The following is a 114,696-nucleotide window of genomic DNA, read 5'->3' on the forward strand; positions in this document are numbered from 1 at the left end:
AAAGCTTCATTTTGGAACTCTCTCTGCCTCAGCCCCCATTATTGTTGTACCTGAGCACCTCACAATCTTCAGTTTATCTATCCTCACAACACCCCCTGTGAGGCAGGGCAATTATCCCCATTGTAGAGAGGGGAAACTGAGGCATACAGCAACGAAGTGATTTGTCCAAGGTCACAGAAGAAGTTGTGGCAGAACCCAGAACTGAAGCTGGGACTCCTGGATCCCGCACTCTAATCGCTGTACAATGCTTCCTGCCTTTCACACCTCCAGAAGGGGCATCAGGTGGCAGAGTCAGACCGCAGTGGAGGGATCAGGAGTGGAAACCTGTACCTGGTACAGAGAGTAGGGGCCTGTTTCTCCTCTCACGGACACCTGTGTAAATCAGGAGTAATTACTGCAGTCAGTCAATTTGTATGGGTGTAGAACTGGTGTAAATGAGAGATGAGTCAGGGCCTGATGAAACACAGCTTTCCCTAAAGGTTGGGAGGGTCACTCCTTCCTCTGCAACTCCAAATCACTGTCTTGGGCTGAGCAGGGGTGCTTGCGAGTTCTCCTGGGCAGGCCAGCTCTATTGCCAGCTGGCATTTCTTCCCAGGCACTGGAAAAACAGGCCAGTGCTGGGCCACGACAATAAAAGAAAACTCTATCATCATTTCCCACCAATGCCTGTAGCCTGATCATCTCTTCACATTCCCTGTTCTTTCATTGATTTCCATCACTGGCGCTTCGGAAGCTATTTCTGCTCTCTTTGACGCTCAGCAGAGAATCCCCTGTGCTCCCTTCCCTCACGGCTCCTGCTCACTCACTTCCCCTCAGCATTGTCAGACTGGGGGCAAGCCAGTGAGGAGGCAAGATTTTGGTTCCAGCACCTCTGCAACTTGTCTGCTGGTAATGAGCCCTCTGCGTCCAGTGAGCAAGGAAGGAGAAGGAGCAGGGGGCCAGAGAAACCCCAGCTAACCCTCTTATTTAACTGTATGCTTCTTCCTGGCAGATGCAACCTCTGCTTGAGGCATAAACTCTGGTCAGGGTATTCAAAAAGCCCCTGTCATATTCCTGCAAGGAGGGGGTCTATTAATTCAAAGGAAGGGCTCATTCGCTAAAGAGCTGCTGATAAACCAAGGCCGATAAGACAAAGGTAATTTAAAGGTCAAATGAAACCCGGTGCGTCTCCATCTTCTTTTACAATGTAACATCTCCAAGATGCTTCATCTGCAAAGGGGAGTTTATATATATTATATTTTGAAGAGAAATTTCTTATCGGCAGAGGAGATACCGAATGTCTGATATGAAACTTCCTGCATTCATCTAGCGAGCAGTTGGCATCTTGCTATCTGCCAGTGTGTCCCATTTGAGAAACGAAATCTCCTGTCATCTTTTTAATCACACTTGGGAGGGAGAAAGAAATTTGAATTAAATTCAGTGCTCATGAGATGAAGCGAATCAGGGGACAAAACAGAGCGCTGGCTTGATCCAGGCATTGTACAGACAGGCTTCCCTTTCTCTAATGCAATGGTAACGCACCTCACGTCTACACCTATACCGCCCCATCGGTATTCCAGTCCTGAGCCAGGCCTCCATGCATCAGTTCCCATTCTCACCTACAGCACCCCCTACCGTTTGAGTCTTAGCCTTCATGCCAGATTTAGGACTTCTCTGCACTGGGGATTTTTGCACGGATGCAGCTGGATCAGTGCAAAGCCCTAGTGTGGACGCAGTGCATCCATGTAAAAAAGGTGGCTTGCATTGGTCTGACACTGTGATCAGCCACACCACTGCAAGGCACTTTTTACATCAGTGCAGCAAATCCACACCAGGGATTTGCACTGGTGCATAAATCCATCGCGTAGACTAGCCCTGTGTGGTGATTTGGTGGATGCACACGGAAATCGCAACTTCCAGCTCTGATGTTTGTGAGCTAAGAAGGGATTTGAACTCTGCCACCCAACTAGGAAATGCAAGAGCATCGTGTCTATTCTGTCACTGAGAGTTTGCCTCCCCTGGTCCAGACCTATCTGAAAGAGAGTCTGCTTCGTTTCCCACTTTAAGGCAGCTGCCTTTGGGGGAGAATGCTGACACTAGGCAACAGCTCATCGCCTGCACTTTGGGACAAGAAGTGCTGAAGAAGAATGTATCGTTCACTTGGAAGCACACAGAAATGTAAGCCATTTGACCCAGACCTTCAAATACCCTGTGGCATTTAGTCTCCTAACTTCCACTGAAAACAATGGGAGATGGGTTCCTACACACCTTGGAGGATCTGGGTCTTTATGCTTTAAGCCTTGAAGCCAGTGCTTCTCCTGCCTTCCTTCAGAAAGCCATCCTCATTTGAAACCCAGTCAGGCTCCCTTACCCTCACCCCCGCCCCAGTGCGTGGTAATTGAATGTCACCTGTTGTGCATAATCTGAGTAAAGCTTCAGATATCATGCTAAGGCCTGCATGGCTGATGATAATTAAATCCACTCTGTTTGCGTGGGCGGGAATGTCGCCCAAATGTAATTAGGATCTTTTCATGCTTGCAGCCAGCCACGTGAGCGGTAGAGAATAGCCATGGCCAAGAAGACAAGGAGCATCAGCACTGTAAGGCCTCCAAGTTCACTACGCTTGGGCGCAAAGGAAAAGCAGAGTTCAATGGCTGGACGTCTCCCAGGGAAGTCACAGCAGGTCATGTATCTCCAAGCAGGGCGATATCTGGCCTACACGATCAGGGATGTCACTTTTTTTTTTAGACGAATACACTGGGTGTTGCGGCTAGACTACGTTTTAACAGAACTTAAGGTTTGTAGGTGGGGAATAATTGTAAACCCTTATCAAATAGCAGTTTGGAAGCTGAGTGGTACCCTGGGCTGGCCCACAACATCTTGGCACCTGAGGCAGGGAGCTGAAATGATGCCCTCATGCCCCCTCGCTTGGGCCAAAACTTTGAAACTCTGGGTCCTAGTGGAGCCCCTCCACAGTCTGGCACCTGAGGCAGCCGACTCAGTTTGCCTCATGGTAAGGCTAGCCCTGGTGGTACCCGGAGTAGTTTCCATGATCTCTTATTGCCCTAAGAAACCATTGATTTAAGGCAACCTTTTCATAATATCCCCCTAAAACTAGATTTGTAGTTGGAGTAAGCTCACATAGCCCAGCTCACTTGAATGGAGCTACTCCAATTAATCCCAGCTCTGGATCTGGCCCACTGACTTCAATGGAGCTGCTCCAGTTTACACCAGCCTAGGATCTGACCCCGTCAATATTTTTTGTCTAAATCTTGTCTCTCATCATCAATCTCCAAACAGGAACATGTACGTCCCTGATTATAAACTGATACCCAGCACAGCTCTACTCCCCATGTGCTGGCCAAGACACAGGACTGATGTTCAACCCTCTGATGGGAGGCTCTAGACTGGGACTGAAGAGATATTGGGATGTGCTGGGACAAGCCAACCATGGGCATTTTCAAATGTCTGCCATTTTCACAAAGCTGAACTCCAAACTCTCAGCTCAATCAATGGAGGTATGGATCAGCGTTTATGTTGCATTCCCCATCAGTACCCAGCCTGGGATGGGGAAGCTCATGATCCAACCAGTGGACCGAATTCGGTGATCAATCCCGGTCACGTGCCAACTGAGGCATGTTGCGCCTATGCTAAGAAGAAGCTCAACCAAATTCCAAGTTCTCTTTAAACCAGCCATTGAAAAATAAATAACTTGTAAACAACAAAGCATTAACGGAGGTTTTTTAACTGAAATGACAAATACTAACAAAACGTTTTTTCTTCCTGTCAGATTCCTACATTTATACTCTGTGTAGCCAAACCAAGTATGGCTCACTATAATGTCATTAGAAACATTACAGTGTAACCACTTGGTGGGTATCATGGATGCTTGGGACCCAGGGTAATACTGGATAGATTGATCTCGCAGGAGAAGGTGTCGCCCGGTGGTCAGTGTCTGTTACAGCTCTTAAGCTTTAGACACTCCAGCTTTCTGCTCTGAAGGGCCCCGGGTGAATCCTTCTCATCTGACAAAATGGCGACCACCACATAAGCGTGAGAAGGAAGCTGTCGCTGTCGTTGCTGTGGCTAGCATCAATGACACGTTCACCAGGGGCTGCTTACCCCGATTTGTTCCAAATACGACAAACAGAACTAGATGTCCTGACAGGTTTCCTCTGGGAAGACCATACCCCTTCAAATACCCTCTGGTGACCTGCAGGGACCCACAGCTATCGACGCTGTTGTAGGTCACTTCCAGAAAGTCTGCACCTCAGTTTCCTCATGTTTGGAAAATAGAGATGGTTGATAGTCCTGGTCTCTCCAGGATGCACTTGAGTCTGTCAGTGTTAGGGGATCACTTTGAGCCTCTCTGCTGAAAGGGGCTTAAAAATCCGCTTGTGTGATTACTGCTGGAGATGATGGCATTCGTGCCTGTGACTTCCAGTCCTTTGGCCAATGACTCAGCCTTCCCAGATGGCCTCCAGTTAGGATGGTACTGAGCTTTGCCAAACTAGGTCCCAGTACTGCAAAGGGGATCCACATGGGCAGCCTTTACATTCTATAGAAGCCCAATGATACTCACTGGTTTCAGAGTAACAGCCGTGTTAGTCTGTATTCGCAAAAAGAAAAGGAGTACTTGTGGCACCTTAGAGACTATCCGATGAAGTGAGCTGTAGCTCACGAAAGCTTATGCTCCAATAATACTCACTGGGCATCATACAGGTTCAAGGCTCTGACAGCAGGATCAGGGCTATCACCTATGCAGCTTTAGTTCATTATAACCACCCACCTCTCTCTGAAACATACCCCTGAAACATACTCAGGCACTTACATGGCTTAGATTCTACCACGGTGTGCCTGTAATTTTCTCCCTTCCATGCCCCGCTCCCCTCCCTCAGTATTGTCTTGCTACCAAAACTTGGCAATTCTTGACACCCCCATCAGGAATAGAGCCAAGATGATCCAGAGTTATCCACAGCAACCTCAGCTTCCCTACTCACAGCGTTCAGCTGCAAATTCCAACCAGGCAAAGCTGCCCTCCTCTGACTCAAAAGCCAGAGCTCATCTGGGCTGCTTTATTTCCTACTGCAATAAAAGAGAGTGTTGCAATCAAATCCCTGGCTCCTTCTATCCTCTTCTTTTTGCCTCTACCCTTTCCCCGCCCCCTCCCTCAATCCCTACAATTAGCATTAAATACTGTAGTTTTGTCCTATTAACACAAATTGCTCTTTCCAGAGGCAGATTAAAGGGTTCCCACTGGGGACTCCTCCTTTCCTTTACAATTTTGCTCCTGTGATCAGTGTTGCGTGTGTCTCTCCCTAGTTCCTTGGGGAAAGGTGTGGGAGGAAAAGAAAAGACAAACACTTATTAGCGACTCCTTTGAAGACCAGGAGATTGTGAATTTAACTGGCGAGTCCCCTTTTTCCTCCCCCTCTCCTTTCCTTGGGGAATGGTAAATGGGAATCACTTAACCAAGTCATGTGCATGAGGTTCCACCCAAGTAATTTATGGAGCATCTTTAACCAACAGACTCCCTTTCTCTTAATTTGTTCTTTATTTATTTATCCTAAATGAGAAATAAATGCATGTAAAGTGGCAATTGCACTGAAGTGTGTGAGCCCGCACGCCTGCACGCTTCTGCCCATTCCACATCAGAACTGCTCCCGAGCTGCCGAGGAAGCGAGGGAGAACAGAGAGACCTATTCGTCCTGAGGCTGCTATGACTCACTTTCAGACTCTCCCTGGGTCTTCACTCTCCAGTGATGCTGTGGCCCCACCCCTATATCTACCCAGCACCCCTCCTGGCAAGGCCTCTTACCGTGGGCTAGGGAGGAGAGGAGATCCACTCTTTTATGGCCCCTTTGTGATGCCGGGGCCCTCGAGCTGCTAAGAAATGGGCCCAGGGGGTATAATGAGTTAGCACCTGCTGTCCAGAGGAGGAAAGTTAGCGGTTTTGTCGCTGAATCATGCACAGCTTCTTACATGGTCACCCACAGCAAGTTGTCCAGCTGTCCACACGTTACCACATTCACATATCTTCTATCTCTCTCTATTCCCTGCCTTAAGCCCCAGCCACGAGGAAGCAGGAGTTTTGTGGAGTGCAGTGGTGCCTCAAAATGGGACTTAGATGCTTAAATATCTTAGTAGATCCCAACCTAAGTCTCTCTGTGCCTCAGCTTCCCCCTTGTTCAGTGGGCATAACAGCACTTGCATACATTACAAGGGTGTTGTCAGGATAAATACAGTAAAGATTGTGAGGTCCTCACCCATGGTCAGAATGGGGCCATATTAAGTACCTCAAAAGATAGGGGAGTGTGGCAGCCACGCAGGCCCACTGGAAGTCCGCCCTTAACACAGTGTTTCTCCTTTGGCATCCACCTGCCCAGAAGCTGTGCTCATTGGCACTTTAGAGGGAGCCAAGTGCTTCGAAGTGAGTCAGTGACCCTCAAGAATAGGGCCCAGGACTCCACAGCATACCACAAATGCCATTGAATTATTCGGCCAGCCAGGAACATCATGGTTGTCAACCATACCGCATACCAAGGCCACTTAGACCTTCACAGAGACAATTGGGATGGAACTCGGATCCTCCTCTCCAAAAGCATCGACGCACGCCAGTTCCCTTCAGTTAAAGGAGAATCTCATTAGCTACTAGCAATATAGGGCTTAAGAGACAAAGTTAAGCAGCTCTGATTCTGTCCAGCAGAGGGATACCTACATTAGCCAGTTCATTACAATACTCTCTCTCTAAGGTATGAGACTATGATGAAATAATACTTATGTTTTTAGTGGATATAGACACTGGCATGACATCAAGAAGACCCAGACAGCCAATCAAAATTTACTATGACAGCTCATCATGCTAATTAAATACCAATTGATTTTGTTGAGGTTTATCATCTATGAACGAAGAAGTGTGCTTACTCTACAATGAATAGGCTCTTTATAATCAAGATGTATTTAGTGTACAATACACACCCTATTAAATGCGGAGTCCTCTGAAGTAGCATCACTTAACATCTTAGCAATGATTATAAATAGTTTGGGATACCCAGCGCTTGATGCAGTGGCATCCCTCAGCAAAGTGAAACAATTCAGTCCCGGTGGCTTTATTTTCCTCTGCAAGTACAAAAAAATGAGGCTGCATTGATTTCTGATATACAGCTGGGCCATGTGATCATTTTTACTGGCCCACCAGAGGGTTTAGCAGACAAAATCTAGCAGAGCTCAAATTTTACAGGAAACGTAGCAATACCCTGCACAGAAAGCCGTTGTGCTGTTAACTGGAATTTAAAAACCAATATATCATATTAGTTGGCACAGCTAACAACACCTATAATTAAGGGTGCATGATGCTTCCCATTATAAGACCCTGTTTTCAACTGCTTGTAATTTTGCCAGCCATTTGGCCTGAAATTTTCCATGTTGATGTCTGCCTCAGGCTGGGGTCTTGGTTGGTTGGTTTGGTGTGTGTGTGTGTGTGGTGGGTTGTTTGGTTTGGTTTGGTTTTAATTTCAACCAAAGCAGTTCAGATATTTAAGGGAAAAAAAATCTGTTCTTTTGCCCAGGTTAATAAACAAATTACCTCAATCATTTCACTGAGAAGTTTGAGCCTCTCTGTGCTTTGGGACAAGGGCTTGAAATTTGGCAGGGGGAACACCCTGGTATCAGAGAGGTGCCTTTTGCTGTCCTTAGGAAAAAATGCCCAAATTTAGACATCTTAGAAGACTCTGAAACATCTGAGTTTGCACAGGCTCAGTAGAGACCTGTTAGAGTTTGGCAGCTAAATTATCCAAAGATTCTGTCCACACTGAGTGAGCACTCTCCATCCCCTCACAGCTCCCACATGCAGCTGGACTGAGCATGCACCATCTCCACAAGAATGTGCTCCATCCTTTGGCTGCAGGGGCTGAGAGGGACTTTCTCTGCAATTGCTCCTCCCAGGGGGCTGCTGTGACACAGGGCACTGGAGATGAGAGCAGGAACCCTGTCTCTTCTGAGTTCCCAGTGCCACCCCGCTCCCCCCAGTGCCCAGACAGTGAGGAAGGGAAGAGGAAGCTGCCTGACTCAAATGCAGGGAGATGAGGGACAGGGGGGCAGGAAGGTAAAGAAATACAGGACAGGAGGAAGGGTTGGATAGGAGTCAGGAAGGAGGGAGCTCATGAGCAGCAGGAGCAGGAGGTAGAAGGGGGACAGTTGCAGGGGATGGAGCTGGAGGGAATGGGATAGGAAGAGAAAGGGACAGGGAGAGGCTGGGAGGAGGAGAGGGAAATAGCGAGAGGCTGTAACCACTAGGGAACACATCCCTGCAGAACCTGGAAATGAACTTGGGGATCCTGAGTGCCAACATTCCTCTGCTATCTAGCAAATAGCTGTGAAACCCATCAGCAAAGTGTCCCTCCATCCCCCTCTACTGGTAGGTCCACATAGAAGATAAAAGCTTTCAACCGCTACCAATTTTTCCATTAGCTCAAGTGGTAGAGGTCTGCAATGTGCATCTAAAGATCCCAACCCCACTGATGACCCACAAATGGAAGAATGTCAATGTGAGTCTACGTGATGAAACTGGCCTTGGACAAATCTTTTAGGGGCCCGATCCTGCACAACCTTACTCTTGTGAACCGACCCAGGCCACACACCAAGTCTCATGGGATTGTTTGTGTGAAAGAAGACTGCTGGCCTGAGTCAATCTTTGCAGGGTGAGACCCTTTAAATATGCCGGCCCTACCTCTATTACACAGCAGCCCCTTTATACCCTTCCAGCATAAAGGGGCCATAAAGGGGAAGGAACTGTGAGTGGTGTAAAGGGATGCCCTGGTGGCCAAGAGCCAATGTAAGAACTGCCCATTCAGTGGGTATGCAAGAGAAGGGGTAATAGCCAAAGCATTGCTGTATACTATCCATTCTCAGCTGTCAAAATGTCTCTCGGGGGCTGTTCCAGCTGAGCCTAGGTTAGAACAGCTCTATGGCTGCTCTAAATTACGCGAGAGGCCATTCAGAGAATAGGGAAATGCAATAGTGGCTTAAAACACCTTCTTCCCTCCCCTGTGCCTGCAGCTTGCATAGCTGAGCCAGAAAAAGGAACCCAGCCTTGCACGCCTCAGTTTCCCCACCTGCAAAATGGGGATAATGGTATTTATTTATCAGCCTGCCAGGGGATTGGTGAAGACTAGTCGGTTAGTGTTTGGAAGATGGAAATACAGGCACAAGCATTGAGCCTTTCTATTCCCAAATTTGCCACTTCTAAAATAAACTAAACAAATTCCTGCCAGCGCTCTAGCTCCAAACACATCTTCTCACCAGCAATGGAGTTTTCTCTCACTGCTGCCTTGGAACCAGAGGAATAATTAACAAAGAAGAGTCAGCCAGTCAGAATTAACACACACCCTCCCCCTTTGAAAGTGCCTATTTGAAGAAAGCCATTGCTAACAAAGGTAAAAGGCATTTCTCGTAATTAGCGGAGAGAAGGATTTTCTACAGAGAGTTTCGTGGGAGGTGAGGTAATTAATCAAGTGGGAAGGGCTGGGGCGGGAAATGACATTTCAGATTTTTTTGTGTGTGTGTGCAGATGTTGTTTTCTTAAATCTAATCTCGGTTTGGGCTTTTCCAGCCCTGAAGCCCAGGCAGCCATAAGAACCACAGCGACCAGAAGCAGAATGGGGTCCCCCCATCACAGCCCCTCGTGGGTACCTCCTGGGCAAAGCAGGAGTCTTTCTGCCACACTGGCAAAGGGGGCGAGACGTGGGTAGCTTCAGGCTCTTGGAGGGAGCCACTGAACATCCATGACTCCCAGAGAAGTCTATGGGCCAGATCCTGAGCTGATGTAAATGGGGGAAGCACCACTGAATTCAATGGGTGTTAAGGTCCCTCTCAGGATCAGGCCCTTTGAACCAGACTCATAGCTACCCTATGGCCCTTTGTGCCAGCTAGGCTGAGTCAACAGAGTCATAGGACAGGCCTAAGCTGCCCTGTCTCCTCAAGAACATCCCCAGGCCCAGGAGGCCACAGTGCCCTTTCTCCAATAGCCCCAGAAAAGGGTGTCTGTTGGGAGCATTCAAGGACAAGGCAGGTCAGAAGAGGGAAGTGGTGGACTGGGGCAGAAGGAAGTAGGGGAATTCTGCTCCCGGGCAATTCCCCATTGGATCTATGGCCATGGGGAACGCACCCCTGGAATCAGGGGCCAACTGTCCACCTCAGTCCCTGCACTGGTTCTAATCTGCCACTCTGAGCCCAGCTCTAGAGCTGGCCAGGGCAGGATCCAGAACAGCTGCCACCTGTGTACTTGGATTCAGAGCTGTTGCCGTGAATTGTGTCCCTGCTAGAGCCCACAGACCTGGAGAATGGCATTTCCCTCTACTACAGGTCCTGCCAAGCCCAAAAAGGAAGGAAGGGTTGAAAAGAAATTGGCTCTCTCTGATCTGTCATTGGTTAATCAAGAATAGGACTTTGATTGTTGAGTGATGTGCAATCTCTTTTAGAGGTTAGGATGAGACCTTCTTGGGGGACAGATTACATCTGCCCACAATGGGGTTTCTTGCATCTTCTGCTGTAGCATCTGGTACCAGCCATTGGCAAAGACAGGAGACCAGCCTAGATGGGCCCCAGGTCTGATCCAGCCTGGCAGCTCCTATGATTGGCTGGGCGTCGGGATCAGTAAATTAGGTTAGAACAGTTTAAAGCAGTAAATTAGGTTAGAACAGTTTAAATGAATTTAAAGACTTGTTCTACTGGATCCTTTCGGAGAGACCTATGATGCTCTGCAACTGTCATTATTCCAGTAAGGGAATTATCCCTGACACTTCTGGGCCTGGTCATCTGAATTATCTGGGATGCTGCTTGCCTCCAAGATCTGGAAACTCCCTTCATGGGAGAAAAGAGAAGTACTTTGAAATGGCCAGTGCCCAACCAGTTCAAATCAACAAGCAGTTCAGTCATTAGCTAGCAGTGACCACGGCCTTTAGAACGAAGGCTGTTTCGAGCCAGAAAGGACCACGAACTCCCCTCTGGAAGTGAACTTTCCTGAAAGTTGATGGGGGGGGGGAGAGCTGGGTTTTGCTTTGGGACCAGTTCTATTTTTAGCTCATTGAAAGTGCTCACCATTTAGTACCCAGAAGCCTTTGCCAGAGAGGGGCAGGGACTCCTGGGAGAGTTGTATCCTGACGCAATCCTTTGCCAGTTCTTCTCCCCAGCACCGTTGGCAAGTGAGAACAGGACAGGAGGCTTCCATATCTAGAACCAAACCTGCCTTGGCCAGAACAGCCAGATGGGGAGCGGGTATCCTGACTGAGCTGGCCTCTGCCTCAGGAGTCTTGCCATCCAGGGCAGAACCCCCCCACAGCAGGCTGGGGATGGGGTGCCATGCTGGGGAGCTCACTTTGGGAGAACCTATCCTGAGCCCACAGGCCCAGCAGCCTTAACCCAATATTTAGGGACTGCTCTGCTGCCCAGACCCCTCCAGCCAAGGGCCCCAGCACACCCCTACACTATCAGTTACAATGAGGGCCCATATGCTGGCCTTATGCTGCCCCTGTGCTGAGGCAATCCTCCCCAGAAGCTGCTCCCACCCACTTTAGGGCTCCTGAATGCCCCTGGAGCAGCATACAGCTGTCTTACATCCTTGAAGTGGGACACTTAGCCCAGAGTTGAAAGCAGTTCCCCAGTCAGAGGCTCCAGCCCAGACGAATAGACAAGTGACATACCCACCACCTCCTATAGCAATAAGCACCAGCAGGCAGGTCCAAAATACAGACAGTCCTTGTTTGTGAAAGGAAAGTGCTGTCCACATGGTTTTGGTGGATAAAAGGAGAAACCAGGGGAACTTGCTCTGTCTTGGGAGAAATGCACCAGTTTAGGCATTCTTTTAAGGGCAATTTATCACACACACCTGAAAGTTTGAGAGCTTCGAGAGCAGCTCTTGGAACAACGAGTGAACTCTGGGTTTTGCCTGATGCTGCCGATCCACGAAGCCTAGGCTGGTTTTGATACTTCTTCTGAATGTTATCTCAGTGCTACAATCCAGATCATCTCCATGCATTCCTGGATGTTCATTAATCTTTCCCCTGTGGAGTTCATCTGCAATCCCTCTTCAGTAAACTGCCCGTTCAATACCCTACTTTCACCCTAACATTATGAAATTGATTATTCCCAATGGGGAAGGGGGGATTTTTAGAGTCTGACTCTGTTCTCACTTATACCCCTGTATATCAGAAGTAATTTTGCTGAAGTCAGAGGAGTTAGATGGGGTACAACCATTATGAATGTCAGGTACCTGGTAAATTCACCCATAGCAAAGTAAAGGCTTTTCTCCTACAGAATACTTTAGTTTAATTTCTAGGCAGTCATACAATGCCCAGACTCCTTTGGAGGTAAACAGTACTTACGCCCACACATACAGTGATATCCACCCGGGGAACCTGCTTCCCGCTTGCGTAGCACCTTGTGTCATCATTCGTGCCATGTGGGTATAAAATGCTGCCCGCAGTGTACAACAGCAGTGAATCCTGATTTGGGAGCATTTTCTACTCACTCTGCACAGGTGCACATGACAACTCACGATGCAGGACAGCAGGGAATCAAGACATCACTTGGACAGTTTTGTAACTTGTAGGAGAAAAATAATAATAAATTATGACTTTAGCACTAAATACTAATGAAACTAAAGGATATTTGCACAGCTGTGCAGGGGAGTGTACTGGGATTCAATACCTTTGTCTACATGGAGAAGTTATATCAGTATAAGCTAAGGGGTGTATTTAAACTGCTGTAATTTTACCAGTATAACTCCCCATGTGGACCCTCTTATTCTGGAACAAGAAAGCCTTTCTCCATTTTAGTTTGTCTCATTTTGGATGAGGTTTAAGCTAAACAAACAAACAAATAACCTAGCCACTCTTATTCTGGAATAATAGTCCTCACCTGGGGAGTTGTCTAATTATACTGCATAACAGGTAAAACTTTCCCATGTAGACAAGCTCCGACTCCCTTAGACTTCAGACAAAGGCTTTGGTGCTCGATGAAGTACTGTCCAGCCAGAACTCCCCCCGGCTTGGTTTTGGTTTTTCTTGTGGATTTGTTTTCAAAGAGAGGGGGTGGGGGGCTATTTTGTTGGTTTGTTTATTTTATGTTTCTCTAAGTGAAAATAAGCCTCAACCCATTTCATGTTGCATTAAAAGTTAAGAGGCTTAGGGCTGTATTCTCACTTCAGTGTGCAGGCAGTAATGTCTATGGACAATCTCTAGGCATCAAGATAAGAGCTTTAGCATCTATTACATACAGGCAAATATCCAAAGGCCAAGGGGAGCTTTATGTCACAGCTTCCTTTCGATCCCATTCTAAACAGACCCCACTGTCTTTTATTTCCTCCCAACAGCATCACGGCTTAAGTAACCAAGCAGCAAATGCAAAGAGGGGCCACGCTTGGTCATATGCGTGGAGATTTAATGAGAGGATTGAATGTGGTTTCTCCATATCTTAGCAAGCTGTTTTTCAGTCACCAGGATCCCAGATCTTCCCTGTAACCTAACAAAAGCCTTTGGCCCACACACAGCCTAAATAAATCCCTTTGCCTAATTCAATCTGCTCAGTAATTAATTGTTTCCTTCGTTGGGGAAAACGATGTAAAAGAAAAATGTTGGCTCCAAGCAGACAAGCATAGGCTGCATTTTTGTTCTTCTGAAGGGAAATGCCCTGCAATGCTCCACTTTTTACCCACAGAAGTTATATTTGCGCTTGGAAAATCATAGCTTGTCTATTTCCACCAGCTCCTTGCATTGTGAATACCACCGCACAAACAATCTATTTTCATCCCATTTTCTACCCTTCCTTTCCACTAAATGTGGGCCACTGATGCTGAATAGGAATTCTCATGGGTTTTGCAACCTCAGCACTTCATGAGGAGCAGAGCAGGAATAGGCCGTTACAAAACAATCCTGCGAACCTGTAGCCAATGACCCTTATGTGGCCTTGGCCTTAGAGCAACTGTAGATGTGGAAGCCTGCCTGTGTGTGGATTCATTAGAACCAGCCATTCTTTGAGTAAGGAGGTATTATTGCTTCTGGGAGGAAGAGTGACCTTGTGGCTAAGACACAGGACAGAGCCTGAGACTCGGAAGATCTGGCTTCTGTTTCCTTTGTGCACATTTCCCCATCTAACAGGGAGGGTTAAGAGGGTTCATCATTGGGGTGGCATGAGATTCCACTCATGAGTACAAGCGAGGCACTCAGTACCATGATGATGAGCCTTTCCAAGTACCTTTGTCCACACAGAAGTGGGTACGCGTTTGGTTTAAGAGGTACATTCTGTCATTTCAGGCTGTAACAGGAGCAAGTGGGCAAAGACACCCCCACAGAGGAACTGCCCATGCTGAATCAGAAACTCACACCCCTGAGCAATGCAGTTATGCTGGCCTACCACCACTCTAGATGCTGGTAGGTCAAAGGAAGAATTCTTCCGTTGACCTAGCTACCCCCACTCAGCGAAGCCGCTTACTTACATGAATGGGAAGAACCCTTCCAGTGGTGTAGGGAACTTCTACACTATGGCACTACATTGGTGTAGTGTGCACAGAGCCTGACATCCTGTGTCCAAAGGAAGTGTCAGTTAGTCACAGAAAGGTGTGAAAAAAATATAATGAACAATTTTACAACATCCTCAAGGGACAAAGTTTGTCCCAGCCCCAGGCAGACAACAGTTGGTTTATAGCACAAAAGAAGAGGGCTTATCTCTTTTATAGATTTTAACCCAGCAAAGTGTAGCTGTAATTGAGAAGAGGGATGCTGCAGTGGCTAGCATGCTAGTCTGGGATTTGGAAGACCCAGGTGCAGTCCGTACTGAGACACCAGCTTCCTGTATGTCTTTGAACAAGACACCTAGAGCCAGATTTTTTGAAGAATTTAAACTATTGTATCTATAATATCTCCAATAGAATTAGTCTCCTGGATGCTTCAGAAAATATTTCCATTGCCAAAAGCCACCACACGCTGCACTTTGCTCCTTTCACGCCTGATGATAAATTGATGCTAGTTTGTCCTGTGAGTGAACTGGGGCCTGTGAGATTGGCTATTGCACCATAAGAAAACGTTCAATGCAAAGGAGGTCACTGCAATGCTGAGGTCTCCCCACTCACTTTAATAGTCTGCTCTTTGCAGTCACACTTCTTCTACAAAGAGTTTCCCTTTAGGTGATCTGCATGCAAATTAGCCTTCAGCCTGAAGTGCCCGGTGGACAGTGTGCGCTTGCTTCTCTCGTTTAGTAACCTCCGCGCTATATTTTTACAATGTAGGCTGTTGCGGAGGAACCATGGAAACGTACATGGGGAATGTCATAAACATAAAGGAAAGGGTAAACACCTTTAAATCCCTCCTGGCCAGAGGAAAAATCCTTTCACCTGTAAAGGGTTAAGAAGCTAAGGTAACCTCACTGGCACCTGACCAAAATGACCAATGAGGAGACAAGATACTTTCAAATCAAGAGCAGGGGGGAAACATGTCAAGGTTCCTTCCCCACTCTGAACTCTAGGGTACAGATGTGTGGACCTACATGAAAGACCCCCTAAGCTTATTCTTACCAGCTTAGGTTAAACGTTGCCACCATCAAAGTGTTACACAAAGAACAGGGGAAGTGCCCACTTGGAAATGTCTCCCACCCCCCGCCCCCAAAATATCCCCCCAAGCACTACACCCCCTTTCCTGGGAAAGGCTTGATAAAAATCCTCACCAATTTGCATAGATGAACACAGACCCAAACCCTTGGATCTTAAGAACAATGAAAAAGCAATCAGGTTCTTCAAAGAGAATTTTAATTAAAGAAAAAGTAAAAGAATCACCTCTGTAAAATCAGGATGGTAAATACCTTACAGGATAATCAGATTCAAAACATAGCGAATCCCTCTCGGCAAAACCTTAAGTTACAAAAAGACACACAGACAGGAATATCCATTCTATTCAGCACAGCTTAATTTCTCAGCCATTTAAAGAAATCATAATCTAACACATATCTAACTAGATTGCTTACTAACTCTTTACAGGAGTTCTGACCTGCATTCCTGCTCTGGTCCCGGCAAAAGCATCACACAGACAGAGAGGTCCCTTTGTTCCCCCCCTCCCCTCCAGCTTTTAAAGTATCTTGTCTCCTCATTGGTCATTTTGGTCAGGTGCCAGCGAGGTTATCTTAGCTTCTTAACGCTTTACAGGTGAAAGGGTTTTTCCTCTGGCCAGGAGGGATTTAAAGGTGTTTACCCTTCCCTTTATATTTATGACAGGGAAGAAGCTCTGAATGGTCCTTATTTGGATAACATGTGGGCTCCAGCCATTCCTTTCCCTCTGCCCCTGCATAAGAGCCAGTCACCCAAGTAATGTTTAAATAAATGGGCAAGGTCTTTCCTTCACCAGTCACAGACATCACAAAAGAGCTAGATTTTCTATAACCTCTCAGAGAGCCATGCAAATAACTGATATTTTGGATCACTAGCTGTGATGGCAGGCCAAATTCTGATCTCATTTATACCAGAAAAAATCTGGATTAAGCCCACTGGATACTATCTGTCTAGGGGTTAAATTGTGGGAGAGAGAAAAAGCGGACGTTAGTCCTCCAAGCTCCACCCACAAAATAATTTCTGTCCATGTGAGTCTCCAAAATGAGAGGCCACTCACTATGAATTGTGTAGATTTTCAAGATGATGCAGCTCCACTGGGCTCTTTGAGCTTTTCACCCTCTCAGCGGGGCTTGGATATACCCTTGGGCTCTGCCAGGCTCACTGGGCTCAGGTCCTCGTTGATTAGGGGGAATAACTGGTAGTACCTCCAAAATGTCATCTATTTGTGGCACCAAAGTGAGACCTCACTCACTATAACTTGTGCAGATCTGTGGGCCTCCGTCTCCTTGCTTGCATAAAGAATTAAGTATCTAACAATGTGGACACATAAATCATCATGCGTATTAACCGCTTGCCGAGATGGGGCTGTTCACTGCTCTCTGAGCTAACATTTCAGGCTATCTGCAGACTTAAACATCTCTGCATCAGTCACATTTTCCAGGGATTTTTCATAATCTTAACAGCTAAAGACTTAATATCTAGATATCTCAACAAAAGCTGAAATTCTGGAGAACAAGACAGCAATTCGAGGGAGGTGTCAATTCACCATACTGCTGCATACTGGCTGAATTCAAGCCTTGGACAATTTTCGGCCATTCTAAAGCACTTACCAGTCCGCTATCTAAGGATCTTGTCTATTCTGAAGTCTACTTGTCTACTACTGGTGCTGCATGACTGCAAATCCCTAGTGTAGAGGCACTGGACTAGTGCAGCTTGCCTTCGTTTGAAATTAGTGTGCAAAGTATCTCAGTGTAGCCATAAGTGCCAACACCCTGAAAAAAACAAGTGAATTGGGCTTGGCATTTCTACCCATGTAGCATTCTCTTCCCCCTTGCTGGGATTATCGTTATTGATGCAGGATATTACCATGACACTAATTTAACCATAACATCACTTATTAAATCAAAGGCCAAATGGTACTTACACACTTGCTCTAACAATGCCTAAAAAGCCAAAATAATAAGCAATTTATTACAGCCAAAAAGTAACAAAACATTTATAAGCATTTGATCAAGATAATTACAAATGGGCTATACCCAGCTGTGCTTAAACCCATATTGGTTGGCGCCAACGTGGTCAGGCAACTGTTAGCAATAACCCTTTAAGGGTTTACTTTTTTATACCCTTTTACCAATCAAGTGACGTCATTGCCAGTTATCAGCCCTAAGCTAAGGCCAGAAAAAGCAGTTTTTGATCTAGCCAATTATTACCTGCAACTGTTATCCAAGTAACCATGTTTTGTTTCTATTACTTTTGCTCACACCTTAAATAAGATACCACTGGAATTTCAAAGGTTTACTACAAGTTTAACACAACTCTTCTTTCTTATGATCTCATGATTGGTCACATGTCTTGGGCTATTGCTTATGCTAATGTCCCAACTCAATTTAAAACCATAATTCTCCCAAATCTAATGTGGGCCTATATTCCTACACCCCTCTAGTGTTGTGTTAGCAGCATTTGATAGAGCTAGTCAGACTTTTTTTGTTTTTGTCTTAAATGACTTTTTGGTGAAAAATGCCATTTTTGTCAAAATCAACATGTTTAAAAATGTGTTAATTTTGACAAATTTTAGTTCAAAAGAAAATGAAATGAAGCATTTTGATAATGTCAAAACATCTCACTTTGACATTCTCGGAATGGAATATTTTGATTTTTCTTTTCAAAACAATTTTTTAAAATATATAAATAACATTTTTGAAAAGCTTAAAAGGTCAAAATCTAAAGGAAATGTTTTCTCAAAATGGAAAGTTTTGATTGTCCCAAAGTGGCATTTTTTTCAGAATTTTGTTTCACAGGCTCTCTGTTTCACAGCCAAAATGTTTTGCTTTTGTTCCATTTCAAAGCAGAAAAATGTTTGAAATCACAGAATTTCCCATGAAACAAAAAATCCAGTTCCTGCCAAGCTCTAGTATTTTGTGCAAGTCATAGACTCATGCTTGAACCCCCCACCACCTTGGCCCAGATGCAAGAGTGCTACAAACTAACTGGGTAGGAGATAGCTAGATAGCTAGATAGATATTTTTACTACACATGTGGTATTGGAAGTAAAGAGGTTTTATTTGGCCAAGACCCTGGAAATAAACAGTAATTCTAGATTCCTGCAGATTGCTGAGTAATTACTCTTGCAGGTTTGAAAGTAATTAACTTGTGACCTGCACCTCTGTTTTCTAACAGAAATAATGTTGTACTTTCTCTATAGTTACATGGTCTGTGCTGTGGGTTTTTTGCTAGTTACCCTTCCATCACTACATAAATTATAACAGTGACAAGTACATAATGCAATGGGACTATTCACAGCATAAGCCAAGAGTCATTACATGAAATATGATTTATGGAAAAAATATTAATAAATCAACACTACAGGGGAAAAATTAGCATCCATTCCATTGTTTCTTCAGGGATTAGTGCACTGACCTGATTCTATGTATCCAGTGTAGCAAGAACCCAAACAGAGATCAGCATTGAACCATTCACCTTGCCTTCAGCAAACAGATATTCAGTCCTAAACTTTGCCAGTGCACCAGGTTTCACATCGTGTGTGAAAGGGTTAACTACTAAGGGATTATTGCCACTGTAGTCAATGGCGTTGTGTACCTGTCGACAGAAATATATATAGCCCCTATTCTATTTGTCAAGAAATATAATGCCAAAGTATGGGATGTACATGGGACCTATAAAACTGCCCCATTATCATACAGAAATATAGGAGAGAAAAGTAAAGTCCAAAGGATATTTAGACATTAATACGTTCGGATATAAAGGATATGAAATATATATAGTTTCATACAAAACTTGGAAAGATATATATATGCTTTGCAGATGAAACCTTTTATAATTAATAAAGCTACAATCAGTAAATGAGAAAAAACCTATGAGAAATGTACTTTAAAAAAAAAAAAAACAGGCAATACCTTTTAATGGCTAGAGCTGTGAGAAGAAAGTCTAATTTTGTTTTGCTTTGGGGGTGAGGATAGTCTTCTTAATTTCCATCTCCTCTCTGGAGCATGCAGTATTCCCCACTTCACACCTGGGTCCTCCAGTCCCCACTTTGAAGCCACCATCTTTCTCGCTGGTGTTAGGGACAGTGTCTAGGAACCAGAGCCCATCTACACTAACCCTTAATCACACTGAAGACCAGACTGTAATACCTAGATTCACACTGACTGGCGCCTTTCTCCACAAAAGTGATCCCAACAGCCTCAGTGGGACTTTCTGTGGCATGAGGTACTGATCGGTGTGAGTGAAGGGATCACAGCCTGGCCATAAAAGAAATTTTTGGTGAGAGGCTGCGTGTGACTGGGCCAGAGAACAGAAGGACTGTAAGGTGAACTTATGGCCTTACACAGAGGTGTCATTTACTACGGAGCAATGGGGACAGTTGCCCCCCAGACCTTGGTACCCCCCCTCAACCTTTCATAGGCCTATATGCTCCACTTCCCCTCCCCCCAATTTTGCAGGATATAATCACATATAAAGTTCTTTATGTTGATCAGGTAAGGTGAGCTATGTTCCTCAGACCTTCTTGTCAACTGCTGGAAATGGCCCTCCTTGATTAACAAGACAAAAGGTTCCCCCCCTCCCCCCCACTCTCCTGCTGATAATAGCTCACCTTACCTGATCACTCTCGTTACAGTGTGTATGGTAAAACCCATTGTTTCATGTTCTCTGTGTATATAAATCTCCCCACTGTATTTTCCACTGAATGCATGCGATGCAGTGAGCTGTAGCTCACGAAAGCTTATGCTCAAATAAATTTGTTAGTCTCTAAGGTGCTACAAGTCCTCCTTTTCTTTTCACTTGTCCTTTGAAAATCCTATCATTCATTTTGGGGGGGTTTCTCTCTGTATGTGGGTTTTACTTTAAACTTAGAGGATTGTTTCCTTTTTTACATTAATTTAATTTCAGGATTTTAATTTGGGGGGGAAAACTTGGAAGTGGCCCTATCGGGTATAAAATCTAGATGAAAATATATTAAAAATGAAATCATGCTACAGCTGTGATTGAAGGCTTTAGAAAATTACACAGGGTGATCTTGCATTTAGCCACTGAGTGTCTTGAGGCTTCCCATATCATGAGGAGAATTTGGGGACCAACTATCAAAATAAAATGAATTTATGGATTCCAGGAACTTGGAAAACTAATTTTACTCACAGAGACTAGAGGAGATATGTCAGTGTTCTTTAGAATAACAGAATGAGAAGGAAATTCATGGAGGTAAAGAAAATGTGGAAGGGAATTAAGGTGTTCCGAGACACTCTGTGTGAGTATAAAAATGAAGAAGAATAAAGGATGTGACTATGTGGGAAAAGGACAGGACATTGAAAGGAATTCAACTGGAATTTCATGATGCAGATTCACACACATAGAATTTATGCTGGCTCTCCGTGCAGTGGTGAATTTCACCCAGGGGGGACATGATATTCATGAAATAACCTACTAGTCCTGCATCCAGGAGCAAATAGTGAAAGAGCTGACAAAATATTTAAGAGGGTAAAACATCTGGTAAAGCACAACTGCCAGCTCATTAAGAGAGGACTGACTCTGACACTGCAACTGAAAGCACAAGGGTGGACTGTTGGGCCAATAGAAAATGGAAATTTGAGAGGAGACCAGGATAATTTTAAAAGAAATTTTTTCACAAGATTTTCCCCATTTGTGGACCAATTTGTAAGCTGGCCAGAATCTTTTGGATTTTAACATTTCTAAATTTAGGGGGAGGGGAAGTTGGGGGATGGGGGGAGAACATCATTGCAATTTTCATGGGTTTTTTTTAACCCTCTGGATGAAAGTTTAAGTATTTACAGCCTGGAGATCTGTATTTGTCTAGTATTTGCAGCATGTGACACTGGTAAAAGGTTATACCCACAAAAGCAAGAAAAGCTGCAATTACACCAGGCTTGAGAGAACAGCAGTCAGAAAACAGGCAAAGAGCACAAACAGTTCAGTAGACACCAGGCTACAAAACTAAGATTAGGTTGGAATTATAAATAAACCCTGGACTGACTTTCCTCTCACTCATACCAGCACAAATCTGGAGTAATCCCGGAAGTCAATGGAGTTTCACTGGTATAAGCAGAGTCACGATCAGGCCCCATGTCCCTCTCTAAAATCATAACATTGGTTTCTTTTACTGCCAACTCTGACTCAATAATTTGAGATGCTATTTCACAACGTCCTGAGCAGTCTAACCCCACCGTCAGAAGAACTACTGGGATGAAATTCAATAGTTCAAAGTGCAAGATCATGCACTTAGTATAGAATCATAAGAATTTCTGGTACCAGCTGGGGGCTCATCAGCTGGAAGTGACAGAGGAGAAAGACCTGGGTGCGTTATTTGATCACAGGATGACTGTGAGCCACCAATGGGATGCGGTGGCAAAAAAGGCAAATGCAATCCTAGGATCAGACTGACCAAATCTCTTAGCATGTCAAGGGGGACTCTCACTGGCAAACAAAAAACTCCCAACTCCCGATTTAATAAGGTCATCTCCTGCATAGAAACTATATTACCCAGAATATGTGCCAGCCACACATGGACATCAACCGCTCTCTGAGTCAGTAAGTAAGACTGATTCCCATGCGTGGCTGATGCACAAGATTCTGGGTAATGTAGCTGACCTTTGCTTTGCTTCTGCTTCCACCAGTGGGAATGCAGGAGGGGTGGGATCAGTGACAGGGCATGTGGGAGAGAGATTTGAAGTGTGAGGTTGCAGTCGGGGCACAGGTCCTTGGTAAATTCTGCAGGAGGGGCAGGGGGCTGGTCGTTGGTCAGTATGTCAGGGAAGGGGTCATGCTCCATTCTCCCCCAGGCCAGGGCAGCAACAGGGAGGGGTCAGATGGGGGGGTTAGCAGCTGCTCTTTTCTTGGAAACATCAGGATCCATCGCTCCTTACGCTTGTTTGGAAGGATTAAAAAAAAACCACACACACACAAGCATGGCAGGGTTATTGGTTAAGAAGACGATCAAAGCCAAAAGCTTAATGTGACTCATTCTGATCCTCCTTTAATTACTCCAAATGGGAGCTGTTCTGGACCAGACTGCTAAGCCGGTGGCTGACTATTACTCAACAATAAGTTTGAAGTTTTGTTTTCCTTAAAAAAAAAAAGTTGCAAACCAGTTTCTTCATAAAAAGCCAGGGCATGTGATTTTCAGAAGCAGTAGTTTTATGCATAACCTGCTCTCTGATTGCCTGCTACACGGGGCGGTAAAGGGAGGGGGATTTCAACAATGGAGTAAGTGGGCACCACTCTGACTGGAGTCAGTAGGAGCTTTCTTCATTTACAAGAGGCATGAATTTAACCCAGTTAGCCCATTCTCTTAGCTATTTACAATGCTACACAGCAAGCAACTGACACTGCTGCTCCATCCATCCATCCATCCGGTGCAATGATTATGTCTTCACCAGCCCTTGGGTGCGACACCAATAAAGTCATTGCAATGGGATACTAGTCACAAGATCAATAATATTTACATTAAATGTGAATGCCTCAGCCTTCCTGCAGTGCCAGGAGACCCTTATCCTGTGACTATGATCTCTTCCCTTGATGTTATTTCAAACAGGATTCATTTCTGCTCACTCAGCTGGAGAATCAACAGGTCTCCCGGGCCAGGAGAGGCTTTGCAAGAGGATCCAGCCTCGCTGGACACACCAAACTACTGAGCCTTTTGAAACATAAAGCTTAGGGCCTCAATGTAGGTGGGAACAGGGAGGAGAGACTAAATAAAATTATTTTAAAACACTTCATGGCCCTACAAATTCATGTGACAAGCATCCCCTTAATCACTTCCTCATATGCTTGTTTCCCCACTTCCCATCAGCGACTGTTATTTAAGCGCTGTTCTGAGCAGAGAGCAGGAACGGAATCCACAGTCTCTATTGCATCACAATGCAGGTGCAAAGCTGGTACATTCTCTCCATCACAGGAGCTCTTGAGATTAAGTTACTAACCTAAGACACAGAAGATCAGTATTCAAGTCCTGTCTGTGCCACAGACTCCTTGTGTGAGGCTGGGAAAATCGCTGAATTGACCTGTGTCTCATTTCCCCATGTGAATAATAATCCTTCCTTTGCCACTCTGCTCTAGTTAGAGCACAAGCTCTTTGAGACAGGGACTGAGTCTTGCTATGAGCTTGCACACCATCTAGCACAATACAGCCCCACTCTCGTTTGGGATTTTTAAGTGCTACTGTGGGATTATAGACACGGCTGGCAGCATTATTGCCCATTATTAAGGATACCTGACATCTCACATTATAAGAACCTGTTTTCAGTTGCTCATAACTTTGCCAAACTTTAACCACTTGGGCTGAAATTTTCCATGCCAGCTGTTTGCCTCTGGCTGAATTTTTTTTTTTTTTTTTAAGGAAGCCAAAATTATTCAGCCATTTCCAAGAATGAAGCTGGAAAAATACTGGAAGCTGGAAAAAAATGGAAAAATACATTGTTTTGCCCATATCAGTCTATTCTGGTGACCTTTTCTTTGAACCTTATGGTGAATCTTCTCTACATACCATCCAACTACTGCAACAAATGAAGCAGGGATCCTACAGATAACAGTCTACTTCACCAGGCAACCCTGAATTGTCCCTGTCATAAATATAAAGGGAAGGGTAAACACCTTTAAAATCCCTCCTGGACAGAGGAGAAATCCTTTCACCTGTAAAGGGTTAAGAAGTGACCAATGAGGAGACAAGATACTTTCAAAAGCTGGGAGGAGGGAGAAAAACAAAGGGTCTGGGTCTGTCTGTGTGATGCTTTTGCCGGGGACAGAACAGGAATGGAGTCTTAGAACTTAGTAAACAATCTAGCTAGGTATGTGTTAGATTATGATTTCTTTAAATGGCTGAGATATTAAGCTGTGCTGAATAGCATGGATATTCCTGTCTGTGTGTCTTTTTGTAACTTAAGGTTTTGCCTAGAGGGATTCTCTATGTTTTGAATCTAATTACCCTGTAAGGTATTTACCATCCTGATTTTACAGAGGTGATTCTTTTTTTACTTTTTACTTCTATTAAAATCCTACTTTTCAGAAACTGAATGCTTTTTCATTGTTCTTAAGATCCAAGGCTTTGGGTCTGTGGTCACCTATGCAAATTGGTGAGGATTTTTACCAAACCTTCCCCAGGAAGTGGGGTGCAAGGGTTGGGAGGATTTTGCGGGGAAAGATGTTTCCAAGCAACGCTTTCCTAATAAATAAACCCAGATAAACATTTGGTGGTGGCAGTGGAAGTCCAAGGGCAAAGGGTAAAATAGTTTGTACCTTGGGGAAGTTTTAACCTAAGCTGGTAAAAGTAAGCTTAGGAAGTTTTCATGCAGGTCCCCACATCTGTACCCGAGAGTTCAGAGTGGGGAAGGAATCTTGATAGTCCCCATAGCAAGTCTAGCCTATGCACTGAATGAGGGACCTGTGGAAAAAATAGTATGTGATCATGTAATTAAAGACCATGATACTGCACACACATATGGGGGCTGAATTAAGGTTGCACGGGCAACCTTAATTCCGGCATTTCCTAATACGAATGCTTGATTTTACTTGACTTCTAACATAGTGTTTTTTGTTGTTGTAATAAGTAATAATGCTCATAATAAAGCATCAGCCTTCCCAATGCTCCTGCTGCAACGATGCAGATCCACACTATCCCATACTCATTTGTTCATTCATTCATTAAATTGTTTAGGGTACGATTAAGCCCCAAACCAGTACTTCTAGCTTTTATAGAAATACTGCAGTAATGAGGCCTGTATTCTGGTTTGTGGATAAATTCCTTTTTAAAGTTACATGGCGTAATTAAAATATCTATGCTGAGAGCGACCCTTTGGAATGCCTGCAGGCTTCTGGATTTGCTGAATGAGAAGAGATATGAATAAAATGTCCTCTTCCTATGTTCTTGACTTTGCCATAGGGAAAGCATATTGTCTGGTAGAGGAAACGAGGCATTGCTAAAATGCAACAGCATATTTAGTGGGAACTTCAACCCAAGTCCCTAGTCAGTGGTTCTAAAATGTGGTCTGTGGATCTCCCATACAACCCAGCCCTTTGTGTTGCCCCTTTTAGTGGCACTGTGAAAAGCACATCGTTGGGGATTGGGAGAGAAGGTGAGCAGGTGAGATGATCTCTCTTACACCATTGTCTGCAGAAAGGAAAGGTAGGAGCAGCCCCAGGAATTAGGTAATAGCCACCAAATTATTTAAGTCACAAACCTCTGCTTATTACAGCAATCATTAGCAGAGCAGTTAAGTGTGATGTCATAGAGTATTATGACATCAGGTGGGGAATAAGCAGTGGTCATGACAAATACGGCCATTTTCTGCAATATCTTTGACAAATCTGATTGAATTGAGTTCAAGTAGCTTTGGAGTCCATTGTATTAAAAATGCAGAGATTATGCATTACTTCAGACTTGTCGTAACTTGGGAGACATGACCAGTTTGAAACAATGTGCCAGACAAGAAGGAACTTATGGGACAAACATAAGTTTGGGACAAAGTTGGACGGGTTTCCAAGGAAATCTCTAGGGGGAGGTGTATGCAAATATACCCCTGATGCTTATGCAAGAACTCGGCCTTTTGAAGCTTCACCCCGAGTAGGAGTCCTTTGTCCGCTGATCACCTGTTACATGAGGGTAAGATCGGAGGCCCAAATTATATAAAGAAGCCACTCACAGATCCCTGGGTGTTCTTGTTCTGAGTCAAGGTGATTAGGAACATGCAACCACAGAAAAACCAGTTGGTGGGGTTTGAAGTATTGGAACCAGCTCCCCTTTAGATCTGGGGTGATCTCTGGTAAGCTTATTAGCATAAGTTTAGGTTCTTAGAATTGTTTTTAATACGTTTTCGCTATAATGTTTTCACCTTAAGAATAAATGTGCTTGCTTAGGAAAAGCTGTGTGGTACCTTATAACTGGAGGTAATTACACTGCTCATAGCCTCTGCAGCCTACTTAAGCAGTCAGACTTGCTGGGGGACTCACAATGCAGGCCGGGAATTGCACAGCCTGGAAAACCCCTGTCAGCAGGGAAAGAGACAGGTGTCTCCACCCAAGAGAGGTGACAGTCGGGGAGCCGGAAGCCTGACAGCGGGTCCCCTGGCTGGCCCATGGAGAGGGAATAGGGGGGAAGTTGCCTTGAACTCTGACACCGGTGCCCACTTAAAAAACAAAAGGTTAGTTGCCCAAATTGAATACTAAAGGGAAAGTGAAGAGAAATGCCACTAAATGTCAGATACGCTGACCATCATGATTAAGTAGTGAACAATCACTGGTGTCAGGAAAGTTGGCATTGTCATCATTAGTAATGGAACAGGAGAAGAAACAAATTCAGAGGTGCTGGCAAAGAGGGGAAAGCCACAAGATTGCTGAAGTATCTGAGGTTAACTTGACACATGGCCCTGTCTCACAGAACACAATTCACAGGCTCCGTCCTTGCCAACCCAATGACCTCAAGACCATTGACACAATCAATGGCACTGCAGAGAATTTGGCTCGGTGTGCCAATGACTAGTTGTTCATGTGCCAGTCACGTCTTGCTGTGGGTTATGAAGTTTAAAACATATACGGGCTCCTCAATGTTAGGCTCTAGATATTGCCTGGTGGCTGATAAGTTGAAAGCAGTAGTCTGATTCTATTCTACTGTGGACCTTATACCATGCCCATCATTGCGATATCTGAGCCCCATCCACAGACAGACACTACGTTTGGTCCATTCCTCCCAAGGAATGAAGTAAATGACACAGAGACCCAGGATCTTCCTCCTAGTATACGTCACTCACAATACGTACACAAGTCCCATTCACCTTGAATGGGAGTTAGCAAAAACAACAGAAAAGCTGCACACAGGTAATTCCACTTGCAAGAATTTCAAGTTGGCATTCTAGTGGGTCCAGCACCTGTTGCCAGAAATCTCTCTCCAGTCTACTGGCTTGAAAATCCCCCAGACCAATCCCATATCACCCTGCCCCACACCACATGGTCCCTTCTGTTCTCAATACTGAGCACAGTTTAGTCCAGTGCTTGTCTGATGCTCCACCCAACCAAGAGGGTCTGCTTGCTCTTGCAGGCCCCGTTAATGATTATGCTGGGTCTGAGTTCGATAGGTTCTTCTGGAAGGTTCTTTTGTCATGACTTTCTGAATTTAATCCTTTCCAAGGATATTCTCCTCCCAAGTACTCATATCTCAATGATTCAATAACATGCATTTCAGTACCACCATAGCCATGACAGAAGCACAGAAGGAAGTGGTTGGAAAATGGGCTTCCCCCACCCCCTGTGGCAAAGTTAAATACAATTGAATTTGCTGTTGGTTGGGTGGGTGGATGGTTTCATCAAAAACAAAACAGAATATGATTTTTCTGACCAAAAAAACTCCATTTTTCTAGGAAAACAGGCACTTTCTGCAAAACACTCTTGTCAACAACTCAATTTTTTATCAAAAATTACTTTGATGGAAAATTTCTGACCAGTCCCATTTATACCCCCATTTCATGGTCCAAATCAACAAGCAGCAGAAGGCTATACTATGTACATGTTCTGGCTTTATTATTGCATGTTCTGTTACTTCGTCTCTTTGGGAAAGATATAGGGACTGACCCAAAGCTCATTAAAATCAAAGGAAAGACTCACACTGATCTAGGTACTACCTGGCCTTCATCATTGTCGAATGAGAGCATCTCATAACCCTTCGTGAGACAGAGCTTTCTTAGGGGCTGACCCAAGACTGTGGAAGGAGCTCCCCAAGCACTAAGGACCATCACAAACCTCGCAGCCTTCTACTCCAAGGGCAACAAATCAGGGACACCTTCTCTAACAGAAACAGAGTAGCAACATGTGTATTTATTTTTCTCATTAGTTATTGAGACAAGGTGGGTGAGGCTCAAAAGCTTGTCCCCTTCCACCACTAGAAGTTGGTCGAATAGAAGATATTACCTTTCCTATCGTGTCTCTCTCATACCTGGGGACCAACACATTGACAACAACACTGCAATTCATTAATGGTTGTAAGGTGCTCACGTATGACAATGATGAGGGATATAGATATAGATATTAGGGCTGTCAAGCAATCAAAAAAATTAATCTCCATTAATCGCGTGATTAAAAAAATTACTCGCAATTAATCTTGCTGTTAAACAATAATAGAATACCATTTAAATATTTTTGAATGTTTTCTACATTTTCAAATATGTTTAATTAAATTATAACACAGAATACAAAGTGTACTGTGCTCACTATTTTTATTTTTGATTAAAAATATTTGCACTGTAAAAAACAAAAGAAAAGTATTAGATTAATTGAAAAATACTAAGTACTGTAGTGCAATCTTTTTATCATGAAAGTTGAACTTACAAATATAAAATTATATACAAAAAATAACTATATTCAAAAATAAAAGAATGTAAAACTCTAGCGCCTACAAGTCCACTCAGTCCTACTTCTTGTTCAGCCAATCGCTCAGACAAACAAGTTTGTTTTCATTTTCAGGAGATAATGCTGCCCGCTTCTTGTTTACAATCTCACCTGAAAGTGAGAACAGGTGTTCGTATGTAGCTGGCGTCACAAGATATTTACATGCCAGATGTGCTAAAGATTCATATGTCCCTTCATGCTTCAACCACCATTCCAGAGAACATACGTCCATGCTGACGATGGGTTCTGCTCAATAACAATCCAAAGCAGTGCAGTCCAACGCAGGTTCATTTTCATCATCTGAGTCAGATGCCACCAGCCAAAGGTTGATTTTCTTTTTTGGGATTCGGATTCTGTGGTTTTCACATCAGAGTGCTGCTCTTTTAAAACTTCTGAAAGCATGTTCCACACCTCGTCCCTCTCAGATTTTGGAAGTCACTTGAGATTCTTAAACCTTGGGTCAAGTGCTGTAGCTATTTTTAGAAATCTCACAGTGGTACCTTCTTTGCGTTTTGTCAAATCTGCAGTGAAAGTGTTCTTAAAATGAACATGTGCTGGGTCATCATCCGAGACTGCTATAACATGAAATATATGGCAAAATGCGGGTAAAACAGAGCAGGAGACATATAATTCTCCTCCAAGGAGTTCAGTCACAAATTTAATTAACATATTATTTTTTTAACGAGCGTCACCAGCATAGACGCATGTCCTCTGCAATGGTGGCCAAAGCATGAAGGGGCATATGAATGTTTAGCATATATGGCACGTAAATACCTTGAAACAACAGCTATAAGAGTGCCATATGAACACACTTTCTGGTGACATAAATAAGAAGCGGGCAACATTATGTCCCGTAAATGTAAACAAACTTGTTTGTCTGAGCGATTGGCTGAACAAGAAGTAGGACTGAGTGGACTTGTAGGCTCTAAAGTTTTACATTGTTTTGTTTTTGAGAGCAGTTATGTAGCAAAGAAATTCTACATTTTTACATTGCACTTTCACAATAAAGAGGTTGCACTGCAGTACTTGTTTGAGGTGAATTGAAAAATACTATTTCTTTTATCTTTTTGCAGCTCAAATATTTGTCATCAAAAATAATATAAAGTGAGCACTGTACACTTTGCAGTTTCTGTTGTAATAGAAATCAATATATTTGAAAATGTAGAAAAACATCCAAAAATATTTAATAAATTTCAATTGGTATTCTATAGTTTAACAGTGCTATTTATCACAATTTTTTTTAATCGCGATTAATTTTTTTGAGTTAATCGCATGGGTTAACTGCGATTAATTGACAGCCCTAATATAAATATATATATGATTTCAAAGATCCAAAACAAATCCATTCCAAATATTTCTCCCCATGGAGAGAGGAAGAGAGAACAAACATGTGACAGATGTTACTCATTGTTTAATGCACTACTGGAAGGTACTACACCAGCGATAGCAATATAAGAATATCTACAGAAGAGATTTTGTCCTTACAATATCCCAGTGAGGTACAGAAGTATTATCCCCATTTTACAGATGCAGAATGGAAGCAGAAGATCGATTAGGTGACATTCCCAAGGTCACATCAGACTGAGTCAGTATTTGAACCCAGCTCTCTTGAGTCACAATCCAGTGCCCTATCAGCAGACTTTCTTTCCTAGAACTATCCCAATGGGCTTTGCCTCAGGCCCTTACTTCTGCATGATTGCGATAGTTAATGTGGAAACGAGCCTGGGTGTTTTTGGGAGGGAGGGGACACTCAAGAAAAGTATTAGCTATTATAACTGTAAAAAGAAAAAAAGGAAAATCAAATACAGCCTCAGCTGTAAAAGGAAACTGAAGAAGGAAATGTAGTCCTACCAGCCTACACTACATGGTACAGTAGCTCTTCCAACCGTGTTCATATTTTCTCCTCTTCTGTTCATCCTTAAACTACCAAATCTGCAAATCCTGCCCAAACTCCATACATTTTTGCCCCTGCCAGGCCACCAAATACCTCCTCCTCCATGAGCTAGTAAGTGGCTTACCACAGTAACAAATACCTTTTGCAAACCAAGGAAGCCATCCTAATATTGTGAGAAAGCCAGGAGTGATCTCAGACACAGAGGTGCCCTCAGGCTAGCCTTCATATACCCTCATACTAATCAGAATGCTTCATAACAACCAGGCTGGCCACACCAACCCTTAACTGACACTCCCACTATCCATCTCTCTTTACAAAGAATCACTGAAGCCTGAAACCTAGACCATCCTTGACAGGTGTTTGTCCAACCTGTTCTAAAAAACCTCCAGTGAGGGGGATTCCAATACCTACTTGGAAGCCTAATTCAGTGCCAGTTAGCTTTTCCTAATATCTAACCTACGTCTTCCTTGCTGGAGATTAAGCTCATTCCTTCTTGTCCTGCCTGTAGTGAGCATGGAGAACAACTGATCACCATCCTCTTTATAACAGCCATTAACATAGAATCATAAAATATCAGGGTTGGAAGGGACCTCAGGAGGTCATCTAGTCCAACCCCCTGCTCAAAGCAGGATCAATCCCCAACAAAATCATCCCAGCCAGGGCTTTGTCAAGCCTGACCTTAAAAACCTCTAAGGAAGGAGATTCCACCATCTCCCTACGTAACCCATTCCGGTGCTTCACCACCCTCCTAGTGAAAAAGTTTTTTCCTAATATCCAACCTAAACGTCCTCCACTGCAACTTGAGACCATTACTCCTCGTTCTGTCATCTGCTACCACTGAGAACAGCCGAGCTCCATCCTCTTTGGAACCCTCTTTCAGGTAGTTGAAAGCAGCTATCAAATCCCCCTTCATTCTTCTCTTCTGCAGACTAAACAATCCCAGTTCCCTCAGCCTCTCCTCATAAGTCATGTGTTCCAGCCCCCTAATCATTTTTGTTGCCCTCCACTGGACTCTTTCCAATTTCTCCACGTCCTTTTTATAGTGTTTGAAGACTATTACCAGGTCCCCCTTCAGTCTTCTTTTCTCAAGACTAACCATGCCCATTTTAACCTGTCCTCAGATGTCAGGTTTCCTAAGGCTTTTGTTGCACTCCTCTTCTCAGCTCTGTCTTTTTCTCCAATGCACTATTTACCTCGCTGTTATTCTGTAGGAAGGGAGGGTTCCTGGCTGAGCAGGGGACTGAGAACCAGCTCAAGCAGGGGCTTCCAGGTTTTATTCCTGGCTCTTTCTCTGATGCATTCTGTGATCTTGGACAAATCACTTTGGCTTCCATTTTTCTCATCAGTAATATGGCGATAATAGTACTTAGCTCAGAGGAGTTGGTAAAGCTCTTTGAAATTCTTCCATGAAAGGTCCTAGATAAGTGTAAAGTGTTATTAAATAGCAATCCCTTCATCCAAAATCATTTTTAGTTTTATTCCCAAAGAGTAAAAAAATCATCCCTACAAATAGCCAAAGCACAAAGCGTAGGCACCACTTATGTCTCTTATGGGCCAAAGTGGTGCTAGAGGTCTTGTATTTCCCCCATGCGTGGGGGTGAATTTTACCCAGCATCAGTTTTCCATACCTCCGCAAAGTTAAGAAATCTGCCCTATATATGTTGTTTCCCTTGCCTTTGATGTGAATTCCTCAGTTTTAGCATATTTAAAACAAACATATGGAAGTACTTCTTCACACAATGCACAGTCAACCTGTGGAACTCATTGCCAGGGGATGTTGTGAAGGCCAAAAGTATAACTGAGTTCACAAAAAGAATCAGATACGTTCATGGAGAATAGATCCATCAAGTGCTACTAGCCAAGATGGTTAGGGAGGTAACCGCATGCTCTGGGTGTCCCTAAACCTTCAGCTACCAGAAGCTGGGACTGGAAGTCAGGGATGAATCACTTGAAATTGCCCTGTTCTGTTCGTTCTCTCTGAAGCGTCTGGCACTGGCCACTGTCAGAAGACAGAATACTGAGCTAGATGGACCATTGTGACTTTTTTTAATGTTCTTGTGTATATTTCTTGCCCCCTGAAACTTCCCTGGGTTTTCATGCATGTGTCATCAATGACAGATTTTTTAAAAATATCGTTCAAAAGCATTTTGAGCAACTGAATCTACTAGAAAACTAGGACAACTGACCCTCTCCAAATGGATCACACAGAAATGGGATACAATTCTAAACACATTTTGAAGAGTAACAAAGGACAAACCTGGGGAAAGGAATCCTGACAGCAAAGGTTACTTACTCTAATGTTCGAAGAACTGGCTTGGAGTCAGGATTAGATTTTCTCCCAACCATGTTTCCTTACATAAAACTGAAGAAGGTTTCCAGTCTCACTGCCCTCGCCTTCAGGGAGAGCAAAACAAAAACAAAACACAGTGTCCAAAAAACATTTGGATAATTGCATTATGGCCACTTCCCTTTTCCCCTGGCGCTATTTTCAGAATTGCTGGGGATGCATCTGGGTTAAAGCAAAGGACTGGAAGTCATGAAACCTGGGGCCAAATTCACCCACAGTTACTACTAGCTTATACTGGAGAAAAGTCTGGCAGAGGGCCCTGAAATGGAGAGCCTTCAAGTGGAGAGTGGAGGATGGAGAAGGTTTCACTGATATAAAGAGGCAGAAATCTCCCAAGGGCACTGCGGGAAGATAAAACAGTTCAAAAAGTGGGTGGCTCTGGCTAGTTAAGGGGCAAGCAAGAAAAACACTGATCCAGGGCAACCCCTCAACAACCTTCACCAGCAGGGCTCCTAAGGAGTCTAAACGAAAGCCATGCTCCCTACTCACCCACCCGACGCAGAACACCTGAAGCAGGACAGTGGAGGTACCTGCCACCAGCACTCTGATGGGGGTGAATGCCCTCCCTTTCTGGGTTGCCAAGGACCTTGTTAATGAACAGGGGTGTAATTTACACCACTCACACAGCACTGCTGAATTTGTCCCCCTGATTCAACTCCCAGCTCTAGCACTGATTTGCTACTTGAACTTGATCTTAAATTTCAAATCACGATTGGATTTTTTTTTCTTAAAGTTCAAAGGGGAATTAATTCAGTGAAGTGCCAGGGCCTGCATTATGCAGGAGGTCAGACTAGATGAGCATAGATTATGAGGCTAGAAGGGACCTCTGTGAATCTATGGATATTGAGAGAAATCCCAAGAGATACTCAGTCCTACTGGGGAATCAGATCCAATGGGGTTTGCTGGTCCTTGGATCTGGCCCACAAATCAAAAGCCACCCTGTCCCTCTCTGCTATTGTTCCTTTGCAGTCACCAAAAGCCAGCATAAATATGATTTAACTGTTAACTGGCGATCTATTTAACATTCCCTGCCTGGAGCTCCACCCTAGTGCTTTCAGATTACTCGGGGACAAAAGAGGAAAGTTTGCTCCATGACACTGGCTAACCCATCCCAGAAGGATAATAAGGGTAAATGTATATTCATGAGTCAGCAAGCAGCATGCATGATGCCCTTGCACACAGTTACACCCCCAGGAGTCACTGACAGTTCAGATCAGAGCAGGTTATTAATCAAGGCCAGCTACAGAAACCCAATAGCTAGAGTAAATCTGACTAACCTACTTCCCCCCTGGAATCCCTACCAGATTTCATTATTTTTTGAATGGCAGGAGCAAGGGGATATTTTGCCCCTGGGCTTGTCTAAAGAAGGACCTTACTTTTCCGAGCACGAGGACTGAAAGCTTGCAGTGGAGGTTGCTTTAGAAATGATGCCCCCTAAGAGGCAGCCCTACAAAGGGATCTTCCCCACGGAGAAAGAGAGGCTTGATTATTTCCGAGACTGGAAAGAAGGCGCGACGGCCAGATCAACAGAATCTCTCCTCCTCATTCCTGCGGGCACCAGCGGGGCAAAGCCGCTCCGAAGGCTCCGCTCTGAGAAACCTGGCCGAGGGGTCAGAAATTGGCTCTGTCTCTGCCGCGGTCCGCAGCAGAGGAGAGGGGAAACAAGGCAGAGCCTGCGGCCAAATCTGGTTACACTTAGCCAGCCGCTAACCGGTTTCATTTTTGGCGAGGGGGGGGTTCTATTCACTCCATCGAGTTGTAAATTTCGCTCAGAGCACCAAGCAGACCCAAGCCTCCGGCTCTGCTGATCTCCGCGCTGGCTGCGGGGCGAAGAAAACGCTCCTGGAGAACCCCGCGGCACTGCCCGGCGGCGACGCGGGTTCGAGCCGTCGCGCTGCGGTTTGAATCGGCCCCGGGCTCCTTACCTGTCTGCCTGGGGGTCGCGGGCTCTGCGGCTTGCCAACCCTCTGGTCAAACCGCGGGGAGGGGAAAGGCGGCTCCCTCTCAAAGAGCCGCCACGCCCAGGCGTGTGACACGGGAGGAGGGTTTCAGAGGCTTCTTCAAAAGCCAGCGCTTTGGGGGTAAAACACACAATACATTTAAAACAAAACCAAGGAAAGAAAACCCGGGCCAGCGCTTTAAAGGTTAACATCCTCTGCCGACCAACTCGCGTTTCACCCAACCACATCCCGGAGTGGCTTTTCCAGCACACTGACCAATGAGTGCAGCCCGTGGGAAGGGCTTAGGATGCTGCCCCCCCTCCTCCTTCCCCCATTTTTGGGTTTGTTTTGTTTAGTAAATTAATGCAGCAAGAAAGTCCCAAGATCTGGCGAGCTCCATCCGGGCAAGGAGGGCAATGCAATGGATTAAGAGGCCACTGAGGTACTTTTCTTTCTTTCTGATCCCCAGGGGAGTCCCAGACCCATGAAACTTGCCCTCGGCTTCCTCTCCCCTTGAGCCCCAAGCAATGGGACACCTTCCCCGCAGCACTAACAACTTCCTCCGGGGGGGAATAGCCCAGAAAGCAGGAATCAACAGCAGCCAAACGCTGGAGGAGGAGAGCAAGATTTCCGGGACAATCCAGCAAATGCCCAGCACTGACCAATTCCCTTGGATTTAACTGGAGAAGACACCCCGGCTCGCAGAGGAGAGTCAAAGCGCTGGGCTGGTGGGGGGGGGTTGGGGTTTTTTAGGTTTTTTTCCCCCCCTATCCCCCTTCCCCCATGGCAAATATACTCTGGTTGCACCTTGCCTGTTCCAGCAACTCGATGCCAGGACTGGGATCCCACTGAAGGGAAAGGAGATTTCTGTGCAGGAATCTGCTCGTCCAACCAAACCCCACTGCAGTGTGGGGGGGTGGAAAACAGATCCGCGGCGGAGTTTAAACACCAAGTCTCTCTCCAAGGTGCTGCCACCGAGGAGGGGGGGGGTCTCTGTCCAGGGTCCTGAACTCACAGCCTCCGATTCAGCGTTTTCCTCCTGATCCCCGCCGCAACTCTCTCAGAGGAGGGTTGTCTGAAAATGACCAAGTAGGAAGTTCCAGCACTTTATTCCGCCTGGTTTGGGGTTTGCTTTTTACTACCGCCGTCGCTGTTATTTTTTTTTTAAGCGGAAATTTATCCATTGGCTGATTTTATTTTGTTTTATTTTTAAACTCGTGGACTACAAATCACCAGATCGGAAACAATGTTTAACGTCAATGCGCTTGGAGTCTACGTTTGGGAAACTCTAGTATTCTTCAGGTAGGCTGTTTTCTGCTGCCCACTGGGCTAGGCTGCGTGCGTCGGAGTTTGCATGGATGGCTGTGCTGATGTTTCCTTGGGGTTAATACCTGGGCTTGAGATTCTCCAGCCATCACTTGCCCGCCCCCCTCCCTTTTCCTTTCTGATTGTTCCCTGGGTCTGACTATTTAACATTCCAAGGCTAGAGACTTTAGGTAGCTTTAGGAGTTACTCCGTTTAATTAGCACTGCATTTCCCTCTCTGTCTCTCTCTCTAACCGCAGTGCTGAAAACCCCAGGTCCTCAGACTGGTGGGAGAGTGACAACTAGTGGTGGCTGAGAATGGTGCATCTGAACTTGCACGACGAAATAGTTCATTTTCTTCTTAAAATTGCGGGCTTGAGTGGGATCTGTTTCCGTGTTCAGTTATCACGGTATCTTTGGAAACAATCCTCTTGCTGCTCGTGGAATAATCAGCCTCCTGGTTTTCAGCCTGTAATTGATACGCCGCCTGGACACACAGGAGTAAAATCCTTTCTTTTCCTAAACTTTCTACAGACCACTTTTTTAAAAAAAATCCTAAAATTAGGGGGGGGGGGGACACACAAGCGATTAATGAGATCATTTTGCCATACCATGCCCTTTAAATCTTGATTTTGATCCGCTCTATTTTGAAGCTATATCTTGTTTAAAGAATAAGATAGGAGAAAATGGGCACTCTAACTCTCTGAAGGGACTCTGTTTCACCTCTCCTATGAATGCTTTTATTAAACACATCAAGAGCAATATTGGCAAAGAACAGCACTGCTGTATCTGAATGAATAATGCAATCGGCTGTGATGGTAATGATAGATGTCACCTACATGCATTTGGAAAATCATTCTTCTTTTATGACCTGCAGGGCTCATCAATCTTACACGTCATTGAAATTGCATGGCTCTGGTGTGGTAACCTCTGTGTGTTTTAAACATACTAATGCCCAGTCTTGTATTTTAATAAGGGACAGCGAATAGTATTCTCTACAGGTATAATGTATATTGCCAGGGTCATTGTTAATTATGTTTTTTTCACAATAGTAGTGGAACAATTATTATCTACCAGATTTTGCTAACTGGCTTTTCCCTACGAATTCCAAGGTCTTCCCAAACATAAAACTTGAAACCTTTTCCAATTCCTCCACAATCAGAATTAAAGATAAGGAACCCCTGATAAGAAACCACGGTTCACCTGCTAATACTATGCAGAAAATGGACAGCAATTTTCCAGCATAAGCGCAGAGTGCTTCATAATGGGGTATTTAGAACGTAGATCAAGGAAGAAGGACTTTGGAAACAACTTCTCAGGGACTCAAAAACAACCCAAGCTTCAGTACTTTAAAATGTCTCTCTTCAACTCCCATGTGGAGGCACTGCAAAGCATGGTGGAGGTGGGCAAATAGGTAACATTTGTATGCAAATTAAATCCTTCATTTTGCCAGCAGTAGACAACATTGAACAGAAAGATGAAAGACAAGATTACTTAAATATAAACAGCTCTTCCCACTTTGCCCTAAACTTTCTGGAATGCTAGCTACCCTTTTCTGGAAGAAGAAGAAGAAGAAGAAAGAGAAGGAGGAGAAGAAGAAGAACCCTAGATGGCAAGAACAGAAGAAAACACCTAAACCAAAGTTTGATGTGGTCCTAATATCACAGACAATGACAGTTTCTCCTAATCTGACTGAGGTTCAGAAGAGACATATTTGTGTATACCCATTTTACTTCTCACCTATCTTGTTCTAAAACAAATTCTGCACACTCTATGTTTGATATGTATCACACAGAGTGTGTGTTTGGGCCGGGGGGGGGGGGGGGGGGGGTTATATTCAGAGGCACTGAACATCTGCAGATCCTGTTGACTACAACTGGACTTCTGGGTATGCAGTACCTCTGAAAACCAGGCTCCTATGTTAATATATATTAATATATAATGCTGGGTATTACATACATAATTGTACCTGTGTCACTCATACAAAAAGGGTACTTTAGTTTTAGGTGTAATATAAAATATTTTAAAATATGCCTGACAATTATCCTTAACAACAGAAGTTATTTGAATTGAAACTAAACTGTCGCCTGCAATTATTTTCCAAATAAGAAGCAAATCAACAATTCCTGTACAGAGTAGGTTCTGCATATCTTTCCCACACACACACACTTTATTTATTACAGGCTAAAATCCCCCAGCCCTTCAAGGCAGGAATAGTGTTGCTGTTTCATCTGTAATAAGATAATTTAAAATTAATAGATGTAATAAGATAACTTCCATTAACCACCGTTTACAAAGTTAATATGCCAACTACCCATGCAGAAGTCATGCATAGTGTAAGCCAACAAAAACCAGTCGGGTAATCCAAAAATCCAGACCAAAAGAATGCATGACGTTGAATTATATGGTGTGCCCACCTTTATTGTCAGTCTGTCAAAAATATTGTGGAAAGAGGATCTGTAATGTGTCAGCACGTCAACTGCAAAATAATAATAAAGAAAAAACCAATAAAGACAGATGGGGGGGGGGGAATGAACACAGCAGATACGGAAAATAAAATTAGATCTGCTGTTTAGCCATAAGGCCTCTGCCAGCCTTACCAAAAAAATCCTGTGGGGGAAAAGAACATCTGGTGTCTGATTGCAAACATTAAGCTATTGCCAATATAATATTTGTTTCCGTTACAGTTGGGGTGTTTTAGTAAGATTCGCCATAAGCATCTTGATCCGGAGGTTTTTTTTAATGGAAGAAGGTGTTTTATGTTTCTACCTGCCTTCGCAGACTGCAGTCACGTTACAGTGACTCAGACAATTCCAGAGTCTCGAGGGAAGACGGAACGGAGTGGTGTTTGTATCAGACAAATTGTTGGGTTTGTTTTCTAACATTTCTCTAAACTGGCCTCCATAAGGGGCAATAATATTTCTTGAGTTGATAATGGATAGGGCCACGTTTTCAGATACACCCTCTAATCTGTGCCTACCTTTATGCAGACATATTAAAATCATGTGTCTAGGAGTCAAACTGTCTAAATTGCATGCGCACATCCTGCAAATTACATCGTGCAAAACCCAAATTTAGAGGCTATATTTTCACATTTGACCCGTAATGGTCTTGCCTGTATTTCCTGCCTATTGTACCACTGCACTAAACCTAGTGATGCAGAAAGATCACTCTAGATGTCAACAGAGAGTGTTCATGCACCTAGTCTACATTGGGATGGGGTAGAAAATAAGGGTAACCTGGAATATATTTTTACTGAGATGGACATTGCTTTGAAATGATCCACTAAAATAACATGGGCCCAAGTCTTATCCCACTTATACTGCTGTAAATCAGGAGTAATTCCAGTGAAGTGAACAGAATTATACCAGTGTATACAAAATCAGATTCAGGCCCTGCCTGAACAGAGTGTGCTTTGCGCTAACAGAAATGATATTAGATTAGGGTTCTGAGTAATCTGCATGCTAAAAATTGCTGCCCGTGTGAAAACCTTGTTGGACTGCTTTATCCAATATTTTCCTACCTGCACCTCCTACTCATCTCAAAGTATCCAAAATGTCTTTAAATAATGTATTTGTACACAATGAGAAGTTGCCATATTGAATATGAAATCCCCTTTAACCTCGCAGAGACCAAGGCACCCAAATTTGTCTTCCAGCTCTGGCTCTATGGACTTTAACAAGCAATATGCACTTTGAGACACTCACTTCTGTTTCATGAAAATACAGCGGAGGGGGGTATACATCCAAACTTCCACCACACCTCTGCAGTGCTGGATAGCATTGCAGTGAAATCTGTGAGCAGGACACGAAACAAGGCTTCTCGAGTCATAGCCTGAACAGACGAGCTGCTGTTTCTTTAAGTTAAGGAGCAATTTCCACACACTAAAGAAAACAACGTACTGAAAATTTTGCATCAAGACCTGTTGTGCCTGTGTTCTGAGATTATTTGTTTTATCACCGAAGAAGAATATTTAGCAAAGCCTTAAAATAACTGGTTGTAAAGAGGCTCTTTAACTTACTCAGTCTAGGACCTACAATAGCTACATTAAAGACCATTAAAAGGGTTACATCTTCAGAGCTTAAAAGTGTGATGAGGTGGACAGCTCCTCCAAAGAAACCTTTACAAATCATTCCACTAGAACAGACCGATTTGGAATCACCCCTGCTAGAAGCGTGAGGCAATTTTGCTTGTTGTCTGATAGAGATTTTTTGAATTAGATTTGTAATATTCATTTTGATGGGGGGAAAGAAAAGGTCATTTTAAAAATACACAGAATGCTTTATAATATGTAACAGGCTGCATCCTGATGCCTCTCTGCTAATCACCGGCATCACTTCCTAGGATGGCAACTGTGTGGGTTACTGGTTATCTCCTTGATTAGCTGTGAAATCCAAAGGAAACCCCATTATAAAGCAGACAAAATCCAAAGGATCGATAGGTGTCCAAACAGAAACCATGTTTTCTTAAGAGTCTAAATGGGGGAGAGGGAAAAGGTAACTGTGCCACTCGAAAAGAATGCTGCAGAAAAGCCACCCCCCCCCCGCCCCCACCAAAAAAAAGCCGTGTTTCTAAAGTATGGTCACAGTCCACTGTTTAGTTACTAACAGCCGGTTTTTGCCACCCTTATTCTCCTCATTTTGCAAGCCGTTCAACTGTGTCAGTGAATCACTAAGTTCAGATGCTTCAACGGGGCTACCTGCAGAATAAGGCAACACTCACTGAGAGTCCAGATGGCAGAATCTGACCCTTACATATGATGAGCAGGTAAAATCTTTTGTGGTCCCAGGGATTAGCTGAAAACAAGACCTTCTTCAAGGTCAACATCTGAGTCAGTGTCCAGGATGTTCCCAATTCCACGCCCCGGGGGGAAAGGGGTCTGTATCGGAGAAGGCCTTGCATTTGAGTTAACGTTGCAACTGAGAGGTAAGAGGAGAACAGCCCTCCAATTCATTTTTAAAAGCATATGGGATTTGAACAACCATCCTGGAGACTAAGGGGTTTGTTACTTTAGCCACAAAGCTATTCAACTCCAGAACGGAAGCACTTGTAAGAAGCAGCATGCTGCCGTTCCCATACTCCTGGGTTGCCTCATGAAATTCATATTGCCAGACTCTCACAGGGTGAATTTGGTCGAATAAAATGAATGTTCTCAGCATCTGAACTCGATGTTAGTCAATGACTGGACTGAAATTACTTTATCATCCTAACGCTGACTGATGGTCATTAATCTGAGATGTAAAACCAGCTGAGAAGTCTGATCTCATTTCTACCCGGAGTGTAGGTTAACAGGGCTCTGCAAACTCCATTGTTAATAATCACTTGAGAGCATAATACCAAACCTTCTAATTAATATAACTGTTATTTAAATACTTACAAAAATCACCCTGTAGCCATATCAGACCATGTCAGAGCAAGTTCATACACCAGATCTCAGTTATTCATTCATGGAAATTTTTCAACTTACTTTAAAAATCCCATGTGACTGATATTAAAAGGATAGCTAGGTCACTAAGGAGCTTTGATTTTTCTCTGTTTTGTTTGCATCAGCTCTCATAGACTGCAGGAAGGCACATTAAATCACTTTTTTTCATTCTTTGCAGTAGTAACCCTTTTAATTTGCTATTGTTACCTTAAAGAGAACAGGAGGACTTGTGGCACCTTAGAGACTAACAAATTTATTTGAGCCTAAGCTTTCATGAGCTACAGCTCACTTCATCAGATACATTCGACGAAGTGAGCTGTAGCTCACGAAAGGTTATGCTCAAATAAATGTGTTAGTCTCTAAGGTGCCACAAGTCCTCCTTTTCTTTTTGCGAATACAGACTAACACGGCTGCTACTCTGAAACCTATTGTTACCTTAGACAGTTTGACTTACATCCTCTCCACTGACTGAGAGCCTTTGGCTGTGGGTGTAGGCATAATCATTTCTATTCTTCCCCTTAGATATTAAGGTTACATGTGTTCTCCCCATAGCTAATCATGCATGGCTTTTCTTTATATATATATATATATTATTATTATTATTTTTCTAAGCCACTCTCCCCTCCCCACAATGACTTCACTCACCAGCTGTGACTGTAATGACCCACCTCAAGTGATCTGGGGAAATTAGTTTTATAAAAAGCTGCTAATACCATCATTCCATGGTGGTTTAGCAAAAAGCTAGGGGCATCGGAAGAGGCGATTCTACTAGAGAGAAATGGCCAGCTGCGTCCTGCTATATGCGACAGAAATCGCTATCTATCATGTTTGCAGAGATCCCGTCACCATATTGTCTATGAGCTAGCCTCCCGTGCCTGCTATACCTGTCTTCAAAGAGAGAGAAAGAAAAGCATCCATTTAATCAAACCTTGCATAGTAAAATGTTGCATTGCTGAGCTCAGGGGTGCATTTCCCCTAACAACTGACACCTTAAAAAATACACTGGTGTCTATATACCGCCGGGGGAGAAAGGTCATTTTCATGACAGAGATTTACACCGGTATTAAATTCTTAGAGCTCATGGACCAGCTCCTCGGCTGGTGCAAATTGGCCTAGCTCTGTTGACTTCAGTGGAGCTATGCTGATTTACACAAGCTGATGTTCTGCTCCCGCGTGCTACAGATTACACATACACACATTCTGAAATGCTCCTGATGCTTCAATGGACTGACACACCGATTTGAGAAGCAGCCTGTTTTACAAAGCACACACAGAAATATCCTGCAGAGAATAGAGGCAGATCTAAATAGACGCACTCTTCAGCTATATGTATGGAGCACAGCCCATGATGCAGACAATTATTCATTCCATATATTGCGCCACGGTAAGCTGCCGATTTCAGTACTGCACCACATCTGGCTGGTCCGTAGGCATAGCCGGCGTCGTATAAATACATCTCGATCACAGCCAATTCCAACTGCGAAAAGCCTGAGAAACCTTAATTTACCAACATGGAATTTTGATTTAAAAGCAAAAGCAACAAAACAAGAAACCCTCCCATATTCTTGCACCTTTTTTCCTCCTCCCCCCTCCAATTCCTCTCTGGCTCGTTGCCCGCTAGAAAAAGGAAAGCCCATAAATAAAATGCCTCATCGGACAGCCTACAGTGGGCTCTGCTGTATTTATCAGTGCCTCATTGCGGGCAGGGGGGAAAAATAACCTAGGGGTTGCCAAGACGAAGCATGACATGTGTGGAACAGCGATGCTTGCAGTGCAATCAATCACTGCACACGTTGCCTTCAGACTCAAGCTGGCAGCAGCAACCCGAGATACACCAAAATCAAAGACATTTTTTCTCCATAGACAATGGCCCACGGTCCTTGTCCTCATTAACAATGCAGATCCGAAAATACCGAGCAGGACTGGAGCAAAAATCAATGGCAGTCTGGACACCTAAAACATTGGCCCATTTCAACAGCGAAGCACAGCATAGCTAGAAAATTCCCTCCATCACCTCCCAGCCACCCTTGCTCTTTTGTTTTTCTGGCTGTGGTCTTGAGTGAGACGGTACGGAGCAAACCCCTGAAAAGTGCCGAGCACCCACAACTCTTCAGACACCATCGCGGTGGGGAAAGTAGAACCACCTTGGGGACAATAAAGAGAGAAAGGCAGCTGACTGCATCCCGCAGCTCTGACAGGGTGCTCGGTTCCTCACAAGATCAGGCCTAACACGTAGAAAAAAAAGTGTGCGAGATGTATAAAAGACAAAGAGGTACCCACGGGAGACACTTATGACTGCGGCAGAAGCAGGAGGAGTGGGGAACACACGTCAAATTCCCGCTATGAGGTTCCTTTCCTGCCATATAAAGTCTACTTTGAAGCACTTGAAAGGACTGTAAATGACATCTTCTGGCGGCTATACACACGGCTCAATTCTCCAGTCAATGCCACCACTTCTATACTAGGGCATCTCTGCCAAGCTCACTGCAATTCCTTTTGATTTACTCCACTAAAGCAAACCTGTAGTCTCCCTTTCAGTGACTCCTAGATCAGATCGATTCAGTTTAGGAATCGACACAAGGCCTTCCCCCACCCCGAGCCACAGCCATCATCCTCACAAGCTCTGCTTGCCATCCAAAAATCAAAGCCATTCCCATGCTTTTTGCTCGATCCATTGCCCCCTGCCATTAAGATTCTGGGATTAGAAATTAGCCGGCAATTGCACTGTCAAAGTGTGCAGCTGAGTCAAACACAGCTTGTTCTTCCACAGCAGCATTGGCCCTGCAGTGCTGGCAGGAATGAAAACATGATTTTGTCAGGAAACTGCACAGATCTAAGTTGGAGGGTGCATAGGGAAGCAGGGTGGAGAGCTCTCACAGCTGTGTCACAAAGCCTCACCATTCATTTACAAAGTTACATTTTGTTAGAGATCATGAATAAACTGGTTAATTACACCAGGAGTCAGAAACGGCAGAGGAAACATTTACCTTCAGTTCCCCTTTTCAGAGCAAGGTATTCTCTCTCATCTAGCTTTCCAACCCTGCTTTAATTCACCTGGGCTCTCCATGAGCCCAAAGGGCCCTAAAGGGCTAGGATTATTTTTTGATAGAATTCAATTTATTTCTCAGTAAATTCATTTTACCTCAATACAATATAATTTTCAAGTGGAGTTCCAATGTTCCAGTAGTGACTGCGTAATTTCACAGATAAGCAACGGACTGTGTCTGGTATCAGGGTGCCTTTCACAATATTTGTGGTGTAATTTCACAGAATAAAAGGCTCTTTGTGGTGGATGTTAGATTTCTATTAATGAAAAGGAACTCTATTTAATCTATGATTCATCACAAACAGAAACTGTAGGCGTGTTACCCAGTCTTAAGAAATGTTAACTATTCCTAAACTGAAAGTGGTTTTATTTTTAAAAAGCATCTGTAGTGAACTCTCTACATATGCTGTTCTGTTGTAAATGCAAGTGATTCTAGAAGTGTAGGAACACAGGCAGGATAGCAACAAAATGGCAGAGGAAATTTAATGTTGATAAATGCAAAGTAATGCACCTTGGAAAGCATAATCCCAACCATACATATATAATGTTGAGGTCTTGGAGTCATTGTGGGTAGTTCTCTGAAAATATTCACTCAATGTGCAGCGGCAGTCAAAAAAGCAAACAGAATACTGGGAATAATTAAGAAAGGGATAGATAATAGGACAGAAAATATCATGTTGCCTCTCTATAAATCCATGGAATGCTCACATCTTGAATACTGTGTGCAGATGTGGTTGCCCCATCTCAAAAAAGATATATTGGAATTGGAAAAGGTTCAGAAAAGGGCAACAAAAATGATTAGGGGTATGAAACGGCTTCCGTATGAGGAGAGATTAATAAAACTGGGACTTTTCAGCTTGGAAAAGAGACAACTAAGGGGGGATATGATAGAGGTCTATAAAATCATGACTGGTGTAGAGAAAGTAGATAAGGAAGTGTTGTTTACTCCTTCTCATAACATAAGAACTAGGGGTCACCAAATGAACTTAAAGGCAGCAGGTTTAAAACAAATAAAAGGAAGTATTTCTTCACACAAGGCACAGTCAACCTGTGGAACTCCTTGCCAGAGGATGTTGTGAAGGCCAAGACTATAACAGGGTTCAAAAAATAACTAGGTAAATTCATGGAGGATAGGTCCATCGATGGCTATTAGCCAGGATGGGCAGGAATGGTGTCCCTAGCCTCTGTTTGCCAGAAGCTGGGAATAAGCGACACGGGATGGATCACTTGATTCCCTGTTCTGTTAATTCCCTCTGGGGCACTTGGCACTGGCCACTGTCGGAAGACAGGATACTGGACTAGATGGACCTTTGGTCTGACCCAGGATGGCCATTCTTATGTTCTTATGTTCAGATGAGTATTCGAGAGCTGTTAGAAATGAAGGGCTGGATCCAAAGCCAAAGGAAAGGCCCCAAATTTCCTAGTTGTGAGATAAATAGGTTCACAGATTCCAAGCCCAGAAAGCACATATAAACGATGAGACTATACTTACCTAGAGTCTGAGGCCCTGGCCTTGCAAAGGTTTATGTACATGCTGAAATGTATTCACCGTAGCCCTGTCTGAGCAAGATGTTTAAGCACATACCTAACTTTAAGCATGTGAATAGTCCCATTGATTTTAAAGGCTTTGCTATATGAAGAAGTGATCATAAACATTTTTAAAATCTCTGTGTGTGTATATACACACACATGGATTTATTGGATTTGTTTCCTAATTCACGGCCAATTAAAAACAATATTGTATGAAGTTCTGAATTATTATTCTTCATTATTTTTTTAAGAGAGGGATTTTTAAGAAACGCAAATTAGGATTGCAAATCCTATTGAAAGTCAGCAAGAGTGTTTCCGGTGCTGCACAAGACACAAAGACCTTTATCCCTGTCCTGACAAACTTACCATCGAGAAGTCTGAATGTCATCAGACTGGCTGTAATGAGAGTTTGTAGCTTCACAACCGTAATTTAAGTGAGTCTCAAATCGGGAGAATAAACCCAAATTAAAGTGAAAATAATACCAATATCAAATCAAGGGCAACAGTTAAAAAGATATATCTCTGTAATACACATCATTAGGAACAGAGAGGTAGCTCCTGGTTTATTGTGGTGCATCTGGGACCCCTTTCTCCCCCAGAAGGTTGCATTGTTTCTGCACTGTGACAATGCGTGTTCATTAGTGAGAGAAAAACTATAACAGGCAACACTGAATTAAAATGGTAAATATAAAGCAGCTTGGACAATGTCATTAATCACGAGAGTGAAGATTGTGATAGCAACAGAGGACCTGTCCCATACAATCTGTCATCCCCTTTCCTTGTGCCTTTTGTTTTGAAGTTGTATATAGCCCAGGGATTTCTTTTTTGCCCCGGGGTTGCTTTTTCTGCTGCTCTGGCCACCTGGACCTGCTCTCAAGTTGCTCTGTAGAGATTGTTCCAGCCACTGGTGGCTCTGCTTGGTTTTCAGTTAGTTTTATTGGGATACTTTACAGGTCTGGATGAGGCCCTTTGCAGGAAGAAGTAAGAGATGTGGCTGCAGGGATATGCTATTGAAGGACGTAGACACCTGCATGCTGCAGCCTGAAAATGATTTTCTCTACCTTTTCTAGAGGGTCTTTGGTTTCCCAGTGGATATTAACATTCCCTAGAGAGTTAATTTCCTGGTGCCAAGTGGAAAACTTTCTCCATCCTTGTTATACACCCATGCAAGTATGTAGTAATAATTTACATTTATATATCCCCTTGCATCTTAAAGAATCCTAACGTGATTTTAAAACTCTGCCCCTAGTGCAATGCAGCCACTTCTGGGGTGAAACATAGAAACTGCTTATACAGCTCATAGCAATACTGCACAGCATCTTAGGACAAAGATGAGATTATTTCACAGGTGAAATTTTTTTGCATGACTAAGAGATGCATGCAGAACCCCTGGCAGCATCTAATGTGTCCTCTTTTGCAGTCCTCATGCCAGCAACATCCTCCTTGCCTTTCTGTACCTGATTGTCTTCCCATCCTATCTCAAGACCAATGCCTGTGATTCTTACCCAGCTCTTTAATGAAAATACTAAATTCAGATGCTCCTTGAAACTTGGCTTTGCAAGTCCATTCCCTTACCCCATCACCTCCACAGCTGCTACTGGCAGGATATATTATAACCACCACCCGTTAACTGCATTGCATGGGCTACAATCACCGGTGAAGCATTATATGACACAGTGCATGAAGCGAGAGAGAGATAGTCAGAGCTCTGTGTACTCTGAGGCACACCTGCCCAAGAATTCAGCATCAGAGTCCCCAATTCCTGCAATGCAATTTGCAGAGACAAACATTCAGAAAACGAGTGTGGCTCTTTTTCATTGAATTACATATAAATACTGAGTGTGCTCTTCATTTCAGTATTTAATCTAATAAAAACCTCCACTTGTGGAGGGTTTTTCCAGGCGTTCCAGGCCACTGTCTGTCTGACGGTTTGCCACAGGACCCAGTGCTGACGTGCTGCAAAAATCAGGGATGACCTGACGCAGCAATTAGGATCCCTCTCCCTCTTTCAGACTCTAGGCCTCCCTCTTTCTGGCTCCTGAGGAGGAGGAGTGCAGTCACAGCAGACATGAGGGAAGAAGATGAGAAATTAACTGGGGAGAGAGGGTTGAGACGGTAGGGGTGGGAGGAAATGTGACCAGACTGCCGGAGGGCAGGGGGAGGGGGATAAGGGATGGGGAGCAGCTGAGAAGGAAGAAGTGGGAGAGGAGACCACATATTTCAAGGAGGCGTCAGGTCTGAGATTGGCAGCAGGAAAGGATGGGACCAGCGAGAAAGACAAGGGGGAAGCAGGCGGAAGGCAAGCAGTGGTGAAAGGGAAGGGAACTGGCCGTGCAAACCCGCTCAGAAGGGCTCCAGGGAGGTTGTTAGCAACTCTTGGCTGACTGTTCTTTATCTTGAGGCGAAGGGGGTGCCAGCCTGCTGGATTCAACTTCCTAATCAGAAGCCGAGGTCCCTGAAAAGTGCCATGCCAGGGCCGAGGTGGCAAACTCGCCTGGTCTAGAAATAATCTAATGCCCTCTTTGCGTGGAAGGGGCAGGCAGGCAGGGAGCACAAAATGGTGGCTGACGGAAGGGACCGCGGCGAGGCTGAATCCAGCCTCTTTTATGCAGCCCATTCCTGTTGTTCGAGTCCAGGTGCCACTTTAGTGGCAGTTGGCCACTCGTAGTCCTAATCTCTATAGCTAATATCAGGCCCCTAGGGTGTATTTCTGTCACTAATGGATGCCAGTGCTCTGTTTATATTTACACCTCCTGTAAGGGTCCAGTTTAATAAGGGTGTGACACCCAGGAGTGCTGGTAAGAGCCTGTGTTTATTTCCTGACCCAGCTCCAGGCTATAAAGGTTAATAGCCCTGTCACTTAACAGGGGTCAGTGTTTCTTATCTTACAGTGGTCCAAGAATGAGCCTAGCAACCCTTGAAGGGCCCTCACACATCTGAGTAAATAAAAAACCAGCCTGCACACTCAGGAAGCCACCCTGCCATTTCCTGTGCTTCTCTTCCCCATCAAGACAGCAGCGTGCAAACAGAAGCCTCCTCCTTCAGAAACTGCCGGCTCCCCTGCCTTGAATCCCTCCGAGGGGCTCTCATGACATCAGCGCTCGCTGTGTTTGCCCCGGCCAGCAGTATGTTCGGGACACCGTGCGCTGCCATGTGGAAGTCGGAGTTTGGTCCCCCGGGACTTTGGAGACAAACTCAAGCCAATCTTGAGTAACTATCCACTGGCTGATGCTCCTAAAAGCATTGGTGGCTTCCTTGCCCAGCCTTCCTAGGGTCCCAGAGAGGGTCACTGTGACATGGGGCATTTAAGAGTGCTGGAGGGGGAATAACATGGAGGAAATGGGGAAATCCAAGTGGACTTCTCCCCACTCCGCCCCAGAACAGAGCAGTACATAGAGTGTAAAGTCTTAGATACACCGCTCTGTTGTTGTGACATTTGTAAATAAATCTGGTCGGCAGAACAGGCTGATTAGACAGGAGGAAGCTTTTAAGCCACAAGTATGATGATAATCAGCAATGATGGAAAGAAAGAAAATAGCTGACAGTTAAAGGAGACTGTGTGAAGATGGGATGGGGAGGTCTGCCTAAACTGTTTCACTGATGCTTCGTGTGTATGTGTTTGGACTACGAAGGCAAACTCAGGCTGATCTTGAGGAACCATCCCCGGGCTGACACTCCGAAAGGCACTGGTGGCTTCCTTGTCCAGCCCAGAGATGCTAGCCAAGAAAAATATACCTGATTAATCTGCCACGATAGAACATCTCACTTGCCTGAGTGATTTGAAACCCTATTTGGCCAGCAGGGAAATAAATTCAACCTGCCACATTTAAACGACTGCTCTCCAGGTTCTGGATGTGGTAGGGGCTTCGGGCAAACATGTATGGCACAGTATGTGACAGGAGTCTGGCACACTAAACTTCCAGTGACAGTGTATCATTTAGCTCAGACCTACAGTGTAATTCCTGTTCGGTTCCACATTAACTACAGGACAGTGCAACGGCCCAGCGTAGCTGTCGTGGCTCGTGAGCCAATCAAAGGGGACCCAGCCTGGCACTGCCGTCAGCGGCAAAAGCGCAGACTGGGTGCACAGTGAAATCCCCTGAAATGGACTTGTTGCTTCTGTTGTGAAAGCTACATGAGAGAAACCTAAAGCTAGAGGCTTAGCTCGGCACTCACTCGTTCAGCTCGGGACTGGCACACTGGGGAGAGCTGCTGTCTATGGATCAGGCTCCTGTACTGTAACGTGAAGGACACACACGCATGGCAGATCTAGTCATGGGACCGGGAGCGAGTAGCTCAGATAATTGGGTATGTCTGCTCCAGGGTTCAGACACCCACTGGGAAACACAGCCTAGGTCCTCCTGGCTAATGGGCTCATACGTTATTTATCACACATAACACAACAGCAAATACAGATTTGTTTTTTAACTGTTTATAACTCGCTACACAGGGAATATTGCAAGAGGTGCTAGCAGATGACTCAAGGGCTTAATAGTGGGCTAAAAATCTTGCATCTCTGCGTCATGGGTTGAAATCCAACTGAGGTCCGTGGTGCCCGAAAGTTCTTTCCATAATTATTCACCGGCCTGCATGAAATGAGTTTAGCATCTCGGTCTGTTTCCCAGTCTCCCAGTCAAAAGCAGAATCAGGAAGTACAAAGATTCCCTCCTCCCCACCACACATCTCTGAAATAGGCTACAATGCAGGAAGGCGGAGAGGGTAACAAACAAACTCAGTCTTAGTTCTCTGGGGCTTCAGAAAATTAGCAGCCGGACAACTCTGGATTGCAGCAACCAGAAAAATAAATTGCCCATGGGACTAAACATCCCACCATTGTACGTTCAATTAGTTAATTTAAAAAAAATTACACATTAATTAAGGCCGAGTTCCAGGGAAATCCATCAATAAGCTATGCTTTCACACCAGGAGAGTGTGTGGTGTCTTCTGAGTAGTGCCATGAGAGCAGTATTATCATCCTGATTTCTCTAAGGACTTCCCCATCATTTGAACCCTCCTGTCTTCCTCACTTTAAAATGGGTGACAGCCTTAGTTGGGTGTTTTATATAGGAATTCTGTTCCTCTTCTCACAGATAATTGGCCAAATTCTGCTCTCAGTTAATACTCAGGCACTGCAGCACTGAGGTTGACCATGTGTGACTGAAAGCAGGAATTTGCCCTAGGAGGAATATACATAGCACAGAATATTCATATTAAATAGAAATAAAGACTCTGAGGATAACTTGCCTTTCACTGTTCGTCATAGCTAAGCTTGGCAGAATTTGATTTTTATGTTTGTGTAATTTTGACGGATAATGTTGATGCTTTTTTTTAAAGTCTTATTTTTTTTCTATTTGTCTCCATTTTAAATGTTCACAATTCCGGGGGCATTGGGCAACAATTATGTCATGAAAGTCAACACTGAGATTCAAACCATTACAGCTTTTATAACCGGCAAAACACAAACTGTCAGCATCCCATGTCAAAACACTCCGGGCAAATCTCCTCAAATCGAACTCTAATAAGTTCCGAAGCAGCATTTTTCTGACTTTGCCTCTCCGTAAATTTCGATGATCGCTGATGAAAATATTTTTTCATGCACTTGTGTGCGTGGGGTGAAATTGACATTTGCCAATAAAAATCTAGTTCTTACAGGCCTAGTTATATCGCTGCACCCCGTGTTTATGCTCACGCTGTGTCATACTGCCTTAGGGGCCTAACTCCCACTGCCAGTCACCAGCAGGCCCACGCTGGTTTTCCCGCATCCCAGATCTCTCGGTCCATGCAAGTAGGAGGGGAAAGATTTGCTTCGTAGTGCAGATTTTATTGCAAATAAATATTAAGAGCCAAAACCTTGCCCCCATTGTGTCTGGTTTGCGCTGCTCCAGAGGCACATAGACTCGAAGTCAGCTTGTGTGGCTCGCTATCCTCCAGTAGGATAGAGCTGGTACAGCTCTGCAGCACTTCCCCTCTCAGAGATCCTGGGGCACAGGGATGACTGGAGGGACCTTCTGCTCCATTGTCCCTCAGCTGCTAGGCTGCTGCATTATGCTACTTCTCAGGCCTGGCCTAACACCCTCCCCTAATCTGTGTGCAGGTCACCAAGTGGCCAGTCCTGGGGACCTGGTCTTCTGCCTCTCTCTGCTATAAACACAGACTAACGGAAAAGAGGAATGTGAGTGCCTCAGTTGAAAGCAACCCCAAGTGTCTCTCTCTCTCACACACACATTCCCACTCACACACGCACCCCCCCTCTGCATGGCTGTTTCTTGTTTAACAAAATCCAAGACATTGTTCCCACGCAGCCCTGACCTGTGGGAAATGATCCTGTAGCACATATTAGATGCACATTGTACTACGTGTCTGAATTGTCCAGATACCTTGGGGCCAAGTTCTAGCTGGTGTAAATCAAAGGTTGCTCTAGAGCAGTTAATGGAGCCATGCTGATTTACACCAGAGGAGGGTCCTGGCCCCATTTGTCTAACATGTACTACTTTCGCTGTGCATTTCCCTCCACAAACACTTGCTTTGCACTAGTTTGGGCAGCTGCTGCCAACTATTATTGTTGCTCTGGGTATTAAGAATTAACAATTACCTTCCTGCTATTTAATGGGGGAAGAGGAGTGGGGTGCTGATCACATTCCTAGGCTTTTCCTCTTTGTGGGGAGAGAATTGATAGTTCTCTGCACAAGCATTCCACCATAGCTGGAGATTCTGGGATGTCGGATTTAATCAAGGGGACAGCCCCAGCCACAACCACAAACAAGCATCAAAAAACGTCATTGTGGCCAAATAAATGAAAAGGACAGAAAGCAACTGGACTGGGGACATGTCTAGACTATGGGAGAGAGCCGCTTCCGAACTCAGATACCTTGTTATAAGAATCTTCCCTCTGTTTGTTAGCAAAAGAAAACAATCGAGTAACACAGCCGCCAGATGCCAGCCTATGCCAAGGGGTTCCGAAAACTGAAGCCTCAGAAAGCCTGGGTAGTCCATTTTAGGAAATGGGACACCTCGAATTCCCAGCCAGCCCAGTTCATCTTCCAGTGATGTTCACCTTCAGATGTGTTCTGCTGATTGGAACTCGTAAAGCTCAGAGCCTGCGTCTTCCCTGTGCACTAGCATTTAATCTCACAAATGATAACGCTGGTTCACTGACCCTTTGATGTGCCCCCTTTTTGTTGTTAGGATTGTTTAACAGCAGTTCTGGGCCAGATTCACCTGGGATTGCAGCCGTGTAAATAAAAGGAGCATTCCTTTGTCCTCTTGTCCCTGGGCCGGTACTAAAACACAGCAGGCTTCCATCTTCCTGCAAACCGAACTGTGATTATAGACACTGCATTCTGTATGATTTCTCTTAGATCCTTTGTCTGTTTGGATTGTAAACTGTCTGGGACAATGCCAGTCTCACTAGGTGTACTGAAGCACCTAGCACAACGTTGGTAGGGCCTCCGGGCATTAATGTAGTACAAATAAATAATATTAATAAGCTCTGTGTTATGGTGCTGATGAAACTGAAGCAGTGCCATGGTTCTGTTTACGAGGTGGAAGCTGAGCTGGTTTGGGTAACCCAACAACAGCCCTGAAGTTCACTTTTTTTTTTTTTTTATCTTCAATAACTTTAGAGTAACTGGATGATTTTCCCTTACTTGTATCTGGAGGACGCAGGGCTGTCCAAGCAGAGGTTCTGAAACAAACCATAAAAGGGTCACTTAGGGTGGCATTTCCAAGCCCAAATGGAAGGCGGAAATCCCAGATATCGCACAAGAAAGCCTCTTCTCAAGCCATCTCTAGCCGCAAGAGGCTCAGGCAGAGTTCAGGAAACCACCAAACTTGCAGGGGCTTGTCTTATCTGAACCCCCAGTGCAACATTTGCCCATAGCAACCCGATATGGAGCAGCTGTCGGCATAGCCCGTGCTAGTAATGGTGATCTCCTGGAGCGCACACCAGCCCACTGGTTACATGGCAACACCTAGTAGCCCAATCAAGTGCTCCTTAACCTCCTAAATATTACATGCAGCAAAACAGAGGGGCCATGAGGTTTTCTTAGGTGCCTAACAGCCTGCCCAAAATGCCACTGGCAATTCTGACATGTGTCCAAACGGAGAGACAGAAGCTACTTTTTGGGATGCACACTAAAGCTCCAGAGGGCAAGGAAACAAAGGGCTCTCTCTCTCCCGCCTGCCTTCCAGGTCTAGCGAGCTTTAAAAATACAGGGCTGGCACCTCAACTGAAGTCAATGGCGCTATCCCAATTTACGGCAGCTTGCCACCTACACTTTCTCTCCATTTTCATGTCCACTATCGGAATGCGTGTTCAGCTGTGTAGAAGCTCTCTCATTTAGCAGCACCTGCCTCCACCCACCCGATTGCTCCAGACTCAACTAGCTACACGCTAAGTCACACCGTTTTCCTTACTGTTCGGGCAGCTGGATGCCAAGCACGATTTATCCTCTGCTGTCTGGGCCCAGCCCTGAGATCTTATCCAGACTTCTCTCTTGAGCCTCCTCACCACAATGCACCATCACTGGCTACAGTGCGGAAGAATGCTGTGTCCATTTTTCATCACTTTCACCCTAATGCCTCACTCTCATGCAGAAGCAAATCATTTAGTTTCCTGACATGGATCTGTAAATGCATTTCAAATCGATTAGGCCATGGTGTATATTTTAAATTTTATGCAAAGTGGTCAGTTTTGACACGTTTTAAACTCGGAAGACCATTTCCTAGTGGTTAGAGCAAGGGACTGAGAATTAGGTTTCTGGGTTCTCTTCACATCTCTGCCAGTGACTCACTCTTTGACCTTAGTCGAATCATTAAAGTTCTCTCTGCTTGAGTTTCCTTATCCTGAGAGTGCGGGGGGATTTAAAGGAGCCTAATGAAGCTAGAAATCCAAATCCCATTGAAATTCAATGAGCCTATCTCCCTTAAATTCCCTTTGAAATACCAGCCACGATATTGTTTCCAAATACAGGTAATATCTGTTGGTGAAAGAATTAAAGAAGACCTCTGGAGGACTCAAAAGCTTGTCTCTTTCACCAACAGAAGTTGGTCCAATAAAAGATATCACCTCTCCCACCCTGTCTCAGCCATAACATGTCCATTTTCACATACCCTTCCTTCACAGAGCTGCTGTGGGAACTAATGTTTGCATCGGAGCCATAAAAGTATCTAGCTAAATTCAATTATTTCTAAGTATTATTATTAGATTAGGCAAACTATTGTTAGATTTTGCACGTGAATGATTGCAGCAACCATATTAGAAAAGATATTTTTGCATGTGCGCTGAGGCCAGACAACTTGTTTCATTTGTGGCTTAAAGGGATCTGAATAACTGCAGCCATTAAAAGCTAGTGTACTCATTCATTTGCAATAGATTAAAGCCTCCTTCTGTACATATACACAACCAAGGCTGCTTTATTAGCTATCAGTTTTCCTGTATGTTCAATCTCTCCGCTCCGTCATCTCATTTTTAAAGTAAATTCCAATGGAACTAGAAGGGTTTTTTTAATAATCTTTTTATACCTAAAAAAACCCTATTAGATTTGTATTGCATTTTTCTCCCTGTAGTCTCCCCAAAGCCCATAGTTAATGAGAAGAAATCAGTTTATTGCACTAGCTGGCACCTCTGTGCTGAAATGGCAGGATTCTTTGGTTACTGAGCCATTTGCTGCTTAATTGAAATTTTTTCTCCAGACTAATTTCCATGGAGAGGCTCTTTTTGAATGCAGATGTATAGTCCAGAATTGATCACCCCCTCCATACACACTTTTTCTACTGAGTTTGCAAATCAAGGATTAAAAAAAAATGTAAAGCAACCTATCCTCTTGTCCAATCTCCTCTGAAACCTTGGTTTGGGGTGGGGCAATTTGCTAGATCAGACATGGGAATCGGGGTCAGACAATTTAGTCAGAAATATATAAAAACTAGATATACTCTACTGTAAAATGTGTGTGTGCAGATTAGCTCAGGTTAGATTTAGACTGAGAGATAATTAAAGCATAGAGGCTGTAAAGGCAGAGATTAGATAAACAACCTCCTAATTTCATATTCCAGATCACTTCTGGTCATAAATTCTCTCCCCCATCGGCCTACCAACATTTTTACTGCTGAAATAGAACAAAAACAAATTTACGGAGAAAAAAACCCAGCCATCGCAATTTGCAGAAAATTATTCCATTTATAATCTTCTGGAGATCAAACTTTGTGTTCATGAAGGTTAAGGGCCTAGAAACTGAAACCCTGCTCTTAATTATTTGCCAGCCATTAGAGATGTGAGTCAATACAATGCAATCTTCCCTTATACACAGGCATATTATATGCACCTTAAATCACCAGTGACCTCTGACCCATCAGTATATATATCATGTTGTTTTAGATGCTAGTAAAGTTCAGTTTTTTTTGCTGGGTAATGATAGTAAATTAACCTCACACCATGCCAATCTAGAAGTGTTGGTTTTGGAGATATCAGTCCAAAGATGGTTTGTGCTGTAACCATTTAACCCACCGGCCAGTGCCACCCACCTCGGTGCCTCCCCACCATGCCCAGTCCTCAAAGGATTTGCATCTGTGACAGCCCGCCGACACAGAACTGGCTCATTAGCTCGGGCTGCAGAGACTCGTACTTTTAGCTCTGGAGGTCCCAGGTCTAATCCCCAGTGTATCAACCAAGATGGCAGCCAACTTACCATTAATATTAGCGTCTGCTAACGTCAACTACCGAGCAGAAAGAAATGGGAGACTTGATGTTCACAGAGACTTCTAGGCACCATTCCAAGGGGCGTTCAAACATCAGATTAAGAGCCCAATCTAGTACTTCATAGAGTCGAGGGCCAGGAGGGAGCATTGTGATCATCTAGCGTGACCTCCTGCAGGACACAGGCCCTAGGACATCCCCGAATTAATTCTGTTTGAACTAGAGCAGCCCTTTCAGAAAAACATCCCAACTTGATTTTAAAATTGCCTGTGATGGAGAACCCACCATGACCCTTGGTCAATTGTTCCGTTGGTGAATTACCCTCACTCAGTTTGAGTAAATGTTGAGGAGTCCCCCTGAGCGTAGAGAAAAATCATGCCCCCTCTATAAATATATCGTAAAATAAAAAATAACAGTAACTCCCAGCCCCTGTCTACATCCTGACCCTGGAAAACAGTCAGATTTGCACAGGACACAACTACTACCACAGTCCTTTCCCTTCACCGGACCAGTGACAACTGCCTCCCATCAGTGTGCCCCTCTCCCTAATAATCCAGTAGGAGGTGCCTTACTGCCACATTTAGCTTACTGAGGGGTCATATTCAGCCCTGCGCAGAGAGTCAGCACAAAACCCAGACATCCATTGAGCTCTACTCGGGGCATTTAAGGGGCACATTTGTGTGGTACAGGCCCTCTGTATGGGGGTAAATTTCATTCATTACTCTCAGAGTCCCAACCTGTGTCCTCCTTTGGAAAGCAGGATTCTCTGATGAACACGCAGCTCTCCTCACATCAGGACCAGCCTGGTGTACCACATTCCCTCCCCACTGCCATGAAAACAGATACCCTCTAATGTCAAAATACAGAACACAAGGATATACTGTGCACAGGAATACAGGGCACATTACGGCAGCATCTAGGATGAAATATTAGTTCATTTCTATCTTGGAAATTAAATCCTATTGCAAACTTGAAAGTGTAGATTCTAAGGTTTATTCCCTCTAGGTGAAATTCATCCTTGCGTGGATGGCAGCAACAAGGGCTAGGTACCACTTAAGCCCTACCCTGAGAACTTCAGTAGGATTTCAGTGGTATACAGCTCTTGAAGGTTTAAATGGAGTTAACTGGTGCATATGCCTTGGGCTAGGCCTCTTCTCGGGGTTGAATTTCACCCTTTATGGGACAACTGCTGACTTCACTTATTCCATCCTAGGAAGTCACCAAGTTGTCCATAAGTGGCCTCACCCAAGACCTGTGAACCAGTTAACACCACTTAAGCCTTCAAGACCTGCACACCTCTTAAATTCCAATAAGACTGTGGTCCTTGCCTTCCCCACCCTCAAAGTCCTATCTTGCTAGGAGTATCATTCCAGTGTTAGACTCTGCCTTGGTCCAGGCCCCTGCTAGCCTGGCAGTGAAAGACCATGGGACTGTCTCCAACTCAGATCCCTGCATTGCAGAGAACTTCATCTGCATTGGCCAGAAAGTGTGGAAGAAAACACAGTCCCTTCCCCTACCAACCCAGAGTTCTTCATGAACTATGAAGCCATGTGACACCTATTAAAGCCAATGAGAGTCGTGCAGCTCAGATCTCCCCAGAGAATGTCAGAGCACTGTACGTGCTCCTGTGCTATTTGCTATGTAATTACATGGTAATATGGAGGCCTGTAATAAAACTAGGCTAATCTCCGAGTGTGTTTTCCCACTGGGGTTCGGTGCTGGAGTTCACACTTCGGATTTAGTCAGATGCCAAGGAGCTGTACCTACATTAGCAAAAGGATTTTGTTCATTCGTCATTTCTCCGGTACTTGGGATTCTATATTCAGAGATGTTTGGGCTTGGCAAACAAATTAGCAGAGACCAGCCTCATTAAGAATCCACAGAGATATCTGGCCTATCTTGCAGTGGGAACGAGGCACTGACTGCTCTGCCTACAAAGCCCCAGCCCCGCACAACAAGGTAAACAGTCTCTATAAATGCTACAAACTAAACCTTTCCTTTATATCCAATCACTCAGCCTGGCAGCTTCCAAAGAAGCCGAAGCAGCGGCACGGTCTACTTCCAAACCCATGTCCCCCTCGGATTTCCTGGATAAGTTGATGGGCAGAACCTCAGGATACGATGCCAGAATCAGACCAAATTTTAAAGGTAGGCACAACCCAACTATTTCATTTTGTTTGTTTCAGGACAAAGTTTACATGCAACCCCATGACTGTCTTCCCAGTTGAAAATGAACTACAAATACTTCCTAGGTACATCTTCCATCCTTCGGGACTCCCAAAAGCCATTTACTAACTTGTCATAGCACTGTATATCAAGGAATCAGTTCATTTCCAACTGACATGCCGTTACCTCTGGAGTGGAATGTAATGGCTTTTCAGCAGTTCACTCAGCAACACTGAACACCAGGTAAAGGTTGAGCACGAAGATGAAAATTACACCCCATTGAAACTACAGAGGAGATCTAGGTGGGCAAAATATAACTACCCTAGATCATGGAGTCATAACCAAGCTACCCATCCCCATATTACTAAACAAGAAAGGGGGCCTGTCTAGATGCCAGCTAAATGGGAGCAGAGGGTCCAGGAATGGAAACAGGGTCTCTTTATAGAAAGGGCTATAAACCATGGTGTTGGAATACATATGGTGAATGGGTATGAAATGATTATGTTATTTCAAAAGTGGTGAAGCCATAAGAGAGTTACATGGGTTGTCCTGATAGAAGCCTTTAGCCCACGCTTCCCCATCATGCGTGTCAAGCATCATATATGTCATACCTGCCCCATGTTACAGAATTATTATTTTAGAGTTTAAAAAAAATCAGTGGGATTATTTTTCACATCCCACTTCTTGGAAAGCCAGGTGCCTTGGTTACAGAGGGTATGACTACGCTACAAAAACACCCCACGGCCATAAATCTCGGAGCTTGGGTCAACTGACTCAGGCTCGTGGGGCTCACGCTACAGGGCTAACAATAGCAGTGTTGACATTCAGGCTTGGTATGGAACCTAGGCGCCGAAACCCAGCAAGGAGGGCAGGTCTCAGAGCCAGGGCTCTAGCCAGAACAGGAATGTCTACACTACGCGTTTTAGCCCCACAGCGCAAGGTCTGCCAGACCGAGGCTGCTACAGGTGTTTTTTGCGGTGTAGACATACTCAGACAGTCTGTCTGAACAAGGCTCAGAGGAGCCTTAAATACCTCTAAAGACAACTTCAGTGTTGCAGCTTGTAAGCCCAATAGACCATGGGGTTTTCCAGGGCTAGGAGTGACAGCTGGGCCCATTGGGAAGCTGGGAATCTCCCTTTCCAAGGGGATAAAGTCCTGTTTCTAGCTCTGTAGGATAAGAGATTGCAGCCATTAAAGTCATGATGTTTTTATGAAGAGAAAAGCCATCCGTGATGCAAGACTGCATCCCTCCTGTCCCGGTGCAAGGTTTTTTATTGTTATGATGAGGAACGGGTAATACCACATTGGGGGAAATAAAAGCTTTGTGTGGCAGGATGATTTTTTAAAGGGAGCTATTTGAAGATGCAGAGGGTCTTGGCAAATTAGACTAAATCCCAGGGCCAATGGGCTAGTGGGCAGAGAAGTGAGCTGCAGGAAAATATAGATTGATCACAGGATTCCACTCTTTATCACAGGGGTGGCCATAGCTCCCTATGTGCAGTGTGGGGCTGGCAGGAAGGGGGGGGCACGGTATTATAGAGGCACTGTGAAGTAGACACACACTTCTGTGAACGGCGTCACGGACTTCCCAAAGGATCAGAAGGGTCAGGACCTTGGTCACTCGGTTTATCTAAAAGATGGCACCAGCAAGGTAGCCGCCCCAGCCTCATAAGCCACCAGTCTATACTCAGCTATTAGCCCAGTACTGAACCCCAGGGAGGAGCGCCATCTACTGCTTGTGATAAGCACGGAGGTTTAGAGCTGGTAAACGCAGGACAGGAGAGTCCCTCTGAGAGGCTGAAGTAATCACACAGGCGTGTTGTTGCATTTGATTTAATATCACATCCCCCCTGTGTGGTTGGTTTATTTCATTTATTCCTGTCCTTCTTTGTTATTGGGGATATTCAGACACAAACAGGTTCTTTGCAGCTTAAGATTTCATTGGTTCCAGTCTCTGACACCTCACCTGCAATCCCACTGCTCTGGCTGTAGGATTATCGCTGTGGAAATGCACCGTCACGGCACTGGCAGAGCGCTGTGATTTCAAGTGGAGAAGCAGCAGCTGGAGTAGATTAAGGGCCTGATCCTCACTTAAACAAGGGCCCATTTACACTGGCAGTGCAAGTGTAAATGCAATGTACACTGTGCAAAGAGTGTAAAAAGACCTTAATGTAAATAAGAATCAGGCCCTAACTGTTAAACAGGAAAGATCTTGTTTCCTCACCTTATAGAGTGGATCAGTGTTATAGTGAACCCTGTCCCATCAAACCTTTGAGGATCCACCCACGCAAACTCTGGTTCCCCAGATGCCAGTTGAGTTGGGCTCTCAAAAAGTGTTGCAGCCAACATGAGGGAAGACTTCATTAGGCTTTGTCCTAACCGATAAAGAGGAACTGATCATAGAACTAAAAATTAATGGCAGCTTAGGTACAAGTGAACATGACTTGATCACATTTATAACGTGCAAGCAGAATAAAGTCCAGACCAGTAATGTATATGCACTTGGTGCTTTAACAGGACCAATTTCACAAAGCAATTATGAGTCAAATGAGCTGGGAGGAAGAATTTAATCAGAAAAAAAAAAGAATGATAACTGGGAATCATTTAAGAACACTTTATTAGATGCCCAGAAAGCCACAATTGAGGAAGAAGGCCGTGCTGATTAAAAAAACAGCTTGGCTTAGAAGGGATCTGAAGGCAGCTATAAAAAATAATCGATAACAAATGGAAGAAAGGGGAAGTTGATAGTCATGAATATAAATCAGAAATAGGAATTGGAGAAAATTGATAGGGGAAGCCAAGGGACACATGGAGAAGTCTGTGGCCAGCAGAGTTAAGGACAATAAGGAGTTTTTTTAAATGTATCAGGAACAAAAAGAATCCTGACAATGGTATTGGTCCATTCCTATGGAAATGTTAAAATTACCAATAATAATGCAGAAAAGGCAGAAGCGTTCGGTAAGTATTTCTGTTCTGTATTTGGGGACAAAAACAGATAATATAGTCTTATCACATAGTGATAACATTCTTTCCGTTCCACTTAATATCTCTGGAGGTTGTTAAACAGAAGCTATTAAAATTAAATATTTTTAAATTAGCTGGTCCACACAACTTATGTCGAAGATTTTTAAAAAAGCTAACTGAGGAGCAGGCTAGACGGTTAATATAGATTTTCAACAAGTCTTGGAGCACTGGGGAAGTTCCAGAAGACTGGAAGAAAGTTAATATTGTGCCAATTTTTTAAAAGAGTAAACAGGGGTAATTATAGTCTGTCAACCTAACGTCAATTCTGGGCAAGGTAATGGAGCAGCTCATATGGGACTCAATAAATAAAGAATTAAAGAAGGGTAATACAATTAATGCAAATCGCATGGGTTTATGGAAAATAGATCCTGTCAAACTAATGGGATATTTTTTTTTTTATGAGATTACAAGTTTGGTTGATAAAGGTGATAGTGTTGACATAATACATTTAGACTTCTGTAAGGCATTTGACTTGGTACCACAAGAAATTTTGATAAAAAATTAGAACAACATAAAATTAACCTGGCACACGTTAAATGGATTAAAAAGTAGCTATCTGACAGGTCTGAAAATGTAACTGTAAACAGGGAATCATCATTGAGTGGTTGTATTTCCAGAGGGGTCCCGCAGGGATCAGTTCTTGGCCCTGTGCTATTTAACATTTTTATCAATGATGCAAAAGAAAACATAAAATCATCACTGATGAAGTCTGAAGATGGCAGAAAAATTGGGGGAGTGGTAAATGATGAAGAGGACAGGTCACTGATTCAGAGTGATCTGGATCGCTTGGTGAACGGGGCACAAGCGAACAATATGCATTTTAATACAGCTAAATGTAAATGTATACATCTAGGAACAAAGAATGTCGGCTATACTTACAAGGTATACTTCTATCCTGGGAAGCAGGGACTCTGCAAAGGATTTGGGGGTCTTGGTGGATAATCAGCTGACCATGAGCTCCCTGTGTGATGAGGTGACCAAAAGAGTTAATGCAATCCTTGCGTGCATTAACAGGGGAATCTGAAGTAGGAATAGAGAGGTTATTTTACCTCTGTATTGGGCACTGGTGCAAACGCTGGAATCCTGTGTCCAGTTCTGGTGTCCACAATTCAAGAAGGATGTTGATAAATTGGAGAGGGTTCAGAGAAGAGCAACGAGAATGATTAAAAGATCAGAAAACATGTCTGATAGTGAAAGACTTGAGAGGAGGGATAGCTCAGTGGTTTGAGCATTGGCCTGCTAGACCCCGGGTTGTGAGCTCAATCCTTGAGGGGGCCATTTAGGGATGTGGGGCAAAAATTGGGGATTGGTCCTGCTTTGAGCAGGGGGTTAGACTAGATGACCTCTTGAGGTCCCTTCCAACCCTGATATTCTATTAATTTAGCTTAACAAAGAGAAGGTTAAGAGGTGACTTGATTACAATCTATAATTATCTACATGGGGAACAACTATGTAATAACAGGCTCTTCAATCTAGCAAAGAAAGGTATGGCATTATCCAATGGCTGAAAGTTGAAGCTAGACAAATTCGGACTGGAAATAAGATGTAAAGTTTTAACGATGAGAGTAATTAACCATTGAAACAATTTACCAAGGGTCCTGGTGGATTCTCCACCACTGACAATTTTTAAATCAAGATTGGATGTTTTTCTAAACGCTCCGTTCTAGGGATTATTTTGGGAAAGGTCTATTGCCGGTGTCACAAAGGAGATCAGACTAGATGATCACAATGGTCCCTATGAATTTGCAGCTGCTGCTTCCCTCAAGCCAATTTGTGACGTGACTTGAGAGGTTGTGAGGGGACAACATGACGTAGGGGAATGATATCTTCTGTGCGTCCTGCGGTAACATAAGTAGCTATTCAAAAGCAAACTGCCCTGTACTGTAGCAACTTCTCCTCCCTGCTGTGTTGGAGCCCTCATTGACTGCAGGGCGTGAATCCCACGGACCCTGCCTCAGTCTGAGAGGTGCAGGAAATGGGCACTGCCATTGCTATTCAGTTATGTTCCTTGATAGTAGGATTTTGTCTCTTCTTCGTTGCATGCAGCACCATGCACACTACTGATGCTCAGCAGACAATAAATAATCCCTCTCTTCCCCGGAATGAGCCTTGTAAGAACGACACCCAGGTAATAAAGTAAAGAATAGGATTGAGGACCAGAACGGTCTCCCAGCGGCAGGTTCCACAAATCTTCATTACAAGGGGCCAAGAATAATTCAGCTGAGCTGCCTCTCAAGTCAGGTGCTCAGATACAAAGGTTGGGAACGTGGGATAAATGGCTAGACAGATGGATGCCACCAGCCCAGTGGCTGACAGCCTGGGACCCCAGCCTCCTGTATGATAAAAACAGAGCCACTCAGCTGACTCTCTGGTTCCAATCTACCGGCTACATTTTCATAAGCTCAGGAAGGGTCACTTTCCTGCCCCCATTGAAGCCAATGGGAGCTTTGCTCATAGACTTAAGGAGAAACAGTGTTAGATACTAAGGGGCCCACTTCACCACTGCCCTGGGCATTGTGTGGTCATTTATACCAGAGCAAAATGCCACCAATTCCAAATTGTAGCATTTTACACCGACTTTGCACCCGTGCAAGTACTCCCCAAGGTACTGGGAAATGGTGAATTGGTCCATAAATTATGGGATTTGTTAGATTTTTTTTCTAAACATCTCTTCTAAGGGCTTGTCTACACATGAAAGTTCATTCAGATTAAGATAGGGTGTTTAAATTTAAAGCAGAATAGTTATTCTCCTTAACTCTCTGTGTGGATGCTCTCATTCAGAAATAAGAGTTACTTATGAAATAGCTTAGTCCATTTGTAAACTAAGTCAGAGTGAGGCATTCTTAGAGATGGGGAAACATCTCAGCAGATAGTTAGCTTTTCATTTTAAAAGGCATTATTTTTCAAAATGTGGGGGTTTTTAAATCACCAAAAAATGCACATAAAAAGTGGAAAAAGAAAACCAAAAAACGTAATTTAAAAAAAAGTCTTTTCACGTAAAAAAAAATACACAAAACCCTTTGTTTTGGGCTGACCAAAATATTTCCTTTGACTCAAAATAAAAAATTTGAAAACATTTTCAAAATTCAGTTTCTGTTTCCCTGGAGCCAAAGATTTTTCGGTTTGGCCCCCAAACCAAAAAAATCCGTTATTCGCTCATCCCAATAAATATTCCTGAATAGCTCCCCATGCAGCTCTTACAGTGGCTATTGTTCATTTCTAAACTCTCCTTTCCAGGTGCTTTCTCCTTGACTGTTCCCCGAGACAAACCAGGACCCGCAATTGCAAAGCCACTGTCTGTGGTTAGATTCTAATTTCTGTTGCTTATTTTTGTCCCTTACCATCAGGTCTTTTTTTCTCTCCAGGAATAACTGGTCTATGATAATGCAAAACGCCTACAAGCAATTAGTCATTGCAACAATTCCTGCAGTCCAGTTGCAAGCACTAGGCTCTGTCCCAGGTTTTCACATTCAGATGCTCACATTAAGAACATCGCTGGGGTGACCAGCGAAATGCAACATCTTCCAGTGAAGCAACAGAGGGTTAAAAAATGCATCACTGGAACATCTTACCACCATGGTGCACACACAAAAGAAATTAAACTTTAATATTTAATGCAATATATACATTATCCTTCTGCTGAAGGCTGCTGTATTGTAATTTTATTCGGGATAATTTAATTTCAGATTTATTTCAATGAACTACACCTTCCCCATGGGGGCAGTTTACTAGCTTAGTCTCCCACACATAAATCAGTATCCAATTCATATGGAAGTCACAGCCGCAGCTTTGCAGAGCTTGGGGTTGTAGCTCTCTGAGCACGTCATTTAAATTAACTGGCAGTAACTCATGAAGGCACTTTAATGATTTCGATGGAAAATAATACCAAGACTTAGCCGGATCGATTGTTGGGGAGGTTAAGATTAAAAAAGGGGGAAGATTATGGAAGAGCCACACAAAGTTTGGACGTCTCCTTGAAGTCACACTTCCATCTTGAGAATAGGAAGTAGCATCTGAGTTTTGTTTGAATTTGGGGGAAGAAAGTTAGTACCTGGGAACATAGGCACCGACTTCTGCTCCTGCTGGGGGGTGCTCGACCCCCCTTTGCCCATGGCCCTGCCCCCACTCTACCCCTTCCATGAGGTCTCACCCCCTCCCACCCGTGCCCCAGCCCAACACCGCCCCCTCCCTGCCCCTATTCCAACTCCTTCCCCAAATCCCTGCTCCAGCCTCACCTCTTCCCTGCCTCCTCCCCTGAGTACGCCAAGTTCCCGCTCCTCCCTCTCCTTCCCAGCACGTCGCCAAACAGCTGTTTGGCAGCGGCTGGGCAGGAAGCACTGGGAGGTAGGTGGAGGAGTGGGGACACGGCACACTTGGGTGGGGGAGGAGGAGGTGGGGCAGGGAGAGCTTGGATGCCAGTGCGTGCAGAGCACCCGCTAATTTTTCTCCATGGGTGCTTCAGCCCCGGAGCACCCATGGAGTTGGCATCTATGCCCAGGAAGGTTAGAGTCTGACAGTGGTAGTTAGACCCATTGCACCCTTTTTCCCACATCGCCCCTTTTCCATCCATCTGTCACCCCCTTTCCCCCACAGCCTTGCCTCGGTCATGAACTGCAGTACCTTTCCCTGCTGTTCCAGGCCTGGACTCCTATACAGCTGTGTTCCACCCCAGAGGTGGCTGCATTTTAGTGCTGAGTGAAGAGATCCATATAGGTCTTGGTTGTCAGAGGTGCTGATTACTCATAGTTCTCATTCGCTTCAATTGGAGCTGCAGGTGCTGAGCACCTCTGAAAATCAAACCCATTGAAAGCAAAAATTCTCTCTCAGATCCGGAGGGTAGATGTTGCTTGACATTCGGCCACACATACGTGTCGGTGAGGAGCTCCACGTGGACTGGCGAGAGTCGAAGAGCAGAGCAGAAACCCTTCATGTACATCAGAGGAGAATGTTGCCCATACAGTCGTTTATCATGTCAGTTTAGCATTTCGCGCGCAGACCCCTTTGGGATGAAACGCTCCATGCACACGCAAGATATTATGGATTATTTGCTAATGTCATCACCTACACTTTTGAGCCTGGTGTTTTAACAGCAGTTACATACACACACACACACACACTTTGTTCTTTTACAGATGCCCTTGAGGTTGATTCTGGGAAACCAGTCACTCACTTCCCAACCCAATCAGAGCATTACAGAAGAAGTAAAGTGAGTGCCAACAAACGGCAAGGGGAATATACTAGACATGTGCTTTGCATAGTGAGTTCACCCAACCACTAACGGGTCGATTATCTCCAGGGCCATTTCACATGGGCTCCTTCAAACACTGGGATGCCAGCTGTTTCAACTGGTTAAGAGGGGCTGGTAACAGGGAAAGGATACATGTTTGCATGTGATGTTCGAGCCTGTACCTGCATTAACTAGTCTGGAGAGGGAACTGTGCAGATTGAGAGCTGCTGCTGAGTTGGCAGAGAGCTGTCCGGAAGCTGCCAAGAAGACAACCATTTGGATTTCTGGGAATTGTTACAAAGAAACTCCTAATGATGCTGCACAGTACCTCTGCAAAGCGAGGTGGCGGTGTCTCTGCAAAGTGGCCTTGCTCAGTAACAGGTACAAAGCTTTAAAAGGGGACAGGACAGAAAACAACAGGCTCTGCAATCAGGAAAGTCCATTAATCTCTACACAGCAGGGAGTTTACATTGATTACAGACCACAAGCCTCTTGTTAAAATCATTGGGCCAAAAAGGAGCATTTCATCTTTTAGCGGCCGTTAGATCGCAGCTGTGACCTCTGATGCTTCACGTCTCCCCTCCTTATCATCAAGTATAAGCCATTGGACACCATCTGTAATGCTGATGCATCATCCTGGTAGCCAATCGGGATTTTAAAAAAAAACCCACAACCACCATATGCCATTTTCTTTCCCCCCCCGCCAAAGACTGCCCCACATGAAGCAGTTACAGTGGAGACTGAAAATAAGCCCAGTTTAAAGAAACCAGAAAAGCACACGTTAAATGTCTGTGAATGACTTACGCAGGGAGTGCTGTCAGGGCACAGAGAAGTACCTGTGACTCCTGCTCCAATGATAGGGTTGTTTGCGATGGTGGGGGGCAGGGCTCAACAGCCCTGGGCTCACTTCCAGTTTGTCTTATGTTACTAAAAGTTCATGCTTCAGAGTGTCCTCGGGCCAACCAGCAGGAGGGTCAGAAAGGGATTTCCCCCCCACCTCAGTGTATTATGGGAGGGGATACAGAATTGGATGATGCATCCCAACAAGACCTGGACATGCCCGCCACTTAGGGTTGCCAGCTGTCTAATCACACAAACCCAAACACCCTTGCCCCGCCCCTCCCCCACCCCTTCCAAGGCTCCGCCCCTTATCTGGGGCCCCGCCCTGCTCACTCCATCCCCCCTCCCTTGGTCACTCACTCTCCCCCACCTTCACTCACTTTCACCAGGCTGGGGCAGGGGGTTGGGTTGCGGGAGGGGGTGAGGGCTCTGGGATGGGGCCAAGGAGTTTGGAGTGTGGGAGGGGGCTCCAGGCTGAGCCTGGGGCAGGCGGTTGGGGTACAGGGGAGGTGAGGGGTGCAGGCTCTGGGAGGGAGTTTGGGTTTGGGAGGGGGCTCAGGGCTGGGGCAGGAGGTTGGGGTGTGGGAAGGGGTTTGGAGTGCTGGCTTCAGGAGTGGGCTCAGGGCTGGGACAGGAGGTGCGGGTTCTGGGAGGGAGTTTGGGTGCAGGAGGGGGCTCCAGGCTGGGGTTGCGGTGCTTGAGGAGGGTGAAGGGTGCGGGCTCCCTTGGGCGGTTCTTACCTCGAGCGTCTCCCAGTCAGTGGCGCAGGGGGCTCTGCACGCTGCAAGCACCGCCCCCGCAGTTCCCACTGGCCACAGTTCCCGGCCAATGGGAACTGCGAGGGTGGTGCTTGTAGGCAGGGGCAGCTTGCGGCGACCCCCTGCCCCCCACCCCCCACAGGGTTCCATGAGACTGTCCCTCACAGTCTCATCCATTTAGAGCTTTATTGTTTAAAACCAGCATACTGGATCTTTACTCAGGCAAATTCCAGCCAGCATCAAGCTGCATTTTCCCAAGTATTGACTGAATAAACTACAAAGAAGGACCCCAGGATTTGGCCCTACAGAACATGGAAAAGTGTGGAATATGACCCAGGGGATATACGTATGACCCACGTAGATTTTCAGACAGCCGCAGGGCAGCGTAGAGGTTATGGTGCCATATAGAAAGCTAAACTTCCATGCCAATAGGATTTAGCACTGCGGTGTGGAAGTATGCTTGCCAGTGATCATATGGTGGATTACTGATCAGCTCTTAATTTGTTGTGCAGGCCCTCCAGTAAACGTCAGCTGCAACATTTTCATCAACAGCTTTGGTTCTATTGCAGAAACGACTATGGTAAGTAAAATTAAATATGGCTGTTCAACTTGTTTGGGCACGTTCTACTTCCAGTGCATGGGGTGTTCACTGCTCTTACTCTGCTAAAGGAGATGATTGCTCCTCTGTTCCTGGATTGCATTTGAAGGGCGATTAAATTAAAGGCTGTAGTGTACAAGACTTTCTTGTTCAAAGACGAAGATCTTGTACTATCTGTATGCATCTGCACATAAATACAGGCATTTGAATAGACAACAGTAAAAGGCTGAAGTTCTCAGAAGGGTACATAGAAGTAAGGAAACAAGAAAAAATTGTTTCTAGTACCCCCTGCAAAGGCTTGACCAAGCCACATAGTTCAGAGATGCACCCAAGATTTCCAAAAATTCAAGAGCATTTAGATCCGGGATTTTGAATTAGCCCATTGTAGAGTTACGGGGCAGCAGCTCAATCCAGATCCAATCTGAACCAAACTTCAAATTCCCCAGAATGGGAGAGGGTTTTCACATCTGGATTTTCTTTGGAGCAAGTGTCCGCACAAAAAGCTTAAAATGCATTTAATCAGAATCAACATTTGCAAGGTTTTGCAAGCTCAGACCATTTTCAGGGGAAATTAACGAACATTGCTAAAAGCTGGATCCAATTTGTAAGAAGCTAGAAGGAGACAATCACGAGGAAAAGAGATAATAGTCTTCAGATGGAGCAATTAAAGATCAGTTGTGACATAATCAGTGAACAGCAAACCAAAGCTCTGGAGGTACAGTGCTATCCCTCTGTATTAATTAAAGATAATTCAGAAATATGATGTTCAATTACTCTTTTTGTAAGTCTCTCTCTAAAGAAGGATGTTGATTGAAGTATGTAAAACTCCCCAACTCCAATTGTCCTGTGCATTTAGAACAGGATTTTATAGGTCTTACAGACAGCATTTTACACTGGTGAAACTTTAATTGACTTCAGTGGAGTTACTCTAGATTTACACCAGAAATTAGAGGAGAATCAGGCGCTATCTATGCTTAGTTACAGTACAGCAGAATTTGTAGCCTACTATTCTTTCTAATGCAATGTACATTTAGTCCTATTAATAGGCACAAGTTGGTATTGATTATATTTGGTCTAAATTCTTAAGGAAATAAAATCCTTAGCTGGAGGGCAGCACTTGTCAATAACATCTGAAATCCTAAAAGCACACATTATATTGTAGTGTGCCTAAACTCACCACATTTGTTTGCAGATTCAATTGTAGAATAAATTACAAATACCTAGAAATTTCTATTTGTTCATCAGTTGGAGAATAGAACTATTACTAACGTGTTATTTTATTGGATAACTTCATTGGAAGTGATGTGCAATAAGCAAATCCTGATGTGGACCCTGTCTCCATAAAATTCAGTGGAGCCATCCCAGTGAATGGCAGGGGAGATGGGGCAAGCACCCAGTAGACCTCCCTGTGCAATATACAGAAAGATATCATGCAGGACAGCCTGCTCCCAAACCGTACTTGTTATATATTGCTCCCCAAGGCATTTCACAATCCATTGAAACAATCCTGAGGCATCCTGGTGAACTGGATATGCAATAAAACAAGTGTGTCTTAAGCCTAGCCCGACAAAGAGAAATACAATGCAGAGCTCGTGAACACACTGTGGGGATCTGCTCTGTTCTGCAGGATCCACCATTTTGGAACCCATTCCTCTGAAGAAAAAATCCCCACTACCACTTGGAAAGCGTAGGTCTGAGTGCTTCTGAGAACTCAAGGCAACAGATGCTGATTCTTCCCATGCAGGCATCAAAAAACAGAAGTGTAGCACCAGAGAGCAGCTGTTAGAACTCCCCATCGCCCTGCTAATAAGCTGGCCCCCACCCCTACAGCTGTTTTTTTAAATGTAGCCGATTAGCTAGATTGCATGAATGGCATTGTCTCCAAACTCGAGCTGTGCGGACAGACGTTCCATTTCACAGAGGATTCTGAGATTTCAAAATGCGGCTTATTATGAATCAGTACAAAGCCAGACAATTTCACAGTTCTCCGCACAGGAAAATGCCAGTCAAAAACTTGCTTGTGGTCAGCCAAAGTGTTTCATTTCAAACCGACCAAAATGTTTTGATTTCAGCTTTTGTACTTTGTGCAATATAATCCATCACAACAAAATAACCCTTTGAAATGGAAAGTAGCTTCCAGACGCAAAATCAAAATGTTTTGTTTTGAAAATGTTGAAACGAGACATTTTGACGCGATCTGAACATTCTTCGCCCCGACTGATTTTCTTCTGAAACTAAATTCAGGCAAAATCGACCCAATTACTTGAAGCATTTCAGTTTTGACAGAACTGTGTATTCCAACAGAGTATAGTTCCGCCAAAATTTCTCCAAGCAGCTCTACTCAAAACAACTATGGAGACCTGCTTGTGACTGGGTGAGTCTAAGGTAGCTGCCACATGAATGAGGGAGGGGTTTTGCCAGACCTGCAGCTCAAATCCCAGCACCCTTCTACGGTGACAGTGTAAGTGACATGAGGAAAGGGTAGCTCTTTGTCACCAATCCAGAGGCTGGTCTACATGGAGGCTGGAGTCCGCTACCGCTAGAGCTGGTGGGGGGCGAGGAGGGGGGGGGAATTCCCTGAAAATTGCAAAAGAAAATCACTTTAATTTCACTCAAAGTTTTTCACTTTTTTCCCCCAGCAAAAACAGAGAATTAAAAACAAACATTTTGGAAAGAAAACAAAAATTGTTCCACCCTTTTTTCTCATTTCTTTTTACTCCCTTTTTTTCACACTAGAAAAGTGTGGAGTTGGGCAAAGGTGTCAGGGGGGGTTTCAAAATTGAGAGAAAGTATCAATTATTAGCTTTAAAAAAAACACCACTTTTCCAATGGGAAAAATTAAATAAAAGAGAAAAGAATTCCCTCCACTGTGTTGAAACAAAATATTTTTTAAAAAAATTCAACATTTTTCATTTTTAAATTTTTTTCAAAAACCAAAAATATTGGTAAACTTTTTTCATGAAAAAAAAAATTCAATTTTTGACTCAACCCCATTTTTCAAAGTAAATGAGTTGACCAGCCCTGACTCCAGCTCCTGGACTTGATTCTTTTGCTGGAGCAGTGGAGGCTGGAGCTTTTAGCCCTGAAGGTCACAGGTTCGAATCCCACTGTTGACCCAAACAGGACTGGTTATAGTAACATTGTAGAATCACTGGCCAAACAAAACAAGAGACCTCAATGTTCAAGAGACGCTACAGCTAAAGTCTCCTGGATGGCTGGATCACTCTAGCGCTCTGTAAGAAGTAACCACATCACTGGTACCCAGGGGAGCATAATCACAGAGATCTATCAATTCATTTAATTAGAGAGATCTTTAAAATATGTTTTGGGACATTTCGTTCACACATAAGCCATTACTGTTGACATTTAAAGACTCTAGCGACAAGCTCCATAGCGCACAAATCAGTGGGGATCATTATTGTCAACATGCATACCGCTAATGAGATCCCCAGTTCAGGGGCTGAGGGCACCATAGCAGAGGAGAAGAATCAGAGAAGTATGGAAAAGGGCAACAAGGAAAAGAAGATATAGGGGCAGGGTTTGGCTACATGAAGAAGTTGTGAAACTCAGGTTTCCATTGATTAGAAAAGTGAGTGGCAAGAAGGAAGGTAATAAAAGTGCAGACCATTTGAACAGCAATCAACCTTCTGTGAACTCTCTAATGGGGGCTCAAAGAACAAGAAAAGCAAAAGTGCAGGGGTGAAATGTTCAGGGAGGTTAGGAGAAAGCGTAGAGGGAAATTAATGTGTAGAATGGCTCCCAGAGGCAGAGCCAGATTAAGGGCATGATCCTTCAAAGTCAGTAGTAGATTAGGGCTCTCAGCACCTTGCAGAACCGGAACCCCATGAAAAGTATCCATACACAATGCCCTGTGATTGATGGGACACTTATCGTGTGAGAGGTTGGGTCCTCTTGCAGCTTGATGTTTGTATCACAGCTCCGTCAACCCTGCTCTTAATCCAGCCCCAGGGTAAGAGAAGCAGCAATTGGGAACATATTCAACAGAGAATAAAACAAGCACTTCGAGGAGAAAAACATTAGAGAGTACAAGAGGCAGACAGAAGGGCGGATGGGTCTAGATGGCCCCCTTCTGTCCGGAAACACTGCAACAGAATTCCAGTTAACAAGCGAGGAGACGCGCCTTTCCTCCAGCTCATTTTTATTACTGAATGTTGCAGCATTTGCGGACTGAGGAATCTAAACACAACAGCAAATATCTCATTCAAAACGGAAATAGAAACCAAACTCCTCATGAACTGCGTCTCCCAGCTGAGTGGGCCGAGTTTCGTAACGAGTTAGAAATGAGAGTTTAAAGGGAAGGATCATGCTCTGACATTTGGGATTCTGATTCTCCGCAGCGCCCTTTGCATATATATATTTTTCAGCTGTTTAAAGGAATTGCACACCGTATTCATCCCATTTGAAAAGGGCAGACTAACCGTAACCTTATAGCCAACTGCGATATCCACTAAGCAAGTATCTAATAAGGGCACAGGAACCTGGAGGCTGCAACCATCCAACTGTAATATAGTTGTTTGGAGTCATCTGTGCAAGAACTATCCAATCAGATAATGAATCATTTCTGTAAATGGGTTTAAACAAGCCACTACAACTTCACCAGCCTCAATCCAGCATACCCTGTTGATGAAACAGCGGGAGAAATTTCTGACCCAGGGGCCGTGTTCTGACCTCAGATCCACAGCCTGTGATCTGAGGTCAGATCCACAGCCTCCTGTCAACAGGAGTTATGAGTATCTGCAGACAGAACGAGGCTCAGTTGCACATGGAACAACAAGCAGGGCAGCGAAAAACCAGAGAAGAGCATTTTGTGACATTTCTCTCTCTCTCTTTTTTTTTTTTTTCCCCAATTTCAACTTCGTCCATGCAACATTTTTATTTTTCAAAATATGTCCAGAACTGGAACTTTTTACTCAAAACGTGCGGACATTCAAAAATCGCAAAATATTAGTCCTTCCCAAACCAAGATTTCTAATTTTGAAATTCAAAATGTCAAAAATGCTGAGGGGTTCATCTGAAAATAGGATCATTTCTCACTAACCAGGGAGGGAAATGGTGAACTGTCAAAAGGTTTTTTTTTTTTTTTTCAGTAAATCATTTTATTTGTATGAAAATCACAAACAAATGCAAAAACCACCAATGCGGAGGGCTCCCCAGTTTTGCTGTGAATATTTTGCACAGCGAGTGTAATCGTTTGGAGTTACTAGCTCAGTGAATTACCAGGGTGCAGTGAGATCTTTCAAATACGCCTCTGCATTTTACACCAGGAGTTTAGGTTATTTTTTCATATCAGTAATATCTCTTCAGCTCTGTATTTACAGTTTCTTTACAACAAGATATCATACTGATTTGCACCTCCAATTTCACTAGAAAAAAAATATTTACTAATGTAAAAGCCAAGGTTAGGAAGAGCCTCTTTTGAGTGAGACACATAAGGTATTCATCCTGCCCCTAGCTCACAGCCTGAGTAACCAGGGGAGGAATCTTTGCAGGGCCACTCCTAGGGCTCCCCCCACATACATTTTGCTTTGGGAACAGTCTGTGGGTCTACCTAGTTCTGAATCCACAAGCTCCACCACTTCCCCCCCCCCCCCCCCCCCCACCCCACATTGCCACAGAACGAGACTGTTCAGAGCTACACTTTGTAACATGCCTTTCTCATGCCTTTTGTGTGCTCCAGACATTCTTCGCCTCCTCTCCATCCTTTTTCCTCTCCTACCTGTTCCACTGCAGCCACAGATTTGGCCATGCCCACAGGACATAGGGATCGGGTGCCCGTTAGGCCATGTCAGGCTGCCCTTCTCTTACATACATTGAAAAAGAAAGCACTGCATTATTTTACAGCCATAGATGAAACCACAATAGCTTACAGTAGGGGTGCTGGGGCGGTTGATGGAGAGCAATGTCGCGATGGTGGGAATGGGGAATAGTTTTAATTGGGGGTCACATTTTTTGAAATTCACAGGAAAGGGATCCAGGGTCAATGGTCTAGAACCTGGTGAATTTAGATACAGTAACACTCTCTTCGTGGCCAAATTATAATGAAAGCCCTGAGCTGCTTCAGTGGAAAATGCCATTCCAATTATAGCGAGACAAGGTGGGGGAGGTGATATCTTTTCCTGGACCAGCTTCTGTTGGTGAGAGAGACAGGCTTTCGAGCTCACACAGAGCTCTGCTTCAGGTGTGGGAGGAGCACCATGCAAGCCCAAAAGCCCGTCTCTCTAATATGTTGGGACCGACAAAGCCATAACAACCGTGTATTCCAAGTGTAGGCGGCTTGGTCTCGTAGAGTGAAGCAGATTTGTGGGTTTCTTTAGATGACTTCACTCTAATCGGTCCCATTGCACTTGAAGTCAGATAGATGTGTCGCCGCGGGACTCTCTTTTATGAAATCCAAATAATACAAGCCAGCCTGGCTTTTTATTTTTTCTTCCGCTTCTGCAGGAAATGCTTGATGCAGTGCAGGAGTCTCGCTGGTCTTGGCACCTTTTGGAGGTGCCGGGGGCTACAGTATTTTACTGTATCACGCGGCATGAACTGCTGTTGCTCCCTGGGGAATCTCCATCACTGGAGGTTTTAAAGAACAGGTTCGACAAACCCCATGTCGGGAATAGTCGAGTTATTATTTAGTCTTGGATAACCTATTGAGGACCCTTCCAATCCTACACTTCTATGATTCTATTTGATGTAACGAGTGGCAGTAAATAATATTGACACAGCACAGATATTTAAAGAAAGAGACCAAAGGTATACCGTTACGGTGTTACATACACATTGGAGTGGTGCATCCAGCTGATTGTACATATAGCAGATGGGGTCATTCACCTGAAGATCCCCACGCTCTTTGCAAATATTAAATCCCAGATTAGCCCTGGGAGGAAGGTACTATTTAGCCATGTTACAGTTGGGGAAGTACAAATAGAGATTTGTCCACACTCACGCAGCAGACTACTGGCAGATCTGGCTAGAGAGTAGAGCTGGTGAAAAAAAAAAATCAACAAAATGTTTTCACTGAAAAATGCTGTTTCGTCAAAACCAAAGCGGTTTGTGGCTGGCGATGGACCAGCTTCCATATGAAATTTTCATCTAAAAGCTTTCTTGAGTTAGAGACACAATAGACTGCTCACCTGGGATGTAGGAGACTTAGCTGTGCCAGATTCAGAGCTGGGACTTGAACCTCGGAATCCTTGCTCACAACTGGGCAATAAAGCCAGTCACATACGCGCACACGCTCTCCCTCCCTCCCCTGTAGGAGCTGTTCCACTATGTATAAATATCCACTGGGCCAGAGGGAGTGTGACTTTACAGTCTGCTGCTTAGGGCACCCACCTTGCAGAGCAGGAATCTGAACCTAGGTCACCTACATTACAGGTGAAGGCCCAAACCCCTGGGCTATTGACTATTCTGAGATGTTGCTCTGTTTCTCTCTCTCTCTCTCATCCAGTCTTGGGATAGAAAGTCCTGAACTTCCAGGCTTATACTCTAAGCTCTGGAAAAGTGTCCTTCCATTTAGCAGTAAGGAGGTGGGTGTGAGACACTGGATGGGCTATTACCAGCAAGAGAGTGAGTTTGTCTGTGGGGGGGCGGAGGGTGAGAAAACCTGGATTTGTGCTGGAAATGGCCCATCTTGATGATCACTTTAGATAAGCTATTACCAGCAGGAGAGTGGGGTGGGAGGAGGTATTGTTTCATGGTGTCTGTGTATATAATAATGTCTTCTGCAATTTCCACAGTATGCATCCGATGAAGTGAGCTGTAGCTCACGAAAGCTCATGCTCAAATAAATTGGTTAGTCTCTAAGGTGCCACAAGTCCTCCTTTTCTTTTTGCGAATACAGACTAACACGGCTGTTACTCTGAAAACTATAACCAGGTGCACTCTTGTGCAAAGATCATTAACTTTACAAGCTGGTGTCTAATATTTTGGCTTAAACATGCCCAAATATCCAGGTGTAGCCTGAACTTGGCATCTTTATCTGGTTTCTATTCCTTTCTAGTATCCATAATTTTATAAGCCCCATTGAGCATTCCTTTGCCACCGGCCTTCATGACTTCCTTGGACTGAATTTTGCCGCCTATAATGAATGTGCAGCATTAAAAAGAAACCCTCCTCAGGCACACTACCTAGTAAGAGAGAAGTGGGTAATGCACTGCCTTTGGGGAGTGCTGTAACCCCTGCCTAGTGGTGCCAGGAGCCCATTCCAGTCCAAGCAGGACAGCAACACGTCTCCCTGAGTTGAGTCCAGCCTTCTTCCATGCTGGCCACTCCTTTCCTCTCCCTCCACTGATACCTGTCAGCAGGGCTAAACAGTTTAATGAGCCCCAGTTGGGCCTCCTCCTCAGTTACGGAACCAAAACACCAGCAGGGACCCAGAAAAGACAGTAGAGCCAGTCACTGCACAGATTTAATTGAGGGCAGAATCCGGACTGTCACGTTTAAACAAGGCTATTTGAAGCTGCAGACACACAGTCATTGCTTGGAAGCTTTAGCCAACTCCCTTGCGGGAAGCTAACTGGTTGCTGTTGGTTATTTCCCACCCTAGATACGTCAGTTCCAGCCAGTGTCAAGCCTCCCATTCCTGAGCAAGCTCAGAGAAAAGCTAGCCAAAGGCCCACTAAAAGTTTATCTAATTTAAGCCAGTACCTTGACTCAACATAATCTGGATTCAGGCCAGGACATGGGAAGGCAACAGCTTTAGTTGCACTGATAGATGATCTCCTGCTGTCAATAGATAGAGAGGCAGACATCCATTCTCATCCTCCTGGACCTCTCTGCAGCATTCAGCACTGCTGAGATACTGCTCTCTCATATGAGAGAGGTGGCCCAGACCCACAGCAGGGAGCTGAAATGGTCTGAGTCTTTCCTGGACGGGTGCACCCAGAGAGAAGTGATGGGAAACAGATGTCAGTCATGTCACTTAATGCACTACAAGAAGGACAGTGATGAGTGTGGAATAAGAACCTAAATAGAATAGAACTAGGGCATCATGGAATTTTTTGTTCTCTGGTGAGGCTTCTCCATCACACTGCCAAGTCCTGTCATATCCAGACTATGTTCCATAAAAGGAAATTCATTTTCATTTGGCTCATGGTCAAGTTTGCCTACAAAACCATCTCACCAGTCATCTGGGGAATAGCAGATCCTTCAATCCAGCCTCCTCCCACCCTGTAGCATCCGTTGGACAGTTAGTCTGAAGCCATTCTTGGCTCCGTTTCCTTTCTTCCTGGCAACTTTTGGAGTTGCAGCTATGAATTTAGCCCAGTAGCATGAACTCTAAGTAACACAAGCCCTTGTTGTGGGGTTTGGTTCATTTTCCACAAGGCTGAGCACACTCTGGGCAGCTGCTGCTGAAGTTCCTTCCAAACATGGATTTGATTCATGTTGTACATGAAATAGACGCCAAGATGGAGCTGACCTGCTAGCGTTCTGCTGGTTTGCAGCTGAATAAGCAAAACAGCCTTTTGCTTTCTGCCTATTAGACCAATTACATTGATTTTCCCTGTCTGCAACCACCACTGGTCTTTACAAACAGAAAGGGGGGGAATCAATGTGTGCAACTTGTTCAAGTTACTGCTGTGTGCAATGAATTCAGGGCTATTTTCTATCCACTTCTCCTTTTCCTCTCTGTCTCTCTTCCCTTCTTTCAGATTTACAAAGTTAGTTCTGCACAAGGCCCCTCATGATTAGCTGGCCACAGCTATTCGCCATTTTTCTAGAGACACATTTTCTTGGGAAGAAGGAGATGGATAATTAAGTGAGAAAGACCCACCAGAACTTGTAAAGGTGACATCCTGGCTCTCAGAAGAAGGGGAAAGAATAGAATTTTATTCACATTCAGAAATCTATTCCCTTTAACTTAATCAAGACATTGGCCTGTGTGCTGTTGGCAAAATTACAAGGCCATTAGTAGTTTCTATGCACAAAGGGTGTATATGGGGCAGAGTCTTAAAACTGATTTTTAGAAGAGCTTTGATAATTGACTGCCCTAATCAAAACTATAGGACACACCCACTGTGTCATCTTCTAATCTTGCCCCAGGGTAATCAGACTGCAAGTCATGTTTACACAATAATAGCAGCTGGTCCCTCATGCTGAGTTGGCTCATTTGGTAGCATTCATATCTCGGGGACAAGAGATTATATCTGTTCAGATTTCTGATCAGTACTCTGTTTTAGGCCCAACACTGCAAGTTGGGCTGTTGCATTGTCAGAGATGCAGTCTTTAATGGAGGATCCCTGTGTTCTACAGGTGGGTTTTAAAGAACAGATGGCAGACTCATGGAATAACCCCACAGTCCTGGCAAACACTGCCTTTCAGGGGAAAAAAACAAACCAATTGGTGCAAATGTTCAAGTTGTGTATTAAACACTGATGAGCCCACAATGGCTGGTGCGCACACAGTCACTTCATTGTCAGTGTCTGACTCCCAGCTTTGTAAAATGCTTCAGGCTACTTCAAGGAAGAAAGGCACTAAATAAAACCATGACCCTGATGCTAACAATTAGTTTGGCCAGGGGCAGTGAAATTGGTTTATGACATGTCACTCCTCGGGCACTGTCTGCCAGGGTACTTGGAGCCTTTATCGCCCACCTGAGAATCGGTTCTCTCTCGCTCACTTTAATCTGCTTCCTTTCTCATGCAAAAGGCAGGGAACGGGACAGATGGCCTTGGGAAGCCATTGGGTCAGACACAGAGAACGAATGTTACCCCATTATTGTCCAGAAGAACAGGTCATGAATGTGAGCTAGAGATCAACAACCAGTTTGGTCCGGAGAACCCAGGATAGCTGTAAGACGTGAGGTTATGAGACAAATGATATTGCTAGTGGGACACGAAACCACAGACCAAGCCTATAAAATGGATACCATTCGTTATGTGTTATGGTTGGAGAGGAAAACCAAACGTACTAGCTTAGGAGCTAGAGAGGGGTCTCAGATGACATCATCCCCCATGCTGCCCCTCCACCCACCTCACAGGAGAAAGTCTCAGAGCAAAAGGTGTGGAGGAAGATCAGCTGAGACTGTCTGGTGACAGAGTTTTAATGTTTATGAACATGGAATATGGATCATCCCCTTTAGTGCTCGTTCGCTCTCACTAACATCTTGGTTGGGCTTTTTTCTCTTTTAAATGTGTCTGTGCAGTGGGGTTCCGGTCATGATTAGTGTGGCCTCAACACAAATAATTTGATAGACCCATGTTGATTCATAATAAAATGGATAATATCTACAAAGAACGTATGTAAAAGGGGGACTACAAATAGAGTCTCAGCCCTACAGACATTGCAGGGGCGGGCACCTTGTGTTCTTAAGTGATCCTTTCTTCCATTCACAATCAATGCTAAGGATGGTGGTAAACTCTGGTCAAAGAAAGGGTTGGCATGGAGCAGGAGGCTTTGAGGATGGTGATGACAAAGTAAAAAGGGGAGAAATGCGGGGTCCTGGTGAATTCCCTCTCTGCAAGGAGGTAGCATGCCTACAAATAACAAGCAGGTGGAATACTGAATACACTTGCTTTCTGTGCCCTCCCCTCAATCCTCCACAAGGTGCATCTTGCAAATATAATTCCAGCCCTCAACACACTCAGTAAATGAACAATATTTTAGCAGCCCTGGAGACTTTGTGAGTGTAGAGGTTCAGACACCTGAATGGAATTTTTCTCTCCAAGCTAAATGCACAATACCAGTGGCTTTCAATCCATGGTCCACGGGCCCCTGGGGGTCCACAGACTATGTCTAAGATTTCCAAAGGGATCCGCACCTCCATGTGAAATTTTTTAGGGGTCCGCAAATGAAAACATGGTTGAAAACCACTGCCCTATAGCTCTGGTGAGGCTGAATCCTGACATGCTGTGGATTTGGGGATCACTGCAACAGAGCAGGCGTCGTGGACCAGAGCAGCTGTTTGCCCATCAATGTGTCTCTTGGCTACAGAGCTAAAAATACAAGACAGTTATTCCTTGAGAAATAATGCCAGTAGGGAATGTCACAGAGTAAGAGTGTGATCCTAGTCACGGCGAAGACATTGTTTGTTTGCTTGTTTCAACCCAGCTGGCTTCAGTGTCCCTTTCTTCTGCACTGAGCAGTTTCTGGCCACTTCTAGTGTCTTTTGGGCACCATTAACTTTGTGCCCGCTGCTACTCTTGTGCCCTCGCTGCAGGACTACAGGGTGAACATCTTCTTGCGGCAGCAGTGGAATGACCCGCGGCTGGCTTACAACGAGTACCCCGATGACTCCCTGGATTTGGACCCCTCCATGTTGGACTCCATCTGGAAGCCGGACTTGTTCTTTGCCAACGAGAAGGGGGCCCATTTCCACGAGATCACCACAGACAACAAACTTTTGCGCATTTCCAGAAATGGCAACGTCCTCTACAGTATCAGGTGAGGTGGCTAAAGAGAATGGTTGGGGGCGGGGGGTGGGGAGGGGGCAGGGGATGGTGGGACTAAGGACCTAAGCATGCTTGAGGCTGAGTTGAGAAACTGGTAAATAAACAGAGCATTAGGGGTTGACCTTCAAACCACTGAACTCCCTGGGTTCAAATCCCAGCAAACTGACTTGATTCCATCCTCACAATTCTGAGGTAAAATCCAAGATGGCAGCCCTGCGATGGCAAGGACGCAGCAGCAAACACTGGTGTTTCACTCTTTAGCTCAGGTCTTGTAAACAAGTTTCAATTTACAATCACATGACACTAACAAAATGGCTAGGATGGGCCTTCTATTGGAGAACATAAGAACTTCTCAACTGTGTGTCATAGGCCTTCCATTCTTAACAGAACAAGGAGATTCTCCATTAGGCTAAGAGATGTGCTTTTTGGAGTAGATGGATGGTTCAGTCCTCACTGCTCCTACAAGCCAAGTGGCCATCGTCTCCAGTAGCGACTTTCCTAAACGGCCACAGATTTGTTACAAATCAAAATGGTTTTGAATATCAAAGAAACCTCAGAAACCCCAGCTATCCAGGTCTGAAGGAAAGAGGAAATTAAGAGGCCACACTGAAGTAATTGCCAAGGATTTGTGCAGATACAGAGAATAAAACTGTTCTCTTCTGCATTCCCTGCTCCTACAAACACTAACATCTCCCTTGGTGGTCAGAGTTCTGCCCTTTTTGAATGAAGCTCTGTTCACTCACCTTCTGGAAGTCACAGCCATTTCATATATCTGTGTGCAAACCAATTGTGTGTCTACACGCCAAAGGAGGTAACCTAATATACTCAAAACTGGTCCAATTTTATCTACTCTCATAGATATATACACACTAATGTATGTTACATGGACATACGTCTAAATGCTTATATACACGTACTGCGTGACACGAAAAACTTAAAGGGGTATTGCCAAGATTGTTCTATCATAACGTTAAGCTAACATGACATTTGTCTCATTATGTGGATTCTATCTTAAGTACTGCACTATCCAGAGTTTGGGGGTTTTTTTTTAATAGTTCCATCCTTTCTATAGCTCCAACTGCTATCAGCCCAGTTTTCAAAAAGTACCCCCCGAACCCGAGCCCACGAATCCTGCATTTACACGCGCACATAGACTTCTAAGTGCACAACTCCCCAGTTTGCACGTCTGGCACTTTGCATGAGCACATGTAATGTAGGTGTCCGTTTCTGAAGAGCAGGCCTTGCACACTTAAAAAAGAACGTTCCAGTGACCCATGAACAAGTCAGCACATGAACTGTCCACCCCAGCACAGGAGAACTGCTCACATAGGCTTGCTGAAGCAGTATTCATCTTAAAACTAACAGATGAATGCAGTTCTTAAGGTGAATGTAACTACATAGGGCAAACTATCAGAACACATTAGCTTCAAGGCCTAGCCATATTAATACGGTCCCTTTAAAAAAAGGATATGAATAAAATCATTTTTCTTTAGATTTATGTGGTTAGATACCTATCCAAAGGCTCTAGGCACCCTGACAATTAAGATTACCACATAACAATACTCCTTGCAGCCATAAAAAGAAAGACAGTCAGGCAGGAAGAACTCCTAATAATGCTAAGTGTTTCTGTTTTAAATATACCCAGTTCCTACCGAGATATGATACACAGAGTTTGGAAGCTCCGACACGGGCGCTGTGTTTGAAATGGATGGGGAAAGCACAGCGTGTGCAGGGCAGTCTGAGTGGCAGGCAAAGAAAGCCCTTCTGTTTGTTACGGTATGGTCCCTCCACAATCGCAGGTGGCCGGTCCCCGGTCTACATCGAAGGGGCTGTAGCTGGGATTAGTGCTTCCTGAAACAAGGTTGCATCTGGGGTGGAGAAGGAAATCACATTAACACAAGGGACATGGATGAAAGCCACTCACTTATTCAGTACTCGAACTGAAGGAGGATAGGAGGGGATTCTGCTATGTGATCCCGACCTATTACTAGAGCTGCACTTTGGGACAGAGGAGGGGATGGGCTGGGATGGGAAAGCCAGGTAAAGGGGGTTTCTAGATAATCCCTTTCTTCCCCAATTCAAGCATTTCACTTTTCCTAGATTTAAATTAAATAAGAACCAGATCCTGCAGCCTTCAAATATATGCTATTTCCCCTGAGGTCAATGGGAGTGTTACATGAACAAGACCTACAATACCCAGCCCTCAATTCCTTGTCTCCGCTAGGGGTTTGCTACCTTTGCAGCTGACCACTGATTGCTGAATTAAGGCAAACTCCTGGTATAGATAAACCCTTGGTAAATGGGACTATTTTCTTCTGCCACTGCATTGAAACCAAGTGATATTGCAAATTTGCATGATTTGGATTCCCAGAACCATCAATCTACCCAGATTTTGCTCCAAATCTGGCCCAGGTAATTGACCCAACTTTGGGCACCACAGCAAGAAACCCAGTGCGAGTTAAGAGTTTACACTGAAACCCCACAAACTCACATTGCTTTGGGGATCACCTGGTTTCTTAACCTCTTTATTCCATTCTCCTGTGTGATTTTCACTCAGGAGAGGTGGGCGGGCGAACAGGGGGTTATTTTCCTACCCCAGAACCTCACAGCCATTTCCCAGCATTACTCCTCAGGGTCACTCATTTGCCATAGGGATCCAGAACACGTCTGTGGAACTGTACTACTTGCATTAATTCGCCTTTGGAAAACATCCATTTCCCCACTCTCCCTGGTGTTTTAAAGCAATAAATTTAAGAACAAGCAATTTTATTAAAAATGCTAGGGGGGAAAGGAGCCAAAAAGACATCCCAAAGACATTTTGCCTTCTTCGTAGTGTGGATTTGTGTTACATTATGAACTCCAGGTCACTCAAACCTCACATTACAATCCCCAAAAGCAGGCAGCAGTTGCATCCCATTGTGCTATCTCATGTTTCCGGTGGCAGCGTGGTGCTCTGAAATGGAAAATAAACCGGCAGTGCTGAAATGCAGATAGCCACCATCAGAAATGGGGGATGGTTTCAGTGCAGATAGCAGACAGCAAGCCAAAGCAGTAATCAAAACTGCCAAACGTGTCGGCAGAGTTTGGAGACCTGATGCCTGCCCCGCCTTTTTAAATCACATCGCTGTTTGAAATGGTTCTCCACCGACAATGTGCATGTTATAAAACAGCCAGCAGCTAAGGGTACCAGGTGACCTAGTAGTTAGTGTTGTGCGCTGATGGGCAAGAGACACATGTTTGAGTCCTCAGGATGGTCCCTCTCTGGCTGGGGCTGGGAGGGTCCAAAGGTGGAGTGCTGAGTCACTGCAGTGCTGGAGTTACTCTGTAAGATGGTAGGATGACTCAGCAGAAGAAATACCAGCAATATCCAAGCAAGGTTGTTACCCCTGGTTTCTCTTTACCAACAAAAGGGAAAATATGTGACCACAACCGGAATGTAAATCAGCTAATCCCCAATCAGCTCAATCTGACGACTCCTGGGTGTGGAGGCCAACTTTCTCAAAGGTATCTTCTCACTCCCCTCTGCCTTCCAAACAAATACGCATACAGCAAGGGCCATCTGAACCAGAGTCAGCCCTGTATTGACTGGGAACCAGGCATTGCTCTGACACCCTGTCACACTGCTCCACAGGGGCCCGACTGGCTGATTAAGGAACAATGGAGAGGCCTGCAGTTGGTCCATCCAGGCCTTCTCAGCCAGAAGGATGTTTTAATAGGCAGCAGATTTAAAACAAACAAAAGGAAGTATTTCTTTACACAACGCACAGTCAACCTGTAGAATTCTTTGCCAGGGAACGTTGTGAAGACTATAACAGGGTTCAAAAAAAGAATTAGATAAATTCATAAAGGATAGGTCCATCAATAGCTATTAGCCAGGATGGGCAGGGATGCAAAACCATGCTCTGAATTGTCCCTAGCCTCTGTTTGCCAGAAGCTGGGAATGGGCGACAGGGGATGGATCACTTTATGATTCCCTGTTCTGTTCATTCCCTCTGGGGCACCTGGCATTGGCCACTGCCAGAAGACAGGATACTGGGCTAGATGGACCTTTGGTCTGACCCAGTCTGGCCATTCTTATGAGCATGGAACCTAATGCAGAGAGATATGGTGGTGCATCATGGGACATGGAGTCTGACCAGGAGGCATCAGCTAGAGGAGACAATGGGGCACAAGGGACCTGGAACTACAACTCCCTCGAGGCACTGCAGCAGCTCAGGCAGACAGAGATTGAACTGACCTAACCCAAAATATTTTGTTTCAATTTTTCCAACAGAAAATTTTGTTGAAATCTATCATTTCCCCCCCGCCCCCAAGCAAATTTCAATTTGGACAAAGCCTCATTTTCCAACCGGAAAATGTTTTGTTTGAAATTTTCCAACCGGTGCTAGCCTTTAGAAATACCCTATTTGGTGGATCCAGGATATCAGATGGGTCCAGACTGTTATGAGCCTGAGGCATGAAATAAAGATCGAAGCAGCAAGACAGTTTGGTGTGGGACTCTTCTGCGCTACACAATCCAAGAAGTGTTGTTGTCACAACCCTCCACCTGTAAAAAGCAGCTGGGGATTAAATCACAGGCCCAGCTGCTCGGTATTTCTGACACGCTGCAATGTCACACTTGAAGCTACATTCAAGGAAGGTGCAAATAATCCAGGCAATGCCTCCAGCCAGGTAGGTGTGGCACTGCACAGGTAGCTGACTAACCTATCTATACACCAGTGGGCATCTAAATAGTTCAGATGTAATGTAACTACTTGTCCGTGTTCAGAATGCGTCTGGAATTCCCCTGTCTGTCTTCTCGCCCCAGGATTACACTAACGCTGGCTTGTCCCATGGATCTGAAGAATTTCCCCATGGACGTGCAGACGTGCATCATGCAGTTAGAGAGCTGTGAGTCCTGAGGGGTTTACCCTCTAAAGATAACCACCATCTTTCCTCTGTCCCGCTTCAACTCTCAGCTGGTTCTCCGATTAACAAAGACAAAGGGGGATAAAAGCCAGGATCTACCGCCTGGCATGTGCACGATCCTCTGCTCACACTCCTTTCCCTGCCAGCACCCACACAGCCCTGCCTAGCACTAGTTTCTACCAACAACTATTTCTTGTGCCTGTGTTGGAGGAATAAAGCCCCTGTCAAAGGCAAAGGGCATTCAGAGCTGGGGAGGGGAGGGCTCTTAAATCAGGGATCAGAAGCGAAAGTAGAGGTCCACATCCCTCCGCTCCTTGCATCGTTCCCCCCAAGAGCCCAGACATGCTGACATGAGCCTGTCTGTCCCTGTGATCCCTGCAATCTTGTTTGTTAGTTTTGCCGGTATTGTTTTCCTTCCTGCCACTAGCACTCACTCAGGGAGCAGCTCTCAGTTTTCCAGGAAACTACCTGACATCTCTTAGCTTGAGCCAGGTTCGAGCAATTGCTGAACTCCTAAAGGGGGAGCTTTAATTTATCTGCATTTGCATTGGCCTCCTGCTTTGAAGGAGAAAGGTGAAGGTTCTTCAAGCTGCAAGTGGGGCTTTTTTCCTCCTTTACGATGCATGCTGGCACCTACAGGAACCCCTACCTGCTTCCTTAACTAAAAAGAAAGAAATCCAATGATTAACTTAATGCAGAGGAAGAGGCTGGGGCTGAAAGGCTCAGCTAAGATAAGATAAAAAAATAGCCCAAGCCAGCAGAAAATCTGATTTATTGGACAGGAATCCACTGTGACCCATAAAGTTCACCACTATAACCATTACTGCCCAGCTATACCATATATATACGCTTTCATCACCAGGTATGCCTCAGCAAACTTGTTGTGCGAACCAGTGGAGAGCCATGAACCCCATCCTATCATGGGTGATCCAGTCTAACTCCCGGCATCTGTGCAGGACTCCCTTCCCCACAATACCATCCCTGTGGGCACCTGTCTTCGACACCGTTTGGTTTCTTGCTCATGTGTCCTATTTGTTCCCTACTCTCAACAGTTGGCTACACAATGAATGATCTGATATTTGAATGGCAAGAGAAAGGAGCTGTGCAGGTTGCTGATGGATTAACCTTGCCTCAGTTTATCCTGAAGGAAGAAAAAGATTTACGATACTGCACCAAGCATTACAACACAGGTCAGTAACAGGGCATAAACCACAGTCTCCCATCCTCAGTGCCATTTACTTTTACTCGCTAAGCTCCTTGCAGTAAGAATTTGGCCCTGTATATTTGCCACACATCATCCGTTGCATGCTAGCCGCATTTATCTAACAAATATATCCTGGAGAACAACCTGTCTAAAGGCTTGCTGAAGATCTAATCTTCACACAAATGTATTGCCAGCAAGAAGCTAACAGACCCAAAACTTATGTCTCCTATGTACCCTTCTTGTGCTCATCAGAGGTCTCTGCATCTGCTGGGGTATTTAATTTGGACCCTCTCACCAAGCTCATCTCCACGGTGTGTCTATTCTAGAACTCAATGGGGAACTTCAGTCTACAGGGCTGTTAATCTGGCACCTTTCACTAGCACAAATTCACTATTGTTTAGTTAAAAAAAGATGTCAGAGGGAGACTCATGGTGTTGTTATGCTGATGTTATTAATGCATGTGCTAGCCCTAGTGATACTCAGCCATCCCCTACCACATGCCCCCTTTGCCCAGCAAGAACCGTTTCTTCGCCAGGGAGTGGAAATGGCAGGCAGCCATTGTTTGCTGAGGTTGGATGCCATGAGATTATCATGCTTCCTACCAGTAACCCTCTAATTTAACTCCTGTCATTCTCAGGCAAGTTCACCTGCATAGAAGCACGTTTCCACCTGGAGCGACAGATGGGCTACTACCTGATCCAGATGTACATCCCCAGCCTTCTGATAGTCATCCTGTCTTGGATCTCCTTCTGGATCAACATGGATGCTGCACCTGCCCGTGTTGGCCTGGGCATCACCACCGTGCTCACTATGACCACCCAGAGCTCAGGTTCCCGAGCATCATTGCCCAAGGTACAGAGCACCCCTGACACTTGGAAGAAATTCCTTCATACCAATGTATTGAACAGTTAGGGCCAGATCTTCAAATATGTCCAGAATTCCAGTCAACAGACTTGCACATGGGCTTTCCACTACCTTTGTATGCTCCCAAATTTGTGGGCTGCCAGTGGCCAGTCCAGCCTCAACGCAAGTTAAAGCTGAGCTGCGCTAAGTTACACTAGCAGTAACTGCCCCCTAGGAGGCATCATTCTAAGCCAGAGAACAGCACTCTCAGGCCATGCCCCAAGTGCCTACAAATTCTTAACATGCATATTATATTAGTTCATATACTCAGTGTATCTCTGACATTCAACATTAATACTGAATCTGGCCCACTAAGATACAATCACAGAAATGTAGGGTTGGAAGTGACCTAAGAGGTCATCAGGTCTGGCCCCCTGCGCTGAGGCAGGACCAAGTAAACCTAGACCATCCCTGACAGGTGTTTGTCCAGCCTGTTCTTAAAAACCTCCAATGATGGGGATGCCACAACTTCCCTTGGAAACCCATTCCAGAGCCTAACTACCTGTATAGTTAGAAAGTTTTTCCTTGTATCAAACCTAAATCTCCCTTGCCGAAGATTAAGCCCTTTACTTTTTGTCCTACCTTCTGTGGACATGAAGAACAACTGAAACTCGGGTTTCTTCCTATTCTGTATGTGCTACTATTTTTCAGGATTAACATCGGGTCCTGGACAACATTCCCTTGCTCGGTAAGACAGGTTTTAATGCCCGTGAGCTCTTGCTGAGTACACCATGGCTGCCTCAATTGTTTCATTATCACTTTCCAAAGAGCTTGGGGGACTAGCGAGAAGAAAGGCAGGTGCTGGAACAAGGTCTCTCAGTCCCCCTCTCTAACCCACAGGTGTCCTACGTTAAGGCCATAGACATCTGGATGGCTGTGTGCTTGCTGTTCGTGTTCTCAGCTCTCCTGGAGTATGCCGCTGTCAACTTTGTGTCCCGGCAGCACAAAGAGCTGCTCAGATTCAGAAGGAAGAGGAGGCACCACAAGGTAATACACAAGTCATGCAGAGCACAGCTGGACCCAAGGAGTCCCCACCCTCTAGAACCTTAGAGGGTCACTCAATGGCCAGCTGGATCTAGTAAGTGGCGCTCAGTGAAGTTCTTTACATACAGGGAGATACAGAGGGGCAAGTATCAGAGCATATGGCCAGCTCTACTGATTCTGGTTTCTCCTCCAATATTCAGCTTGCTTCTGGGGTGTACCAAACTCCTTTATTTTGTTTACTATGCCTGTTCAGGGATTTATGTCCAAAAAGACAGTTCTCCCAAGAGTGACTTCCAAAGGGACGGATTTGGAAGTGCCGCTTGTTTTGATGTTTGGGGGGCGGTGGGAGCGGGTCTATCATGGAATGGCATAACTTAGTGAGGCAGCTGACCATAGCATGGAGGTAAGTGACACATTCGTTGTATCTGCCACCTTGCCGAATATCGCGACGTTCAGAAGCATCTGCTGCTCGGATTTACTGTGATGTTCCTCTCTAAAATAGTCTTTAAAAAAAAAAACCCTTAAAATGTCCTTAGCCAAGCTCCATGCACGTTCCCCATGACTGAAATCAATCAGAGCATGTCTGTGTTGGGTAGAAATCTACAGTCTGTACACCGGTAGCTTTGGAACCCTTCGAAACGTGCCCACAGCAGAGATGCTACGCCACAGAATGAACTAGAGAGAGAAAGATAATAGTAGATACAATTAGAGGCAGAGGAATATAAATAGTTGTCTTAGGCTGGCTCTAAATGCAGAGATGAATAGATACTAAAGAAGTTGAGCTTCATAAGCAGGTGGAAGTCATCTCCTGCATGGCAGGTGCCCGACCTCTCTTGAGAGAGAACAACTCAACAGTAGGTAATAAGGTCCTAGAGAGGAAGTGCGTAATTATTTCTGGAGAAGATCCTGCCTTGATTACAGGCCATTCTGCCATGGGTGCACCATCTCATTCAGGGAATAAATCCGGGAACTTTACCTTCACCCCAGTTCCACGCATCATCGCCAGCATTTAGCACAACAGTGTTCACCTTCCATTTTCCATATGAACCTTCTGGGAGGGGCAGCTGTCTCTGTGCCCCAGGACTGCTCTAAGGGTTGGTGTATAGTGGCTTACTAAGGGTTTGTCGCTGCATTACTGCAATGACATTGCACATGCACTAATCCCTAGCCTATAACCAGCTGGGATTTTGAACAGCTTCATACCTACTAGGAAAGGCTGCCTTTCTACCGCCTTCCACCTCCCCAGTGCTGGGGGATGATTTGGCTCAGGGCTGCTTTAATTTGTTTTGCCTGGAACAAGTTTCCTAGGGGCCACTCAGCCAGCTCAGGATCTGCAGAATGCAGCATTCTCTGCACCCACCCGCTCAGCACTCACTGTGCAGCTTGAGGCAGGGAGTAGGACAGCATAGCATGCAGCTGGCTCTGCCAGGATGACATCACCCAGGGATTCCCCTCTACAAGGGGAATTCCCAGCTGCCCATTAGGGTTTTCCATTGTGCAAAGTGGAAGGGAGTGGAGACCAGGGATCTGACCCTCTAAAGCATGGGATTTATTTGTTTTCAGCTTTATCAGTCCGACTTCCTAGTGGTGCTGACCACTGCTTCAGACTGGGAGTGCCAGCCTACCTCGGGGATCCCCGGCTTTAGCCCAGGGGGCTTGCTATGCATAGACCGGAAGATTTAGCACTCGGCTGAACCACGCCTCTCCCAGTCTCTTCTCTCCAGGAGGTTGTCTTACACCCCCCTCTCCTGCTGGCCCGTCCCCTATAGCAGAGGAAGACAGCCTTTTAGATGGAGTGCCATGGGACTCTCCCAAGAACTGTAAACATTTAAAAGACAGACACGAATTTAGGAACCATCCAGTTACACTGGGCCAGGCACTGTCCTGTAGGGGGCTCCACGGAGCAGGGGCATGAATGTAACGCGGTGCCACGACTTCAACGCAGAGCTCGGCAGAGTACTAAGAGGCCCTTGTAAAAGTGCCTCAATTAACTAGAGAGACAAGGCGGGCGAGGTCAGAGCTTTCATTGGACCCACGCCTGTCGGGGAAAGGGGCAAGCTTTTGAGCTACACAGAGCTCTTCCTCAGGTCTGGCTCTGCCCAGCTTGTCTCCCACCAGCAGACGGTCCAATAAAAGATGTGACCTCACGCACCTTGTCTCTCTCCTATCCTGGGACCGACAGGGCCACACCAGTGCTGCAAACTCCATTAACTAGGACAATCAACTCAGAGGCAGCAGATTTTCAGCACCATCCCTAAATCACTGGCCTATAGCAAGAGTTAATTTGTTACGAAGAATCGCCCCAGAAGGCTAGAAAAATAGGTCAAACCATGGAGCAACTGGACTTCTAGCTGCACAATGGTTCCTCACATGCCAGAGAAATTGTCACACTCTCAGGAGGCAGCATGATCTAGTGGATAAGATGCCAGGAGACCTGGGCTCTGTTCACAATTCTGTAACATCTAGACAACCAACTTCTCACCCTGTGCTTCAGTTTCTCCATCTGCAAAATGGGCGATAATGGTTGCTCACTTTTGTAAAGCGTTTTCAGATCTCTGGATGAAGAATGCCATATACATGCACAAAGACAAGTGCTCTATGGGCCATGGGAACCAACAGAAAAGCTCCCATTAACTTCCGTTGTGCACAATCAGGCCACGTCATGGAGAGAAAACTAGCACATTCTGGTTCTGAGGGAGTGAGAACTGCCTGCTTAAACCAGTCTGAGCTGCAGCCATCCAGCCCGGGTGCCTCACTGTGCTTTTATCCCCTAGTCCAGATTCAAGCATCCCTTTCTACTGAGCCGCGCTGCCGCATGCAGCTCGCGCTGCCATACTGTTGACAAACTAATAATAAAAACTCTAGTTAGAACGTTTCAAAAGATCTGTTTGCCAGAGGTATTCAACCAAAGGCAAGGCTGCTGTTACAATCCCTGCATAATCTCACAGCAACTTTAATTGGAACAAAGCACAAAAATAAAAAGACGCCCAGTAAGCGGGGGTTGCACGCTCATCAAAACTTGCGGTTGATTGCATGTATTCCAAGCACATTGTACAGCTGCTGGAGAACCTGATGGCTCTATCCCAGTGCCCTGGAATCTTCTGATGCCTCTCTTCTAAGCACTGACATATCACACTGAATGAAATAATGTACTAAAATGGGCAACACTAAAGGAGCGATCAGATTGGCTGTACGGGTCAAAACTTGCTAGCCCCCTTGCCTCCCCTTCATATCATGTGACCAAGGTGCTTCAGTGATGTATTGTCAGAGGTGAATCTAGACACACCGGCTATATTCTGTTCATTTTGATTTTCATTTTACTTAGTGGCCGACGTAACTTGGCTAGACTTCCCTGTCTGCAATGGCACTTGCCCACAAAAAATTTCTTTCCGGATTTCATTTAAAACCCAGAGGTGAAAGTAAGCCGGTATGGGCAAGAAAGTGGCCACTGGTACAGGCCGGTACACAGCCAACGTTAAAGCACTGCCACGGGAGCACTTTAAGCACCGCACCGGCAGGGCCGCTGATGGGGGCGGGGAGGGGCAAAAGGGGCAGCTGCCTGGGGCCCGGTGATTTAAAAGGGCCCGGGGATCCCGGCAGCAGCCCCTTCTGCCCAAGGCCCTGCCCCTTCTGGGGGCCCAGAGCCGCCCCTCCCCACCCCCCTTGCCCAGGAGCCTGGCCGCCCTTTAAGTTACCTTCACCCCTGTTGTACCCCTACATTCGTAACACCCTCCCCCCTTTGGCCCCAGCATGCACAAGTGTGAGAGACTCAACTCGCCCGTAAAGCTGCTTGCAGACTTATACCCCCCTATACCTTGCACGTTGGAGTCCTTCCATGGGAACTAGAAGGTACAATTAACCTCACAAACGGTCGAATAACTAGCCCATAAAATATGCATTTGGTGATTAAAAATGGGCCACGTTTTCAGCCATGACGTTCAGTCAGGAAAAAGGCCGAGTCAATTGTTTTGTACCTGCAAAAAAGCATATCTGCGTGCCGATCGCGTTGTTGAGCCCCCCACTACGCAAAGAGCACGTGCAAATGGGATGGAGGCGCATTTCTAATGGGGGAAGCACTGGGCTGTGCATTTCCGCAGGTGCCAATCAAGGCCAGCAGCAGAGAGAGAAGTTGGCTCAATCAGTGTAAGAGGGACATTTTCATTCCATTACTATTTGCAATTTCACAATTTATATAGGGATGCATTTTGTGAAATTCAGCGAGCGTGCGTGTGTGTATGTGTGTGTGTGTGAGAGAGAGAGAGAGAGATGGCCAATCAGGGAGCAGATGCAATATCATATGACCAGATACACACCACAAATAATGAACAGCAAACAGCCAAAGGCAACAACTTGTGAACACCCCATAGACCAGAGGTCCCCAAACTGAGGGGTACACCCCACTAGGTGGACATGGAGGAGTGTTTGGGGGGGGGGGGTGCAACAGGGCCAACCCCCATGGGGACGGGGAGGGAGCGCCACCCAGCCCCCACTGCGCTCCCAACTCTGCTCCAGCCCCACCGCAAGCCTCAGCCCCCGACCATGGCCCAGCTCTGCACCTGGCCCTGGTCCCAGCCCGGCCCACGACTCCATCCCCGGACCCAGACCCACCCCCAGGTGTGGCCTCAGCCTTGGCCCCTAACCCCTGTCCCTGCTCCCAGCTCTAGGGGGATGGGGGGCAGACAGGGGTAAGGGGGGCATGACCTTGAAAAGTTTGGGGACCACTGCCATAGACTGACTGTCCAAGCCCCCTTTGGCAACTACGTACCATGGTGTATGCAGCTTTAAAAACTGTGATGGCCATGCATGGTTACTGCCCCTTCGAGGTCTAGAACATTCTGGTCTCACAGAGCACTATTGACCTGTTCATCATTTGCCCTTGGAGCTGGGCTGGAGACTGAACAGGATAATGCCCGCTTGGTCCCTTTGTGGGTTTTATTCTTGTTGTTGCCCCTCCTCATTCAGTTAAAGTCATTTTAGTTCATTAAAAAGGCACGATTGGCTGATTTGGCCCTGGAGACATGGCGCTCACCAATGAAGAATAAATTCGCAGAAAATCAAGACTGGCCCGTGAATGATTCATAAAGAACAACAAGGGGTACCTTTGCAGTCAATATGATTCACAATTGTTTGATCTGCGTGTGTGTTTGTACCTGCCTGACACACCTGTAATGGAGATGGAGTCAGAACTCCAAAGTTAAGACGGAGATGTGTCTTGCCCCGTGCACCTGATTATTAGAGGAGGGGTCTGGGTTCTCAGCACCTCTGAAAATCAGTCACACAGTGTTTGTACTGCATGCTAGTTGCATTGAGATTTCCACTTCAGTCTTCATTGAGATGCTGTAGGTGTAGGCCTGCACCTGTGGCTCATCTGGTACTTGACATCTGCCTCGCCTGCACTTGGAGCACGTCCCTCGAGGTGCTAACTGGCAGCCCCGGCTTTCTTGCTTTGGTTCCCTGCCACCTGCTGGCAACAGCAGGAAGTAGTCGCCTATCTGCCGCAAAGGAGAACAGAGAAGCTCCCTGACTTGAGAGAGGCACCAGGTCATGTGGAGGTTAAAAGTGGCCCCCACACTTCAGAAACCAGTCACACCGGTTTCTACTCAATGCTAATTGCTGATGCATCCTCTACCACGTAGATTAAAATAGCAAAATCCACTTGCTGGCTGAAAAACCATGTTTCCCAGTTTCTCCATAATCTAAATCTGCCTAGTAAACAAATTGGATTTTTATTTTATTTTTTTGGTACTAAAATGGTAGAAATAGTAATTCTATGAACTATCAACTTCTTTTCTCTTGTTTCTAATTAAGGCCAATGTTACGCAGGCACAGAAATGCCCAAGGGGTGGCACACAGAGATTTTAATGGGCTCTACAGAGAGTCGGGATGGGTTTCATGAAGGGTTATCCCTGCAACGAGCTCGGCCTCAGGCGGGTTTCTGCTGCTCACTGTCTCCCAGATTCACTCATTCCTTGCTTGTGTGTTATGTTGGCTCAGCTCTTCACTTCCTCCCTCCATCTCTCCCCCGCCTGATGGAGGGACAGATAGGGACACGTGGAGGTACTGCCATGATTCAGGAATCCCTGTCTTCAAAAGTATCAACATAACTTCCCAAAGCAAACATGGAGAATGCTTGAGCTGAGGGAGGAGTATCTCACAAGATGTACATACAGCACCTAGCACAATGCGGCCCTGATATTAGCTGGGGCCTCTAGGCTTTAATATAAATGACCATGAGCCAGATCCTGATGTTCTGACTCAACGCCCAGTTCAGATCCTGCCCACCATCACACTAGTGTACCTCCCCCAACTCCAGTGGGGCTCCTCCTGATTTACACCAGGGTAAGTGAGAGGAGAATTTGGCCTACGGTCTTTACACTGGCAAAACTCCCAGCACTGAAGCAAACCCTCTCAACTGAAATCAAAGGCTGATTAGAACAGAGCATTTGGCCTCAGCATACCTGAGCTGATTCGCATTAAGGTTGATCCTTATTCAGTCCCTTGTTACTCCCATTGACTTCAGGAAGAAGTTTACCCCTTTGGAAACAGAAGGATTTGGCCCTGAAAACCTGCATTCTTAGGCCTGCATTGCGCAGGCCTGTTCACTCCCATGAAAGTTCCCAATTTTGGTTGGACATACTCCTGGAGGATTCATCACATGACAATCTTTCATTAAAGATTAATCTTTCATTCCTGGAGACTCCCGGACAATCCTGGAGGACTGGCAACCCTAACTCCCATGGATTTCAGCATCAACTAACCAGGTCTTAATCTGCAGCAAGGGAGATATGGGTTAGACGCGAGGAAAAACTTAGAATTAAAGCAGGCATCCGAGGGAGGTTGTGGAATCCCCATCATTGGTTGGAGAAACACCTGTCAGGGATGCTCTAGGTTTACTTGGTCCTGCCTCAGTGCCAGAGGCTGGACTAGATGACCTCTCCAGCCTGACATTTCTCTGATTCTAGGTGCCTTGCCCCCTGCTGATCTTCCTGACCCCAGCACAGAGCCATGTGGGTGCAGGCTCCTTTGAATCGACGTCAGGGGGCAGGCGTTGGGAAAGTTTCCTTCATCTCTGATTACTTCTGTCTGGGAACAATGTGCATGGTACCGAGGAGGTTTCTCCTCTTCTCTCAGTGCTGGACATTCAGGAGCTTCGGGGCCTACAGGAGATACCTAGTACCACTTCAGAGAGCAGTAGAATGATGGAGAGGGGCCCACTGGGATGGCATGAAGTGGAGTATCAAGGAAGGGAATGTTGCTGCAGAGAACACAGCCCTGAGACAAAAGAGGAAGGATGGGCCAGTGTTTAGAGTGCTAGCCTGGGACTTGGTGGAGATGGGTTGAATTCCCAGCTTTGGGCAAGCTATTGTGGGTCTCAGTTCCCCATCTGTAAAATGGGGGTAATAACTAGGCATTCAGATACTATCGCAATGGGAGCATTATAAATAGACTCCCCCCCACCCCCCAGGAAGAGAGGAGGGGATGCGGGTGAGGGCCTACAGAAGGAACCCAGCAAGGGACGGGGAGTAGGTACATCGTGTCAGTAAGTCAAACAGCTTGCCAGCTTGCTAAGCTTGTCTAGAAAATAAAAGCAAGGCTTTATTTCATTTTTTGCTCAGATGTGCTGACGTGCTCTTGGCTCCACTGCGTGGTTACCCAGCTGTGAGTGTGTAATTCCCCCATGCCGTGCAGCTACATGCCCAAGGTAGGGGCCATCCATAAAAGATACTCTGCAAAGGAGGACTGATGGGGCAGGAATGGGGGACATTTTTAGAAAGATCAGAGAGGAACTGGAATTGGCTGGTGCCACATCAATGCATTTTCATAGATTAAGCCCCTCTAAAGCACTACTGGGAGAAGCTGCATTTCTTCAGAGATTTAGGGCAGAGGTTACATGGACTTGCCAGCTGCCTGTTGGATTCTGAGCATCATTACAGTTCATTAGTAGCATGGTCTAGTGGATAGTACACAGAACCAGGAGTCAAGAGACCTGGATTTCTATTCCTGACTCAGCAACTGATTTGCCGTATTACCCTAGGCAAGTCCCTGCACGTCTCAGTTTCCCCATTTGGGAAATAGGGCCAACACCTTCCTTTGTAAAGCACTTTGCGATGCAGATAAAAGGACTGACACATAAGGACACAGTATTGTTGTTTAGTCGTTGGATTGTACAGCAGACTCTTGAGCGAGCCAGTCGCCTAGCACTAAACATCGGTGCACTACTGAATTTCAAGTGGGATGACTATTTCCTTAAATGGGGAGGAGATGAAACCAGGTTGACATATTTCCCAAGAAAGAGGGGAATCAGGGCCACGATGAGACTTACAGGAACAGATAAAGAAACGAAAGGTGGGCTCATTGCTCATTCCAGAACACCTGCAGAGATCTTTTCATGGACGGCCCTTTACGCTGCCAAGTCCATGTAACTCCATAGGAATTCTCATGTTGCGGCTTTTACTATATGAGTTACATGGAGCCCACTCCTTCTGGGCAAGCTGAAAAAGAAGGTATGAGGGGAGGGAGGCAGAAGCAAAACAGGGGATGTGTGGGGGAAAAACACACAAAAAACCCAATGACTAACCATAAGGAAAGATAAGTCAATCCCACTTTCCAACTCCAGCTGGATCCCCTGATTTGCATCTGTGCATAATACAGATAGCACCCCTCTATAAGGCTGATCTCCTCAGACAAAGGGTTTGTCCAATACGTCAAGGGAGCTGTGTCCACCAATGGAGCTGAAGGTCATCAGTGGAGAGCCTTATAGCAAGGGTGCATTGTCTCCATCTTATTTTAAGTAGAGCCCTATGATGAATCTGTTTCAGGAGGACGAAGCCGGAGAAGGTAGGTTCAACTTCTCCGCCTATGGGATGGGCCCTGCCTGCCTGCAAGCGAAGGACGGCATCTCGGTCAAAGGAGCCAACAACAACAACACGGCCAACACAGCCCCGGCCGCCTGCCGGTCTCCCGACGAGATGCGCAAGCTCTTCATCCAGCGAGCCAAGAAGATTGACAAGATCTCGCGCATCGGCTTCCCCATGGCTTTTCTCATCTTCAACATTTTCTACTGGATTATCTACAAGATCGTCCGCAGGGAGGACGTGCACAACCAGTGAGCAGGGCCGCCCAGAGAGGAGAGCCAAACGGGATGAGAGGGGAGAAAGCAATCCTCTATACACATGTGCAATAGCAGTGCAGCGATGCATGAATTTAAGAATGTGGCAATATCTACTTTAAAATAAATGGGGGGGGGGAGGGACTTTTAAATATACAAACTGAGGATTACCAGGGGCTGGGGAAGGAAGTTTTCCAAAACTTGAATTGGGGGATTGCAGGGGGCTAGGTGTTTTACAGCATAGGAAGGTTCGGATTGCTACAGCGGCAGTCCAAGCAGTGTAATATATTAAATATATATTCATGCTTAATTATAATGCAAAAAAAAAATCCTTTTTTTAGCCTATTAACAGCTTAAATTCTAAAGCCACTGGAATGATTCATGATTCCATGTGCAGAAGATATTACAATTATGCTTAAATTTGACTTTTGCTATATAAAGGCCATACCAGTTTCCAGCCAAGCACGCAAAAAAAAAAAAAAAAAAAACCACATATACACACAAGAGAGTCATTTATGCTTCCCTAGGTTTGGTGTCTTTGTTTTCAAGTTGGGATGGATTGGGGGAACTTTAAGGAAGAGGCTGTGGGTCATTCTTTTGGCCAAGGATTTGAAAATCAAATATTTTGTCTCTCTTAGTTAAAGCAAATATAGTCCCCATCCCCTTTAGAGACTGGCCCAACGAGAAATCTGAAAACACGACGGCATTAGAAAGTGCGAGTACGTGCTGTCCTTTTCAGCAAACCAAAAGAATGACAATCTCAAGAGGCAGCAATTGCCCTTAGCACAAGTAACAAAATTGTTTTAAAACAGCATTTGTGTTTCAACCCTTTTATGCCGCATTTGTTTGGGGAGGGGGGGATGGAGGGTGAATGGGAAAAAACAAAGAGCAATTGTGTTTCAATAGAGCTTTAAAAAAAAAATCCCAGGGTTCTAATGCTGCGCACCTCGCAGTGAGGAAGGGAAGTAGATAGAGAAATAAGAGAAATCGATTTGTACTGGTGCAGGCTGGGGTGGGGGGAGGCGGTAGCTGTACAGAGAGGGCAATCATTATTTTCTGCCATTGCATAGCAGTAACAGTAACGAAACTGGGTCGAGGGCCCAACTATGCTTTTGTAACTTTCGAGTGCTGCGTTCAGCTCTGACGTCCAGGGAAAGAGGAACGAGCCTTCTTTTCCCTCTGTTGTTTGGCGGGAGGATCTGGTCCCAGGGGGGAGCCCAAGGAAGCCAAGCAGATGAGGAGAAGGGAAGGCCATTCATGTTTACATGGGGTGGGAAAGGGGTTTCCAGGAGCCAGGCATCCAAAGAGGGGACAGAAACGCTGGCAAATAGGCAGGGGGGCTGCAAGCTTGTGATGCAAGCGTAATGTCAGTGTTCGGGGTAGGGATGGGGCATTTTATACAGCTCTGTTGCTGGCATCTCAAAGACAGGCTCAGGAGCAGTGCAGATGAGCACAGAGTTGCTGTCCTATCCCCGTCTTTGGGGCCATCTTCGATCCAGTAGCCAGGCTGCCGAGCTGCCATGGCTGTATTTTATTTATTTATTGTTGCGCACTTTAGTGTGTCAGGTGATAAGAGAAGCAGCGAATGGGAAAGAAGAGACAATCAGTTGGCACTGAAGCACCCAGGCTGGGTCTTGATTGCTATGTAGAGACCGGGATGCTGAACTAAGGGAGCCAGATCAGAGGCGCCTCGGGAGGTTTTCAACACCCTTGCTCAGGATTTGCCTTTCAGCAGCTGGAAACAACTGGCCTGGGGCAGGACTGATCCATTTCTATCCATGTAGGAGGCAGGCGTTCGATTTCAGGAGTTGCATCTCTACATGTGATACAAGGCAACACAAAGCAAAACTCCAGCCCTTTTATACAGGTCTACTGGACCGGGGACGGAATAGAGAGCCTCTCGCCTCGGACACCAACTCGGATCTGACCCAGGTCAGTCGCAACCAGCCATCTTATGGGAGAGCGGTGAAAGGGTTCGGTGGGCTAAGTGCAGCTCCCAGTCCACAAGCCCGTGTCACAACGGCCAGCCTTAGAGCAGAGAGGCCAAGGGGGGAGACTGAAGGCCGCTCTAGCACAGGCCAGATGCACCTTGGGAAGGGGAGGGACGAGGATGGGGAAAGCTTGCCCATGGCTGCCCAGGTGCTACCGGTTCTGTGGACAGACATCAGTCTGCAGGGCTGCCAGGCCAGCACCTTTCACCAGCACTAAATGCACTTTATTTAAAAATAGAAGAAAAAAAGGCAAAAAAAAAAAAAAAAGTGGGTCTGTTGCACAGAATAGGGTAAAATGCAGTATTTTCTAAAGTCTTGGCAAGAGGTACCGCTTAGCTTCAGGGGCTCGTTATCACTGCTGGGGTGGGGACAGGGAGTGAAATACCAGCCCCCTCCCTCCACTCAGGCAGCATAAATCTTGTAGGTTGAGGATTTTGTTCTTCTGTCGCTGGGTAACAGAGCGTTCCCAGGAAGGGAGAAGTCACTGGAATACAAAGCAGTCGGGCAGAGCCGATGTTTAATCTGAAGATGACTGAGTCTTGGCTGGGGACCGAGACTGCTGCTGGCTTGAGTTTGCTTGTTGAATTATTGAACCCTCTGCGGCATGAATGGCCTGTTGTGCCAGCTGTGTGCTGGGGGATCGCTCTCAACAGCTTGTCATGACCTGAAGTGAATGAGCAGACTGAGGGAATTTCCTACCTGTCTGACACCAGGGCAGACTCTGCAGCTAACACACCCCATACCCCCACGTGTTCCCTTTGAGGAACACAGGGGAAAGCCCTGCCTGCATTTGTCTGTCTTTGGTCATGTGAAATGGATTCTGGATCCATCCTTGGCACTAACATTTTGGATCCTGACCATTAAATAATGATTTTTCCCTTCCCTTTCCAAATTCTGATTCACACTCCTAGTTTGGGCTAAATTCATCCCAGATGCAACTCCACTGACCAAGGGAACTACAGGAGGGGTCAGCTGTTGCCCCCTAGGGAGAGTTCCCATCTGCAGATTTCTTTCTCCTGAACCACTGTGACAGCTTAGCTCTTATGAGTAGCGGCCATTAGATGATTAACAAACCACACGTCTCAGTATGCAATACTAGGGAATCTGGAGCCTAGTTTGTGACATCTTTTGTTATAACTTTGTTACATCCTACTTTGCTTTTTTCAATTCATCCCATGTACAGGGCACGATGTGGGGTGGGGCGGGGGACTCGGGTCTGACAAGAGCCAGGAAAACATGTTTCTGATTCACTGGATTCTGATCCAGCTTAGAAAGGGGCACTGAGCTCAAACAACCCTGAAACTCTGGGGAAGTTCAGATCCAGATCTGAACCCATGGCCAAATTTGCAGCTCATGTTCATCTGTCATCTCCAGTCCTGTCTAGTCTGGGATGTCGGAAGAGAATAGGAGACATACGTCCTGATCCTGAAACATCCTGAATCCAGGCAGATGGCTGCACCTGCATGGAGCCCCACTGACTTCAACAGGGCTCCATGGGGCCATATCGATCCACTCAGATGGAGCACCTTGTAGGGGCCAAACTGGGAGAGATGGGTGACTAAATTCTGGACCCAATTACTGTGGTGCTAAAGTCAAAGTTTTGCCATTCAGTGTAAACACAATCAGGTCTCTTGTCATTTCCTTACATAGCCAGTTAATATTTATGTGATATCTCAGACTAAGGGCTTGTCTATCTACATGGGAAACTGACCGGCAGAAATACAGCAGCGTAATCTTACCACTGAATACAGTCCTGCTGGTCGCGTTCCACATATAGAAAAGCCCTTAGTTTTTTCTACAGTACTCATCCTTGCAGTAGCGAACCACTGACGACTATGGAAGGTTTCACAGGGTGTTTCTACATACTGTATTTACCCTGTATATACTAAAAGAAACTGCCAGCTCTCCAAAGTACACAGCTTTATTATTGCCAGCAACAATATTTATGAGCAACAACCCACAGGTTTCCCATTTGCGCTGTCGGTCCCTGCCAGCTTCAGAGGGCTGAACTATATCATTACTGTAGCAGGTAACCTTTTATGGAAATTGGGCTCAGCTGGTGTTTTTTTAAGTGCAAATCATAATATAATGTTATGGCAAGAAAAACAAATAGTGACCTGTAGGTACATTTTTCAAATGAGACTTAGGCATCTAAATCTCTTTTGAAAATGGGACTTAGACTGCCAAATCAGGAAGGCACTTCTGAAAATGTTTACCCCTTGTCTCCCGTTGTTTCTTCCGGACACGTGGCTGAAATGGTATAATCACATGATCAGGAATTAATGTTCTCACATGTAAATATGACCATTGAAGGGCAAAAATAATTGTAATATAGACAGTGGTAGTAATATAGATTTTCATTTGTCCTTACTCATGCTTTTTAGGTTGTAATTCACAGTCAGAGTCCCTTTTGGGTCTTAATCCTGCGGTCATGGAAATCGGCGAGAGTTGAGCTGTATCTTAAGGTGCTAAGTAATTCTGTAAAAGTGCTTGATCCTGCCAGGTGCTGAGCATTCTGACCTCAGATCCAGCAAAGGCCACGTGCTGAACTTTAAGCCTGTGAGCAGATCCACGGATCTCGAGGGAAGCACTCATGTGCTTTAAGTTAAGCATGTGTTTGAAAGCTTTGCTGAACCGGGGCCAGCATGTTCAGCTCCCTGCAGGATTGAAGCCTGAGACCACTGAAAACTTTGAAAGTTCTTCTGCCAACAGGAAATAAGTGATTTACGTTTCCAACATTTTTTCCCTCCACATGGTGCTGCTTGAGCCTTGTCAATTTCAAGGCAGAGCCAGGCTGGTTCAAATTAGCATGGTCATTGTGTCTTATTTACAGTCCCAGGGACCCTGCAGGTTCTTAAAGTTGGTGGTAAAGTTTCCATGCATTTCACAATTATTATTTCACAGTCCTGCTCCCATTTCAGTCCATTGTAAAACACCCACGCAGCTGAATGGGAGAAGGATTCGGCTCTCATCCCGTACAGGAAGCATTTAGCAGTCTCTTGTTCCCATGAGGAAGCTTTCCAAGCTGTGCTTGCTGGTGGAAAGAAGCTCTAACGCTGCTCCTCTTTCTGAATCGATTTCTACCTTTTTTTTTTTTAATAGAGGCACTTCATTAGTTAAAGAGATAATTAAGGTACTTGATCATTCTTGAGGGCATTAAGATTAGCACCAAAGAGGAAATTAGCATGCAATAATTTTAGGATCATTAAGGTTTCCTCTGATACCAGCCAGGGCCACTACCCATCTCTCTTTCCCTCCCCTTTCTCCCACTGATGATCAGTACCACCTTCATTGCTTAGGGTTATGCATCTCATTTTCTCAAACTAATCTATACCTGAAGGCTGTTACTTATTCCTGGGGGTCTGCAAAGTGACTTTGGTTCCTCTGTTTCACTGCTACAATTTTTCCATGTTCTATTTCCCTCACCCTTCCTCCGATTTGAAATAGAACGCTAGATCCCAAAGTCAGCATAAAGACAAAGCAAAGCCAAAAAAAAAAAAAACCCCAAATTACATTGCTTGTAAGAAAAAAATCAACCTCTGATGGAAATTATATTCTGCAGAATCCCATTAAACAGCTTCAAACCAGCCTCAGATAACTAATGTGGGAATGAAAAGCACTTGCTTAGTTCATATTCAGAGAATAATGGCCTTTTTTTTCAGAGTGCCCTTTTCATGGCATGGCTTTTATTGGCCCTTCTCTCTTCTCACAGAACTGTTTTAGTGCGTGTCTGTAAATCACAGGGCTCGAGCTTTACATTTTAGAATGCAATTAAACAAGACAGTCAGTGGAGAAAAGAGAGAACATCAGCACAGGATCCCTCCTCCCCTGCTCAATCGCTGTTTGTGCCATGGGCTACATTCAAACTTACGGTTACCTTTTAGGAATCATCCCCTCTCCCTCTCCCCCACACCTGCCTCAGACCCTAGATGCACAAAGGGTCAGGACCAATCTCTCACTAGCAAAACAGATCTTTCTCTCTCTCACCCGAACCCACCCCCAACACTGTCCTTGCCAGAGGTGAATGGCTGCAGACAGAGCCCTCTGAGATGACCCCTTTCATGAGGGCCCAAACCCTACACAATGCCTCATTAGGGCCCTCCCAGCTCCTAGGAGCCCAGGGCATCAGTATACGATCCAAACTCAGATTTCTCTACCAGCCAACCCACTGACTGTCCAGCTATCAAGTAATTCAACACTGCATAGACCCATCGGCTCACTTCAGAAGACAGTCGCCCCACAACAGAGGCAGCTGGGGGATTGCCCAGCACAGGAACATGAGAGATTATAAGATGCCTTCTTTCCCCAGCATGAGCCATGCAGAGCTATCGATTTAAGGAAACAGCTCTTCCAGCTGGAGGATCAGTGTCCGGGCAGGGCAGAAGGGGTGCAGTCCCTTTTCATTAAGGAGCATTGTGGAAGTTAAGGAGAGTGACTGAGTCCCACCTAAATGTTTGACCTCCAGCTGCCAGTGTCTCGGGATGTGCCCTCACTAACCCTGCAGGGTCACACTGCAGCTTGGCCTGAGTGCCTCACCTGGAAGAAAGATGCACACACACTAGCATAATATCTTTGCACAGCAGTCTCAATTAAGGCCACTCCTACCCCACAAGGAAGATCCCACTGCCAGGGTATCACTCCACTTTGCCAATGTGCAAATGCCCAGCAATCTTCTCCATTCCCCTACCCTCCAGCAGAGACAAACCAGTTCACCCACCTCCCCCGGCAGAGCTCTTGGAGGATGGCTCCTCTCCCAGTTAGAAAATACCTTTGCATCAGTGAATGTGCAGATGAATTTCTTTTCTCCTGCTGATATTTCTCACTCTCTTTTAGTGGCGTGAAAAGCAAGGGCCCTGGGAGAAGGGGCAAGAATAAGAAAGGGGAAAAATAGTAGCAGCTAAAGGGGACTTACCAGCATCTAGAAGAGCAGCAGCTAGCAAAAGCACAATGTGAAAATGATCCCATTAGGCCTGCAGCTGCTGGATTCTGCCCAATTTAAAAGGCCAGCCCCAGAAAGGCATGCTGGGTAAAAAGCTCCTACAAGCAGGTAGCCCTGCGGTGCGTAAAGTTAGCCTGTATCAGGTATAGCTATAAAGGAAGCACTGCTCGCAAAAAGCCTATCTAGGAATGACTTGTGGGACATGGGAGTATGGTGAGGAGAGCTCCTTCCCTCACTAGAGCGACTGAACTCACCATGGTTTGTGCTCCAGTGCTGGAGAGCCAGTGGGTTGTGGCGGTTCAGAAGTGACCCTGTGTCATGTTAAATCAAAGCCCAGTATCAAATTCCGGCTCAGGTGGAACCTTGCCCGCTGTGAGAAAGGTAGGGCCCAGCTTATCCCTGGTGTGACCCCATTGCCTTCAGCGTGTGGCTGAATGTAGCCTTGTCCCTTCTGTTGTTTCACACTGACTGATCAGGAGCCATTGGTTGATACCACCATCGTGTTTCACCTACAGAATACCTGCCAAGTGGCATCTAAATAGATAGGATTGCTGGAGCCTGGTGCAAGACTGAGGAACGCTTCCCCTCTAATTTGTTGGCTAAACTTTTCTTCCTGAATTTTTGTTGCTATGTTGGCTTCAATTTAAGAGTGTGCTGGGCTGGAGGAGACACTTCTGTGTCCAAGCACCCCTTCACACACACGCAGAATATTACTGTGTGCCTCCACGGTCATCATGTTTTACAGAGCAAACCAATGTCCCAATCCTGCCGGAGGGAAGTGCTCCTCCTGCAACGTTATGAGTGCCCTCACCTCACGGAGAGTTGAGAGCACCCAGGACTTTGCAAGATCAAGAAGAAGATGACACAAAAGGACAGAGGTCCCTTGATGTCACCCCTTCTCACTCATCATGAACTCCGATAGTAGGGAATAGAATATGGCCTTCCGAGTCTTTCACGTGATCCCTCCTCACCACTCTCCAGGACATAAAAAAATCAATGCCTTACTGGGAACTTTCTCTTCTATCCCAAACTTGTCATCAGCTCATCTGAGCAAGAAACATGGTTAAGCAACTAATGTCATGTGTACAGTACAATCCCAAAGACACATGCGTTTTGATAAAAGGTGTTGTAACATCACTACTGGATCTGATAGGCACTCCATCCTGTGGGGCGAATCTAACCAAGTCAGGCATCTTCATTAGCTAGGAATGTCCCAGCAATTCCATTTTAAATTTAATGAACCACTTCCTTTCTTTGATTGGGCACAAAGATTTGTTACCACTCTCTTTGGAACATCCTTTCCTCCCCCCCGCCCCCAGCACACACAGACACTCTTTCAGTTTGAATTGTGACTTCTGGAACAAGGTGCTGAGGTTTGATTTTCCACTAGGGTTTTGTCTTCACTGCAAAGCATGGTGTGTTTTCACATTGAGTTGGCTTTCTGGCAGTAAAATCTAACTAGCGACAAAGCATTTGAGTTTTTATCTCAATGTATCTAGTCAAGATAAAGCCCCGGTGGGAAGTATAGTGTTGACCTCAACTAGCTACATCAAGGTTAAAAATGACCTGTGCCTTATCACCCCTAGGGTTTTACATCAGTATAGCTAGCTCAAGGTAAAACCCCGTCTTTTGCTGCCGTGAAGACACAACATAAATCTGGGCTTTTTCTTCCATACACTCTTTGCCCTGCAATTAAAATTTGATTTCAGGGCAAGGATTGTCTTTGGGTTTGGAATGAGGGCCTGATAGTTTGGTTTAATTATTATTAGTATTTATTATTTGCTGATACTAGAAGCGTAAGTTAAAAGGATGAGACCTGGAAACTTGGTTATTTTCAAGAACTCCCTGCTCTCACCCCTGTACCTTCATTACAGCATTGTACCAATGTGGAAATAATTCCATTTTGATGCCAACTGTTGGCTATTGTAATGTGGATCCATCAGGGGAATAAATCTGAATGAGGCTCATGCCATAGAGAGAGAGAGGATTGCAGCCGATAGGGTAGGGAGTTGCCCTTTCCCCTGGTGAATGAGGAGGTGTAACACAACTGTAAGCATCCTAGATGATGATGAGAAGGGGGAATGCATTAACAACTGAGAAACCGGAGAGACTCTTCTTCATTCCATGTTCTGTTATTTGTCTTCCATGGGCATTTAAAGCACTCGAACTGGCCACTGACCGATCAAAAGGTGGAAATGTCATGTTCTGATTAACAGGCAGGGTGCAGGCAGTAGCTTGTATATGCTACTCTGTTTTATATCATTCATATGTCCAGGCTTCTGCCAGTCTGAGGATCGAACCTGGTCATCATGTACTTTACCTCCAGGGTTCTAGGGGCAGACTGCATTGGGATCCTGGGCCACACCGCTCCCGTCTGCAATTTACTAGTCCTATTCTGCCCCGGCGTTTATGGTGTTTGGGTGGTTACTTAGGTGGGTCTAGTCCATAAGGTGGTGGAGATGAGGAGGGGAGATGTCCTAGGTGTAACATTGCACAGTAGCGGCAGCAGTTAGAGTGCTGGTATAACGTTCCTCGGGTCAAACTCAGTCCAGGCGTAACTTGATAGACAGGAGGTTATTGCTAGCTCCTTTGGGCAGGAATTACCTAACCACCTTCTTGGCACTTAACAAATAATGAATACGCCAGGGCTGAACTTTGCCCGCGGTCTGTAAAACTTCCTGGTGCTGTCTGCTCGCCTCCTGCTAGGGAGATGCCGGCTACAAAGAGCACAATTCCCTCCGGACCTAGTCCAGCTGGGCTCTAAATCCTACCAACAACTGTGGTGGGGAAGGACAGGACGGTGCTTATTCATTTCCTGAGAGGTCAGGGTCTGCTGGCATTTCCATTGTAAAACCTGCACCAGGGGATTTATAACACAACCCTGAAAAAGCCACTTCGGGCTGAAAATTTGCCATTTCATTTTTAGCTACACTCTCAGTGTATGTGCTCCACTGTATATTTTATACACATGCACTCACGTTCGCATCTTCAGATTTCAAGAGGGACTTTTTTTATTTACATTTTAATGAAATTTGGCAGGACATTGGTCTGTGGTCTTGACTTGGTCCTTTCCATAAACTCAGAAAACCACCAAACAACTCTTAGGGGGTGGGCTTTTGCCATGACTAGAAATAGTGCTCATGCATTTCTCCTACGCTTGTTTCTTACCTGCACACTCGTTGCGTGTGGGTCGGGACATGACAACTATCATCTATGTGGAGTCTGTGGGTTGTGAACAGGGATCAAATAGCTCTGAGGGTCATCCGTTAACATGAGGTGAAAGGAGATATGTGCTACATGAGGCTCTGAAAATATGTAAGTGAAGGATCTGGACCATGAATAGACTCTAGGATGTTAAGGCTGACAATCTAACTTCACATTGAATCCCCCCTCTCAACTCACCGTGTTGTATCTAGGCATTTAAACTCCAGTCGCTTTTAGTTAAGGAAGATTTTAGGCTAGAGTTATTTCTGGAGCTGGGGGGACATAATGGTACATTGCTCAGGCATCATAGGGTAAGTTAAAAACAAAACTTTGGCCTTTACTCTGGAGCATCGTGGTCTTGGTGGGGGCCTTTTTGTGGTTTCAGTGAAGTTTCATTATGGTTTCTTGACACCTCCCGTGTGAATCATTGCAATTGACTTGCAGTGTATCTGGGAAACTGTCATGAGAACCTGATACACTTGTTTATATGCAGTCTGTGTCTTCCCCCACACCGTTCTCCTGTCTTTTATTTGCTAGTCACCTTCTGCCCGTGCATGGGGGCTTATGCATTACATTACACTATAGCTGGCAAAGAACTCTGCTCTTTGATAGGATGTTTAATGGGTTACCCCACTGTAAAAACCTGGTTGTCACTAAGGTTTTGTTGGCATGCATGGTGAAAGTGAGCTAAACTGATATAAACCGGGATTAAACTAAATCAGTGCATTTTCTGTACATATAGAAAGCCATAAAAGTATGTCTTCACTGCAGAGTACCCGAGTTATCTTAGCCTGGTTATGAGCAACTGCACTGCAAAGCCATACTCCAGTGATGGGGCCCACACTGGTGCTGCACTCACCTGCATCGCTAGGACTTCTAGGGACCCAGCCCACGATTGTTTGGGCTGCAGTAAAATGAGCCTTTCTAGGGTTAGAATCATAGAATCATAGAATAACAGAGTTGGAAGGGACCTCTGGAGGCCATCTAGTCCAACCCCCTGCCCAGGGAGGGACCAATCCCAACTAAATCTCGCTCAGTGAATTGTGGGAGAACTTAGCTGTCCTGTGCATGTGGGGGGAAATGTGGGAAGACACTGGAGGACTTTCAGCCCTTGAGTGGCTTAGCCTGCAATCTTACTGCAAAGTGGGTGAGTTACCAGCCTGAGTGAAAGCAGATCTCAGACTTTAGCCACCAGCCCCAGATGAGCCAGCTAGGTGGGGCTGAAAACAAATTTCCCCCCAGACTTCTCATTCCTGAGTCATTGTTAATGTAGCCATGACTCATGAAATTGGCCTCAGCAAGGAACTGAGTAAAGGAGGCCTTTCCAGCTCTGGAATAGCTCTTTACTCCCCATTCCCTGGCTCCTTAACTCCCAATGAGCCAAATGCTACCCTGGTTTAAGCGCGCATGACCTGTTTAAACCAGAGCTGAGTTTGGCCTATTGCCTTCAAGGAGGACTTTTAAGAACATAAGAATGGCCATACTGGGTCAGACCAAAGATCCATCTAGCCCAGTGTCCTGTCTTCTGACAGTGGCCAGTGCCAGGTACCCCAGAGGGAATGAACAGAGCAGGTAATCGTCAAGTGATCGCCCATTCTCAGCTTTTGATAGAGAAACCACAAAAGAAGGACTTTGAAATTTGGTGCCCTCCTTTGTAGACATGCAGGTCTGCATTATTTCCTTTTTTGGCTCCCGAGATTCCCAATTAATTGTCTGGGTTTGAATCTGAAGAGGTTGCATTGTTCAGATACAGGGATGACATAGGTGGTTAGCAGGACACAATGTGGGGCTTAATGAGGACACCATCCAGGTTGACAAGCTCCTAAATTACCCTATATTCGAAAAATTATTTGAAACAAATGGTCACCTCCTACTGAAACATTCATGGCCCTCGGCCCCAGCGGGTCTGTCTTGCTTTTAAAAACTGCCAACACTGATCCAGGCCCTTGAAGTTGTTGGGACAATTGGAAGACATGACTGTCTCCTGGCTTTCTCCCATTGAGACCCAGCAGGATATCTGCACTATCCAAATCCTCACACAGTAAATCTCAGCTCCCCTGTGGTTGAATTGAAGGCAGGTTAATTTGGGGGCCTGTCAGGTTTGGAAGTGTCCTCAGACTTATGGTGCTCAGTAAGCACTTGAATGGCAGGGATGTAGTAGGGATGAGCCATCACCTAAGTCTTATCTGCAGTGCCGGACTGCTGCTCACTGTAGCCTCTGGCAGTCTCATTGTACATTAACACTGCATTCTCTGCTGCTTACGCAGTCAGACATGAGAGGCAGGCCCATTCTGGGAATCTGGAGCAGATCATAAACGTTGGCATAAGGCACAAAGCTGAAGGGTAAGTAGCTTTATCCACCTGAGAGGTGCACAGATTACCCTGAAATGCACAGCCCGGAGCATCTCATTCCTACTGTGAAACGGAATTCATATGTGAAAAACAGAGACAGACCGCGGGCAGTTCCTGGGCCTGGTTATGACATTACTGACAGCTCCCACGCTGGCCAGAACTCTCCACCTCTTTCATGAACTAACCGAGCCATTGGGAAAAATGTAACTTTGCACGTGGGTTTGAAAGGCAGCAAGACCAAGGCAAAGCGAGAGATCTTGAAAAGCTGAAGCAATGTGGGTGGGAAAATACCATCAGCCTCTTGCAAGCGATTTTGGGCAGGCTAGAGGAAGAACGGTCTCTCTCCCCACCTCTGGGAAAATCGGGCAGCCACCAACTGCTCTCCTTAGTGCTGGAAAGGAAGTTCAGGTCTGCTATTGAACCTGCTGCAACAGAACTTAGCAACGCCCACGCGCCTGTAGCTCCTTCCTCCACTGAAACCGTTCTCTCAGGTGTAGCACGATCACTGGCTCCGGGGCAATCCAATGCCCCGAAGTGGGAAGTCAGGCAGGAAACAAGCAGGAGCAGAAACTAGTTTTCCTGCTGCTGTCATCAAGAACAAAACCAGGACCAGAGAAATACTGTAAGAGGTATTGACTCTCACTGACAGGGGCTGCGTTTTCCAAGAAGTGCAAACTGGTCTAGACAGAAAAAAACATGCTTGCATACGTTTCTCTTCTCCCCTGCCCCTCTTAAAAAAAAAAAAAAAGAAAAAAAAAGTGACCTCCCTGTCTTTTCTATGTGAAATGTATTTGTCTATATCGATACAATTGGTCTGGCCTTATTGCTCCATTTAAGGACGTGTTTTGCTATAAGGGGCACAGAGTGCAAAGCAACTGCTTCCTTAAGAGTAACATTTTTACGTCATGGTAAACAAACCTATAACTTATACAAGTACAATTTGCATGAGCAATGGCAGATTACTTTTTTGGCTTGTAAAAACAAAATTTAAAAAAAGTTCTATTCCAGCCGTTTGAAGATGGACTGTAAGATTTCTGTTGTAAGTGTATATAAAAATATATATATTTATTGAACCATACATTCATGCCGATTCCAATTAAAAACAAAATAAAAGTTTTCTGAAATTTGCTTTCGGTGGATTTTTAGTACCCGAGATGTCATTTTAAAGCCAGTGCTAATGGCTGCGAGATGCTGCGCTCCTTTAGTATTTCATGGACATTTAAGAAGTAGGATCATTTTATTGTGTACTCGAGGTTTGAGTGTGTGTGTGGGGGGAAATCTTCTCATACTGCTTCCCTTTGAGCCCTCATCTACACTGCAGTTCCTAACAACAATGGTACGCCTAGCGTTTGCCCTTGCAGTACAGATAGAATCAAACTATCCAGATCCCCAAACCTTGTTTGCTGCTTTGGACATTAGTAGGGCTCTAGCAGTTCAGGAATAGTTTGTGATGGGATGGTAGATGGGATGGGATCAGAGTTACCCAGGGAAGAATTTTCTGTAGTATCTGGCTGGTGAATCTTGCCCATATGCTCAGGGTTTAGCTGATCGCCATATTTGGGGTCGGGAAGGAATTTTCCTCCAGGGCAGATTGGAAGAGGCCCTGGAGGTTTTTCGCCTTCCTCCATAGCATGGGGCACGGGTCACTTGCTGGAGGATTCTCTGCTCCTTGAAGTCTTTAAACCACAATTTGAGGACTTCAATAGCACAGACATAGGTGAGAGGTCTTTCGCAGGAGTGGGTGGGTGAGATTCTGTGGCCTGCGTTGTGCAGGAGGTCAGACTAGATGATCATAATGGTCCCTTCTGACCTAAATATCTATGAATCTCTCTGTTTTACACCACACAAACTGACTCTAGCAGGATTTAGGACGAGGTGTTATTAGGGCACCTACTAAAAGGAGTAACTTTTTACACTGTTGAACACAGGTGAGTGTGCCCTGTACTGTTAAGTGTCAAAATGGCTTTGCTTTTGCAACCAGTGTCAACTGGTGTCCAGACAGCAGGTTGGGCACATTTTTCTTGCCTTTAGAATAGGTTAGAGCCTGAAAACAGCACTTTAGAGATGATTTACTAGGAAATATGTTATTTCTTTCATATTGCTCAACTCCGTAAGTTCTCACGGGAGTTGAAGTATGGTTCTTGGCACTGCAGTATGTTACCTACTTGTTCTAGGGAACTGTGTTTCTGCATGGACACTATACTCCACCGACTTGTGCGGGGGGAGGGGGAAATCACTTTTTAGCTACCCTTCTGAGAACTGTTGCATTACACTGCTTGTACATCACGTTGGATGAAGCGATCCCTGCAGCACCTAAGGCTTTTGAAAAGGCCTGATTCAAGCAATTTCCTCAAACTGGAGACAGAGAGAAACAAGACAGGAGGGACACAAAATATTTTCTCTTTAATGCTTGATAAGGCAACTAAGGATTGAATTGCTATTCGTCAGGCAGTACATGGTACGTGCTTAACCAAGACTGGAAATAACTGTGAAAAAGAGGGCCATGGCCAGCTTCTACAATGCACTGTTGCTTCCCCAATGCAGGCCATTTTCAGCCTCACCACCCCCCCCCCGTCGTTTTAAAAAACTTATTTACATTAAAGAAACATGCCACTTAGTAAAATGTATTTCTGATTAGGCATGTCAAGAAGTTCACTATTAAATCCAATTATCATGTAGCCAGCCTTAACCAGAGAACATTCAAGTAAGTTTCCCAGAAGTCCTAAGGCGGTAGTTTTTCAGTTACCAGGCAGGCTGAGAAAGGTATTGCTGGAAAGAGAAACAAGGACAGGCAGAAGCTGGAAATGCTTTAGCAGGAAGAGATTAGGCAAGTTGGTAGTATTTTCAGCCATGGGCACCAGCATGTAGGGAGAGCTACATGCAGCTACAAAACACCAAGTCTTTACCTTGAACTTTTCTGGCTCTCTTTGAGAC

The 114,696-nt window shown here is 45.2% G+C and overlaps 1 protein-coding gene across 1 annotated transcript; it reads left to right on the top strand.

Annotated features, from left to right (window-relative positions):
* The first annotated feature begins 35,303 nt into the window (after positions 1 to 35,303).
* Positions 35,304 to 112,877, top strand: GLRA1 (glycine receptor alpha 1). Its single transcript, XM_007071536.3, has 9 exons — positions 35,304 to 36,455; positions 59,169 to 59,299; positions 69,679 to 69,746; positions 81,937 to 82,160; positions 86,976 to 87,058; positions 88,129 to 88,266; positions 88,918 to 89,132; positions 90,024 to 90,170; positions 98,987 to 112,877. The coding sequence occupies exons 1-9, from the start codon at positions 36,400 to 36,402 to the stop codon at positions 99,275 to 99,277; spliced, it is 1,353 nt and encodes a 450-aa protein (XP_007071598.2). The 5' UTR covers positions 35,304 to 36,399; the 3' UTR covers positions 99,278 to 112,877.
* Positions 112,878 to 114,696: the final 1,819 nt, after the last annotated feature.

This window comes from Chelonia mydas, chromosome 8, assembly GCF_015237465.2.
Source record: "Chelonia mydas isolate rCheMyd1 chromosome 8, rCheMyd1.pri.v2, whole genome shotgun sequence".
NCBI lineage: Eukaryota > Metazoa > Chordata > Testudines > Cheloniidae > Chelonia > Chelonia mydas.

Bases quoted from the DNA above. Each gene is read 5' to 3' on its own strand.
- GLRA1 (XM_007071536.3), top strand. From the start codon at position 36,400: ATGTTTAACGTCAATGCGCTTGGAGTCTACGTTTGGGAAACTCTAGTA. The intron at 69,747-81,936 runs GTAAGTAAAATT...CCCTCGCTGCAG, and splicing joins CTATTGCAGAAACGACTATG to GACTACAGGGTGAACATCTT. The intron at 88,267-88,917 runs GTCAGTAACAGG...TGTCATTCTCAG, and splicing joins CACCAAGCATTACAACACAG to GCAAGTTCACCTGCATAGAA.